The sequence below is a fragment of the Ranitomeya imitator genome, chromosome 2 (genome assembly GCF_032444005.1).
Source record: "Ranitomeya imitator isolate aRanImi1 chromosome 2, aRanImi1.pri, whole genome shotgun sequence".
NCBI classification, from domain to species: domain Eukaryota; kingdom Metazoa; phylum Chordata; class Amphibia; order Anura; family Dendrobatidae; genus Ranitomeya; species Ranitomeya imitator.
In genome coordinates, this window is record NC_091283.1 from 76,974,260 (window position 1) to 77,118,438 (window position 144,179).

Genomic DNA, 144,179 nt, shown 5'->3' on the forward strand with positions numbered 1-144,179 from the left:
TTGCACGCATGCCTGCCTTACCGATAGGCGAAGGAGCTTCATTAAAATATTCCCAAACTGGGTCTCTTTTACGGCCTGCTGCCATTATAAGGAAAGAATGTAATAAACCTCAGATCGTACACACAAACAGATCCAGACTTGTCTGTCTGTGGCTATGCTGCAGTATTGTGCTCAAAGTTTCACTTTCATTTTCTTGTCTGCTTGCCCTTCCTCCTCCTCACACTTAGATTCACATTCTTCTTGTGTTGTGCAGATCTATTCCACTCCAAACAATCAGAAACATATTGTCTAACTTCTTGGACTTGGCACTGAAGGGGTTGATTCTGTATTCATAGGTTTGTAGAACAATAGGATTAAGGTCTTTTTCTCAACTCTGTTCATGTTGTAACATTTTTGCCGTGAAGAAGAGGCTGGGACCTCTGCGGAGTCAAATTCAGTTTTGAGAACTGTAAGTAAAGCGAGCGTCTGTGATAATATAGGAGAAAAACTGCCCACTAATCCTACAGAAACCTCTGGAAGAGCATGGCATTGTGAATGTTACACAGACAGCCTTTATTCTACCGAGTTAAACAACTCAGCTTTATCTCATGATGGAAGAACCTTTGGATGGTAAAATATTTTCCTCAAAAAGCAGTTTATTGAAAAAAATCCGATTTAAATAAAAAAAATTCGATTTTTAAAAAAAAATAAATTGATTTTTATCCACCCTGCTGTTAGATCATTTTTACTACATAAGGAATGCGGTAAAAATAAAATCCAAAGAACATTGGTGGGATTGCATTGTTTTTTTTTCACCATTTCAATTGTTTTTGTCATTTTTCAGTACATTATGCAGTAATATGCATCGTGTCATCATAGACCAACACCGAGCCCGCAAACGGATATAAAACATGATTAAATAATAATAATAATAAGTTGCTACTCATCATGGAAGGAGCTAAAGTGTAAACATGGCATGTTCGCAGAGGGGGCCTAACTCTGCCTGCACATGCGCAGATGCTAGCATGGGAAGGGCTGTGAAGAAGCCTCAGCAGAAGGTGGGAAATGATAACAGCCCAGTCAGAGACATATCAGCAGTCACGCGTTACTGAGACCCCCTTCACTCCCCAGAATGAGGCGGCACACGCGGTGCTGACAGCTGCTATCTCACAGCACGTCCTTCCCACCCCCCATCTCAGCTCATCTGCATTCTGCGCGGTTTTACAGTGCTGGATCACGTGACAGCACCTTGTCGCGCATGGTCAGTTTCAGAGCTGAAGTCTGCGCTTGCCTGGCGCACGCGCCTGAGCCGACATGTCATTGCGCATGCGTACCTCGCACCTGGAAAGTCCAGGGGCCTCCCTGTTGCATTTGCCGGGGCTACGGCGCATTATTTGTGTTCTGCTCTGTTAACCCCTTGTGGACGGCAAAGAACATGGACAGCAACGAAGCGTTTCACGAGCAGCTGCGGCTCCAGCAACTGTACGGGAATCGGGATCATGAGGACGGACAGGACCCCTATACCTTCAAAGACCCCTCTGATGGCACAGAATATGAGTGGGACCTGGACAAGAAAGCCTGGTTCCCCAAGGTGAGGGCCAGGTGCTGGCATCCTGCAAAAACGGGTCTGTTGTTCTCTATCGTCCGGTAATGAAGGGGTGTAAATGTGTAACGTCATGTGTACAGTGTATTATTATGCTGTAGGGGGCGCTGTCATGTTGGATTTATGGTGCTGGCGATCTGGCCATGTTTATCAATGGTGAACATGCCATAGACACGGACCAATCTTCAGAAGATCAGACTGCACTCTGATGGCAGCCGAGTGGCGTCTGATTATTATTTTTTTGTCACGTTGAGATAAGACGCTGAGATGTAGATTGGACGTGTTTGTGCAGCTTTTCTTGGTCAATGAAAAGTCCCAGACCCCATTCAGTATCCTAGGTACCAGTGCTATCAATGAAAAGCGCTCGTACGGGAAAAATGGGGGTGTGAATGAGCGCCGAGGGTCCAGAACGTGCACACGACGTCTCAGGCACCTCGATAAACGTTAAAAATGATGACCGTGTACACTGCAGGGTGAAAACCAATTGGGTGCACAAGTTGTGTGTTTTGTGACGTCTTTTAACCGCTTCATGCTTGAACGCCATGAAGCTGCAAAAAGATCTGACCTGACCGTTCTTCAGGCGCCGCCATTGGAAGTTTCCAGTGTTATATATGAAGGATTAGGTGAAAGACATTGCAGCCGAGCCGCCGCACGGACGACAAAAAAGATGATGCTTCATAAAAAAAAAAAAATCAATATTCCTGAAGCGTCTTATAGCAAAAATATGTGAGTACACCGGCACCTAGGAGACGTGAGCGCATACCCTCAAGGCAACAGAGGAACACTTGTCTTCATAACACTGCTTCAGACGCCAGTGACGGTGGCGCTCTTCCATTATAATTTGCACATGCCCAGTATACAGCCCCCTATGCAAGCTATGCCCAGCATACAACCCCCTGTACAAGCCATGCCCAGTATACGGCCCCCTGTACAAGCCATGCCCAGTAAACAGCCCCTGTACAAACCATGCCCAGTATACAGCCCCCTATATGAGTCATGCCCAGCATACAGCCCCCTATATGAGCCATGCCCAGCATACAGCCCCCTATACAAGCCATGCCCAGTATACAGACCCCTATATGAGCCATTTCCTGCATACAGCCCCCTGTACGAGCCATGCCCAGCATATAGCCCCCTGTACGAGCCATGCCCAGCATACAGCCCCCTGTATGAGCCATGCCCAGCATACAGCCCCCTATATTAGCCATGCCCAGCATACAGCCCCCTGTACGAGCCATGCCCAGTATACAGCCCCCTGTACGAGCCATGCCCAGTATACAGCCCCCTGTACGAGCCATGCCCAGTATACAGCCCCCTATATGAGTCATGCCCAGTATACAGCCCCCTATATGAGTCATGCCCAGCATACAGCCCCCTATATGAGCCATGCCCAGCATACAGCCCCCTGTACGAGCCATGCACAGTATACAGCCCCTTATACGAGCCATGCCCAGTATACAGCCCGTATACAAGCCATGCCCAGTATACAGCCCCCCTATACAAGCCATGCCCAGTATACAGCCCCCCTATACAAGCCATGCCCAGTATACAGCCCCCCTATACAAGCCATGCCCAGTATACAGCCCCTATACAAGCCATGCCCAGTATACAGCCCCTATACAAGCCATGCCCAGTATACAGCCCCTATACAAGCCATGCCCAGTATACAGCCCCCTATACGAGCCATGCCCAGTATACAGCCCCTATACAAGCCATGCCCAGTATACAGCCCCTATACAAGCCATGCCCAGTATACAGCCCCCTATACGAGCCATGCCCAGTATACAGCCCGTATACAAGCCATGCCCAGTATACAGACCCCTTTACAAGCCATGCCCAGTATACAGCCCCTATACAAGCCTGGCCTGTTAATATCTGCATCCTGAGACATTATTATGCGGAAATCTCATTATGGGATGAAGAACAGGCGCGGGTTAGGAAGACAATCTTTCAAAGGGGAAGTTGATGTTTATTTTCATCTTTTGGATGTAAACCAGAATGTTGTCATCCACTGACAGCAATCGGAGGTATTGACAACATTTGCAGCGTTAAATGGACTTTTCTATAATAGCGGTTTATCCTCTGTGTATAGGACAGGTGCAAAAAGTGTTCCCCACTGTAGGTCCGTACAGAATCCACAGCTGTTAGCGACTCCGGCTGTGACACAGGTTGCTCGGCCGATGTTGCGTTGCTGTATAGTGCAGGTGAATGAGATCGTACTAGTTAGTTAGTTAGTAAGTAAGGCCGAAAAAAGACATTTGTCCATCCAGTTCAGCCTATATTCCATCATAATAAATCCCCAGATCTACGTCCTTCTACAGAACCTAATAATTGTATGATACAATATTGTTCTGCTCCAGGAAGACATCCAGGCCTCTCTTGAACCCCTCGACTGAGTTCGCCATCACCACCTCCTCAGGCAAGCAATTCCAGATTCTCACTGCCCTAACAGTAAAGAATCCTCTTCTATGTTGGTGGAAAAACCTTCTCTCCTCCAGACGCAAAGAATGCCCCCTTGTGCCCGTCACCTTCCTTGGTATAAACAGATCCTCAGCGAGATATTTGTATTGTCCCCTTATATACTTATACATGGTTATTAGATCGCCCCTCAGTCGTCTTTTTTCTAGACTAAATAATCCTAATTTCGCTAATCTATCTGGGTATGGTAGTTCTCCCATCCCCTTTATTAATTTTGTTGCCCTCCTTTGTACTCTCTCTAGTTCCATTATATCCTTCATGAGCACCGGTGCCCAAAACTGGACACAGTACTCCATGTGCGGTTTAACTAGGGATTTGTACAGAGGCAGTATAATGCTCTCATCATGTGTATCCAGACCTCTTTTAATGCACCCCATGATCCTGTTTGCCTTGGCAGCTGCTGCCTGGCACTGGCTGCTCCAGGTAAGTTTATCATTAACTAGGATCCCCAAGTCCTTCTCCCTGTCAGATTTACCCAGTGGTTTCCCGTTCAGTGTGTAATGGTGATATTGATTCCTTCTTCCCATGTGTATAACCTTACATTTATCATGGTTAAACCTCATCTGCCACCTTTCAGCCCAAGTTTCCAACTTATCCAGATCCATCTGTAGCAGAATACTATCTTCTCTTGTATTAACTGCTTTACATAGTTTTGTATCATCTGCAAATATCGATATTTTACTGTGTAAACCTTCTACCAGATCATTAATGAATATGTTGAAGAGAACAGGTCCCAATACCGACCCCTGCGGTACCCCACTGGTCACAGCGACCCAGTTAGAGACTATACCATTTATAACCACCCTCTGCTTTCTATCACTAAGCCAGTTACTAACCCATTTTTCACACAATTTCCCCCAGACCAAGCATTCTCATTTTGTGTACCAACCTCTTGTGCGGCACGGTATCAAACGCTTTGGAAAAATCGAGATATACCACGTCCAATGACTCACCGTGGTCCAGCCTATAGCTTACCTCTTCATAAAAACTGATTAGATTGGTTTGACAGGAGCGATTTCTCATAAACCCATGCTGATATGGAGTTAAACAGTTATTCTCATTGAGATAATCCAGAATAACATCCCTCAGAAACCCTTCAAATATTTTACCAACAATAGAGGTTAGACTTACTGGCCTATAATTTCAAGGTTCACTTTTAGAGCCCTTTTTGAATATTGGCACCACATTTGCTATGTGCCAGTCCTGCGGAACAGACCCTGTCTCTATAGAGTCACTAAAAATAAGAAATAATGGTTTATCTATTACATTACTTAGTTCTCTTAGTACTCGTGGGTGTATGCCATCCGGACCCGGAGATTTATCTATTTTAATCTTATTTAGCCGGTTTCGCACCTCTTCTTGGGTTAGATTGGTGACCCTTAATATAGGGTTTTCATTGTTTCTTGGGATTTCACCTAGCATTTCATTTTCCACCGTGAATACCGTGGAGAAGAAGGTGTTTAATATGTTAGCTTTTTCCTCGTCATCTACAACCATTCTTTCCTCACTATTTTTTAAGGGGCCTACATTTTCAGTTTTTATTCTTTTACTATTGATATAGTTGAAGAACAGTTTGGGATTAGTTTTACTCTCCTTAGCAATGTGCTTCTCTGTTTCCTTTTTGGCAGCTTTAATTAGTTTTTTAGATAAAGTATTTTTCTCCCTGTAGTTTTTTAGAGCTTCAATGGTGCCATCCTGCTTTAGTAGTGCAAATGCTTTCTTTTTACTGTTAATTGCCTGTCTTACTTCTTTGTTTAGCCACATTGGGTTTTTCCTATTTCTAGTCCTTTTATTCCCACAAGGTATAAACCACTTACACTGCCTATTTAGGATGTTCTTAAACATTTCCCATTTATTATCTGTATTCTTATTTCTGAGGATATTGTCCCAGTCTACCAGATTAAGGGCATCTCTAAGCTGTTCAAACTTTGCCTTCCTAAAGTTCAATGTTTTTGTGACTCCCTGACAAGTCCCCCTAGTGAAAGACAGGTGAAACTGCACAATATTGTGGTCGCTATTTCCTAGATGCCCGACCACCTGCAGATTTGTTATTCTGTCAGGTCTATTAGATAGTATTAGGTCTAAAAGTGCTGCTCCTCTGGTTGGATTCTGCACCAATTGTGAAAGATAATTTTTCTTGGTTATTAGCAGAAACCTGTTGCTTTTATGGGTTTCACAGGTTTTAAAGTCCCCCATAACCAGGACCTCATTATGGATTGCAGCTTCATCTATCTGCTTTAGAAGTAGACTTTCCATGGTTTCTGTTATATTTGGGGGTTTGTAACAGACCCCAATGAGAATTTTGTTACCATTTTTCCCTCCATGAATTTCGACCCATATGGACTCGACATCCTCATTTCCTTCGCTAATATCCTCCCTTAAAGTGGACTTTAGACAAGACTTTACATAGAGACAAACCCCTCCTCCTCTCCGATTTTTACGATCCTTTCTAAACAGACTGTAACCCTGTAAATTAACTGCCCAGTCATAGCTTTCATCTAACCATGTCTCGGTTATTCCCACTATGTCAAAGTTACCTGTAGATATTTCTGCTTCTAGTTCTTCCATCTTGTTTGTCAGGCTTCTGGCGTTTGCGAGCATGCAGTTTAGAGGATTTTGTTTTGTTCCAATCTCCTCGCTGTGGATTGTTTTAGAAATGTTCTTACCTCCCTTCTGAGTATGTTTTCCTGGATCTTCTTTGTTCAAGTCTAATGTTTTTCTTCCCGTCCCCTCTTCTTCTAGTTTACAACCTAAAGCAAGTAGCAAAACATCCCATTGACTCTGACTTTGTGACTTGCTGGCCACGGCCGCTGTACTCTGGTGGTGACATCGCCACGCCGTTCACCTGCATAATGCGGCAATGTAGCAGCTGCACATAGCGATCTTTGCTGCAAGACCAGAGTGGTGGCCAAAATCTCCCCAGCCTGAAGCCGGCCATACACGGTAGATAGCAGTCAGCGGAGCCGCGGTTCAGCTGACAGCTCCCACTCCCGGCCCCCCATATACAGGAGCGACCGATCAGCCAAGGACTCCAGCCAGGAGCGAGACGCGGTCAGAGATTGTGATCAGTCCGCGGAGCAAAAGGATTGGGGGACTGAATTCCCACCACCCGATACTTCTGTCCCCCTACACAATCTGTCGGGGGAGAGTCTGGAGGCCCACCGACCCCCAGCTGGTTTGGGGGACTTTCATCCAGCATGCATGGAGGCCGTGGGCTTTTACATGTACAGCACATTCTTTATTCTTCCTGGATATTAGGCGTCCGGACAAGTTTCTGTGTGGCGGACGAGTACATCCATTTCTTGGCAGGCGTCTGAACTGGTAGCGGTGTCCCTCGCCTCTGCCCTTGTGATCGCCATTTCTAGCAATGAAGTATTTGGCTCCGGTTCTCTGCTGGTCTTATCCCCGGTGTTACATTTCTGGCTCTACAGATCCTCCATGCAGAACAGTCCGGAGTTGGATGAGCGCTGCCGTCTATCGCAGTCTTTGTGACAGCTGTGCGCCTCCGTCATTTCCCCTGGTCATGATTACACATCTTGTCGGACCCCTTATATGCCCCGCTATGGATGACAGCTGCTTATATCGCTGTGCCCGTGTGTGGGGACCCTGGGCCGGACCTGGCGTGCTGCATGGCCGCTCCCTGACCTGTAGAAGCTGGTATATTAGGTGTGACCCAGGCTGGATGGATTCGGCAGAATTGGGCAGTAGCCTGTGTCTATGGGTGGCATCAATCACCCAGATCTGACTGGTCTTGTTGGTTGGTCTGTGTTCTCGTAGGTTTGGCGTGAAATACTCCTTATGCAGAGATCAGACATGTCTACCGGTCACAATCGCCCTATAAATTGGACTGATGCATATTAGACAAACCTTGTCTGAACCCGCCAATTTCTGCCTCTCCGCCTGTCTCAGGTGTGTGGGTGGGAAGACAGACTGGGCATCTTCAATTTGAACATGCCCGATCCTTCCCTCTTGGGAAGATAACCTGCTGGTGAAGCAGCTACTTTTCCCTCCCCAATGAGAACATGCGTATCTACCAGGGCTGTGGAGTTGGGTCGGAGCCCATTTTGGTGGAGTCGGTGTCATGGAGATTGAGGAGTCGGAGGTTTGTCTTACTGACTCCACCGCCCTGGTATCTACATAGACGGGTACATGTTCATTGGGGGTGGGGACCATTTTGCGACATTTATGGAGTTCTATGAAACCTCTATAGCAAGACCATGTGTCTAACACTTTACTGGTATCTAGATTTTTGGGCTGCTTTTTTTTTTTTTTAGGATGATAAACGTTTTTATTGTAGTTTTTGTGATTTCTTTTGATTAGATAACAGAAGATTTCCTGGCGATGTATCAGGCAAATTATGGGTACACGGCTTCTGAGAATGAGAACGCTGAGCCGTCTCCAGCCCCGAAGGAAGTGAAAGAAGAGCAAAAGCCAAAGAAAGACCCCAAACCTGAACCAGAACAGAGTGACCCGAAAACAAAGGGAGAGAAGAGGAAAGCGGACCCAGGTGATGTGTAGACCCCTATTAATCCGGGTAATGGGGGATGCCAGGAAGCCTTTCTTAAAGGAACATGCATCCTGCCTTCCTGAGTCGGCTCAGATCCCGTCCTGACAAGATGTACGGCTATCGCAAGGCTTGTTCTTGTGGCAAAGTGGATGACGTCTTATGTATTAGATTTTATCTATGTTCCAAGTGTAACAGGGTTCAGTACTACGCCCCCGGGACATTTATAAAACTAGTGCAAAGGAAATCAACATTTTTCTGTAGCCTAAAGTGTTGCCCTCGTTCACAAATGTGTATTCTGGACAGGTCTCATATTGAATACATGATATGGATGGCCATCTGCTGGGTACAACACCCGACAGCCACACCAGTCGGCTGGTACTGGTGCCAGCTGGAAGTTATTGATGTTGCTGGAACAGTGGCTGCGGATGGGTACTGCAGAAATAAATAGGGGGGGGGGGGGATCGGCATCTCGCTGGCTGCGGCCACTATAGTTTTGATGAAGTTGCCATGGTCCAGCAGCATCCGAAAAGTTACGTCCAACATCACCAACAGCTGATGGGCGGGGTGACAAACCCTCACCGATCAGATATGGATGGCCTATCCTAAACATAAGCCATCAATAAAAAAAAAGAAAAGTAGTAGCCAACCTTTTTAAAGGGGTTTTTCCCATCTCCTCCTTTTTCAAATGTCTGATCCATATGGGTCCATCACATGCACAGCTTTCTCTATTCTTTTTCACATGTTTTGGCACCGTTCTCATGATCAATGTAGGTCTCAGGTCTGAGATCCAGTTCTGTCAAACAATTCTGCCATATTTATACTATAAATGTAGAAAATGGAGCAACGCTCTTTAACCCTGTAACGGCCTACGACGTGTATATCCGTCACGGGTCGCCTCTTTGGTGCGGTCTCCGGCGCTGAGCCCGCACCTTTTCCTGCACATGTCGGCTGATCTGATCAGCTGTAATGTGCACATAACAGCTGCGGGTGGAGTTACGATTCACTGGTGGCTGTTAACTAGTTAAATGTCTCTTATCAATCTCTGACAGCGGCATTTAACTTGCGCAAGCCGGATGCTCGTTTTATCTCTGCCCATCGGCACCCATGTCACATGATCGTGGGGCGCGATGAGTTGGCAGGAGATCCCTGTAGTTGTCATTGCTAAACTGCCGGTGGTCGGCGCACATAGGAGATGAGCATTTTTGTTATACTTGGCAGAGTTGCAGCCCTGCTATGTATACCACAAGCGATCAGCCGATCGCAGATTCTAGCCTCCTATGGAGACTATTGAAGCCAGTAAAAAAAAAAATGTTAGAAATATATAAAAAATAAAAGTTCAAATCGGCCCCTGTTCACCCCATTAAAAATAAAACAATAAAAAAAAAATACACATAATTGGTATCGCTGCATTCAGAAACACCCGATCTATCAATAGAGAAAAAGAATTAATCCGATCGGTAACAAGAAAAAAATCAGAATTACGATGCAATAAAATGCAATAACGGGCAATGAAAACATCATAGCTATCCCAAAATGGTATCAATAGAAATGTCAACTTGGCACGCAAAAAATGAGCCCTCACCCAGCCCCAGATCACAAAAAATGCAGACGCTACGGGTCTTGGAAAATGATGCCATTTTTTTTTTTTTTTTTTTTTTACAAAGTTTGGAATATTTTTTCACCACCCAAATAAAAAAGAACCTAGGCATGTTTGGTGTCTATGAACTCGTAATCAGATACAAAAACCGTGTGCACTACTGGAGAAGAATGGTGCTAGGTTAGGTTCCCACACCTTCATAGACTATAAAGAAAAAGAACCCAGCACTCAACTGATGCTTTAGTGCAATTTTAATGGTAGTAGTACCCAATAAACGTTTCGGTCCTTGAATGGACCTTCGTCAGTAACTACATGTGAAAACCAAAAACAAGTGTAAACAAAAATTACAGAAAATAAAGTTGCATACAAAATAAAGTATATACAAGGTATTTTGGAAAAGGACAATAGCATCGGTACAAAACTCTGGTCAATCAATACATAGAGTATATGCTGGGGAGAAAATAACCCGAATATCTAGGCTGAATTATGTTCCACTCAGGATGAAATAAGGAGAGATACACCAGAAAGATAATAGTGGGAGAGGAGGTACATACCGTACTGTAGAATAATAGAATAGACCGTATGGTCATAGGGTACAAAAACGCAGCGTCTGTAAGTGTAAGAAAGTCCCATAAAATTCCCATGGACCGGTAAGCACATGGTGTCAGGGGATATAAGGTAAAACATACCTTATGTGTGAGTCAGATAGGAGCGGTACTGTGGGTGGATAATGAAAAAGAAATTACATACCGAAAAAAAAAAAAAAAAAATCATACCGCAAAAACCGGCCGATCAGAGAAACGCTCTAGTGCAGGGGATTTACCTGAGGAGACCGAGCTGGATGGTGGTGCTGTCAGACGCGGTGTCCACCGCTGGTCTGATCAGAAGTAAGTGCGGCCGCCATCTTATAAGAAAGGGGCGGGACAAGCCAGCTCCAACAGCCAATCAGCGGCTGGGTGGCAGACAGGAAGTGACGGCGCGCTGTGAGGACTACCTCAGTGTGCAGCTCAATGAGAGTTCCTGTGTATGGTGACCGGAAGTGACATCACGTTGTCATAGGGATAGGGCAATACAAAAAAAAAAAAAAAACCACGAGCGCTGCGGAAAGCGCGGCAAGGAGAAAGTAGAAAAGGAATGAAAATACAGGCAACATAGGACAAGTGATATGGAGCTGAAGTGCCTATACGGAGATGATATGCTGGGTGAACAATCTCCATGGTGATAGGTGCTCCTATGGTCTATAGGTCTGATTAGTGATATGATCAGCTAGGTGAGGATAACCAGCTTGGTCCAGTGAGGTGTGCGGGTAGACCGAAGTGATCAGTACAGACGACTCTAGAGGTAAAAGAAAGGAAGAATTAGACAATGGTAAAAATTGCATCAATGACTTACAATGGTAAAAATAACAAAACCAGTAAGATAGAAGAAGTCCGTAATGACCTGTGGGAAAATAACATGATACCACATTGCAGGGCAAATCACCCGATAGTACCATACAGTCTCAGAGAAAAGAGGCTAAATCATAGTCTCTATTGAGTCCCAATGGGTGGAGGGTCTCCAATGTGTGGATCCAAAACGCTTCCCTCCGCTTTAGGCGAGCAACCCGATCACCACCCCGCCGGATGGGGGGGATATGTTCTATTACCTGGAACTGTAGCTGTGAGATATTATGACCCAAAAAAAAAAAAAACCACGAGCGCTGCGGAAAGCGCGGCAAGGAGAAAGTAGAAAAGGAATGAAAATACAGGCAACATAGGACAAGTGATATGGAGCTGAAGTGCCTATACGGAGATAATATGCTGGGTAAACAATCTCCATGGTGATAGGTGCTCCTATGGTCTATAGGTCTGATTAGTGATATGATCAGCTAGGTGAGGATAACCAGCTTGGTCCAGTGAGGTGTGCCATGCCTGAACTGCTCTCAATGTCATAATGTCCTTAAAGGACCCCGCTTCCATCATCCTCGCTCTGGAAAGTCATTCCGAATCCCGGAGTATTTCACATGCGCTTCATCATGGGTTATATACTTAATCAAATGTCCCTGTGGACTTCTATACATAGGTGAAACAACGCAACCTATTCGCGATCGGATTTCCAAACATAAATCCACGGTCCGCTGTAAGAACCTGTTGTTACCCATCCCCCTCCACTTCCATAATTTGGGTCATAATATCTCACAGCTACAGTTCCAGGTAATAGAACATATCCCCCCCATCCGGCGGGGTGGTGATCGGGTTGCTCGCCTAAAGCGGAGGGAAGCGTTTTGGATCCACACATTGGAGACCCTCCACCCATTGGGACTCAATAGAGACTATGATTTAGCCTCTTTTCTCTGAGACTGTATGGTACTATCGGGTGATTTGCCCTGCAATGTGGTATCATGTGATTTTCCCACAGGTCATTACGGACTTCTTCTATCTTACTGGTTTTGTTATTTTTACCATTGTAAGTCATTGATGCAATTTTTACCATTGTCTAATTCTTCCTTTCTTTTACCCCTAGAGTCGTCTGTACTGATCACTTCGGTCTACCCGCACACCTCACTGGACCAAGCTGGTTATCCTCACCTAGCTGATCATATCACTAATCAGACCTATAGACCATAGGAGCACCTATCACCATGGAGATTGTTTACCCAGCATATTATCTCCGTATAGGCACTTCAGCTCCATATCACTTGTCCTATGTTGCCTGTATTTTCATTCCTTTTCTACTTTCTCCTTGCCGCGCTTTCCGCAGCGCTCGTGTTTTTTTTTTTTTTTTGTATTGCCCTATCCCTATGACAACGTGATGTCACTTCCGGTCACCATACACAGGAACTCTCATTGAGCTGCACACTGAGGTAGTCCTCACAGCGCGCCGTCACTTCCTGTCTGCCACCCAGCCGCTGATTGGCTGTTGGAGCTGGCTTGTCCCGCCCCTTTCTTATAAGATGGCGGCCGCACTTACTTCTGATCAGACCAGCGGTGGACACCGCGTCTGACAGCACCACCATCCAGCTCGGTCTCCTCAGGTAAATCCCCTGCACTAGAGCGTTTCTCTGATCGGCCGGTTTTTGCGGTATGATTTTTTTTTTTTTTTTCGGTATGTAATTTCTTTTTCATTATCCACCCACAGTACCGCTCCTATCTGACTCACACATAAGGTATGTTTTACCTTATATCCCCTGACACCATGTGCTTACCGGTCCATGGGAATTTTATGGGACTTTCTTACACTTACAGACGCTGCTTTTTTGTACCCTATGACCATACGGTCTATTCTATTATTCTACAGTACGGTATGTACCTCCTCTCCCACTATTATCTTTCTGGTGTATCTCTCCTTATTTCATCCTGAGTGGAACATAATTCAGCCTAGATATTCGGGTTATTTTCTCCCCAGCATATACTCTATGTATTGATTGACCAGAGTTTTGTACCGATGCTATTGTCCTTTTCCAAAATACCTTGTATATACTTTATTTTGTATGCAACTTTATTTTCTGTAATTTTTGTTTACACTTGTTTTTGGTTTTCACATGTAGTTACTGACGAAGGTCCATTCAAGGACCGAAACGTTTATTGGGTACTACTACCATTAAAATTGCACTAAAGCATCAGTTGAGTGCTGGGTTCTTTTTCTTTATAGTCTATGAACTCGTAATGACCTGGAGAATCATAATGGCAGGTCAGTTTTGGCATACAGTGAACATGGACTTTTTTTTGCAATTTCACCACACTTAGAATTTTTTTCCTGTTTTCCAACACATGATATGGTAAGATAAATGGTGTCGTTCAAAAGTAAAAAAAAACTCGTCACGCAAAAAACAAGCCCTCACGCGGCCATATTGGGAAAAAAAAATAGCAAAGTTATGGCTCTGGGAAGGAGGGGAGCAAAAAAATGGAAATCCAAAAATGGAAATGCTTTTGGTCATTAAGGGGTTAAAAGGGAGCTATCATCTGAAAATAACAAATTGTTTAAATCAGGTTTTTGTCTTAGAAGTATTTTTTTATATATATTTACAATTTTTTTGTTTGTTTGTTTTTTGGATATCACGCTCTGTATTAAAAATAAAAAAATAGGAATCTTGCAGATTAAATATATGTAAAACTTGATATAAACAATAGGTCGTTTTTATGATTCTGTCAGCATAGAATGACTGTTCAAATCAAATACAGGCGCTCGATACATCATGGCAGGCCCAATTATTTATATACTCCTTCCGACTTGCTTGTTTTCCATCTAGCTCCGCCTCCCTTTTCTTTGATTGACAGCTCTGGTTTGATAGAGACAGAGAAGGGTGAAGATTAGTGATGAGCGAATATACTCGTTACTCGAGATTTCTCGAGCACGCTCGGGTGTCCTCCGAGTATTTTTTTAGTGCTCGGAGATAACGTTTTTCTTGCCACAGCTGAATGATTTACATCGGATAGCCAGTATAAGTACATGTGGGGATTCCCTAGCAACCAGGCAACCCCCACATGCACTTATGCTGGCTAACAGATGTGAATCATTCAGCTGCGGCGATGAAAACTAAATCTCCGAGCACTAAAAAATACTCGGAGGACACCCGAGCATGCTCGAGAAATCTCGAGTAACAAGTATATTCGCTCATCACTAGTGAAGATAGATGGAAACCAAGTATGTGGGAAGTTGTATATAAATGACTGGCCCCGTCATGATGCACCGAGCTCCTGTGCTTGGTTTGAACAGTCATTCTGTTAAGAGTCTATCGACAGGTTCATACTACCATAACCTCACTTGTTGTGGAGCTGGAGCATATTTATCATCACGTCCAACATTTTAGTCAGATGCAAACTTAGGCCTCATTTACACTGGCCGACTTGCAATGTTAAGTGATCGCCGATTGGCTATATGTCTTTAGCTTAATAGCATTTTGCACAGCCCGGCCGCACGTCTGATTGTCACACAAGTATCAGTAGCAGATCGTTCTGTGCACATAGGCAGCAATTGTTTTTGAAAGCACATCTTACTAACTCAGCACGATGCGCTTCCGAGAATGATAATTTTTAGGCAGGCTTAAAAATAATTTCACCTTCCGAACAAGCTGTTTGTTTGTTGGGTGGTTGGCACGATTGTTGGCATATACAGTGGGGCAAAAAAGTATTTAGTCAGTCAGCAATAGTGCAAGTTCCACCACTTAAAAAGATGAGAGGCGTCTGTAATTTATATCATAGGTAGACCTCAACTATGGGAGACAAACTGAGAAAAAAAAATCCAGAAAATCACATTGTCTGTTTTTTTATCATTTTATTTGCATATTATGGTGGAAAATAAGTATTTGGTCAGAAACAAACAATCAAGATTTCTGGCTCTCACAGACCTGTAACTTCTTCTGTAGTAATGGCACCTGTTTAAACTTGTTATCAGTATAAAAAGACACCTGTGCACACCCTCAAACAGTCTGACTCCAAACTCCACTATGGTGAAGACCAAAGAGCTGTCAAAGGACACCAGAAACAAAATTGTAGCCCTGCACCAGGCTGGGAAGACTGAATCTGCAATAGCCAACCAGCTTGGAGTGAAGAAATCAACAGTGGGAGCAATAATTAGAAAATGGAAGACATACAAGACCACTGATAATCTCCCTCGATCTGGGGCTCCACGCAAAATCCCACCCCGTGGGGTCAGAATGATCACAAGAACGGTGAGCAAAAATCCCAGAACCACGCGGGGGGACCTAGTGAATGAACTGCAGAGAGCTGGGACCAATGTAACAAGGCCTACCATAAGTAACACACTACGCCACCATGGACTCAAATCCTGCAGTGCCAGACGTGTCCCACTGCTTAAGCCAGTACATGTCCGGGCCCGTCTGAAGTTTGCTAGAGAGCATTTGGATGATCCAGAGGAGTTTTGGGAGAATGTCCTATGGTCTGATGAAACCAAACTGGAACTGTTTGGTAGAAACACAACTTGTCGTGTTTGGAGAAAAAAGAATACTGAGTTGCATCCATCAAACACCATACCTACTGTAAAGCATGGTGGTGGAAACATCATGCTTTGGGGCTGTTTCTCTGCAAAGGGGCCAGGACAACTGATCCGGGTACATGAAAGAATGAATGGGGCCATGTATCGTGAGATTTTGAGTGCAAACCTCCTTCCATCAGCAAGGGCATTGAAGATGAAACGTGGCTGGGTCTTTCAACATGACAATGATCCAAAGCACACCGCCAGGGCAACGAAGGAGTGGCTTCGTAAGAAGCATTTCAAGGTCCTGGAGTGGCCTAGCCAGTCTCCAGATCTCAACCCTATAGAAAACCTTTGGAGGGAGTTGAAAGTCCGTGTTGCCAAGCGAAAAGCCAAAAACATCACTGCTCTAGAGGAGATCTGCATGGAGGAATGGGCCAACATACCAACAACAGTGTGTGGCAACCTTGTGAAGACTTACAGAAAACGTTTGACCTCTGTCATTGCCAACAAAGGATATATTACAAAGTATTGAGATGAAATTTTGATTCTGACCAAATACTTATTTTCCACCATAATATGCAAATAAAATGTTAAAAAAACAGACAATGTGATTTTCTGGATTTTTTTTTCTCAGTTTGTCTCCCATAGTTGAGGTCTACCTATGATGTAAATTACAGACGCCTCTCATCTTTTTAAGTGGTGGAACTTGCACTATTGCTGACTGACTAAATACTTTTTTGCCCCACTGTATGTTCCTGGGAATGCTTGTTCATGATTATAGTATAGTGTAAATGGACCCTTAGACTTGACAGTCTTATAGTACACCAGATGTATGACCAAGGTTCATACTGTTTCCTAAATATGGTAAATCTGAATGAAGCTGATGGAGCCACTGTGGACACGGTTTGGTCTCTGTCCTGGCTATATTCGTAGTTTTCAGACCTGTACAAAAACGTGGCTCTTCCTTTGATTAGTCATCCTGCCGTTATTCCACATGGGCATCACACCTGATGGTGTCGTGCCTGGCCGGCTAATCACAGAGAGACCCGCGGATGTCGGGAGGTAGGATATGGCTCTCAAGGCTCCCATCTAAAAGTCACATCCGGTCTAGGATATGGCTCTCAGGGCTACCGACCAACAGTCACATCTGGTGTAGGATATGGCTCTCAGGGCTCCCATCCAACAGTCACATCCGGTGTAGGATATGGCTCTCAGGGCTCCCGACCAACAGTCATATCCGGTGTAGGATATGGCTCTCGGCTCCCGACCAACAGTCACATCCGGTGTAGGATATGGCTCTCAGGGCTCCCGACCAACAGTCACATCCGGTGTAGGATATGGCTCTCAGGGCTCCCGACCAACAGTCACATCCGGTGTAGGATATGGCTCTCAGGGCTCCCGTCCAACAGTAACATCTGGTGTAGGATATGGCTCTCAGGGCTCCCATCCAACAGTTACATCCGGTCTAGGATATGGCTCTCAGGGCTCCGACCAACAGTCCCATCCGGTCTAGGATATGGATCTCAGGGCTCCCGACCAACAGTCACATCCGGTGTAGGATATGGCTCTCAGGGCTCCCGTCCAACAGTAACATCTGGTGTAGGATATGGCTCTCAGGGCTCCCGTCCAACAGTAACATCCGGTGTAGGATATGGCTCTCAGGGCTCCCGTCCAACAGTCACATCCGGTCTAGGATATGGATCTCAGGGTTTCCGTCCAACAGTCACATGCGGCTGATAGACCAGGTCCTGAGAATGGATTTTCACTAACTCTAGAATCCATTTTATTGGAGCCAAGCGCCTACGCGGTCATGCCAATACTTCCTCATGTAAAAATATAACTACATATAAAAATGTGGTTATTAAAATTGTATGTGTTCATTCATTCCAGGTTGGTTCAATGTGGACGACGGTAGAAACACAAACGTGTATGTGACAGGTTAGTGGTAAATGCACGCACACTCGTGCACGCACGCTGCTCTGGAGCCAAGTGTAGCACTTTTTTTTTTGTATTTGCCTCTATTTTTCTACCTTACAGGACTGCCTCCTGATATTACAAATGACGAATTTATCCAAATTATGTCTAAATGCGGCATCATCATGCGCGATCTGCAGTCTGAAGAATATAAGATAAAGCTCTATAAAGATAAGGAGGGGAACCTGAAAGGAGACGGCCTGTGCTGTTATCTCAAGGTCGGTCATCATTCATCCCGTGGTCCTGATTATTCTTTTCTTCGGTTCACTTATTTTGACTCTCTAAAGGAAATGTGGTTTTTTTTTGTAATTAAATGTTTGGAATTTATATTAAAAAGTTTGTCTGAACATGATAAATGGCCTTAGAAAAACACACCGAGGGCTGATAAAATGCCAAACGTTCATATAATATTTGCATTTATTTCTAGTTATACAGTTGTATTATGTATTTTATTATATTTTTTTCTTTAATAAATAACACACTAAGGCAAAAAAAAAATGTCTACGGGGGATTAAATTAAAAATTTCATAAAGGAATATATTACACGTTGCTTATAGTTTGTGTTTTTTTTTTTCCACTTGCAGAAAGAATCCGTTCAGCTAGCACTAAAGCTGCTCGATGAGTACGAGATCAGGGGCTACAAACTTCATGTTGAAAATGCAAAATTCCAGTTAAAGGGCGAGTATGATGCAACGAAGAAGAAGAAGAAGTGTAAGGACTACCGGAAGAAGCTGTCTCTCCAGCAGAAGTATGTGTCTGCTATTTTTGTATATACTGTGTGGTGAAATATGTGTGTATATATATATATATATATATATACACATATATATATATATATATATATATATATATATATATATATATATATATATATATATATATATATATATATATATATATATATATATATATATATATGTGTGTGTGGTGACATATGTCTAGGGTTATATGTGTGACTAGTGATAATGTAACATCTGTCCTGAAGGCAAGTCGCACCTAGATGGTAATAGGTACAGTACTTCCTTGGGACTAGTAGAAATTCTGTCTCCAGATCTCACCAGGAGGTCTAGCTAAGGCCAAGAAGAAAGGAACACTTGACCCCCCCTAGTGCTTGGAGGGGAGATGCTAATTGCGGCCTGAGGTTAGCTATTCCTGGGAACCATCTTACAAGTGTCTCCAGAGGAAAATAATATATATTCATTAGTAGAGCGGCCGTGCCCAATCAAACAGACCGCAATTATGATATTAACCTGGGGGGCCGGTCTAGAAACCTGACCTCAGACCAAAGTTATAAATTTAGGCTGCGGACAGAGAATTGTGTTCACATGATGGGGGCAGCCTAAGAAGCTGGTGTGATACAATCTACATTCTTCCTACCCTCAGGGAGCAGAAAGCAACTACCGGTTAGATAATTTCTGTAAGTTTCTCCTGTTTATTTTGACACTGTTTTGCATAAGTTGTATGTCTTTTTATTATCATATTTTTATACCTTTTTCTTGTAAGCATTGAACCTTTTTGTTATTAAAGTATAAAACTTTAACCAGTTGAACCTTGAATGTTATAAAAGAATCCATAGCCTAAGGTGTGTGAGCCTTATGAGTGATAGACATATTTTTATTAGTATTGTTAGTTCCGGGACTCATCGCCCGTGTATTCGATGAGTGGTGGCAGCGTGTATGAGCGGGTGTGTGGCTTGGGTCGGTGTGTGATTTATGCTCCCATTACAGCATAGGACAGAGGTTGAATGCTGGACTGAGAGAGGGGAGATAGATAACCCTTGCAGGCACAACCCCAAGTCACGTGTGAGAGCGGGCACATGACGAATTAGTGACACCACGGAGAAGGGATCCGTGACATACTGAATGGCCCTGAACGGAGGGTCACTTAGGGGCATTACATGGCTGGCCTTTTATTATAATGGCTGATATGTAATGCTAAAGCTCCATTGCATCAGCCTCTACAGAGAAAATGTATGTCTAGACTATGGCTGTCCCTGCGTCATGGCCCCCGGCGACATGGTGAGCCCCGCTATATGTGTAAACAGGCTTCTGTGCCTTTTGGTTGAAATTTCGGCTTACACATTCTACCCTCCAAGGAAGGAACGCTCATTGGCTTCCAAGACACATATAGGCCCCAATTCATCATGACCAGCGATATTGCCACTGGTCTTGATGAGGGGCTGTAATGGAGTCACTCTCCTGAGTCATTAAAAGGAGTCTGCCTCCATTGGCTTTGCCAGAAATCTTACTCTAGTCAGGGATTGGAGTGACATTTATAATAATAATCTTTATTTTTATATAGTGCTAACATTTTCCGCAGCGCTTTACAGTTTGCAAACATTGTCATCACTGTCCCCGATGGGGCTCACAATCTAGATTCCCTATCAGTATGTCTTTGGATTGTGGGAGGAAACCGGAGTACCCGGAGGAAACCCACGCAAACACGGGGAGAACATACAAACTCTTTGCAGATGTTGTCCTTGGTGGGGTTTGAACCCAGGACTCCAGAGCTGCTGTGCTAACCACTGAGCCACCGTGCTGACATTTGTGATGTAGGGAACCTCACAGCTTGAAAAAAAAATAGACATGCTGTGACATCACGGCCCAGCTCCATTTTATCAAATCTGGAAGAAACTAGCGCGAAAGCGGCAAAAGTGAGAAATTTGTTTCCGCAATTCCATGCTTTAGACTTCCTTCACCCTGACAGCAGACCCCAAGTGCCCGTCGTATACTCTCTTCACCATCTTAACTAATCTCGGTTGTGTTTTTTCTTTCCTAGACAACTGGATTGGAGGCCGGAGAAGAAGGACAATGAAACAAGGAAACGATTCGAGAGAGTTATCATCATCAAAAACATGTTCCATCCATCAGACTTTGAGGTGAGAGAATGTTTCCTGCAGCAGATATTTTTTAGTTATTGTTGCGCCCTGTAGATGGCGCCGTTGTTTAACCAGTTTATCAGCTTCGTGCAAGAACGTAAAGAGAAAGGTCCGGATCCTGTGACCCACAAGTGTCCTTCATTTCCACCTTTGGATACTAAGATTTCTTGCATTGTATTTTTTTTTATTACATATCTTAATAGAAAGAACCAGTTTTATTTTCTTTGTAGTCTTCAGTATTACAAAATGTATATGACAGAGAAGGGGAATTATAAGACCAGAACATATCTTTTATTATACACACTTAGGCCCCCATCACATGTCCATAGAAAACAGATACTGCACAAAACAGTACCGGAGTCATCAGCGCATTGGGTCTGCGCGTTGGATCAGTGTGTTGGACCTGTCCGTGGGTGTGATGGATCAGTGTATTATCCGTGTTTTTCCAGTATGGTTAAGGAAAAAAATTACAAAACTTTTCCTATACTTTGCAGTGTTAAACACTTACAGCACACAGATGCCGTATGTGTTTTACTTGGATCCATAGACTCGTATTGGCCCTTGTCATCCATATTGCTGGAATAAAACGGCCATGTCTCCGTGTGGTTTACACTGACACATGGTGAGTGTAAAAACACAGATATGAGCAGCCCCATAGCTTATGATGGGACCCATGATTGTGATGGTGTGGTGTCTGTGAAAATAACAGATGCCTTATGTAGTGGAAACGTGAAGGATTTCTTACATAGCACCAGTAATTCCACAGAGCTTTACAGACATTATCATCACTGTCCCCGATGGGGCTCACAATCTAGATTCCCTATCAGTATGTGTTTGGAGTGTGGGAGGAAACCGGAGAACCCGGAGGAAACCCTGCAAACATGGAGGCAACATACAAACTCCTTGCAGATGTTTTGGTTTGTGGGAATTAACCCAGCTGCAAAGTAACAGTGCTAACCACTGAGCCACCTTGCAGTCCTGTGTTGTGTAAGTAGACTGTGCACCCAGCAGTCATAGACGTGTGCTCTACCCGCACACAAGGTGCTGTAAGGTAGCGCTTACTGCATGTGTTGGGGGACACTCGCTCACACAGGCCATCCAGGACCTCGCACACTCCAACCATCTGACCAGACCTCAGTCACATTATATCACATAGGTGGGAGGTGTGTGTGGTTAGTCAGACCCGCCCAGCTCTCCGACTAACCCTGTAAGCCTCCCTTTACAACTACACAAACACTTTTGGGACTACAAATCCCAGAACAACAACATTACTGGCTTACAGCGCAGAGGATCTCCTCTGCGACACAAACCGACCATTTACAATAATGATGTCACTGTCTCACCATCAGTTACGCCTGCGACTGCCATGCACTCCCATGGCCTAAATACGCCTCCGTGCGTATTCTGAGGAGAACATACAGCGTCCCCTAGTTGTAACAGGGGTCACTGCATCACAGCGGTCACATTGCTTCCATATTTTTTTTTTTAAACCTGAAGATGGATAATAAAATGAAGGACTGAACCAGATAATTGAAAGTGATAACTGAATCTACTATATAATTGCCTAAGGTTCACTTCCATCTGTCTGTCTTTCTGTCACGGATATTCATTGGTCGCGGCCTCTGTCTGTCATGGAAATCCAAGTCGCTGATTGGTCGTGGCAAAACACCCACGACCATTGCCACGACCAATCAGCTATGGGCGCAGTCCGGCGGCAACATGGCCGCTCCTTTCTCCCCGCAGTCAGTGCCTGCTCCATACTCCCCTCCAGTCAGTGCTCACACAGGGTTAATGGCAGCGCTAATGGACCGCATTATGCCGCGGTGTAACGCACTCCATTAACGCTGCTATTAACCCTGTGTGACCAACTTTTTACTATTGATGCTGCCTATGCAGCATCAATAGTAAAAAGATCTAATGTTAAAAATAATAAAAAAAATAAAAAATCATTATATACTCACCTTCCGGCGCCTTTCCCTCTCCTCGCGATGCTCCGGTGACAGCTCCATGCATTGCGATCTCGCGAAATGATGACGTAGCGGTCTCGCAAGACTAATACGTCATCATCACGCGAGATCGCAATGCACTCTTGAAACCGGAGCGCACGATCCAGGGGCCGACGGAAAGTGAGTATATAACTATTTTTGTGGGCTGTGCAATGTACTACGCGGGCTGGGCAATATACTACGCGGGCTGGGCAATGTACTACGCGGGCTGGGCAATATACTACGCGGGCTGTGCAATATACTACGCGGGCTGTGCAATATACTACGTGGCTGGGCAATGTACTACGGGGGCTGTGCAATATACTACGCGGGCTGTGCAGTATACTACGCGGGCTGTGCAGTATACTACGCGGGCTGCGCAATGTACTACGCGGGCTGCGCAATGTACTACGCGGGCTGGCCAATGTACTACGCGGGCTGTGCAATGTACTACGCGGGCTGTGCAATGTACTACGCGGCTGTGCAATGTACTACGCGGGCTGTGCAATGTACTACGCGGGCTGTGCAATGTACTACGCGGGCTGTGCAATGTACTACGCGGGCTGTGCAATGTACTACGCGGGCTGGCCAATGTACTACGCGGGCTGTGCAATGTACTACGCGGGCTGTGCAATGTACTACGCGGGCTGTGCAATGTACTACGCGGCTGTGCAATGTACTACGCGGGCTGTGCAATGTACTACGCGGGCTGTGCAATGTACTACGCGGGCTGTGCAATGTACTACGCGGCTGTGCAATGTACTACGCGGGCTGTGCAATGTACTACGCGGGCTGTGCAATGTACTACGCGGGCTGTGCAATGTACTACGTGGGCTGTGCAATATACTACGCGGGCTGTGCAATGTACTACGCGGGCTGTGCAATGTACTACGCGGGCTGGCCAATGTACTACGCGGGCTGTGCAATGTACTACGCGGGCTGTGCAATGTACTACGCGGCTGTGCAATGTACTACGCGGGCTGTGCAATGTACTACGCGGGCTGTGCAATGTACTACGCGGGCTGTGCAATGTACTACGCGGGCTGTGCTATGTACTGCGGGGGCTGTGCAATATACTACGGGGGCTGTGCAATATGCTACGGGGGCTGTGCAATATGCTACGCGGGCTGGGCAATATGCTACGTCGCTGGGCAATATAGTACGTGACTGGGCAATATACTACGTGGTTGGGCAATAATATACGTGGCTGGGCAATATACTACGTGGCTGTGCAATATACTACGTGACTGGGCAATATACTACGTGGTTGGGCAATAATATACGTGGCTGGGCAATATACTACGTGGCTGTGCAATATACTACGTGGACATGCATATTCTAGAATACCCGATGTGTTAGAATCGGGCCACCATCTAGTGTATTATACTTATGTCTCACCGGTGTGACCAGGAAGGTGAATTGTGGCACATATATTTTCTCCAATTTGGCCCAAGCAAAATAGTTTAAGTTGTTATAAGTGAGCCTACCATTTCCCTAGTTTCCCTAGTGAGACCATTTAGGTGAAGCTTACCAATACTGATCAGTTTGTGGAAATAATAATTATTATTTAATCACCTTTCTATCATGCTATATAATTATACTGACTTTTTGGATCATATGCAGTATAGACAACGCTGCTTATATAGGTATTTTACCACTGTTTTGGATCTTGTGATATAAATTTATCATATACTTCGTGCTATTTATATTTTCACCGGATACATATGATCGTTATGGCTCTTCTTGTTTTTTGTATGTACGTCCGACAACATGTATTGATTTTATCGCTTTAATAATTTTTCTCCTGTGTTTTGTCTATTATAAATCTATTTACTCATTAGCAAAGTGTATATATTCTTCATATTCATGAATCTTCATGGTCGCTGTAGGATACAGTATTCTCATGTATGTACTGTGTGCAGACCCTATTGCAGCGTGCCCACCATTTATTGGAATATTTTCATTAATTGTGGCATGCGCCATGCCTTTCATTAAAAAAAAAAATACTTTGCATGATGACAAATCAACTGAATTTCTGGATCTGCCAGTACCAGTCGGACCAGATTGCTGTATATTTTTACGACCCTGTGGAATGTGGGTAGGGCGACTTCTAGAGCCTCCGGTCCTTGCTGTATCGCTGCTGCTATCTTCTGAAATGTTCCTATGGACAGTTATCATAGAAGCACGTCAAGAACGCCGCTCCGATCCTCTGTCCGTGTGATTAGTCATTTATTACACGCACTATTATCAATATTTATTACATGACATACATAAGACGTTTTATAAATCCCAAGAACTTTAAGTGTTACTGTTCTTTAAACATTTTTTACATTTCACTTAAGTTTTATTCCTTGCCGTAGATTTATAGATAATTATAATAGTAACTAGATGGGTATTTCCTGAAGGAACTACAGATAGTGCTTTGTAATGGTGCCCGGGCTGCCCCTGCAAGACTTTCACACTTGGGTGCCCTTCAGGCGCTGGTTTGGTGGGCGGGGCCCTTCAGGGGATGATTTGGTGGGCGGGGCCACTCTGTGTCCGATTTGGTAGACGGGACCACTCTGGGTCCGATTTGGTGGGCGGGGCCACTCTGGGTCAGATTTGGTGGGCGGGGCCACTCTGGGTCAGATTTGGTGGGCAGAGCACCTCTGGGTCAGATTTGGTGGGCGGGGCACCTCGGTCAGATTTGGTGGGCGGGGCACCTCTGGGTCACATTTGGTGGGCAGGGTCACTCTGGGTCACATTTGGTGGGCGGGGTCACTCTGGGTCACATTTGGTGGGCGGGGTCACTCTGGGTCACATTTGGTGGGCGGGGTCACTCTGGGTCACATTTGGTGGGCGGGGTCACTCTGGGTCACATTTGGTGGGCGGGGTCACTCTGGGTCACATTTGGTGGGCGGGGTCACTCTGGGTCACATTTGGTGGGCGGGGTCACTCTGGGTCACATTTGGTGGGCGGGGTCACTCTGGGTCACATTTGGTGGGCGGGGTCACTCTGGGTCACATTTGGTGGGCGGGGTCACTCTGAGTCACATTTGGTGGGCGGGGTCACTCTGGGTCACATTTGGTGGGCGGGGTCACTCTGGGTCCGATTTGGTGGGCGGGGTCACTCTGGGTCCGATTTGGTGGGCGGGGTCACTCTGGGTCCGATTTGGTGGGCGGGGCACCTCTGGGTCCGATTTGGTGGGCGGGGCCACTCGCGGTCCCATTTGGTGGGCGGGGCCACTCGGGGTCACATTTGGTGGGCGGGGTCACATTTGGTGGGCGGGGTCACTCTGGGTCACATTTGGTGGTCGGGGCCCCTCAGGGTCCGATTTGGTGGTCGGGGCCCCTCAGGGTCCGATTTGGAGGTCGGGGCCCCTCAGGGTCCGATTTGGTGGTCGGGGCCCCTCAGGGTCCGATTTGGTGGTCGGGGCCCCTCAGGGTCCGATTTGGTGGTCGGGGCCCCTCAGGGTCCGATTTGGAGGTCGGGGCCCCTCAGGGTCCGATTTGGTGGTCGGGGTCACTCTGGGTCACATTTGGTGGGCGGGGTCACTCTGGGTCACATTTGGTGGGCGGGGTCACTCTGGGTCACATTTGGTGGGCGGGGTCACTCTGGGTCACATTTGGTGGGCGGGGTCACTCTGGGTCACATTTGGTGGGCGGGGTCACTCTGGGTCACATTTGGTGGGCAGGGTCACTCTGGGTCACATTTGGTGGGCGGGGTCACTCTGGGTCACATTTGGTGGGCGGGGTCACTCTGGGTCACATTTGGTGGGCGGGGTCACTCTGAGTCACATTTGGTGGGCGGGGTCACTCTGGGTCACATTTGGTGGGCGGGGTCACTCTGGGTCCGATTTGGTGGGCGGGGTCACTCTGGGTCCGATTTGGTGGGCGGGGTCACTCTGGGTCCGATTTGGTGGGCGGGGCACCTCTGGGTCCGATTTGGTGGGCGGGGCCACTCGCGGTCCCATTTGGTGGGCGGGGCCACTCGGGGTCACATTTGGTGGGCGGGGTCACATTTGGTGGGCGGGGTCACTCTGGGTCACATTTGGTGGTCGGGGCCCCTCAGGGTCCGATTTGGTGGTCGGGGCCCCTCAGGGTCCGATTTGGAGGTCGGGGCCCCTCAGGGTCCGATTTGGTGGTCGGGGCCCCTCAGGGTCCGATTTGGTGGTCGGGGCCCCTCAGGGTCCGATTTGGTGGTCGGGGCCCCTCAGGGTCCGATTTGGAGGTCGGGGCCCCTCAGGGTCCGATTTGGTGGTCGGGGCCCCTCAGGGTCCGATTTGGTGGTCGGGGCCCCTCAGGGTCCGATTTGGTGGTCGGGGCCCCTCAGGGTCCGATTTGGTGGTCGGGGCCCCTCAGGGTCCGATTTGGAGGTCGGGGCACCTCAGGGTCCGATTTGGTGGTCGGGGCCCCTCAGGGTCCGATTTGGAGGTCGGGGCCCCTCAGGGTCCGATTTGGAGGTCGGGGCCCCTCAGGGTCCGATTTGGAGGTCGGGGCCCCTCAGGGTCCGATTTGGAGGTCGGGGCCGCTCAGGGTCCGATTTGGAGGTCGGGGCCCCTCAGGGTCCGATTTGGTGGTCGGGGCCCCTCAGGGTCCGATTTGGTGGTCGGGGCCCCTCAGGGTCCGATTTGGTGGTCGGGGCCCCTCAGGGTCCGATTTGGTGGTCGGGGCCCCTCAGGGTCCGATTTGGTGGTCGGGGCCCCTCAGGGACCGATTTGGTGGGCGGGGTCACTCTGGGTCCGATTTGGTGGGCGGGGCCCCTCAGGGTCCGATTTGGTGGGCGGGGCCCCTCAGGGACAGATTTGGTGGGCGGGGCCCCTCAGGGTCCGATTTGGTGGGCGGGGCCCCTGTGTTCAATTTGGTGGGCGGGGCCCCTCAGGGGCCAATTTGGTGGGCGGGGCCCCCCAGGTGCCAATTTGGTGGGCGGGGCCCCTCTTGGTCCGATTTGGGGGACGGAGTCACTCTGGGTCCGATTTGGGGGCGGGGTCACTCGGGTTCCGATTTGTGGGGCGGGGTCACTCGGGGTCCGATTTGGGGGCCGGGAGCGCACTTACTTTTCACACACGGGACGAGAGAGTGTCAGTCACTTTATTCTGATGTTTGACTTTGATAAATGATCATGTCCTAAAATGGACACCGTACATTTGCATAGCTGCCATCTTTGGAAGGTCAAGTTGTGGGTAATGGAAAGTTCGCCATTATTTCCTATAGGAAATTTTTTTTTTTAAATGCGATTTTTAAAAAAAACTACAAATCGGATAGACATGAAAAATACTTAGCACACCTCTCGTGGGCGCTGGCTTCGAAATGACGCCTCACTGGAATCTGTGCGTGCAGCGGTTCGGGCCGCATTAATTGCGGAAAAAAACTGAATAAGTTTACCACGTTCGGATTACAATATTAATACTAGATGGGTATTTCCTGAAGGAACTACAGATAGTGCTTTGGAATGGTGCCCGGGCTGCCCCTCAGGCGCTGATTTGGTGGGTAGGGCCCCTCAGGGTCCGATTTGGTGGGCGGGGCCCCTCAGGGTCCGATTTGGTGGGTGGGGTCCCTCAGGGTCCGATTTGGTGGGCGGGGTCCCTCAGGGTCCGATTTGGTGGGCGGGGCCCCTTAGGGTCCGATTTGGTGGGCGGGGTCACTCTGGGTCCGATTTGGTGGGTGGGGCCCCTCAGGATCCGATTTGGTGGGTGGGGCCCCTCAGGGTCTGATTTGGTGGGCGGGGCCACTCGGTCAGATTTGGTGCGCGGGGTCAATCTGGGTCAGATTTGGTGGGCGAAGTCACTTGGGGTCCGATTTGGGGGGCGGGGTCACTTGGGGTCCAATTTGGGGGACTGGGTCACTCGGGGTCCGATTTGGGGGGCGGGGTCACTCGGGGTCCAATTTGGGGGGCGGGGTCACTCGGGGTCCGATTTGGGGTACGGAGTCACTCAAGGTCCGATTTGGGGTCGGGGTCACTCGGGGTCTGATTTGTGGGGCGGGGTCACTCGGGGTCCGATATGGTGGCCGGGGGCACACTTACTTTTCACACACGGGACCAGGGGTGCACTTACTTTTCATACACGGGAACACGGGACGAGAGGGTGTCATAGTCACTTTATTCTGATGTTTGACTTTGATAAATGATCATGTCCTAAAATGGACACTGTACATTTGCATAGCTGCCATCTTTGGAAAGTCAAGTTGGGGGTAAAGGAAAGTTCGCCATTATTTCCTATGGGAAATTTTTTTTTTTAAATGCGATTTTTTAAAAAAAACTACAAATCGGATCGACATGAAAAATACTTAGCACACCTCTCGTGGGCACTGGCTTCGAAATGACGCCTCACTGGAGTCTCTGCGTGCAGCGGTTCGGGCCGCATTAATTGCAGAAAAAAGCCTAATAATAATAAGTTTACCACGTTCGGATTACAATAATAATACTAGATGGGTATTTCCTGAAGGAACTACAGATAGTGCTTTGGAATGGTGCCCGTGCTGTCCCTGCAAGACTTTCACACTTGGGTGCCCTTCAGGCGCGGATTTGGTAAGTGGGGCCCCTCAGGGTCCGATTTGGTTGTCGGGGCCCCTCAGGGTCCGATTTGGTGGGCGGGGCCCCTCAGGGTCCGATTTGGTGGGCGGGGTCACTCTGGGTCACATTTGGTGGGCGGGGTCACTCTGGGTCACATTTGGTGGGCGGGGTCACTCTGGGTCACATTTGGTGGGCGGGGTCACTCTGGGTCACATTTGGTGGGCGGGGTCACTCTGGGTCACATTTGGTGGGCGGGGTCACTCTGGGTCACATTTGGTGGCCGGGGTCACTCTGGGTACGATTTGGTGGGCGGGGTCACTCTGGGTCACATTTGGTGGCCGGGGTCACTCTGGGTCACATTTGGTGGGCGGGGTCACTCTGGGTCACATTTGGTGGGCGGGGTCACTCTGGGTCACATTTGGTGGGCGGGGTCACTCTGGGTCACATTTGGTGGGCGGGGGCACTCTGGGTCACATTTGGTGGGCGGGGTCACTCTGGGTACGATTTGGTGGCCGGGGTCACTCTGGGTACGATTTGGTGGCCGGGGTCACTCTGGGTACGATTTGGTGGCCGGGGTCACTCTGGGTCTGATTTGGTGGCCGGGGTCACTCGGTCACATTTGGTGGGCGGGGTCACTCTGGGTCACATTTGGTGGGCGGGGTCACTCTGGGTCACATTTGGTGGGCGGGGTCACTCTGGGTCACATTTGGTGGGCGGGGTCACTCTGGGTCACATTTGGTGGGCGGGGTCACTCGGTCACATTTGGTGGGCGGGGTCACTCTGGGTCACATTTGGTGGGCGGGGTCACTCTGGGTCACATTTGGTGGGCGGGGTCACTCTGGGTCACATTTGGTGGGCGGGGTCACTCTGGGTCACATTTGGTGGGCGGGGTCACTCTGGGTCACATTTGGTGGGCGGGGTCACTCTGGGTCACATTTGGTGGGCGGGGTCACTCTGGGTCACATTTGGTGGGCGGGGTCACTCTGGGTCACATTTGGTGGGCGGGGTCACTCTGGGTCACATTTGGTGGGCGGGGTCACTCTGGGTCACATTTGGTGGGCGGGGTCACTCTGGGTCACATTTGGTGGGCGGGGTCACTCTGGGTCCGATTTGGTGGGCGGGGTCACTCTGGGTCCGATTTGGTGGGCGGGGTCACTCTGGGTCCGATTTAGTGGGCGGGGCCACTCGGGGTCCGATTTGGTGGGCGGGGCCACTCGAGTCCGATTTGGTGGGCTGCGCACCTCAGGTGCCAATTTGGTGTGCGGGTCACTTTAAGAGCTGATATTATCTGGCAAAACTGTGTCCTGGTGGGGTCATGTAGAGTTCGTAGGCGTTGTCATAGTAACTGGATCTGACTTCGCATATCAATGAGCTAATCAGCCAGGTGGCAGTTGGCAGTTATTTTTTAAATTGCCTCAGATATCAGCCATTATACCTTATGTCAAAATTTCTCTATTGAAATGCATAGCGGCAATGCTTTCCAATGAGGGGGAATCAATTTTTAAACGCACATTGCGCCAAAACTACAAATTTGATCGACACGAAAAATACTTAGCACACCTCTCATGGACGCTGGCTTCGAAATGACACCTCACTGGAGTCTGTGCGTGCAGCGGTTCGGGCCGCATTAATTGCGGAAAAAAGCCTAATAATAATAAGAATAAGAAGAAGAATAAGAAGTTGTCTACGGTGGAATAACAATATAGTGCTTTTTACAAAGCACTATAACTAGATGGGTATTTCCTGAAGGAACTACAGATAGTGCTTTGGAATGGTGCCCGGGCTGCCCCTGCAAGACTTTCACACTTGGGTGCCCTTCAGGCACTGATTTTGTGGGCGGGACCCCTCAGGGTCCGATTTGGTGGGCGGGGCCCCTCAGGGTCCGATTTGGTGGGTGGGGCCCCTCAAGGTCTGATTTGGTGGGCGGGGCCCCTCAGGGTCCGATTTGGTGGGCGGGACCCCTCAGGGTCTGATTTGGTGGGCGGGGCCCCTCAGGGGCCGATTTGGTGGGCGGGGCCCCTCAGGGGCCGATTTGGTGGGCGGGGCCACTCGGGGTCCGATTTGGTGGGCGGGGCCACTCGGGGTCCGATTTGGTGGGCGCGGCCCCTCAGGGACCGATTTGGTGGGCAGGGCCCCTCAGGGGCCAATTTGGTGGGCGGGGCCCCTCAGGGTCCGATTTGGTGGGCGTAGCCCCTCAGGGTCTGATTTGGTGGGCGGGGCCCATCAAGGTCCGATTTGGTGGGCGGGGCACCTCAGGGGCCGATTTGGTGGGCGGGACCCCTCAGGGGCCGATTTGGTGGGTGGGGTCCCTCAGGGGCCGATTTGGTGGGCGGGGCCCCTCAGGGGCCGATTTGGTGGGCGGGGCACCTCAGGGTCCGATTTAGGGGGCGGGGCCCCTCAGGGTCAGATTTGATGGGCGGGGCCCCTCAGCATCCGATTTGGTGGGCGGGGCCCCTCAGGGTCCGATTTGGTGGGTGGGGCCCCTCTGGGTCCGATTTGGTGGGCGGGGCACCTCAGGGTCCGATTTGGTGGGCGGGGTCACTATGGGTCCGATTTGGTGGGCTGGGCACCTCAGGGTCCAATTTGGTGGGCGGGTTCACTCTGGGTCCGATTTGGTGGGCGGAGTCACTCTGGGTCCGATTTGGTGGGCGGGGCCACTCGGGGGTCCGATTTGGTGGGCGGGGCCACTCGGGGGTCCGATTTGGTGGGCGGAACAACTCGGGGTCCAATTTGGTGGGTGGGGCCACTCGGGGTCCGATTTGGTTGGCGGGGCCACTCGGGGTCTGATTTGGTGGGCGGGGCCACTCGGGGTCCGATTTGGTGGGAGGGGCCTCTCGGGGTTTAGATTTGGGGGGCGTGACCACTCGGTGCACTTACTTTTCACCCACGGGATTGGGGTGCACTTACTCTTCACCCACGGGACCGGGGGTGCACTTACTTTTCACACACGGGACGAGAGGGTGTCATAGTCACTTTATTCTGATGTTTGACTTAAATGATCATGTCCTAAAATGGACACCGTACATTTGCATAGCTGCCATCTTTGGAAGGTCAAGTTTTGGGTAATGGAAAGTTCGCCATTATTTCCTATGGGAATTTTTTTTTTTTAAATGCAATTTTTTTAACAACTACAAATCGGATCGACACGAAAAATACTTAGCACACCTCTCGTGGACGCTGGCTTCGAAATGACGCCTCACTGGAGTCTGTGCGTGCAGCGGTTCAAGCCGTATTAATTGCGGAAAAAAACTGAATAAGTTTACCACGTTCGGATTACAAAAATAATACTAGATGTGTATTTCCTGAAGGAACTACAGATAGTGCTTTGGAATGGTGCCCGGGCTACCCCTGCAAGACTTTCACACTTGGGTGCCCTTCAGGTGCTGATTTGGTGGGCGGGGCCCCTCAGGGTCCAATTTGGTGGGCGGGGCCCCTCAGGGTCCGATTTGGTGGACGGTGCCCCTCAGGGTCCGATTTGGTGGAGGGGGTCCCTCAGGGTCCGATTTGGTGGACGGGGTCCCTCAGGGTCCGATTTGGTAGAAGGGGTCCCTCAGGGTCCGATTTGGTGGACGGGGCCCCACAGGGTCCGATTTGGTGGGCGGGGTCACTCAGGGTCCGATTTGGTGGGCGGGGTCACTCTGGGTCCGATTTGGTGGGCGGGGTCACTCTGGGTCCGATTTGGTGGGCGGGGTCACTCTGGGTCCGATTTGGTGGGCGGGGTCACTCTGGGTCCGATTTGGTAGAAGGGGTCCCTCAGGGTCCGATTTGGTGGACGGGGCCCCACAGGGTCTGATTTGGTGGGCGGGGTCACTCTGGGTCCGATTTGATGGGCGGGGTCACTCTGGGTCCGATTTGGTGGGCGGGGTCACTCTGGGTCCGATTTGGTAGAAGGGGTCCCTCAGAGTCCGATTTGGTGGACGGGGCCCCACAGGGTCCGATTTGGTGGGCGGGGTCACTCAGGGTCCGATTTGGTGGGCGGGGTCACTCTGGGTCCGATTTGGTGGGCGGGGTCACTCTGGGTCCGACTTGGTGGGCGGGGTCCCTCAGGGTCCGATTTGGTGGATGGGGCCCCACAGGGTCCGATTTGGTGGGCGGGGTCACTCAGGGTCCGATTTGGTGGGCGGGGTCACTCTGGGTCCGATTTGGTGGGCGGGGTCACACTGGGTCCGATTTGGTGGGCGGGGTCACTCTGGGTCGGATTTGGTGGGCGGGGTCACTCTGGGTCCGATTTGGTGGGCGGGGTCACTCTGGGTCCGATTTGGTGGGCGGGGTCACTCTGGGTCCGATTTGGTGGGCGGGGTCACTCTGGGTCCGATTTGGTGGGCGGGTTCACTCTGGGTCCGATTTGGTGGGCGGGGTCACTCTGGGTCCGATTTGGTGGGCGGGGTCACTCTGGGTCCGATTTGGTGGGCGGGGCCCCTCCGGGTCCGATTTGGTGGGCGGGGCCCCTCCGGGTCCGATTTGGTGGGCGGGGCCCCTCCGGGTCCGATTTGGTGGGCGGGGCCCCTCAGGGTCCGATTTGGTGGGCGGGGCACCTCTGGGTCCGATTTGGTGGGCGGGGCACATCTGGGTCCGATTTGGTGGGCGGGGCACCTCTGGGTCCGATTCGGTGGGCGGGGCACCTCTGGGTCCGATTCGGTGGGCGGGGCACCTCTGGGTCCGATTCGGTGGGCGGGGCACCTCTGGGTCCGATTCGGTGGGCGGGGTCACTCTGGGTCCGATTCGGTGGGCGGGGTCACTCTGGGTCCGATTTGGTGGGCGGGGTCACTCTGGGTCCGATTTGGTGGGCGGGGTCACTCTGGGTCCGATTTGGTGGGCGGGGTCACTCTGGGTGCGATTTGGGGGGCGGGGGCACACTTACTTTTTCACACACGGGACCTGGGTGCACTTACTTTTCACCCACGGGACCAGGGGTGCACTTACTTTTCACACTTGGGACCGGGGTGCACTTACTTTTCACCCACGGGACCGAGGGTGCACTTACTTTTCACTTACGGGACCTGGGGTGCGCTTACTTTTCACACTCAGGACCGGGGGTGCACTTACTTTTCACACACGGGACTGGGGTGCACTTAATTTTCACCCACGGGACTGGGGGTGCACTTAATTTTCACCCACGGGACCGGGGGTGCACTTACTTTTCACAAACGGGATCGGGGTGCACTTACTTTTCACACACATGGGACCGGGGTGCACTTACTTTTCACACAAGGGACCGGGGGTGCACTTACTTTTCACTTACGGGACCTGGGGTGCACTTACTTTTCACACACGGGACCAGGGGTGCACTTACTTTTCACTCACGGGACCGGGGGTGCACTTACTTTTCACCCACGGGACCGGGGGTGCACTTACTTTTCAACCACGGGACCGGGGGTGCACTTACTTTTCACACCCGGGACCAGGGATGCACTTACTTGTCACACACGGGACCGGGGTGCACTTACTTTTCACCCACGGGACCGAGGGTGCACTTATTTTTCACACACGGGACCAGGGATGCACTTACTTTTCACACACGGGACCGGGGTGCACTTACTTTTCACCCACAGGACCGAGGGTGCACTTACTTTTCACTTACGGGACCTGGGGTGCGCTTACTTTTCACACTCAGGACCGGGGGTGCACTTACTTTTCACACACGGGACCGGGGTGCACTTAATTTTCACCCACGGGACTGGGGGTGCACTTACTTTTCACAAACGGGATCGGGGTGCACTTACTTTTCACACACATGGGACCGGGGTGCACTTACTTTTCACACAAGGGACCTGGGGTGCACTTACTTTTCACACACATGGGACCGGGGTGCACTTACTTTTCACACACGGGACCGGGGGTGCACTGGGCACCTCAGGGTCAGATTTGGTGTGCGGGTCACTTTAAGAGCTGATATTATCTGGCAAAACTGTGTCCTAGTGAGGTCATGTAGAGTTCGTACTCGTTGGCATAGTAACTGGGTCTGACTGCACATAGCAGTGAGCTAATCAGCCAGGTGGCAGTTGGCAGTTAGTTTGAAATTGCCTCAGAAATCAGCCCATTATAAGCTTATAGGAAAATTTACCCATAGAGAAATTGCATTCCAATCAGGGGAAAAACGCAAATTGCGCCAAAACTACAAATCCGATCGACACGAAAAATACTTAGCACACCTCTTGGGAACGCTGGCTTCGAAATGACACCTCACTGGAGTCTGTGCGTGCAGCGGTTCGGGCCGCATTAATCGCGGACTGAATAATAATAATAATAATAATAATAAGTTGTCTACGGGGGAATAACAATATAGTGCTTTTTACAAAAGCACTATAACTAGATGGGTATTTCCTGAAGGAACTACAGATAGTGCTTTGGAATGGTGCCCAGGCTGCCCCTGCAAGACTTTCACACTTGGGTGCCCCTCAGGTGCTGATTTGGTGGGCGGGGCCACTCTGGGTCCGATTTGGTGGGCGGGGCCACTCTGGGTCTGATTTGGTGGGCGGGGTCACTCTGGGTCGATTTGGTGGGCGGGGTCACTCTGGGTCACATTTGGTGGGCGGGGTCACATTTGGTGGGCGGGGTCACATTTGGTGGGCGGGGTCACTCTGGGTCACATTTGGTGGGCGGGGTCACTCTGGGTCACATTTGGTGGGCAGGGTCACTCTGGGTCACATTTGGTGGGCGGGGTCACTCTGGGTCACATTTGGTGGGCGGGGTCACATTTGGTGGGCGGGGTCACTCTGGGTCACATTTGGTGGGCGGGGTCACTCTGGGTCACATTTGGTGGGCGGGGTCACTCTGGGTCACATTTGGTGGGCGGGGTCACTCTGGGTCACATTTGGTGGGCGGGGTCACTCTGGGTCACATTTGGTGGGCGGGGTCACTCTGGGTCACATTTGGTGGGCGGGGTCACTGGGTCACATTTGGTGGGCGGGGTCACTCTGGGTCACATTTGGTGGGCGGGGTCACTCTGGGTCACATTTGGTGGGCGGGGTCACATTTGGTGGGCGGGGTCACATTTGGTGGGCGGGGTCACATTTGGTGGGCGGGGTCACTCTGGGTCACATTTGGGTCACATTTGGTGGGCGGGGTCACTCTGGGTCACATTTGGTGGGCGGGGTCACTCTGGGTCCGATTTGGTGGGCGGGGTCACTCTGGGTCACATTTGGTGGGCGGGGTCACTCTGGGTCACATTTGGTGGGCGAGATCACTCTGGGTCACATTTGGTGGGCGGGGTCACTCTGGGTCACATTTGGTGGGCGGGGTCACTCTGGGTCACATTTGGTGGGCGGGGTCACATTTGGTGGGCGGGGTCACATTTGGTGGGCGGGGTCACATTTGGTGGGCGGGGTCACTCTGGGTCACATTTGGGTCACATTTGGTGGGCGGGGTCACTCTTGGTCACATTTGGTGGGCGGGGTCACTCTGGGTCCGATTTGGTGGGCGGGGTCACTCTGGGTCACATTTGGTGGGCGGGGTCACTCTGGGTCACATTTGGTGGGCGAGATCACTCTGGGTCACATTTGGTGGGCGGGGTCACTCTGGGTCACATTTGGTGGGCGGGGTCACTCTGGGTCACATTTGGTGGGTGGGGTCACATTTGGTGGGCGGGGTCACATTTGGTGGGCGGGGTCACATTTGGTGGGCGGGGTCACTCTGGGTCACATTTGGTGGGCGGGGTCACTCTGGGTCACATTTGGTGGGCGGGGTCACTCTGGGTCACATTTGGTGGGCGGGGTCACTCTGGGTCACATTTGGTGGGCGGGGTCACTCTGGGTCACATTTGGTGGGCGGGGTCACTCTGGGTCACATTTGGTGGGCGGGGTCACTCTGGGTCACATTTGGTGGGCGGGGTCACTATGGGTCACATTTGGTGGGCGGGGTCACATTTGGTGGGCGGGGTCACATTTGGTGGGCGGGGTCACTCTGGGTCACATTTGGTGGGCGGGGTCACTCTGGGACCGATTTGGTGGGCGGAGTCACTCAGGGTCCGATTTGGGGGGCGGGGGCGCACTTACCCTCTGGGTCCGATTTGGTGGGCTGGGCACCTCAGGAAACAATTTGGTGGGCGGGGTCACTTTAAGAGCTGATATTATCTGGCAAAACTGTGTCCTGGTGGGGTCATGTAGAGTTCGAAGTCGTTGGCATAGTAACTGGGTCTGGCTTCGCATATCAATGAGCTAATCAGCCAGGTGTCAGTTGGCAGTTATTTTGAAATTGCCTCAGAAATCAGCCATTATACCCTATTGGAACAATTTCCCTATTGAAATGCATTGAGACAAAATTTTCAAACGCCAATTGCACCAAAACTACAAATCGAATCGACACGAAAAATACTTAGCACACCTCTAGTGGACGCTGGCTTCGAAACGACACCTCAATGGAGTCTGTGCGTGCAGTGGATCGGGCCGCATTAATGGCGGAAAAAAGCCTAAAAATAATAAGAAGTTAACCACGTTCGGATTACAATATTAATACTAGATGGGTATTTCCTGAAGGAACTACAGATAGTGCTTTGGAATGGTGCCCGGGCTGCCCCTGAAAGACTTTCACACTTGGGTGCCCCTCAGGCACTGGTTTGGTGGGTGGGGTCACTCAGGGGCCGATTTATTGGGCAGGGTCACTCTGGTTCACATTTCATGGACGGAGTCACTCGGGGTCACATTTGGTGGGCGGGGTCACTCAGGCTCACATTTGGTAGGCTGGGTCACTCGGGGGTCTCATTTTTTGGGTGGGGTCACATTTGGTGGGCGGGGTCACTCGGGGTCACATTTGGTGGGCGGGGTCACTCGGGGTCACATTTGGTGGGCGGGGTCACTCGGGTTACATTTGGTGGGCAGGGTCACTCGGGGTCACATTTGGTGGGCGGGGTCACATTTGGTGGGCGGGGTCACTCGGGGTCACATTTGATGGATAGGCTCACTCGGGGTCACATTTGGTGGGCGGGGTCACTCGGGGTCACATTTGGTGGGCGGGGTCACATTTGGTGGGCGGGGTCACTTGGGGTCACGTTTGGAGGGCGGGGTCACATTTGGTGGGCGGGGTCACTCGGGGTCACATTTGGTGGGCGGGGTCACTCGGGGTCACATTTGGTGGGTGGGGTCACTCGGGGTCACATTTGGTGGGCGGTGTCACTCAGGGTCACATTTGGTGCGCGGGGTCACTCGGGGTCACATTTGGTGGGCGGGGTCACATTTGGTGGGCGGGGTTACTCGGGGTCACATTTGGTGGGCGGGGTCACTCGGGGGTCACATTTGGTGGGCGGGGTCACTCGGGGTCACATTTGGTGGGCGGGGTCACTCTGGGTCACATTTGGTGGGCCGGGTCACTCTGGGTCACATTTGGTGGGTGGGGTCACTCGGGGTCACATTTGGTGGGCGGGGTCACTCGGGGTCACATTTGGTGGGCGGGGTCACTCGGGGGTCCGATTTAGTGGGCAGGGCCATTCTGGGTCCGAATTCGTGGGCGGGGCCCTCGGGGTCCGAATTGGTGGGTAGAGTCACTTTGGGTCCGAATTGGTGGGCGGGGTCACTCTGGGTCCGATTTGGGGGTGGAGCCACTCGGTGCACTTACTTTTAACCCACATGATTGGGGTGCACTTACTTTTCACAGACGGGAGCGGGGATGCACTTACTTTTCACACACGGGACGGGAGGGTGTCATAGTCACTTGATTCTGATGTTTGACTTTGATAATTGATCATGTCCTAAAATGGACACCGTACATTTGCATAGCTGCCATCTTTGGAAGGTCAAGTTGTGGGTAATGGAAAGTTCGCCATTAATTCCTATGGGAAATTTGTTTTTTAAAAAATGCAATTTTTTAAAAAACTACAAAACGGATCGACACGAAAAATACTTAGCACACCTCTCATGGATGCTGGCTTCGAAATGACGCCTCACTGGAGTCTGTGCGTGCAGCGGTTCGGGCCGCATTAATTGCGGAAAAAAACGAATAAGTTTACCACGTTCGGATTACAATAATAATACTAGATGTGTATTTCCTGAAGGAACTACAGATAGTGCTTTGGAATGGTGCCCGGGCTACCCCTGCAAGACTTTCACACTTGGGTGCCCTTCAGGTGCTGATTTGGTGGGCGGGGCCCCTCAGGGTCCAATTTGGTGGGCGGGGCCCCTCAGGGTCCGATTTGGTGGACGGTGCCCCTCAGGGTCCGATTTGGTGGAGGGGGTCCCTCAGGGTCCGATTTGGTGGACGGGGTCCCTCAGGGTCCGATTTGGTAGAAGGGGTCCCTCAGGGTCCGATTTGGTGGACGGGGCCCCACAGGGTCCGATTTGGTGGGCGGGGTCACTCAGGGTCCGATTTGGTGGGCGGGGTCACTCTGGGTCCGATTTGGTGGGCGGGGTCACTCTGGGTCCGATTTGGTGGGCGGGGTCACTCTGGGTCCGATTTGGTGGGCGGGGTCACTCTGGGTCCGATTTGGTAGAAGGGGTCCCTCAGGGTCCGATTTGGTGGACGGGGCCCCACAGGGTCTGATTTGGTGGGCGGGGTCACTCTGGGTCCGATTTGATGGGCGGGGTCACTCTGGGTCCGATTTGGTGGGCGGGGTCACTCTGGGTCCGATTTGGTAGAAGGGGTCCCTCAGAGTCCGATTTGGTGGACGGGGCCCCACAGGGTCCGATTTGGTGGGCGGGGTCACTCAGGGTCCGATTTGGTGGGCGGGGTCACTCTGGGTCCGATTTGGTGGGCGGGGTCACTCTGGGTCCGACTTGGTGGGCGGGGTCCCTCAGGGTCCGATTTGGTGGATGGGGCCCCACAGGGTCCGATTTGGTGGGCGGGGTCACTCAGGGTCCGATTTGGTGGGCGGGGTCACTCTGGGTCCGATTTGGTGGGCGGGGTCACACTGGGTCCGATTTGGTGGGCGGGGTCACTCTGGGTCGGATTTGGTGGGCGGGGTCACTCTGGGTCCGATTTGGTGGGCGGGGTCACTCTGGGTCCGATTTGGTGGGCGGGGTCACTCTGGGTCCGATTTGGTGGGCGGGGTCACTCTGGGTCCGATTTGGTGGGCGGGTTCACTCTGGGTCCGATTTGGTGGGCGGGGTCACTCTGGGTCCGATTTGGTGGGCGGGGTCACTCTGGGTCCGATTTGGTGGGCGGGGCCCCTCCGGGTCCGATTTGGTGGGCGGGGCCCCTCCGGGTCCGATTTGGTGGGCGGGGCCCCTCCGGGTCCGATTTGGTGGGCGGGGCCCCTCAGGGTCCGATTTGGTGGGCGGGGCACCTCTGGGTCCGATTTGGTGGGCGGGGCACATCTGGGTCCGATTTGGTGGGCGGGGCACCTCTGGGTCCGATTCGGTGGGCGGGGCACCTCTGGGTCCGATTCGGTGGGCGGGGCACCTCTGGGTCCGATTCGGTGGGCGGGGCACCTCTGGGTCCGATTCGGTGGGCGGGGTCACTCTGGGTCCGATTCGGTGGGCGGGGTCACTCTGGGTCCGATTTGGTGGGCGGGGTCACTCTGGGTCCGATTTGGTGGGCGGGGTCACTCTGGGTCCGATTTGGTGGGCGGGGTCACTCTGGGTGCGATTTGGTGGGCGGGGTCACTCTGGGTCCGATTTGGTGGGCGGGGTCACTCTGGGTCCGATTTGGTGGGCGGGGTCACTCTGGGTCCGATTTGGTGGGCGGGGACACTCTGGGTCCGATTTGGTGGGCGGGGTCACTCTGGGTCCGATTTGGTGGGCGGGGCACCTCTGGGTCCGATTTGGTGGGCGGGGCACCTCTGGGTCCGATTTGGTGGGCGGGGCACCTCTGGGTCCGATTTGGTGGGCGGGGCACCTCTGGGTCCGATTTGGTGGGCGGGGTCACTCTGGGTCCGATTTGGTGGGCGGGGTCACTCTGGGTCCGATTTGGTGGGCGGGGTCACTCTGGGTCCGATTTGGTGGGCGGGGTCACTCTGGGTCCGATTCGGGGGTCCGGGTCACTCGGGGTCCGATTTGGGGGCGGGGTCACTCAGGGTCCGATTTGGGGGGCGGGGGCACACTTACTTTTTCACACACGGGACCTGGGTGCACTTACTTTTCACCCACGGGACCAGGGGTGCACTTACTTTTCACACTTGGGACCGGGGTGCACTTACTTTTCACCCACGGGACCGAGGGTGCACTTACTTTTCACTTACGGGACCTGGGGTGCGCTTACTTTTCACACTCAGGACCGGGGGTGCACTTACTTTTCACACACGGGACTGGGGTGCACTTAATTTTCACCCACGGGACTGGGGGTGCACTTAATTTTCACCCACGGGACCGGGGGTGCACTTACTTTTCACAAACGGGATCGGGGTGCACTTACTTTTCACACACATGGGACCGGGGTGCACTTACTTTTCACACAAGGGACCGGGGGTGCACTTACTTTTCACACCAGGAACGGGGGTGCACTTACTTTTCACACACGGGACCAGGGGTGCACTTACTTTTCACTCACGGGACCGGGGGTGCACTTACTTTTCACCCACGGGACCGGGGGTGCACTTACTTTTCAACCACGGGACCGGGGGTGCACTTACTTTTCACACCCGGGACCAGGGATGCACTTACTTGTCACACACGGGACCGGGGTGCACTTACTTTTCACCCACGGGACCGAGGGTGCACTTATTTTTCACACACGGGACCAGGGATGCACTTACTTTTCACACACGGGACCGGGGTGCACTTACTTTTCACCCACAGGACCGAGGGTGCACTTACTTTTCACTTACGGGACCTGGGGTGCGCTTACTTTTCACACTCAGGACCGGGGGTGCACTTACTTTTCACACACGGGACCGGGGTGCACTTAATTTTCACCCACGGGACTGGGGGTGCACTTACTTTTCACAAACGGGATCGGGGTGCACTTACTTTTCACACACATGGGACCGGGGTGCACTTACTTTTCACACAAGGGACCTGGGGTGCACTTACTTTTCACACACATGGGACCGGGGTGCACTTACTTTTCACACCAGGAACGGGGGTGCACTTACTTTTCACACACGGGACCGGGGGTGCACTGGGCACCTCAGGGTCAGATTTGGTGTGCGGGTCACTTTAAGAGCTGATATTATCTGGCAAAACTGTGTCCTAGTGAGGTCATGTAGAGTTCGTACTCGTTGGCATAGTAACTGGGTCTGACTGCACATAGCAGTGAGCTAATCAGCCAGGTGGCAGTTGGCAGTTAGTTTGAAATTGCCTCAGAAATCAGCCCATTATAAGCTTATAGGAAAATTTACCCATAGAGAAATTGCATTCCAATCAGGGGAAAAACGCAAATTGCGCCAAAACTACAAATCCGATCGACACGAAAAATACTTAGCACACCTCTTGGGAACGCTGGCTTCGAAATGACACCTCACTGGAGTCTGTGCGTGCAGCGGTTCGGGCCGCATTAATCGCGGACTGAATAATAATAATAATAATAATAATAAGTTGTCTACGGGGGAATAACAATATAGTGCTTTTTACAAAAGCACTATAACTAGATGGGTATTTCCTGAAGGAACTACAGATAGTGCTTTGGAATGGTGCCCGGGCTGCCCCTGCAAGACTTTCACACTTGGGTGCCCTTCAGGCGCTGATTTGGTGGTTGGGGCCCCTCAGGGTCCGATTTGGTGGGCGGGGCCCCTCAGGGTCCGATTTGGTGGGCGGGGCCCCTCAGGGTCTGATTTGGTGGGCGGGGCCACTCTGGGTCCTATTTGGTGGGCGGGGCCACTCTGGGTCCGATTTGGTGGGCGGGGCCACTCTGGATCCTATTTGGTGGGCGGGGCCACTCTGGGTCCTATTTGGTGGGCGGGGCCACTCTGGGTCCGATTTGGTGGGTGGGGCTACTCTGGGTCCGATTTGGTGGGTGGGGCCACTCTGGGTCCGATTTGGTGGGCGGGGTCACTCTGGGTCCGATTTGGTGGGCGGGGTCACTTTGGGTCCGATTTGGTGGGCGGGGTCACTCTGGGTCCGATTTGGTGGGCGGGTCACTCGGGGTCAGGTTTGGGGGCGGGGTCACTCGGGGTCCGATTTGGGGGGTGGGGTCACTCGAGATCCAATTTGGGGGGCGGGGTCACTCGGGGTCCGATTTGGGGGACGGAGTCACTTGGGGTCCAATTTGGTGGGCAGGGCCACTCGGGGTCCGATAAGGGGGGCTGGGCCACTCGGTGCACTTTTCACACACGGGATCGGGGTGCACTTTTCACACACGGGATAGTGTCATAGTCACTTTATTCTGATGTTTGACTTTGATAAATTATCATGTCCTAAAATGGACACCGCACATTTGCATAGCTGCCATGTTTGGAATGTCAAGTTGTGGGTAATGGAAAGTTCGCCATTATTTCCTATGGGAAATTTTTTTTTTTAAATGCAATTTTTAAAAAAAACTACAAATCGGATCAACACGAAAAATACTTAGCACACCTCTCGTGGACACTGGCTTCGAAATGACGCCTCACTGGAGTCTGTGTGTGCAGCGGTTCGGGCCGCATTAATTGCGGAAAAAACTGAATAAGTTTACCACTTTCGGATTACAATAATAATACTAGATGTGTATTTCCTGAAGGAACTACAGATAGTGCTTTGGAATGGTGCCCGGGCTACCCCTGCAAGACTTTCACACTTGGGTGCCCTTCAGGTGCTGATTTGGTGGGCGAGGCCCCTCAGGGTCCGATTTGGTGGGCGGAGCCCCTCAGGGTCCGATTTGGTGGGCAGGGTCACACTGGGTCCGATTTGGTGGGCGGGGTCACTCTGGGTCCGATTTGGTGGGCGGGGTCACTCTGGGTCCGATTTGGTGGGCGGGGTCACTCTGGGTCCGATTTGGTGGGCGGGGTCACTCTGGGTCCGATTTGGTGGGCGGGGTCACTCTGGGTCCGATTTGGTGGGCGGGGTCACTCTGGGTCCGTTTTGGTGGGCGGGGTCACTCTGGGTCCGATTTGGTGGGCGGGGTCACTCTGGGTCCGATTTGGTGGGCGGGGTCACTCTGGGTCCGATTTGGTGGGCGGGGTCACTCTGGGTCCGATTTGGTGGGCGGGGTCACTCTGGGTCCGATTTGGTGGGCGGGGCCACTCTGGGTCCGATTTGGTGGGCGGGGCCACTCTGGGTCAGATTTGGTGGGTGGGGTTACTCTGGGTCAGATTTGGTGGGCGGGGTTACTCTGGGTCAGATTTGGTGGGCGGGGTCACTCTGGGTCCAATTTGGGGGGCGGGGCCACTCGGGGTCCGATTCGGGGGTCCGGGTCACTCGGGGTCCGATTCGGGGGCGGGGTCAATCAGGGTCCGATTTGGGGGGCGGGGGCGCACTTACTTTTTCACACACGGGACCTGGGTGCACTTACTTTTCACCCACGGGACCAAGGGTGCACTTACTTTTCACCCACGGGACCAGGGGTGCACTTACTTTTCACCCACGGGAACGGGGGTGCACTTACTTTTCACCCATAGTTCCGGGGGTGCACTTACTTTTCACACACGGGACCGGGGGTGCACTTACTTTTCACCCACGGGACCGAGGGTGCACTTACTTTTCACTTACGGGACCTGGGGTGTGCTTACTTTTCACACACGGGACTGGGGTGCACTTAATTTTCACCCACGGGACTGGGGGTGCACTTAATTTTCACCCACGGGACTGGGGGTGCACTTAATTTTCACCCACGGGACTGGGGGTGCACTTACTTTTCACAAACGGGATCGGGGTGCACTTACTTTTCACACACATGGGACCGGGGTGCACTTACTTTTCACACAAGGGACCGGGGGTGCACTTACTTTTCACACACATGGGACCGGGGTGCACTTACTTTTCACACACGGGACCGGGGGTGCACTTACTTTTCACAGACGGGATCGGGGGTGCACTGGGCACCTCAGGGTCAGATTTGGTGTGCGGGTCACTTTAAGAGCTAATATTATCTGGCAAAACTGTGTCCTGGTGGGGTCATGTAGAGTTCGTAGGCGTTGGCATAGTAACTGGGTCTGGCTTCGCATATCAATGAGCTGATCAGCCAGGTGGCAGTTGGCAGTTATTTTTTAAATTGCCTCAGTAATCAGCCATTATACCTTATGGCAAAATTTCCCTATTGAAATGCATTGGCAATGCATTCCAATGAGAGAAAAACAATTTTCAAACGTTAATTGCGCCAAAACTACAAATCCGATCGACACGAAAAATACTTAGCACACCTCTCATGGACGCTGGCTTCGAAATGACACCTCACTGGAGTCTGTGCGTGCAGCGGTTCGGGCCGCATTAATTGCGGAAAAAAGCCTAATAATAATAAGAATAAGAAGAATAAGAAGTTGTCTACGGGGGAATAACAATATAGTGCTTTTTACAAAAGCACTATAACTAGATGGGTATTTCCTGAAGGAACTACAGATAGTGCTTTGGAATGGTGCCTGGGCTGCCCCTGCAAGACTTTCACACTTGGGTTCCCCTCAGGCGCTGGTTTGGTGGACGGGGCCCCTCAGGGGCTGATTTGGTGGGCGGGGCCAATCTGGGACCGATTTGGTGGGTGGGGCCACTCTGGGTCCAATTTGGTGGGCGGGGCCACTCTGGGTCCGATTTGGTGGGCGGGGCACCTCTGGGTCCGATTTGGTGGGCGGGGCACCTCTGGGTCCGATTTGGTGGGCGGGGCACCTCTGGGTCCGATTTGGTGGGCGGGGCACCTCTGGGTCCAATTTGGTGGGCGGGGCACCTCTGGGTCCAATTTGGTGGGCGGGGCACCTCTGGGTCCAATTTGGTGGGCGGGGCACCTCTGGGTCCGATTTGGTGGGCGGGGCACCTCTGGATCCAATTTGGTGGGCGGGGCACCTCTGGGTCCAATTTGGTGGGCAGGGCACCTCAGGAGCCGATTTGGTGGGCGGGGCACCTCAGGAGCCGATTTGATGGACGTGGTCCCTCAGGGTCCGATTTGGTGGACGGGGTCCCTCAGGGTCCGATTTGGTGGATGGGGCCCCTCAGGGTCCGATTTGGTGGGCGGGGTCACTCTGGGTCCGATTTGGTGGGCGGGGTCACTCTGGGTCACATTTGGTGGGCGGGGTCACTCTGGGTCACATTTAGTGGGCGGGGTCACTCTGGGTCCGATTTGGTGGGCGGGGTCACTCTGGGTCTGATTTGGTGGACGGGGTCACTCTGGGTCCGATTTGGTGGGCGGGGCCACTCGGGGTCCGATTTGGTGGGCGGGGTCACTCTGGGTCCCATTTGGTGGGCGGGGCCACTCGAAGTCCGATTTGGTGGGCCAGGCCACTCGGGGTCCGATTTGGTGGGCGGGGCCACTCGGGGTCCGATTTGGTGGGCGGGGCCACTCGGTGCACTTACTTTTCACACATGGGATCGGGGGTGCACTTACTTTTCATACATGGGGTTAGAGGGTGTCATAGTCACTTTATTCTGTTTGACTTTGATAAATGATCATGTCCTAAAATGGACACCATACATTTGCATAGCTGCTATCTTTGGAAGGTCAAGTTGGGGGTAATGGAAAATTCGCCATTATTTCCTATGGGAATTTTTTTTTTTTAAATTCAATTTTTAAAAAAACTACAAATCGGATCGACACGAAAAATACTTAGCACACCTCTCGTGGGCGCTGGCTTCGAAATGACGCCTCACTGGAGTCTGTGAGTGCAGCGGTTCGGGCCGCATTAATTGCGGAAAAAAACTGAATAAGTTTACCACGTTCGGATTACAATAATAATACTAGATGGGTATTTCCTGAAGGAACTACAGATAGTGCTTTGGAATGGTGCCCAAGCTGCCCCTGCAAGGCTTTCACACTTGGGTGCGCCACTCTTGGTCCGATTTGGTGGGCGGGGCCACTCTGGGTCTGATTTGGTGGGCGGGGCCACTCTGGAGCCGATTTGGTGAGCAGGGCCACTCTGGGGCCCATGTGGTGGGCGGGGCCACTCTGGGGCCCATTTGGTGGGCGGGGCCACTCTGGGGCCCATTTGGTGGGCGGGGCCACTCTGGGGCCCATTTGGTGGGCAGGGCCACTCTGGGGCCCATTTGGTGGGCGGGGCCCCTCAGGGGCCGATTTAGTCGGCGGGGCCACTCGGTGGCCGATTTGGTGGGCAGGGCCACTCGGAGTCCAATTTGGTGGGTGGGGTCACTCTGGGTCCGATTTGGTGGGCGGGGCCCCTCAGGGGCCGATTTGGTGGGCGGGTCACTCGGTGGCCAATTAGGTGGGCGAGGCCACTCGGAGTCTGATTTGGTGGGCAGGGCCACTCGGAGTCCGATTTGGTGGGCGGGGCCACTATGGGTCTAATTTGGTGGGCGGGGCCACTCTGGGACCGATTTGATGGGCGGGGTCACTCTGGGTCCGATTTGGTGGGCGGGGTCACTTGGGGTCTGATTTGGTGGGCGGGATCACTCTGGGTCTGATTTGGGGGGCGGGGTCACTCGGGGTCCGATTTGGGGGGCGGGGTCACTCGGGGTCCGATTTGGGGGGCGGGGTCACTCGGGGTCCAGTTTGGGGGGCGGGGTCACTCGGGGTCCGATTTGGGGGCGTGGTCACTCGGGGTCCAATTTGGGGGACGTGGTCACTCAGGGTCCGATTTGGGGGCGGGGTCACTCGGGGTCCGATTTGGGGGCCGGGGGCGCACTTATTTTTCACACACGAGACGAGAGGGTGTCATAGTCACTTTATTCTGATGTTTGACTTTGATAAATGATCATGTCCTAAAATGTACATTTGCATAGCTGCCATCTTTGGAAGGTCAAATTGGGGGTAATGGAAAGTTCGCCATTATTTCCTATGGGAAATTTTTTTTAAAAAATGCAATTTAAAAAAAAACTACAAATCGGATCGACACGAAAAATACTTAGCACACCTCTCGTGGGCGCTGGCTTCGAAATGGCGCCTCACTGGAGTCTGTGCGTGCAGCGGTTCGGGCCGCATTAATTGCAGAAAAAAGCCTAATAATAATATCGGATTACAATAATAATACTAGATGAGTATTTCCTGAAGGAACTACAGATAGTGCTTTGGAATGGTGCCCGGGCTGCCCTGCAAGACTTTCACACTTGAGTGCCCCTCAGGCGCAGGTTTGGTGGGCGGGGTCACTCAGGGTCCGATTTGGTGGGCAGGGTCACTCAGGGTCCGATTTGGTGGTCGGGACACCTCTGGGTCCGATTTGGTGGTCGGGGCCCCTCAGGGTCCGATTTGGTGGTCGGGGCCCCTCAGGGTCCGATTTGGTGGTCGGGGCCCCTCAGGGTCCGATTTGGTGGTCGGGGCCCCTCAGGGTCCGATTTGGTGGTCGGGGCCCCTCAGGGTCCGATTTGGAGGTCGGGGCCCCTCAGGGTCCGATTTGGTGGTCGGGGCCCCTCAGGGTCCGATTTGGTGGTCGGGGCCCCTCAGGGTCCGATTTGGTGGTCGGGGCCCCTCAGGGTCCGATTTGGTGGTCGGGGCCCCTCAGGGTCCGATTTGGTGGTCGGGGCCCCTCAGGGTCCGATTTGGTGGTCGGGGCCCCTCAGGGTCCGATTTGGTGGTCGGGGCCCCTCAGGGACCGATTTGGTGGTCGGGGCCCCTCAGGGTCCGATTTGGTGGTCGGGGCCCCTCAGGGTCCGATTTGGTGGTCGGGGCCCCTCAGGGTCCGATTTGGTGGTCGGGGCCCCTCAGGGTCCGATTTGGAGGTCGGGGCCCCTCAGGGTCCGATTTGGAGGTCGGGGCCCCTCAGGGTCCGATTTGGAGGTCGGGGCCCCTCAGGGTCCGATTTGGTAATCGGGGCCCCTCAGGGTCCGATTTGGTGGTCGGGGCCCTTCAGGGTCCGATTTGGTGGTCGGGGCCCCTCAGGGTCCGATTTGGTGGTCGGGGCCCCTCAGGGTCCGATTTGGTGGTCGGGGCCCCTCAGGGTCCGATTTGGAGGTCGGGGCCCCTCAGGGTCCGATTTGGTGGTCGGGGCCCCTCAGGGTCCGATTTGGTGGTCGGGGCCCCTCAGGGTCCGATTTGGAGGTCGGGGCCCCTCAGGGTCCGATTTGGTGGTCGGGGCCCCTCAGGGTCCGATTTGGTGGTCGGGGCCCCTCAGGGTCCGATTTGGTGGTCGGGGCCCCTCAGGGTCCGATTTGGTGGTCGGGGCCCCTCAGGGTCCGATTTGGTGGTCGGGGCCCCTCAGGGTCCGATTTGGTAGGCGGGGTCACTCTGGGTCCGATTAGGTGAGCGGGGTCACTCTGGGTCACATTTGGTGGGCGGGGTCACTCTGGGTCGATTTGGTGGGCGGGGTCACTCTGGGTCCGATTTGGTGGGCGGGGCCCCTCAGGGTCCGATTTGGTGGGCGGGGTCACTCTGGGTCCGATTTGGTGGGCGGGGTCACTCTGGGTCCGATTTGGTAGGCGGGGTCACTCTGGGTCCGATTAGGTGAGCGGGGTCACTCTGGGTCACATTTGGTGGGCGGGGTCACTCTGGGTCACATTTGGTGGGCGGGGTCACTCTGGGTCACATTTGGTGGGCGGGGTCACTCTGGGTCACATTTGGTGGGCGGGGTCACTCTGGGTCAAATTTGGTGGGCGGGATCACTCTGGGTCACATTTGGTGGGCGGGGTCACTCTGGGTCACATTTGGTGGGCGGGGTCACTCTGGTTCACATTTGGTGGGCGGGGTCACTCTGGGTCACATTTGGTGGGCGGGGTCACTCTGGGTCACATTTGGTGGGCGGGGTCACTCTGGGTCACATTTGGTGGGCGGGGTCACTGTGGGTCAAATTTGGTGGGCGGGGTCACTGTGGGTCACATTTGGTGGGCGGGGTCTCTCTGGGTCACATTTGGTGGCCGGGGTCACTCTGGGTCCGATTTGGTGGCCGGGGTCACTCTGGGTACGATTTGGTGGCCGGGGTCACTCTGGGTCTGATTTGGTGGCCGGGGTCACTCTGGGTCACATTTGGTGGGCGGGGTCACTCTGGGTCCGATTTGGTGGGCGGGGTCACTCTGGGTCACATTTGGTGGGCGGGGTCACTCTGGGTCACATTTGGTGGGCGGGGTCACTCTGGGTCACATTTGGTGGGCGGGGTCACTCTGAGTCACATTTGGTGGGCGGGGTCACTCTGGGTCACATTTGGTGGGCGGGGTCAGTCTGGGTCACATTTGGTGGGCGGGGTCAGTCTGGGTCACATTTGGTGGGCGGGGTCACTCTGGGTCACATTTGGTGGGCGGGGTCACTCTGGGTCACATTTGGTGGGCGGGGTCACTCTGGGTCACATTTGGTGGGCGGGGTCACTCTGGGTCACATTTGGTGGGCGGGGTCACTCGGTCACATTTGGTGGGCGGGGTCACTCTGGGTCACATTTGGTGGGCGGGGTCACTCTGGGTCACATTTGGTGGGCGGGGTCACTCTGGGTCACATTTGGTGGGCGGGGTCACTCTGGGTCACATTTGGTGGGCGGGGTCACTCTGAGTCACATTTGGTGGGCGGGGTCACTCTGGGTCACATTTGGTGGGCGGGGTCACTCTGGGTCACATTTGGTGGGCGGGGTCACTCTGGGTCACATTTGGTGGGCGGGGTCACTCTGGGTCACATTTGGTGGGCGGGGTCACTCTGGGTCACATTTGGTGGGCGGGGTCACTCTGGGTCCGATTTGGTGGGCGGGGTCACTCTGGGTCCGATTTGGTGGGCGGGGTCACTCTGGGTCCGATTTGGTGGGCGGGGTCACTCTGGGTCCGATTTGGTGGGCGGGGCCACTCGGGGTCCGATTTGGTGGGCGGGGCCACTCGAGTCCGATTTGGTGGGCTGCGCACCTCAGGTGCCAATTTGGTGTGCGGGTCACTTTAAGAGCTGATATTATCTGGCAAAACTGTGTCCTGGTGGGGTCATGTAGAGTTCGTACGCGTTGGCATAGTAACTGGATCTGACTTCGCATATCAATGAGCTGATCAGCCAGGTGGCAGTTGGCAGTTATTTTTTAAATTGCCTCAGATATCAGCCATTATACCTTATGTCAAAATTTCTCTATTGAAATGCATAGCGGCAATGCTTTCCAATGAGGGGGAATCAATTTTTAAACGCACATTGCGCCAAAACTACAAATTTGATCGACACGAAAAATACTTAGCACACCTCTCATGGACGCTGGCTTCGAAATGACACCTCACTGGAGTCTGTGCGTGCAGCGGTTCGGGCCGCATTAATTGCGGAAAAAAGCCTAATAATAATAAGAATAAGAAGAAGAATAAGAAGTTGTCTACGGGGGAATAACAATATAGTGCTTTTTACAAAAGCACTATAACTAGATGGGTATTTCCTGAAGGAACTACAGATAGTGCTTTGGAATGGTGCCCGGGCTGCCCCTGCAAGACTTTCACACTTGGGTGCCCCTCAGGTGCTGATTTGGTGGGCGGGGCCACTCTGGGTCCGATTTGGTGGGCGGGGCCACTCTGGGTCCGATTTGGTGGGCGGGGTCACTCTGGGTCTGATTTGGTGGGCGGGGTCACTCTGGGTCTGATTTGGTGGGCGGGGTCACTCTGGATCCGATTTGGTGGGCTGGGTTACTCTGGGTCACATTTGGTGGGCGGGGTCACTCTGGGTCACATTTGGTGGGCGGGGTCACTCTGGGTCACATTTGGTGGGCGGGGTCACTCTGGGTCACATTTGGTGGGCGGGGACACTCTGGGTCACATTTGGTGGGCGGGGTCACTCTGGGTCCGATTTGGTGGGCGGGGTCACTCTGGGTCCGATTTGGTGGGCGGGGTCACTCTGGGTCACATTTGGTGGGCGGGGTCACTCTGGGTCACATTTGGTGGGCGGGGTCACTCTGGGTCACATTTGGTGGGCGAGATCACTCTGGGTCACATTTGGTGGGCGGGGTCACTCTGGGTCACATTTGGTGGGCGGGGTCACTCTGGGTCCGATTTGGTGGGCGGGGTCACATTTGGTGGGCGGGGTCACATTTTGTGGGCGGGGTCACTCTGGGTCACATTTGGTGGGCGGGGTCACTCTGGGTCACATTTTGTGGGCGGGGTCACTCTGGGTCACATTTGGTGGGCGGGGTCACATTTGGTGGGCGGGGTCACTCTGGGTCACATTTGGTGGGCGGGGTCACTCTGGGTCACATTTGGTGGGCGGGGTCACTCTGGGTCACATTTGGTGGGCGGGGTCACTCTGGGTCACATTTGGTGGGCGGGGTCACTCTGGGTCACATTTGGTGGGCGGGGTCACTCTGGGTCACATTTGGTGGGCGGGGTCACTCTGGGTCACATTTGGTGGGCGGGGTCACTCTGAGTCACATTTGGTGGGCGGGGTCACTCTGGGTCAGATTTGGTGGGCGGGGTCACTCTGGGTCACATTTGGTGGGCGGGGTCACTCTGGGTCACATTTGGTGGGCGGGGTCACTCTGGGTCCGATTTGGTGGGCGGGGCACCTCTGGGTCTGATTTGGTGGGCGGGGCCACTCGCGGTCCGATTTAGTGGGCGGGGTCACATTTGGTGGGCGGGGTCACATTTGGTGGGCGGGGTCACATTTGGTGGGCGGGGTCACATTTGGTGGGCGGGGTCACTCTGGGTCACATTTGGTGGGCGGGGTCACTCTGGGTCACATTTGGTGGGCGGGGTCATTTTGGGTCACCTTTGGTGGGCGGGGTCACTCTGGGTCACCTTTGGTGGGCGGGGTCACTCTGGGTCACATTTGGTGGGCGGGGTCACTCTGGGTCACATTTGGTGGGCGGGGTCACTCTGGGTCACATTTGGTGGGCGGGGTCACTCTGGGTCACATTTGGTGAGCGGGGTCACTCTGGGTCACATTTGGTGGGCGGGGTCACTCTGGGTCACATTTGGTGGGCGGGGTCACTCTGGGTCACATTTGGTGGGCGGGGTCACTCTGGGTCACATTTTGTGGGCGGGGTCACTCTGGGTCACATTTGGTGGGCGGGGTCACTCTGGGTCACATTTGGTGGGCGGGGTCACTCTGGGTCACATTTGGTGGGCGGGGTCACTCTGGGTCACATTTGGTGGGCGGGGTCACTCTGGGTCACATTTGGTGGGCGGGGTCACTCTGGGTCACATTTGGTGGGCGGGGTCACTCTGGGTCACATTTGGTGGGCGGGGTCACTCTGGGTCACATTTGGTGGGCGGGGTCACATTTGGTGGGCGGGGTCACTTTGGGTCACATTTGGTGGGCGGGGTCACTCTGGGTCACATTTGGTGGGCGGGGTCACTCTGGGTCACATTTATTGGGCGGGGTCACTCTGGGTCACATTTGGTGGGCGGGGTCACTCTGGGTCACATTTGGTGGGCGGGGTCACTCTGGGTCACATTTGGTGGGCGGGGTCACTCTGGGTCACATTTGGTGGGCGGGGTCACTCTGGGTCACATTTGGTGGGCGGGGCCACTCTAGGTCCGATTTGGTGGGCGGGGTCACTCTGGGTCACATTTGGTGGGCGGGGTCACTCTGGGTCACATTTGGTGGGCGGGGTCACTCTGGGTCACATTTGGTGGGCGGGGTCACATTTGGTGGGCGGGGTCACTCTGGGTCACATTTGGTGGGCGGGGTCACTCTGGGTCACATTTGGTGGGCGGGGTCACTCTGGGTCACATTTGGTGGGCGGGGTCACTCTGGGTCACATTTGGTGGGCGGGGTCACTCTGGGTCACATTTGGTGGGCGGGGTCACTCTGGGTCACATTTGGTGGGCGGGGTCACTCTGGGTCACATTTGGTGGGCGGGGTCACTCTGGGTCACATTTGGTGGGCGGGGTCACTCTGGGTCACATTTGGTGGGCGAGATCACTCTGGGTCACATTTGGTGGGCGGGGTCACTCTGGGTCACATTTGGTGGGCGGGGTCACATTTGGTGGGCGGGGTCACTCTGGGTCACATTTGGTGGGCGGGGTCACATTTGGTGGGCGGGGTCACTCTGGGTCACATTTGGTGGGCGGGGTCACTCTGGGTCACATTTGGTGGGCGGGGTCACATTTGGTGGGCGGGGTCACTCTGGGTCACATTTGGTGGGCGGGGTCACATTTGGTGGGCGGGGTCACTCTGGGTCACATTTGGTGGGCGGGGTCACTCTGGGTCACATTTGGTGGGCGGGGTCACTCTGGGTCACATTTGGTGGGCGGGGTCACTCTGGGTCACATTTGGTGGGCGGGGTCACTCTGGGTCACATTTGGTGGGCGGGGTCACTCTGGGTCACATTTGGTGGGCGGGGTCACTCTGGGTCACATTTGGTGGGCGGGGTCACTCTGGGTCACATTTGGTGGGCGAGATCACTCTGGGTCACATTTGGTGGGCGGGGTCACTCTGGGTCACATTTGGTGGGCGGGGTCACTCTGGGTCCGATTTGGTGGGCGGGGTCACATTTGGTGGGCGGGGTCACATTTGGTGGGCGGGGTCACTCTGGGTCACATTTGGTGGGCGGGGTCACTCTGGGTCACATTTGGTGGGCGGGGTCACTCTGGGTCACATTTGGTGGGCGGGGTCACTCTGGGTCACATTTGGTGGGCGGGGTCACTCTGGGTCACATTTGGTGGGCGGGGTCACTCTGGGTCACATTTGGTGGGCGGGGTCACTCTGGGTCACATTTGGTGGGCGGGGTCACTCTGGGTCACATTTGGTGGGCGGGGTCACTCTGGGTCACATTTGGTGGGCGGGGTCACTCTGGGTCACATTTGGTGGGCGGGGTCACTCTGGGTCACATTTGGTGGGCGGGGTCACTCTGGGTCACATTTGGTGGGCGGGGTCACTCTGGGTCACATTTGGTGGGCGGGGTCACTCTGGGTCACATTTGGTGGGCGGGGTCACTCTGGGTCACATTTGGTGGGCGGGGTCACTCTGGGTCCGATTTGGTGGGCGGGGTCACTCTGGGTCCGATTTGGCGGGCGGGGCCACTCGGGGTCCGATTTGGTGGGCGGGGCCACTCGGGTCCGATTTGGTGGGCTGCGCACCTCAGGTGCCAATTTGGTGCGCGGGTCACTTTAAGAGCTGATATTATCTGGCAAAACTGTGTCCTGGTGGGGTCATGTAGAGTTCGTAGGCGTTGGCATAGTAACTGGGTCTGACTGCACATATCAATGAGCTAATCAGCCAGGTGGCAGTTGGCAGTTATTTTGAAATTGCCTCAGAAATCAGCCATTATCCCTTATTGTTGGAACAATTTCCCATTGAAATGCATTGAGACGAAATTTTCAAACGCCAATTGCGCCAAAACTACAAATCCGATCGACACGAAAAATACTTAGCACACCTGCCAGGAACGCTGGCTTCGAAATGACACCTCACTGGAGTCTGTGCGTGCAGCGGTTCGGGCCGCATTAATTGCGGACTGAATAATAATAAGAAGAATAAGTTGACTACGGTGGAATAACAATATAGTGCTTTGTCCCAAAGCACTATAACTAGATGGGTATTTCCTGAAGGAACTACAGATAGTGCTTTGTAATGGTGCCCGGGCTGCCCCTGCAAGACTTTCACACTTGGGTGCCCTTCAGGCGCTGGTTTGGTGGGCGGGGCCCCTCAGGGGATGATTTGGTGGGCGGGGCCACTCTGTGTCCGATTTGGTAGACGGGACCACTCTGGGTCCGATTTGGTGGGCGGGGCCACTCTGGGTCAGATTTGGTGGGCGGGGCCACTCTGGGTCAGATTTGGTGGGCAGAGCACCTCTGGGTCACATTTGGTGGGCGGGGTCACTCTGGGTCACATTTGGTGGGCGGGGTCACTCTGCGTCACATTTGGTGGGCGGGGTCACTCTGGGTCACATTTGGTGGGCGGGGTCACTCTGGGTCACATTTGGTGGGCGGGGTCACTCTGGGTCACATTTGGTGGGCGGGGTCACTCTGGGTCACATTTGGTGGGCGGGGTCACTCTGGGTCACATTTGGTGGGCGGGGTCACTCTGGGTCACATTTGGTGGGCGGGGTCACTCTGGGTCCGATTTGGTGGGCGGGGTCACTCTGGGTCCGATTTGGCGGGCGGGGCCACTCGGGGTCCGATTTGGTGGGCGGGGCCACTCGGGTCCGATTTGGTGGGCTGCGCACCTCAGGTGCCAATTTGGTGCGCGGGTCACTTTAAGAGCTGATATTATCTGGCAAAACTGTGTCCTGGTGGGGTCATGTAGAGTTCGTAGGCGTTGGCATAGTAACTGGGTCTGACTGCACATATCAATGAGCTAATCAGCCAGGTGGCAGTTGGCAGTTATTTTGAAATTGCCTCAGAAATCAGCCATTATCCCTTATTGTTGGAACAATTTCCCATTGAAATGCATTGAGACGAAATTTTCAAACGCCAATTGCGCCAAAACTACAAATCCGATCGACACGAAAAATACTTAGCACACCTGCCAGGAACGCTGGCTTCGAAATGACACCTCACTGGAGTCTGTGCGTGCAGCGGTTCGGGCCGCATTAATTGCGGACTGAATAATAATAAGAAGAAGAATAAGTTGACTACGGTGGAATAACAATATAGTGCTTTGTCCCAAAGCACTATAACTAGATGGGTATTTCCTGAAGGAACTACAGATAGTGCTTTGGAATGGTGCCCGGGCTACCCCTGCAAGACTTTCACACTTGGGTGCCCTTCAGGTGCTGATTTGGTGGGCGGGGCCCCTCAGGGTCCAATTTGGTGGGCGGGACCCCTCAGGGTCCGATTTGGTGGACGGTGCCCCTCAGGGTCCGATTTGGTGGACGGGGTCCCTCAGGGTCCAATTTGGTGGACGGGGTCCCTCAGGGTCCGATTTGGTAGAAGGGGTCCCTCAGGGTCCGATTTGGTGGACGGGGCCCCACAGGGTCCGATTTGGTGGGCGGGGTCACTCTGGGTCCGATTTGGTGGGCGGGGTCACTCTGGGTCCGATTTGGTGGGCGGGGTCACTCTGGGTCCGATTTGGTGGGCGGGGTCACTCTGGGTCCGATTTGGTGGGCGGGGTCACTCTGGGTCTGATTTGGTGGGCGGGGTCACTCTGGGTCAGATTTGGTGGACGGGGGGTCCCTCAGGGTCCGATTTGGTGGACGGGGTCCCTCAGGGTCCGATTTGGTAGAAGGGGTCCCTCAGGGTCCGATTTGGTGGACGGGGCCCCACAGGGTCCGATTTGGTGGGCGGGGTCACTCTGGGTCCGATTTGGTGGGCGGGGTCACTCTGGGTCCGATTTGGTGGGCGGGGTCACTCTGGGTCCGATTTGGTGGGCGGGGTCACTCTGGGTCCGTTTTGGTGGGCGGGGTCACTCTGGGTCCGATTTGGTGGGCGGGGGCACACTTACTTTTTCACACACGGGACCTGGGTGCACTTACTTTTCACCCACGGGACCAGGGGTGCACTTACTTTTCACAAACGGGATCGGGGTGCACTTACTTTTCACACACATGGGACCGGGGTGCACTTACTTTTCACACAAGGGACCGGGGGTGCACTTACTTTTCACACCAGGAACGGGGGTGCACTTACTTTTCACACACGGGACCAGGGGTGCACTTACTTTTCACCCACGGGACCGGGGGTGCACTTACTTTTCACCCACGGGACCGGGGGTGCACTTACTTTTCAACCACGGGACCGGGGGTGCACTTACTTTTCACACCCGGGACCAGGGATGCACTTACTTTTCACCCACGGGACCGAGGGTGCACTTACTTTTCACTTACGGGACCTGGGGTGCGCTTACTTTTCACACTCAGGACCGGGGGTGCACTTACTTTTCACACACGGGACTGGGGTGCACTTAATTTTCACCCACGGGACTGGGGGTGCACTTACTTTTCACAAACGGGATCGGGGTGCACTTACTTTTCACACAAGGGACTGGGGGTGCACTTACTTTTCACACACATGGGACCGGGGTGCACTTACTTTTCACACCAGGAACGGGGGTGCACTTACTTTGCACACACGGGACCGGGGGTGCACTGGGCACCTCAGGGTCAGATTTGGTGTGCGGGTCACTTTAAGAGCTGATATTATCTGGCAAAACTGTGTCCTGGTGGGGTCATGTAGAGTTCGTAGGCGTTGTCATAGTAACTGCATCTGACTGCACATAGCAGTGAGCTAATCAGCCAGGTGGCAGTTGGCAGTTAGTTTGAAATTGCCTCAGAAATCAGCCCATTATAAGCTTATAGGAAAATTTACCCATAGAGAAATTGCATTCCAAACAGGGGAAAAACGCAAATTGCGCCAAAACTACAAATCCGATCGACACGAAAAATACTTAGCACACCTCTTGGGAACGCTGGCTTCGAAATGACACCTCACTGGAGTCTGTGCGTGCAGCGGTTCGGGCCGCATTAATCGCGGACTGAATAATAATAATAACTAGATGGGTATTTCCTGAAGGAACTACAGATAGTGCTTTGGAATGGTGCCCGGGCTGCCCCTGCAAGGCTTTCACACTTGAGTGCCCCTCAGGTGCCCGTTTGGTGGTTGGGGCCCCTCAGGGGCCGATTTGGTGGGCGGTGTCAATCTGGGTCCGATTTGGCGGGCGGGGGTCACTCTGGGTCCGATTTGGTGGGCGGGGTCACTCTGGGTCCGATTTTTTGGGCGGGGTCACTCTGGGTCCGATTTGGTGGGCCGGGTCACTCTGGGTCCGATTTGGTGTTCGGGGCCGCTCAGGGGGCCAATTTGGTGGGCGGGGCGACTCTGGGTCCGATTTGGTGGGCGGGGTCACTCTGGGTCCGATTTGGTGGGCGGGGTCACTCTGGGTCCGATTTGGTGGGCGGGGTCACTCTGGGTCCGATTTGGTGGACGGGGTCACTCTGGGTCCGATTTGGTGGGCGGGGTCATTCTGGGTCCGATTTGGTGGGCGGGGTCATTCTGGGTCCGATTTGGTGGGCGGGGTCACTCTGGGTCCGATTTGGTGGGCGGGGTCACTCTGGGTCCAATTTGGTGGGCGGGGTCACTCTGGGTCCGATTTGGTGGGCGGGGTCACTCTGGGTCCGATTTGGTGGGCGGGGTCACTCTGGGTCCGATTTGGTGGGCGGGGCCCCTCAGGGGCCGATTTGGTGGGCGGGGCCCCTCAGGGGCCGATTTGGTGGGCGGGGCCCCTCAGGGTCCGATTTGGTGGGCGGTGCCCCTCAGGGTCCGATTTGGTGGTCGGGTCACTTTAAGAGCTGATATTATCTGGCAAAACTGTGTCCTGGTGGGGTCACTCGGGGCCCACTTAGTTTTGCACACCCGGGGCGCACTTAGTTTTGCACACCCGGGGCGCACTTACTTTTGCACACCCGGGGCGCACTTACTTTTGCACACCCGGGGCACACTTACTTTTGCACACCCGGGGCCGGGGCGCACTTACTTTTGCATACCCGGGGCCGGGGGCGCACTTACTTTTGCACATCCTGGGCTGGGGGCGCACTTACTTCTCACACACGGGGCAGGGTGCCCTTACTTTTGCACACACGGGGGCGGGGGTGTACTTACTTTTGCACACACGGGGGCGGGGGCGCACTTACTTTTGCACACCTGGGACCGGGGGTGCACTTACTTTTGCACACCCGGGGCCGGGGGCGCACTTAATTTTGCACACCCGGGGCCGGGGGCGCACTTACTTTTGCACACATGGGGTCGGGGCGCTCTTACTTTTGCACACCCGGGGCACACTTACTTTTGCACACCCGGGGCGCACTTACTTTTGCACACCCGGGGCACACTTTTGCACACCCGGGGCCGGGGCGCTCTTACTTTTGCATACCCGGGACCGGGGTTGCACTTACTTTTAACTCACGGGACCGGGGGTGCACTTACTTTTCACCCACGGGACCGAGGGTGCACTTCCTTTTCACCCATGGGAGCGGTGGTGCACTTACTTTTCACCCACAGAATTGGGGGTGCACTTACTTTTCACACCCGGGACCGGGGGTGCACTTACTTTTCACACCCGGGGCCGGGGGCGCACTTACTTTTGCACACATGGGGTCGGGGGCGCTCTTACTTTTGCACACCCGGGGCGCACTTACTTTTGCACAGCCGGGGCCCACTTACTTTTGCACACCCGGGGCCGGGGCGCACTTACTTTTGCATACCCGGGGTCGGGGGCGCACTTACTTTTGCACACATGGGGTCGGGGCGCTCTTACTTTTGCATACCCGGGGCACACTTACTTTTGCACACCCGGGGCGCACTTACTTTTGCACACCCGGGGCACACTTTTGCACACCCGGGGCCGGGGCGCTCTTACTTTTGCATACCCGGGGCCGGGGGCGCACTTACTTTTGCACATCCTGGGCCGGGGGCGCACTTACTTCTCACACACGGGGCAGGGTGCACTTACTTTTGCACACACGGGGGCAGGGGTGTACTTACTTTTGCACACACGGGGGCGGGGGCGCACTTACTTTTGCACAACTGGGACCGGGGGTGCACTTACTTTTGCACATCCGGGGCCGGGGGCGCACTTACTTTTCACACACGGGGTCGGGGGTGCACTTACTTTTGCACATCCAGGGCCGGGGGCGCACTTACTTTTCACACACGGGGGCGGGGGTGCACTTACTTTTGCACACACGGGGGCGGGGGTGCAGTTACTTTTGCACACACAGGGCGGGGGTGCACTTACTTTTATACACTTGGGGTGGGGGTGAACTTAGTTTTGCATACACAAGGGGTGCACTTACTTTTGCACACACGGGGCGGGGGTGCACTTACCCTCTGGGTCCAATTTGGTGGGCGGGGTCACTCGGTCCGATTTGGTGGGCTGACACCTCAGGTAACAATTTGGTGGGTAGGTCACTTTAAGAGCTGATATTATCTGGCAAAACTGTGTCCTGGTGGGGTCATGTAGAGTTTGTACGCGTTGGCATAGTAACTTGGTCTGACTTCGCATATCAATGAGCTGATCAGCCAGGTGGCAGTTGGCAGTTATTTTTTAAATTGCCTCAGATATCAGCCATTATAGCTTATGGCAAAATTTCCCTATTGAAATGCATTGACAATGCTTTCCAATGAGGGAAAAACAATTTTCAATCGCACATTGCGCCAAAACTACAAATCCGATCGACACGAAAAATACTTAGCACACCTCTCATGGACGCTGGCTTCGAAATGACACCTCACTGGAGTCTGTGCGTGCAGCGGTTCGGGCCGCATTAATTGCGGAAAAAAGCCTAATAATAAGAATAATAATAACTAGATGGGTATTTCCTGAAGGAACTACAGATAGTGCTTTGGAATGGTGCCCGGGCTGCCCCTGCAAGACTTTCACAATTGGGTGCCCCTCAGGTGCTGATTTGGTGGGCGGGGCCACTCTGGGTCCGATTTGGTGGGCGGGGCCACTCTGGGTCCGATTTGGTGGGCGGGGTCACTCTGGGTCGATTTAGAGGGCGGGGTCACTCTGGGTCCGATTTGGTGGGCGGGGTCACTCTGGATCCGATTTGGTGGGCGGGGCCCCTCAGGGTCCGATCTGGTGGGCGGGGTCACTCTGGGTCGATTTGGTGGGCGGGGTCACTCTGGGTCACATTTGGTGGGCGGGGCCACTCTGGGTCCGATTTGGTGGGCGGGGTCACTCTGGGTCGATTTGGTGGGCGGGGTCACTCTGGGTCCGATTTGGTGGGCGGGGTCACTCTGGGTCCGATTTGGTGGGCGGGGCCCCTCAGGGTCCGATCTGGTGGGCGGGGTCACTCTGGGTCGATTTGGTGGGCGGGGTCACTCTGGGTCCGATTTGGTGGGCGGGGCCCCTCAGGGTCCAATTTGGTGGGCGGGGTCACTCTGGGTCCGATTTGGTGGGCGGGGTCACTCTGGGTCCGATTTGGTAGGCGGGGTCACTCTGGGTCCGATTTGGTGAGCGGGGTCACTCTGGGTCACATTTGGTGGGCGGGGTCACTCTGGGTCACATTTGGTGGGCGGGGTCACTCTGGGTCACATTTGGTGGGCGGGGTCACTCTGGGTCACATTTGGTGGGCGGGGTCACTCTGGGTCACATTTGGTGGGCGGGGTCACTCTGGGTCACATTTGCTGGGCGGGGTCACTCTGGGTCACATTTGGTGGGCGGGGTCACTCTGGGTCACATTTGGTGGTCGGGGTCACTCTGGGTCACATTTGGTGGGCGGGGTCACTCTGGGTCACATTTGGTGGGCGGGGTCACTCTGGGTCACATTTGGTGGGCGGGGTCACTCTGGGTCATATTTGGTGGGCGGGGTCACTCTGGGTCACATTTGGTGGGCGGGGTCACTCTGGGTCACATTTGGTGGGCGGGGTCACTCTGGGTCACATTTGGTGGGCGGGGTCACTCTGGGTCACATTTGGTGGGCGGGGTCACTCTGGGTCACATTTGGGGGGCGGGGTCACTCTGGGTCACATTTGGTGGGCGGGGTCACTCTGGGTCACATTTGGTGGGTGGGGTCACTCTGGGTCCGATTTGGTGGGCGGGGTCACTCTGGGTCCGATTTGGTAGGCGGGGTCACTCGGGGTCCGATTTGGTGGGCGGGGTCACTCGGGGTCCGATTTGGTGGGCGGGGCCACTCGGGGTCCGATTTGGTGGGCGGGGCCACTCGGGTCCGATTTGGTGGGCTGCGCACCTCAGGTGCCAATTTGGTGCGCGGGTCACTTTAAGAGCTGATATTATCTGGCAAAACTGTGTCCTGGTGGGGTCATGTAGAGTTCGTACGCGTTGGCATAGTAACTGGATCTGACTTCGCATATCAATGAGCTAATCAGCCAGGTGGCAGTTGGCAGTTATTTTTAAATTGCCTCAGAAATCAGCCATTATACCTTATGTCAAAATTTCTCTATTGAAATGCATAGCGGCAATGCTTTCCAATGAGGGGGAATCAATTTTTAAACGCACATTGCGCCAAAACTACAAATCCGATCGACACGAAAAATACTTAGCACACCTCTCATGGACGCTGGCTTTGAAATGACACCTCACTGGAGTCTGTGCGTGTAGCGGTTCGGGCCGCATTAATTGCGGAAAAAAGCCTAATAATAATAAGAATAAGAAGAAGAAGAATAAGAAGTTTACTACGGTGGAATAACAATATAGTGCTTTTTACAAAAGCACTATAATAATAATAATAAGTTGTCTACGGGGGAATAACAATATAGTGCTTTTTACAAAAGCACTATAACTAGATGGGTATTTCCTGAAGGAACTACAGATAGTGCTTTGGAATGGTGCCCGGGCTGCCCCTGCAAGACTTTCACACTTGGGTACCCCTCAGGCGCTGGTTTGGTGGGCGGGGTCACTCCGGGTCAGATTTGGTGGGCGGGGTCGCTCTGGGTTCGATTTGGTGGGCGGGGCACCTCTGGGTCAGATTTGGTGGGCGGGGCACCTCTGGGTCAGATTTGGTGGGCGCGTCACTCTGGGTCAGATTTGGTGTGCGGGGCCACTCGGTCAGATGTGGTGGGCGGGGTCACTCTGGGTCAGACTTGGTGGGCGGGGTCACTCGGTCAGATTTGGTGGGCGGGGTCACTCTGGGTCAGATTTGGTGGGCGGGGTCACTCGGGGTCCAATTTGGGGGGCGGGGTCAGTCGGGGTCCGATTTGGGGGGCGGGGTCACTCGGGGTCCGATTTGGGGGATGGAGTCACTCAAGGTCCGATTTGGGGGGCGGGGTCACTCAGGGTCCGATTTGGGGTCGGGGTCACTCGGGGTCCGATTTGTGAGGCGGGGTTACTCACGGTCCGATTTGAGGGCCAGGGCGCACTTACTTTTCACACACGGGACCAGGGGTGCACTTACTTTTCATACATGGGACGAGAGGGTGTCATCGTCAGTTTATTCTGATGTTTGACTTTGATAAATGATCATGTCCTAAAATGGACACTGTACATTTGCATAGCTGCCATCTTTGGAAGGTCAAGTGGGGGGTAATGGAAAATTCGCCATTATTTCCTATGGGAATTTTTTTTAAAAAAATGCGATTTAAAAAAAAAAACTACAAATCGGATCGACATGAAAAATACTTAGCACACCTCTCGTGGGCGCTGGCTTCGAAATGACGCCTCACTGGAGTCTGTGCGTGCAGCGGTTCGGGCCGCATTAATTGCAGAAAAAAGCCTAATAATAATAAGTTTACCACGTTCGGATTACAATAATAATACTAGATGGGTATTTCCTGAAGGAACTACAGATAGTGCTTTGGAATGTGCCCGGGCTGCCCCTGCAAGACTTTCACACTTGGGTGCCCCTCAGGCGCTGGTTTGGTGGGCGGTGTCACTCTTGGGCTGATTTGGTGGGTGGGGTCACTCTGGGTCTGATTTGGTGGGCGGGGTCACTCTGGGTCAGATTTGGCGGGCGAGGTCACTCAGGGTCCGATTTGGTGGACGGGGCCCCTCAGGGTCCGATTTGGTGGGTGGGGCCCCTCAGGGTCCGATTTGGTGGGCGGGGCCCCTCAGGGTCCGATTTGGTGGGCGGGGCCCCTCAGGGTCCGATTTGGTGGGCGGGGCCCCTCAGGGTTCGATTTGGTGGGCGGGGCCCCTCAGGGTCCGATTTGGTGGGCGGGGTCACTCTGGGTCCGATTTGGTGGGCGGGGTCACTCTGGGTCCGATTTGGTGGGCGGGGTCACTCTGGGTCCGATTTGGTGGGCGGGGTCACTCTGGGTCCGATTTGGTGGGCGGGGTCACTCTGGGTCCGATTTGGTGGGCGGGGTCACTCTGGGTCCGATTTGGTGGGCGGGGCCACCCAGGGGCCGATTTGGTGGGCGGGGTCACTCTGGGTCCGATTTGGTGGGCGGGGTCACTCTGGGTCCGATTTGGTGGGCGGGGTCACTCTGGGTCCGATTTGGTGGGCGGGGTCACTCTGGGTCCGATTTGGTGGGCGGGGTCACTCTGGGTCCGATTTGGTGGGCGGGGTCACTCGGGGTCCGATTTGGTGGGCGGGGTCACTCGGTGTCCAATTTGGTGGGCGGGGTCACTCGGGGTCCGATTTGGTGGGCGGGGTCACTCCGGGTCCGATTTGGTGGGCGGGGTCACTCCGGGTCCGATTTGGTGGGCGGGGTCACGCCGGGTCCGATTTGGTGGGTGGGGTCACTCCGGGTCCGATTTGGTGGGCGGGGTCACTCTGGGTCCGATTTGGTGGGCGGGGTCACTCTGGGTCCGATTTGGTGGGCGGGGTCACATTTGGTGGGCGGGGTCACATTTGGTGGGCGGGGTCACTCTGGGTCACATTTGGTGGGCGGGGTCACTCTGGGTCACATTTGGTGGGCGGGGTCACTCTGGGTCACATTTGGTGGGCGGGGTCACTCTGGGTCACATTTGGTGGGCGGGGTCACTCTGGGTCACATTTGGTGGGCCGGGTCACTCTGGGTCACATTTGGTGGGCGGGGTCACTCTGGGTCACATTTGGTGGGCGGGGTCACTCTGGGTCACATTTGGTGGGCGGGGTCACTCTGGGTCACATTTGGTGGGCGGGGTCACTCTGGGTCACATTTGGTGGGCGGGGTCACTCTGGGTCCGATTTGGCGGGCGGGGCCACTCGGGGTCCGATTTGGTGGGCGGGGCCACTCGGGTCCGATTTGGTGGGCTGCGCACCTCAGGTGCCAATTTGGTGCGCGGGTCACTTTAAGAGCTGATATTATCTGGCAAAACTGTGTCCTGGTGGGGTCATGTAGAGTTCGTAGGCGTTGGCATAGTAACTGGGTCTGACTGCACATCGCAATGAGCTAATCAGCCAGGTGGCAGTTGGCAGTTATTTTGAAATTGCCTCAGAAATCAGCCATTATCCCTTATTGTTGGAACAATTTCCCATTGAAATGCATTGAGACGAAATTTTCAAACGCCAATTGCGCCAAAACTACAAATCCGATCGACACGAAAAATACTTAGCACACCTGCCAGGAACGCTGGCTTCGAAATGACACCTCACTGGAGTCTGTGCGTGCAGCGGTTCGGGCCGCATTAATTGCGGACTGAATAATAATAAGAAGAATAAGTTGACTACGGGGGAATAACAATATAGTGCTTTGTCCCAAAGCACTATAACTAGATGGGTATTTCCTGAAGGAACTACAGATAGTGCTTTGGAATGGTGCCCGGGCTGCCCTGCAAGACTTTCACACTTGGGTGTCCTTCAGGTGCTGATTTGGTAAGTGGGGCCCCTCAGGGTCCGATTTGGTAAGTGGGGCCCCTCAGGGTCCGATTTGGTAAGTGGGGCCCCTCAGGGTCCGATTTGGTAAGTGGGGCCCCTCAGGGTCCGATTTGGTAAGTGGGGCCCCTCAGGGTCCGATTTGGTAAGTGGGGCCCCTCAGGGTCCGATTTGGTGGTCGGGGCCCCTCAGGGTCCGATTTGGTGGTCGGGGCCCCTCATGGTCCGATTTGGTGGTCGGGGCCCCTCAGGGTCCGATTTGGTGGTCGGGGCCCCTCAGGGTCCGATTTGGTGGTCGGGGCCCCTCAGGGTCCGATTTGGTGGTCGGGGTCCCTCAGGGTCCGATTTGGTGGTCGGGGCCCCTCAGGGTCCGATTTGGTGGTCGGGGCCCCTCAGGGTCCGATTTGGTGGTCGGGGCCCCTCAGGGTCCGATTTGGTGGTCGGGGCCCCTCAGGGTCCGATTTGGTGGTCGGGACCCCTCAGGGTCTGATTTTGTGGTCGGGGCCCCTCAGGGTCCGATTTTGTGGTCGGGGCCCCTCAGGGTCCGATTTTGTGGTCGGGGCCCCTCAGGGTCCGATTTTGTGGTCGGGGCCCCTCAGGGTCCGATTTTGTGGTCGGGGCCCCTCAGGGTCCGATTTGGTGGTCGGGGCCCCTCAGGGTCCGATTTGGTGGTCGGGGCCCCTCAGGGTCCGATTTGGAGGTCGGGGCCCCTCAGGGTCCGATTTGGTGGTCGGGGCCCCTCAGGGTCCGATTTGGTGGTCGGGGCCCCTCAGGGTCCGATTTGGGGGTCGGGGCCCCTCAGGGTCCGATTTGGGGGTCGGGGTCCCTCAGGGTCCGATTTGGGGGTCGGGGCCCCTCAGGGTCCGATTTGGGGGTCGGGGCCCTTCAGGGTCCGATTTGGGGGTCGGGGCCCCTCAGGGTCCGATTTGGGGTCGGGGCCCCTCAGGGTCCGATTTGGGGGTCGGGGCCCCTCAGGGTCCGATTTGGAGGTCGGGGCCCGTCGGGGCCCCTCAGGGTCCGATTTGGAGGTCGGGGCCCCTCAGGGTCCGATTTGGAGGTCGGGGCCCCTCAGGGTCCGATTTGGTGGTCGGGGCCCCTCAGGGTCCGATTTGGTGGTCGGGGCCCCTCAGGGTCCGATTTGGTGGTCGGGGCCCCTCAGGGTCCGATTTGGTGGTCGGGGCCCCTCAGGGTCCGATTTGGTGGTCGGGGCCCCTCAGGGTCCGATTTGGTGGTCGGGGCCCCTCAGGGTCCGATTTGGAGGTCGGGGCCCCTCAGGGCCCGATTTGGTGGTCGGGGCCCCTCAGGGCCCGATTTGGTGGTCGGGGCCCCTCAGGGTCCGATTTGGGGGTCGGGGCCCCTCAGGGTCCGATTTGGGGGTCGGGGCCCCTCAGGGTCCGATTTGGGGGTCGGGGCCCCTCAGGGTCCGATTTGGGGGTCGGGGCCCCTCAGGGTCCGATTTGGGGGTCGGGGCCCCTCAGGGTCCGATTTGGGGGTCGGGGCCCCTCAGGGTCCGATTTGGGGGTCGGGGCCCCTCAGGGTCCGATTTGGTGGTCGGGGCCCCTCAGGGTCCGATTTGGTGGTCGGGGCCCCTCAGGGTCCGATTTGGAGGTCGGGGCCCCTCAGGGTCCGATTTGGTGGTCGGGGCCCCTCAGGGTCCGATTTGGTGGTCGGGGCCCCTCAGGGTCCGATTTGGTGGTCGGGGCCCCTCAGGGTCCGATTTGGTGGTCGGGGGCCCCTCAGGATCCGATTTGGTGGTCGGGGCCCCTCAGGGTCCGATTTGGTGGTCGGGGCCCCTCAGGGTCCGATTTGGTGGTCGGGGCCCCTCAGGGTCCGATTTGGTGGTCGGGGCCCCTCAGGGTCCGATTTGGTGGTCGGGGCCCCTCAGGGTCCGATTTGGTGGTCGGGGCCCCTCAGGGTCCGATTTGGTGGTTGGGGCCCCTCAGGGTCCGATTTGGTGGTTGGGGCCCCTCAGGGTCCGATTTGGTGGTCGGGGCCCCTCAGGGTCCGATTTGGAGGTCGGGGCCCCTCAGGGTCCGATTTGGTGGTCGGGGCCCCTCAGGGTCCGATTTGGAGGTCGGGGCCCCTCAGGGTCCGATTTGGTGGTCGGGGCCCCTCAGGGTCCGATTTGGTGGTCGGGGCCCCTCAGGGTCCGATTTGGTGGTCGGGGCCCCTCATGGTCCGATTTGGTGGTCGGGGCCCCTCAGGGTCCGATTTGGTGGTCGGGGCCCCTCAGGGTCCGATTTGGTGGTCGGTGCCCCTCAGGGTCCGATTTGGTGGTCGGGGCCCCTCAGGGTCCGATTTGGTGGTCGGGGCCCCTCAGGGTCCGATTTGGTGGTCGGGGCCCCTCAGGGTCCGATTTGGTGGTCGGGGCCCCTCAGGGTCCGATTTGGTGGTCGGGGCCCCTCAGGGTCCGATTTGGTGGGCTGGGCACCTCAGTCCAATTTGGTGTGCGGGTCACTTTAAGAGTTGATATTATCTGGCAAAACTGTGTCCTGGTGGGGTCATGTAGAGTTCGTAGGCGTTGGCATGGTAACTGGGTGTGACTGCACATAGCACTGAGCTAATCAGCCAGGTGGCAGTTGGCAGTTATTTTTAAATTGCCTCAGAAATCAGAAATACCTTATTGGAACAATTTACCCATTGAAATGCATTGAGACAAAATTTTCAAACGCCAATTGCGCCAAAACTACAAATCCGATCGACACGAAAAATACTTAGCACACCTGCCAGGAACGCTGGCTTCGAAATGACACCTCACTGGAGTCTGTGCGTGCAGCGGTTCGGGCCGCATTAATTGCGGACTGAATAATAATAAGAAGAAGAATAAGTTGACGACGGTGGAATAACAATACAGTGCTTTTTCAAAGCACTATAACTAGATGGGTATTTCCTGAAGGAACTACAGATAGTGCTTTGGAATGGTGCCCGGGCTGCCCCTGCAAGACTTTCACACTTGGGTACCCCTCAGGCGCTGGTTTGGTGGGCGGGGTCACTCCGGGTCAGATTTGGTGGGCGGGGTCGCTCTGGGTTCGATTTGGTGGGCGGGGCACCTCTGGGTCAGATTTGGTGGGCGGGGCACCTCTGGGTCAGATTTGGTGGGCGCGTCACTCTGGGTCAGATTTGGTGTGCGGGGCCACTCGGTCAGATGTGGTGGGCGGGGTCACTCTGGGTCAGACTTGGTGGGCGGGGTCACTCGGTCAGATTTGGTGGGCGGGGTCACTCTGGGTCAGATTTGGTGGGCGGGGTCACTCGGGGTCCAATTTGGGGGGCGGGGTCAGTCGGGGTCCGATTTGGGGGGCGGGGTCACTCGGGGTCCGATTTGGGGGATGGAGTCACTCAAGGTCCGATTTGGGGGGCGGGGTCACTCAGGGTCCGATTTGGGGTCGGGGTCACTCGGGGTCCGATTTGTGAGGCGGGGTTACTCACGGTCCGATTTGAGGGCCAGGGCGCACTTACTTTTCACACACGGGACCAGGGGTGCACTTACTTTTCATACATGGGACGAGAGGGTGTCATCGTCAGTTTATTCTGATGTTTGACTTTGATAAATGATCATGTCCTAAAATGGACACTGTACATTTGCATAGCTGCCATCTTTGGAAGGTCAAGTGGGGGGTAATGGAAAATTCGCCATTATTTCCTATGGGAATTTTTTTTAAAAAAATGCGATTTAAAAAAAAAAACTACAAATCGGATCGACATGAAAAATACTTAGCACACCTCTCGTGGGCGCTGGCTTCGAAATGACGCCTCACTGGAGTCTGTGCGTGCAGCGGTTCGGGCCGCATTAATTGCAGAAAAAAGCCTAATAATAATAAGTTTACCACGTTCGGATTACAATAATAATACTAGATGGGTATTTCCTGAAGGAACTACAGATAGTGCTTTGGAATGTGCCCGGGCTGCCCCTGCAAGACTTTCACACTTGGGTGCCCCTCAGGCGCTGGTTTGGTGGGCGGTGTCACTCTTGGGCTGATTTGGTGGGTGGGGTCACTCTGGGTCTGATTTGGTGGGCGGGGTCACTCTGGGTCAGATTTGGCGGGCGAGGTCACTCAGGGTCCGATTTGGTGGACGGGGCCCCTCAGGGTCCGATTTGGTGGGTGGGGCCCCTCAGGGTCCGATTTGGTGGGCGGGGCCCCTCAGGGTCCGATTTGGTGGGCGGGGCCCCTCAGGGTCCGATTTGGTGGGCGGGGCCCCTCAGGGTTCGATTTGGTGGGCGGGGCCCCTCAGGGTCCGATTTGGTGGGCGGGGTCACTCTGGGTCCGATTTGGTGGGCGGGGTCACTCTGGGTCCGATTTGGTGGGCGGGGTCACTCTGGGTCCGATTTGGTGGGCGGGGTCACTCTGGGTCCGATTTGGTGGGCGGGGTCACTCTGGGTCCGATTTGGTGGGCGGGGTCACTCTGGGTCCGATTTGGTGGGCGGGGCCACCCAGGGGCCGATTTGGTGGGCGGGGTCACTCTGGGTCCGATTTGGTGGGCGGGGTCACTCTGGGTCCGATTTGGTGGGCGGGGTCACTCTGGGTCCGATTTGGTGGGCGGGGTCACTCTGGGTCCGATTTGGTGGGCGGGGTCACTCTGGGTCCGATTTGGTGGGCGGGGTCACTCGGGGTCCGATTTGGTGGGCGGGGTCACTCGGTGTCCAATTTGGTGGGCGGGGTCACTCGGGGTCCGATTTGGTGGGCGGGGTCACTCCGGGTCCGATTTGGTGGGCGGGGTCACTCCGGGTCCGATTTGGTGGGCGGGGTCACGCCGGGTCCGATTTGGTGGGTGGGGTCACTCCGGGTCCGATTTGGTGGGCGGGGTCACTCTGGGTCCGATTTGGTGGGCGGGGTCACTCTGGGTCCGATTTGGTGGGCGGGGTCACATTTGGTGGGCGGGGTCACATTTGGTGGGCGGGGTCACTCTGGGTCACATTTGGTGGGCGGGGTCACTCTGGGTCACATTTGGTGGGCGGGGTCACTCTGGGTCACATTTGGTGGGCGGGGTCACTCTGGGTCACATTTGGTGGGCGGGGTCACTCTGGGTCACATTTGGTGGGCCGGGTCACTCTGGGTCACATTTGGTGGGCGGGGTCACTCTGGGTCACATTTGGTGGGCGGGGTCACTCTGGGTCACATTTGGTGGGCGGGGTCACTCTGGGTCACATTTGGTGGGCGGGGTCACTCTGGGTCACATTTGGTGGGCGGGGTCACTCTGGGTCCGATTTGGCGGGCGGGGCCACTCGGGGTCCGATTTGGTGGGCGGGGCCACTCGGGTCCGATTTGGTGGGCTGCGCACCTCAGGTGCCAATTTGGTGCGCGGGTCACTTTAAGAGCTGATATTATCTGGCAAAACTGTGTCCTGGTGGGGTCATGTAGAGTTCGTAGGCGTTGGCATAGTAACTGGGTCTGACTGCACATCGCAATGAGCTAATCAGCCAGGTGGCAGTTGGCAGTTATTTTGAAATTGCCTCAGAAATCAGCCATTATCCCTTATTGTTGGAACAATTTCCCATTGAAATGCATTGAGACGAAATTTTCAAACGCCAATTGCGCCAAAACTACAAATCCGATCGACACGAAAAATACTTAGCACACCTGCCAGGAACGCTGGCTTCGAAATGACACCTCACTGGAGTCTGTGCGTGCAGCGGTTCGGGCCGCATTAATTGCGGACTGAATAATAATAAGAAGAATAAGTTGACTACGGGGGAATAACAATATAGTGCTTTGTCCCAAAGCACTATAACTAGATGGGTATTTCCTGAAGGAACTACAGATAGTGCTTTGGAATGGTGCCCGGGCTGCCCCTGCAAGGCTTTCACACTTGGGTGTGCCACTCTTGGTCCGATTTGGTGGGCGGGGCCACTCTGGGACCGATTTGGTGGGCAGGGCCACTCTGGGGCCCATTTGGTGGGCAGGGCCACTCTGGGGCCCATTTGGTGGGCGGGGCCACTCTGGGGCCCATTTGGTGGGCGGGGCCACTCTGGGGCCCATTTGGTGGGCGTGGCCCATTTGGTGGGCGGGGCCCCTCGGGGCCGATTTGGTGGGCGGGGTCACTTGGGGTCTGATTTGGTGGGCGGGTTCACTCGGGGTCTGATTTAGGGGGCGGGTTCACTCTGGGTCCGATTTGGTGGGCGGAGTCACTCTGCGTCCGACTTGGTGGGCGGAGTCACTCTGGGTCCGATTTGGGGAGCGTGGTCCCTCGGGGTCAGGTTTGGTGGGCGGGTTCACTCGGGGTCTGATTTAGGGGGCGGGTTCACTCTGGGTCCGATTTGGTGGGCGGGGTCACTCGGGGTCCGATTTGGTGGGCGGAGTCACTCTGCGTCCGACTTGGTGGGCGGAGTCACTCTGGGTCCGATTTGGGGAGCGTGGTCCCTCGGGGTCCGGTTTGGGGGGCGGGGTCACTCGGGGTCCGGTTTGGGGGGCGGGGTCACTCGGGGTCCGGTTTGGGGGGCGGAGTCACTCGGGGTCCGATTTGGGGGCGGGGTAACTCGGGGTCCGATTTGGGGGCGTGGTAACTCGGGGTCCAATTTGGGGGACGTGGTCACTCGGGGTCCAATTTGGTGGGCGGGGTCACTCGGGGTCTGATTTGGGGGACGGAGTCACTCGGGGTCCAATTTGGGGGCGGGGTCACTCGGGGTCCGATTTGGGGGCCGGGGGCGCACTTATTTTTCACACACAGGATCTGGGGTACACTTACTTTTCACCCACGGGACCGGGGGTGCACTTACTTTTCACACACGGGACGAGAGGGTGTCATAGTCACTTTATTCTGATGTTTGACTTTGATAAATAATCATGTCCTAAAATGTACATTTGCATAGCTGCCGTCAAGTTGGGGGTAATGGAAAGTTCGCCATTATTTCCTATGGGATTTTTTTTTTTTTAAATGCGATTTTTTAAAAAAAACTACAAATCGGATCGACACGAAAAATACTTAGCACACCTCCCGTGGGCGCTGGCTTCGAAATGACGCCTCACTGGAGTCTGTGCGTGCAGCGGTTCGGGCCGCATTAATTGCAGAAAAAGCCTAATAATAATAAGATCGGATTACAATTTTAATACTAGATGTGTATTTCCTGAAGGAACTACAGATAGTGCTTTGGAATGGTGCCCGGGCTACCCCTGCAAGACTTTCACACTTGGGTGCCCTTCAGGTGCTGATTTGGTGGGCGGGGCCCCTCAGGGTCCAATTTGGTGGGCGGGGCCCCTCAGGGTCCGATTTGGTGGACGGTGCCCCTCAGGGTCCGATTTGGTGGAGGGGGTCCCTCAGGGTCCGATTTGGTGGACGGGGTCCCTCAGGGTCCGATTTGGTAGAAGGGGTCCCTCAGGGTCCGATTTGGTGGACGGGGCCCCACAGGGTCCGATTTGGTGGGCGGGGTCACTCAGGGTCCGATTTGGTGGGCGGGGTCACTCTGGGTCCGATTTGGTGGGCGGGGTCACTCTGGGTCCGATTTGGTGGGCGGGGTCACTCTGGGTCCGATTTGGTGGGCGGGGTCACTCTGGGTCCGATTTGGTAGAAGGGGTCCCTCAGGGTCCGATTTGGTGGACGGGGCCCCACAGGGTCTGATTTGGTGGGCGGGGTCACTCTGGGTCCGATTTGATGGGCGGGGTCACTCTGGGTCCGATTTGGTGGGCGGGGTCACTCTGGGTCCGATTTGGTAGAAGGGGTCCCTCAGAGTCCGATTTGGTGGACGGGGCCCCACAGGGTCCGATTTGGTGGGCGGGGTCACTCAGGGTCCGATTTGGTGGGCGGGGTCACTCTGGGTCCGATTTGGTGGGCGGGGCACCTCTGGGTCCGATTCGGTGGGCGGGGTCACTCTGGGTCCGATTCGGTGGGCGGGGTCACTCTGGGTCCGATTTGGTGGGCGGGGTCACTCTGGGTCCGATTTGGTGGGCGGGGTCACTCTGGGTCCGATTTGGTGGGCGGGGTCACTCTGGGTGCGATTTGGTGGGCGGGGTCACTCTGGGTCCGATTTGGTGGGCGGGGTCACTCTGGGTCCGATTTGGTGGGCGGGGTCACTCTGGGTCAGATTTGGTGGGCGGGGTCACTCTGGGTCCAATTTGGGGGGCGGGGCCACTCGGGGTCCGATTCGGGGGTCCGGGTCACTCGGGGTCCGATTTGGGGGCGGGGTCACTCAGGGTCCGATTTGGGGGGCGGGGGCACACTTACTTTTTCACACACGGGACCTGGGTGCACTTACTTTTCACCCACGGGACCAGGGGTGCACTTACTTTTCACACTTGGGACCGGGGTGCACTTACTTTTCACCCACGGGACCGAGGGTGCACTTACTTTTCACTTACGGGACCTGGGGTGCGCTTACTTTTCACACTCAGGACCGGGGGTGCACTTACTTTTCACACACGGGACTGGGGTGCACTTAATTTTCACCCACGGGACCGGGGGTGCACTTAATTTTCACCCACGGGACCGGGGGTGCACTTACTTTTCACAAACGGGATCGGGGTGCACTTACTTTTCACACACATGGGACCGGGGTGCACTTACTTTTCACACAAGGGACCGGGGGTGCACTTACTTTTCACACCAGGAACGGGGGTGCACTTACTTTTCACACACGGGACCAGGGGTGCACTTACTTTTCACCCACGGGACCGGGGGTGCACTTACTTTTCAACCACGGGACCGGGGGTGCACTTACTTTTCACACCCGGGACCAGGGATGCACTTACTTGTCACACACGGGACCGGGGTGCACTTACTTTTCACCCACGGGACCGAGGGTGCACTTATTTTTCACACACGGGACCAGGGATGCACTTACTTTTCACACACGGGACCGGGGTGCACTTACTTTTCACCCACAGGACCGAGGGTGCACTTACTTTTCACTTACGGGACCTGGGGTGCGCTTACTTTTCACACTCAGGACCGGGGGTGCACTTACTTTTCACACACGGGACCGGGGTGCACTTAATTTTCACCCACGGGACTGGGGGTGCACTTACTTTTCACAAACGGGATCGGGGTGCACTTACTTTTCACACACATGGGACCGGGGTGCACTTACTTTTCACACAAGGGACCTGGGGTGCACTTACTTTTCACACACATGGGACCGGGGTGCACTTACTTTTCACACCAGGAACGGGGGTGCACTTACTTTTCACACACGGGACCGGGGGTGCACTGGGCACCTCAGGGTCAGATTTGGTGTGCGGGTCACTTTAAGAGCTGATATTATCTGGCAAAACTGTGTCCTAGTGAGGTCATGTAGAGTTCGTACTCGTTGGCATAGTAACTGGGTCTGACTGCACATAGCAGTGAGCTAATCAGCCAGGTGGCAGTTGGCAGTTAGTTTGAAATTGCCTCAGAAATCAGCCCATTATAAGCTTATAGGAAAATTTACCCATAGAGAAATTGCATTCCAATCAGGGGAAAAACGCAAATTGCGCCAAAACTACAAATCCGATCGACACGAAAAATACTTAGCACACCTCTTGGGAACGCTGGCTTCGAAATGACACCTCACTGGAGTCTGTGCGTGCAGCGGTTCGGGCCGCATTAATCGCGGACTGAATAATAATAATAATAATAATAAGTTGTCTACGGGGGAATAACAATATAGTGCTTTTTACAAAAGCACTATAACTAGATGGGTATTTCCTGAAGGAACTACAGATAGTGCTTTGTAATGGTGCCCGGGCTGCCCCTGCAAGACTTTCACACTTGGGTGCCCTTCAGGCGCTGGTTTGGTGGGCGGGGCCCCTCAGGGGATGATTTGGTGGGCGGGGCCACTCTGTGTCCGATTTGGTAGACGGGACCACTCTGGGTCCGATTTGGTGGTCGGGGCCCCTCAGGGTCCGATTTGGTGGTCGGGGCCCCTCAGGGTCCGATTTGGTGGTCGGGGCCCCTCAGGGTCCGATTTGGTGGTCGGGGCCCCTCAGGGTCCGATTTGGTGGTCGGGGCCCCTCAGGGTCCGATTTGGTGGTCGGGGCCCCTCAGGGTCCGATTTGGTGGTCGGGGCCCCTCAGGGTCCGATTTGGAGGTCGGGGCCCCTCAGGGTCCGATTTGGAGGTCGGGGCCCCTCAGGGTCCGATTTGGTGGTCGGTGCCCCTCAGGGTCCGATTTGGTGGTCGGGGCCCCTCAGGGTCCGATTTGGTGGTCGGGGCCCCTCAGGGTCCGATTTGGTGGTCGGGGCCCCTCAGGGTCCGATTTGGTGGTCGGGGCCCCTCAGGGTCCGATTTGGTGGTCGGGGCCCCTCAGGGTCCGATTTGGTGGTCGGGGCCCCTCAGGGTCCGATTTGGTGGTCGGGGCCCCTCAGGGTCCGATTTGGTGGTCGGGGCCCCTCAGGGTCCGATTTGGAGGTCGGGGCCCCTCAGGGTCCGATTTGGAGGTCGGGGCCCCTCAGGGTCCGATTTGGAGGTCGGGGCCCCTCAGGGTCCGATTTGGTGGTCGGGGCCCCTCAGGGTCCGATTTGGTGGTCGGGGCCCCTCAGGGTCCGATTTGGTGGTCGGGGCCCCTCAGGGCCCGATTTGGAGGTCGGGGCCCCTCAGGGTCCGATTTGGAGGTCGGGGCCCCTCATGGTCCGATTTGGTGGTCGGGGCCCCTCAGGGTCCGATTTGGTGGTCGGGGCCCCTCAGGGTCCGATTTGGTGGTCGGGGCCCCTCAGGGTCCGATTTGGTGGTCGGGGCCCCTCAGGGTCCGATTTGGAGGTCGGGGCCCCTCAGGGTCCGATTTGGAGGTCGGGGCCCCTCAGGGTTCGATTTGGAGGTCGGGGCCCCTCAGGGTCCGATTTGGTGGTCGGGGCCCCTCGGCCTCCGATGTGGTGGTTGGGTCCCCTCGGCCTCCGATGTGGTGGTTGGGGCCCCTCGGCCTCCTATTTGGTGGGCTGGACACCTCAGGTAACAATTTGGTGGGCTGGCACCTCAGGGTCCGATTTGGTGCGCGGGTCACTTTAAGAGCTGATATTATCTGACAAACCTGTGTCCTAGTGGGGTCATGTAGAGTTCATAGGCGTTGGCATAGTAACTGGGTCTGACTTCGCATATCAATGAGCTAATCAGCCAGGTGGCAGTTGGGCTGATTTCTGAGGCAATTTCAAAATAACTGCCATTATAAGCTTATGGCAAGATTTCCCTATTGAAATGCATTGAGACAACATTTTCAAACGCAAATTGCGCCAAAACTACAAATCCGATCAACACGAAAAATACTTAGCACACCTGCCAGGAACGCTGGCTTCGAAATGACACCTCACTGGAGTCTGTGCGTGCAGCGGTTCGGGCCGCATTAATTGCGGACTGAATAATAATAAGAAGAAGAATAAGTTGACTACGGTGGAATAACAATATAGTGCTTTTTACAAAAGCACTATAACTAGATGGGTATTTCCTGAAGGAACTACAGATAGTGCTTTGGAATGGTGCCCGGGCTGCCCTGCAACTTTCACACTTGGGTGCCCCCCAGGCGCTGGTTTGGTGGGTGGTGTCACTCTTGGGCTGATTTGGTGGGTGGAGTCACTCTGGGTCAGATTTGGTGTGTGGGGTCACTTGGGCTGATTTGGTGGTGAAGTCACTCTGGGTCAGATTTGGTGTGCGGGGTCACTCTTGGGCTGATCTGGTGGGTGGGGTCACTCTGAGTCAGATTTGGTGGGCGGGGCCACTCTGGGTCAGATTTGGCGGGCGAGGTCACTTTGGGTCAGATTTGGCGGGCGGGGTCACTCTGGGTCAGATTTGGCGGGCGAGGTCACTCTGGGTCATATTTGGCGGGCGAGGTCACTCTGGGTCATATTTGGTGGGCGGGGCCACTCTGGGTCCGACTTGGTGGGCGGGGCCACTCTGGGTCCGACTTGGTGGGCGGGGCCACTCTGGGTCCGACTTGGTGGGCGGGGCCACTCTGGGTCCGACTTGGTGGGCGGGGCCACTCTGGGTCCGACTTGGTGGGCGGGGCCACTCTGGGTCCGATTTGGTGGGCGGGGCCACTCTGGGTCCGATTTGGTGGGCGGGGCCACTCTGGGTCCGATTTGGTGGGCGGGGCCACTCTGGGTCCGATTTGGTGGGCGGGGCCACTCTGGGTCCGATTTGGTGGGCGGGGCCACTCTGGGTCCGTTTTGGTGGGCGGGGTCACTCTGGGTCCGATTTGGTGGGCGGGGTCACTCTGGGTCCGATTTGGTGGGCGGGGTCACTCTGGGTCCGATTTGGTGGGCGGGGTCACTCTGGGTCCGATTTGGTGGGCGGGGTCACTCTGGGTCCGATTTGGTGGGCGGGGTCACTCTGGGTCCGATTTGGTGGGCGGGGTCACTCTGGGTCCGATTTGGTGGGCGGGGTCACTCTGGGTCCGATTTGGTGGGCGGGGTCACTCTGGGTCCGATTTGGTGGGCGGGGTCACTCTGGGTCCGATTTGGTGGGCGGGGTCACTCTGGGTCCGATTTGGCGGGCGGGGTCACTCTGGGTCCGATTTGGCGGGCGGGGTCACTCGGGGTCCGATTTGGCGGGCGGGGTCACTCGGGGTCCGATTTGGCGAGCGGGGTCACTCGGGGTCCGATTTGGCGGGCGGGGTCACTCGGGGTCCGATTTGGCGGGCGGGGTCACTCTGGGTCCGATTTGGCGGGCGGGGTCACTCTGGGTCCGATTTGGCGGGCGGGGTCACTCGGGGTCAGATTTGGCGGGCGGGGTCACTCGGGGTCAGATTTGGCGGGCGGGGTCACTCGGGGTCAGATTTGGTGGGCGGGGTCACTCGGGGTCCGATTTGGTGGGCGGGGTCACTCGGGGTCCGATTTGGTGGGCGGGGTCACTCGGGGTCAGATTTGGTGGGCGGGGTCACTCGGGGTCCGATTTGGTGGGCGGGGTCACTCGGGGTCCGATTTGGTGGGCGGGGTCACTCGGGGTCCGATTTGGTAGGCGGGGTCACTCTGGGTCCGATTTGGTAAGCGGGGTCACTCTGGGTCACATTTGGTGGGCTGGGTCACTCTGGGTCACATTTGGTGGGCGGGGTCACTCTGGGTCACATTTGGTGGGCGGGGTCACTCTGGGTCCGATTTGGTGGGCGGGGTCACTCTGGGTCCGATTTGGTGGGCGAGGTCACTCTGGGTCACATTTGGTGGGCGGGGTCACTCTGGGTCACATTTGGTGGGCGGGGTCACTCTGGGTCACATTTGGTGGGCGGGGTCACTCTGGGTCACATTTGGTGGGCGGGGTCACTCTGGGTCACATTTGGTGGGCGGGGTCACTCTGGGTCCGATTTGGTGGGCGGGGTCACTCTGGGTCCGATTTGGTGGGCGGGGTCACTCTGGGTCCGATTTGGTAGGCGGGGTCACTCTGGGTCCGATTTGGTGGGCGGGGTCACTCTGGGTCCGATTTGGTGGGCGGGGCCACTCGGGGTCACATTTGGTGGGCGGGGCCACTCGGGGTCACATTTGGTGGGCGGGGTCACTCGGGGTCACATTTGGTGGGCGGGGTCACTCTGGGTCACATTTGGTGGGCGGGGTCACTCTGGGTCACATTTGGTGGGCGGGGTCACTCTGGGTCACATTTGGTGGGCGGGGTCACTCTGGGTCACATTTGGTGGGCGGGGTCACTCGGTCACATTTGGTGGGCGGGGTCACTCTGGGTCACATTTGGTGGGCGGGGTCACTCTGGGTCACATTTGGTGGGCGGGGTCACTCTGGGTCACATGTGGTGGGCGGGGTCACTCTGGGTCACATTTGGTGGGCGGGGTCACATTTGGTGGGCGGGGTCACTCTGGGTCACATTTGGTGGGCGGGGTCACTCTGGGTCACATTTGGTGGGCGGGGTCACTCTGGGTCACATTTGGTGGGCGGGGTCACTCTGGGTCACATTTGGTGGGCGGGGTCACTCTGGGTCACATTTGGTGGGCGGGGTCACTCTGGGTCACATTTGGTGGGCGGGGTCACTCTGGGTCACATTTGGTGGGCGGGGTCACTCTGGGTCACATTTGGTGGGCGAGATCACTCTGGGTCACATTTGGTGGGCGGGGTCACTCTGGGTCACATTTGGTGGGCGGCGTCACTCTGGGTCATATTTGGTGGGCGGGGTCACTCTGGGTCACATTTGGTGGGCGGGGTCACATTTGGTGGGCGGGGTCACATTTGGTGGGCGGGGTCACATTTGGTGGGCGGGGTCACTCTGGGTCACATTTGGTGGGCGGGGTCACTCTGGGTCACATTTGGTGGGCGGGGTCACTCTGGGTCACATTTGGTGGGCGGGGTCACTCTGGGTCACATTTGGTGGGCGGGGTCACTCTGGGTCACATTTGGTGGGCGGGGTCACTCTGGGTCACATTTGGTGGGCGGGGTCACTCTGGGTCACATTTGGTGGGCGGGGTCACTCTGGGTCACATTTGGTGGGCGGGGTCACTCTGGGTCACATTTGGTGGGCGGGGTCACTCTGGGTCACATTTGGTGGGCGGGGTCACTCTGGGTCACATTTGGTGGGCGGGGTCACTCTGGGTCACATTTGGTGGGCGGGGTCACTATGGGTCACATTTGGTGGGCGGGGTCACTCTGGGTCACATTTGGTGGGCGGGGTCACTCTGGGTCACATTTGGTGGGCGGGGTCACTCTGGGTCACATTTGGTGGGCGGGGTCACTCTGGGTCCGATTTGGCGGGCGGGGCCACTCGGGGTCCGATTTGGTGGGCGGAGCCACTCGGGTCCGATTTGGTGGGCTGCGCACCTCAGGTGCCAATTTGGTGCGCGGGTCACTTTAAGAGCTGATATTATCTGGCAAAACTGTGTCCTGGTGGGGTCATGTAGAGTTCGTAGGCGTTGGCATAGTAACTGGGTCTGACTGCACATCGCAATGAGCTAATCAGCCAGGTGGCAGTTGGCAGTTATTTTGAAATTGCCTCAGAAATCAGCCATTATCCCTTATTGTTGGAACAATTTCCCATTGAAATGCATTGAGACGAAATTTTCAAACGCCAATTGCGCCAAAACTACAAATCCGATCGACACGAAAAATACTTAGCACACCTGCCAGGAACGCTGGCTTCGAAATGACACCTCACTGGAGTCTGTGCGTGCAGCGGTTCGGGCCGCATTAATTGCGGACTGAATAATAATAAGAAGAAGAATAAGTTGACTACGGTGGAATAACAATATAGTGCTTTGTCCCAAAGCACTATAACTAGATGTGTATTTCCTGAAGGAACTACAGATAGTGCTTTGGAATGGTGCCCGGGCTACCCCTGCAAGACTTTCACACTTGGGTGCCCTTCAGGTGCTGATTTGGTGGGCGGGGCCCCTCAGGGTCCAATTTGGTGGGCGGGGCCCCTCAGGGTCCGATTTGGTGGACGGTGCCCCTCAGGGTCCGATTTGGTGGAGGGGGTCCCTCAGGGTCCGATTTGGTGGACGGGGTCCCTCAGGGTCCGATTTGGTAGAAGGGGTCCCTCAGGGTCCGATTTGGTGGACGGGGCCCCACAGGGTCCGATTTGGTGGGCGGGGTCACTCAGGGTCCGATTTGGTGGGCGGGGTCACTCTGGGTCCGATTTGGTGGGCGGGGTCACTCTGGGTCCGATTTGGTGGGCGGGGTCACTCTGGGTCAGATTTGGTGGGCGGGGTCACTCTGGGTCCAATTTGGGGGGCGGGGCCACTCGGGGTCCGATTCGGGGGTCCGGGTCACTCGGGGTCCGATTTGGGGGCGGGGTCACTCAGGGTCCGATTTGGGGGGCGGGGGCACACTTACTTTTTCACACACGGGACCTGGGTGCACTTACTTTTCACCCACGGGACCAGGGGTGCACTTACTTTTCACACTTGGGACCGGGGTGCACTTACTTTTCACCCACGGGACCGAGGGTGCACTTACTTTTCACTTACGGGACCTGGGGTGCGCTTACTTTTCACACTCAGGACCGGGGGTGCACTTACTTTTCACACACGGGACTGGGGTGCACTTAATTTTCACCCACGGGACTGGGGGTGCACTTAATTTTCACCCACGGGACCGGGGGTGCACTTACTTTTCACAAACGGGATCGGGGTGCACTTACTTTTCACACACATGGGACCGGGGTGCACTTACTTTTCACACAAGGGACCGGGGGTGCACTTACTTTTCACACCAGGAACGGGGGTGCACTTACTTTTCACACACGGGACCAGGGGTGCACTTACTTTTCACTCACGGGACCGGGGGTGCACTTACTTTTCACCCACGGGACCGGGGGTGCACTTACTTTTCAACCACGGGACCGGGGGTGCACTTACTTTTCACACCCGGGACCAGGGATGCACTTACTTGTCACACACGGGACCGGGGTGCACTTACTTTTCACCCACGGGACCGAGGGTGCACTTATTTTTCACACACGGGACCAGGGATGCACTTACTTTTCACCCACAGGACCGAGGGTGCACTTACTTTTCACTTACGGGACCTGGGGTGCGCTTACTTTTCACACTCAGGACCGGGGGTGCACTTACTTTTCACACACGGGACCGGGGTGCACTTAATTTTCACCCACGGGACTGGGGGTGCACTTACTTTTCACAAACGGGATCGGGGTGCACTTACTTTTCACACACATGGGACCGGGGTGCACTTACTTTTCACACAAGGGACCTGGGGTGCACTTACTTTTCACACACATGGGACCGGGGTGCACTTACTTTTCACACCAGGAACGGGGGTGCACTTACTTTTCACACACGGGACCGGGGGTGCACTGGGCACCTCAGGGTCAGATTTGGTGTGCGGGTCACTTTAAGAGCTGATATTATCTGGCAAAACTGTGTCCTAGTGAGGTCATGTAGAGTTCGTACTCGTTGGCATAGTAACTGGGTCTGACTGCACATAGCAGTGAGCTAATCAGCCAGGTGGCAGTTGGCAGTTAGTTTGAAATTGCCTCAGAAATCAGCCCATTATAAGCTTATAGGAAAATTTACCCATAGAGAAATTGCATTCCAATCAGGGGAAAAACGCAAATTGCGCCAAAACTACAAATCCGATCGACACGAAAAATACTTAGCACACCTCTTGGGAACGCTGGCTTCGAAATGACACCTCACTGGAGTCTGTGCGTGCAGCGGTTCGGGCCGCATTAATCGCGGACTGAATAATAATAATAACTAGATGGGTATTTCCTGAAGGAACTACAGATAGTGCTTTGTAATGGTGCCCGGGCTGCCCCTGCAAGACTTTCACACTTGGGTGCCCTTCAGGCGCTGGTTTCGTGGGCGGGGCCCCTCAGGGGATGATTTGGTGGGCGGGGCCACTCTGTGTCCGATTTGGTAGACGGGACCACTCTGGGTCCGATTTGGTGGTCGGGGCCCCTCAGGGTCCGATTTGGTGGTGGGGCCCCTCAGGGTCCGATTTGGTGGTCGGGGCCCCTCAGGGTCCGATTTGGTGGTCGGGGCCCCTCAGGGTCCGATTTGGTGGTCGGGGCCCCTCAGGGTCCGATTTGGTGGTCGGGGCCCCTCAGGGTCCGATTTGGTGGTCGGGGCCCCTCAGGGTCCGATTTGGTGGTCGGGGCCCCTCAGGGTCCGATTTGGTGGTCGGGGCCCCTCAGGGTCCGATTTGGAGGTCAGGGCCCCTCAGGGTCCGATTTGGAGGTCGGGGCCCCTCAGGGTCCGATTTGGTGGTCGGTGCCCCTCAGGGTCCGATTTGGTGGTCGGGGCCCCTCAGGGTCCGATTTGGTGGTCGGGGCCCCTCAGGGTCCGATTTGGTGGTCGGGGCCCCTCAGGGTCCGATTTGGTGGTCGGGGCCCCTCAGGGTCCGATTTGGTGGTCGGGGCCCCTCAGGGTCCGATTTGGTGGTCGGGGCCCCTCAGGGTCCGATTTGGTGGTCGGGGCCCCTCAGGGTCCGATTTGGTGGTCGGGGCCCCTCAGGGTCCGATTTGGAGGTCGGGGCCCCTCAGGGTCCGATTTGGAGGTCGGGGCCCCTCAGGGTCCGATTTGGAGGTCGGGGCCCCTCAGGGTCCGATTTGGTGGTCGGGGCCCCTCAGGGTCCGATTTGGTGGTCGGGGCCCCTCAGGGCCCGATTTGGTGGTCGGGGCCCCTCAGGGCCCGATTTGGAGGTCGGGGCCCCTCAGGGTCCGATTTGGAGGTCGGGGCCCCTCATGGTCCGATTTGGTGGTCGGGGCCCCTCAGGGTCCGATTTGGTGGTCGGGGCCCCTCAGGGTCCGATTTGGTGGTCGGGGCCCCTCAGGGTCCGATTTGGTGGTCGGGGCCCCTCAGGGTCCGATTTGGAGGTCGGGGCCCCTCAGGGTCCGATTTGGAGGTCGGGGCCCCTCAGGGTTCGATTTGGAGGTCGGGGCCCCTCAGGGTCCGATTTGGTGGTCGGGGCCCCTCAGGGTCCGATTTGGTGGTCGGGGCCCCTCAGGGTCCGATTTGGAGGTCGGGGCCCCTCAGGGTCCGATTTGGAGGTCGGGGCCCCTCAGGGTCCGATTTGGAGGTCGGGCCCCTCAGGGTCCGATTTGGTGGTCGGGGCCCCTCAGGGTCCGATTTGGTGGTCGGGGCCCCTCAGGGTCCGATTTGGTGGTCGGGGCCCCTCAGGGCCCGATTTGGAGGTCGGGGCCCCTCAAGGTCCGATTTGGAGGTCGGGGCCCCTCAGGGTCCGATTTGGTGGTCGGGGCCCCTCAGGGTCCGATTTGGTGGTCGGGGCCCCTCAGGGTCCGATTTGGTGGTCGGGGCCCCTCAGGGTCCGATTTGGTGGTCGGGGCCCCTCAGGGTCCGATTTGGAGGTCGGGGCCCCTCAGGGTCCGATTTGGAGGTCGGGGCCCCTCAGGGTTCGATTTGGAGGTCGGGGCCCCTCAGGGTCCGATTTGGTGGTCGGGGCCCCTCAGGGTCCGATTTGGTGGTCGGGGCCCCTCAGGGTCCGATTTGGTGGTCGGGGCCCCTCAGGGTCCGATTTGGTGGTCGGGGCCCCTCAGGGCCCGATTTGGTGGTCGGGGCCCCTCAGGGTCCGATTTGGAGGTCGGGGCCCCTCAGGGTCCGATTTGGAGGTCGGGGCACCTCAGGGTCCGATTTGGTGGTCGGGGCCCCTCAGGGTCCGATTTGGTGGTCGGGGCCCCTCAGGGTCCGATTTGGAGGTCGGGGCCCCTCGGCTTCCGATTTGGAGGTCGGGGCCCCTCGGCCTCCGATGTGGTGGTTGGGTCCCCTCGGCCTCCGATGTGGTGGTTGGGGCCCCTCGGCCTCCTATTTGGTGGGCTGGACACCTCAGGTAACAATTTGGTGGGCTGGCACCTCAGGGTCCGATTTGGTGCGCGGGTCACTTTAAGAGCTGATATTATCTGACAAACCTGTGTCCTAGTGGGGTCATGTAGAGTTCATAGGCGTTGGCATAGTAACTGGGTCTGACTTCGCATATCAATGAGCTAATCAGCCAGGTGGCAGTTGGGCTGATTTCTGAGGCAATTTCAAAATAACTGCCATTATAAGCTTATGGCAAGATTTCCCTATTGAAATGCATTGAGACAACATTTTCAAACGCAAATTGCGCCAAAACTACAAATCCGATCAACACGAAAAATACTTAGCACACCTGCCAGGAACGCTGGCTTTGAAATGACACCTCACTGGAGTCTGTGCGTGCAGCGGTTCGGGCCGCATTAATTGCGGACTGAATAATAATAAGAAGAAGAATAAGTTGACTACGGTGGAATAACAATATAGTGCTTTTTACAAAAGCACTATAATAATAATAATAAGTTGTCTACGGGGGAATAACAATATAGTGCTTTTTACAAAAGCACTATAATTATAATAGTGATACTTATTTTAAATACCATATATTTTGGACATGCATTTTGAAACATGTAGTTCTCTTACGCTAACTTAAAGGGCTTGTCCAAACGTTTGATATTAATGTACAGCCCCCTAGGATAGATCATCAAAATCAAATCAGGGGTCTGATACCTGGCAGTGATCAGTTTTTATTATCTATGTTGGCACCAGGGCTGTGGAGTCGGTAGGCTAAATCTCATACTCCAACTTTGACTTCGACTCAATTTCCATGACTCAGACTCCACGACTCCCACATGGACTCCCTCATACATGGCTCATGTTTAAGTGATAAATTTACTGTAGTAGAATGGTAACATCAGGCTTTTAATCATTATGATACAGCAATCAAGCCATTTAGATAGAACATATACCGTATATACTCGAGTATAAGCCGACCCCCCCCCTAATTTTGCCACAAAAAACTGGGAAAACTTATTGACTCGAGTATAAGCCTAGGTTAGGAAATGCAGCAGCTACCGGTGAATTTCAAAAATAAAAATAGATGCTCCATACCGTTCATTATTGCCCCATAGATGCTCCATATAAAGCTGTGCCACATATAATGCTCTGCACCGTTCATTATGGCCCCATAGATGCTCCATATAAAGCTGTGCCATATAGAATGCTCTGCACCGTTCATTATGGCCCTATAGATGCTCCATATAAGGCTGTGCCATATATAATGCTCTGCACTGTTCATTATGGCCCCATAGATGCTCTATATAAAGCTATGCCCCACATATAATGCTCTGCACCGTTCATTATGGCCCCATATAAAGCTGTGCCCCATATAGAATGCTCTGCACCGTTGATTATTGCCCCATAGATGCTCCATATAAAGCTGTCCAATATATACTGCTGCTGCTGCAATAAAAAAAAAATCACATACTCCCCTCTCTTGCTCAAGACACCAGCGCTTTCAATATTTACCTGCTCCTCGTGCGGCTCCGGCTCCAGCACTGACGCTCAGCAGAGGGCGTGCACTGACTACGTCACCACGCTCTCTGATCTGAGCGTCACAGCCAGAGGACGCTAGAGACGGAGCAGCACCGGAGCGAGGAGCAGGTAAATATCGCGCAGCGCTCCCCTCCCCGTATACTTACCTTCTCCCGGCGCGGTCCCTGCAGTCCCGGCTTCTCCCGGCGCTGCATCCTCTTCCTCTATTGAGCGGTCACAGTTACCGCTCATTTTCAGTCATGAATATGCGGCTCCACCTCTATGGGAGGTGGAGCCGCATATTCATTTCTGTAATGAGCCGTACCATGTGACCGCTCAATACAGGAAGAAGATGCAGCGCTGGAAGAAGCAGGGACTGCAGGGACCGCGCCGGGAGTAGGTAAGTATAACTAGACAGCCTCCGCTCCCCCCTCCCCCTCCCCTTCCGACCCCGGGTATGACTCGAGTATAAGCCGAGAGGGGGACTTTCAGCCCAAAAAAATGGGCTGAAAATCTCGGCTTATACTCGAGTATATACGGTATATATTTATTGGAATACAACTTTAGAACAAAAAACTTTTTCATATTTATAATTTAATATACACTCTGCAGTAAGTGTAAAAAAAAAAAAAAAAAAGGGTTTTCAACAAAAACTTACTGACTAACATTTGTGCAGTCTATGAATTTGTTCTGAGAAATAGTATCACCTCCATTAGATCCTCCTTCATAGATGACCTCACATGTGACCTAATTTTTTTTAAGGCTAGAGAACAGCCTCTCTACACTAACTTGGGTTGGTGGCAAAGCAATAACCACATGGGCAACATCTCTAGCAATTTCAGATTGTAAAGGAATTGCCTCGTGCACAGTCAGTTTTGATGAGCGATTGAACTCTTCTACTTTGAGAGCAAGTGAAAAATGTTGCTGAAATATGGTCAATCTGATTTCTATGGGAGTGGAACCCTTTTCCCTGTGGTAACGCTTTGCCTGCTCCATGTTGTCCAGATACTTGTCGAAATCAAACTCCTCATCTGATGAGGATGAAGGAACGGCAGCAGCAGCAGCACTGGCAGAATCCAAGTCATCTTGCTCTTGGCCGTCCTGTAGCCCACTCATCCTAACTGCTACCTCAATTGGAGCTTCTTTTCCTTTAGTAAACTGTTGATCATTCAGAAATATACGATGACTCGGGTCCACATAAACAGCTGCCAGAAGAATGTTATTTTCTAATAGCAGTGTCTCTCTCATTTTCATTGTTACTGCAATGCCATCAGCGATAAAACCTCTTCTTTGGGACAGGCAAAACAACAAGTTCTTCCACTCCTTTATAAAAATGCCAGGAGTTAAATCTCAGCTTGTAACTTTTTAGTCACTGTAAATGGGTGATGAAGAAATTCCTTCAATTCAGCCACCTGTGTCCATTGACCTTCATGTAGTGTTACCTGAGCGTTGGCCATATCTACAAGGAAGGGTTTCATCTCAAGCAATCGCTGAATCATTAAATAGGTGCTGCCCCACCGATTGGCTTGATCCACAATTGCCCCTTTTCCAGCACGTCTTTTCAAGATGGAATCAATTTTAGGGGTTCTGGCAGCAATAGCCAATTTCTTCACTTTGCTAATCAGAATTCCAGCATGTCCCTCTTGTAGACTATCTCTTATTGCCAGCTGCAACGTGTGCACAACACATCACATGTGATGAATAGAAAAGAGGTGTGAAGCAGCTTCAACAAGATCATCTAATTGTAAAGAATCATTTTGCTGTTCTTCTGTAGTAATATCGGTTTGTTCCTCCGTTATGGGAACAGGACTGTGGCCTTCCATCTCCAATATACTGAATGTGAAATGTTCTTCTAGCTGCTCTTCATCTTCATTATTCTCATTCATCAGTTCAATTGTACTTATCATGTTTGCAGCATTATCAGTTACAATAGCAACAACCTGTTCTTTTTTTGAGTTCATAATCTTGCAGAACTTTTTCCACTAAGGTGTGGAGAAACTGGCTGCTGTGAAGAGCGTTAGTATCTTTTACTGCCAGCGTCTTGGTAACAATTTTTTTGTTGTCACAAACATATCGAACGTTGATAGCAAAATAGTTCACTCTGTGACGTGTGTAGGCATCCATTTAAAAAAACTCAAAGCATCTCTTGAGAGTCTTTTTAAGATCTTCCTTTTGGTTAAGGGCTTCTTCAATCACTAATTTTTTGATACTTTCTCTTTCAAGAGAAACACCAAGTTTGTGGGCCATTTCTCCATTAAGAGCTGTAAAAGCTGGCCGTGCAAATAATGATAATGGTACACAGGCCTTCACAACAAGCTCTAAACACATCTTCTGTCATTGTTACAGTAACGGTCACTTACAAAATATCTTGTAACTGACATTTGAGATGCACTTTTCTCCTCCTTTGACTGGCGGAAAGTGCTGGTCTCTGGTTTCTTGGTGCTGCTGTGATCTGTTTCAATCACAGCTTTGTAAACATCTGGGTGTCAGCGTTGTAAATGTCTTCTTAGATTGGATGCTCTTGAAGGAGCAATTTTATCACTGCCTGATTTTGGCATCACAGCCTTTGTTTTCATCTGGGTCACTTATACACTGACAACACAAAATGTTTTTTATCTTGAGTCACAGCAAACTGCTGAAATACAGCTGACTTCATAAGATGCTTCTTAAATTTTGTAATTATGTAAATTCGCTCTCAAAATAATTTTGTCCTGGAAAAAAATAAGGTATATTGTAATTCTTGCAAGAATAGGGAATCATGCACTGTATAATTTAGGATATAAATAAAACAATCTTTGCATACATCGATAGGACAGATGATAAGTATAAAGTTTGTAAATAAGCTTTAATGCTGAGCTTTCAATGTCAGGCTTGTCTCAGGGTACAGCTCACTAAATGCTTCACATCATATTTCTTCACAGTCTATGAAAAGGGGAGGAGGGAGGGAGCATGTTTGTGCTGAATCATATTGCAGAACACACACACACAAATATATATGTCCTCATCGATCCTGTTACTGTATTTCTGAATTTGAGATGTTAGAAAACAGTTTTTCCCCTTATATTCTATGTATAGTGTATATAAGTCATCACGGCAGCTAATTTCTCCAAACATGAATTAAGAGTTAAAACAAACTAAAACATCAAGAATACGGAGACCACATATACTGGACTATTGATTTATGCACAGTTTATTGAAAGTTTAGCTATGCTTTAAGAAGTACTTGCCTTAATTCTGCATTCCTGTTCACTCCAGAAGTTCTGAGATAAATGCAGGCATTCCTTCCTTCTCTGTGTGTTTATTTTTCCCCTTATCTGTAGAGGAGGAGCTTCACAACTTATCATTGATTCTTATGATAATTATATTCCCCACAAACTGTATTGAAATACTGTACCCAATTTATTATATATTTTAGGAGTCTGAGTCGATCCATTTTATACTGACTCCAACTCTGATCCGACTCCATCAAAATTTGCTCCGACTCCACAGCCCTGGTTGGGACCCCAATGTAAATGGTGACAGAGCAGAACAGCGCAGCCCCATACACTGCTTATTGGTTGTTCCAGGTCTCTTATTCATTTGATTGCTAAGGCCATTACTGCTGAGCCCACCACCCCATATTCCTGCAGTGGGGAGGAGTTTCAATTTGACCGAGGTCTTTTGGGTTCCCCTACTACTTTGTGTTGTACTTGACTATCCCCACCTTATTAAAGGTAGTTCCTGTTTCTGAAAATCCCTGTTCCCCACCTGCCAATCTGCGCATTACTCACCCTCCCCAGGTCCGGCATGGAGTCGCTGCTTTCAGTATCTGTATTCAGTATTATTCTTATGTCATGTCGACAGCATTGCCTCCAGTAACTATGCTCAGCGGCTGAAGGGGCTCGTGATGTCCACTCCGTCAGAGCCGCTCAGCTCAATTATTGGCTGCAGTGCCTTTGGTGTGATGTCAGATGATAAGAGACTGGGAGCAGTAGCAGAGACTTGATGCTGGACCCTGGAAGGGTGAGTAAGGCGCATTTTGTTTTTTTACAACATAAACTGCAACTGAGTCGGCGTGGGTGAGTAACAATGAAGAGAGTATGAACTATTTTAATGATCTCAGAAGTCCTTGCTCCGGATGATGATGTTGGTCAAGCCCTTTAAGGCCAGAGAGTTGGATAAACTGTCACCTCCATATCGCCTCTCACGGTGTCTGCTCGGATTTTTCTAATCTTTTGTTTTCCTTGTACAGGAAGATCCCCTTGTGCTAAATGAAATCCGTGAAGATCTCCGGTCAGAATGTGAAAAGTTTGGCCAAGTGAAGAAAGTTCTTATATTTGATGTAGGTCTTTGGGATGAAGCATTCACCCTTGGTTACTATTTTGTTTCTCTCTTATAGATCACCTTTATATTTCTTTTCTAGCGCCATCCGGATGGAGTTGCATCTGTATCCTTTAAAGAGGCAGAAGAAAGTGACGCTTGTATATTGGCTCTTAACGGGAGGTGGTTTGGTGGTCGTCAGCTGGATGTTCAAGCCTGGGATGGAGTGACCGATTATCAGGTATCGTATAACTTTTTTTTTACTTTTTACGCCATTGAGAACTAGACTGTAGCTTGGACTGGCCTCTCTTGAAAGATGTATCATTACAGAATTAGTTATTCGGTACCATAAAATGTCAAACAACCGGATGTAACATGGCATCCCGAAGGCTTAAACATCTAACAAATGTGGCGCATGCTACTATCAGGGCTGTGGAGTGGGAGTCGGTGTCATGGAAATTGAGGAATCGGAGGTTTGGCTTACCGACTCCACAGCCCTGGCTACTATGTCATAGTCATTTGTTCTCTCCGCTCTATCAGACTGTCTGGATTATTAGATCCAGTATTAAATGAATTTCATTGCAGTATTTGCTCCTGACCGTGTCCACTTATCTCCTTGACCTGGATTCTCCAGACACACACTATAGGGCACGTTTAATGCATTCGCGATCTACATTCGCTAGCATTCTGGAACTCGGCTTGCTTGGAACCCCTTTAATAAAACACATGTTCCGTTTGAATAGAATTTTGAGTGATTAACGACCCGTCCCCCGAGTGCTGTCATTGACTAGATTGTTGTTGTTTTCTGTTGAGCTGTTTCTATAGCTGTGTCATTACTTCTTCTCCAGCCCATTCATAATGAGCAGCTAATTACAGCCTTCATTCTCCGCTAAGCCTCATTCATTGGCTGTGATTTCATAGAGACAAGAATGTTTTACAAGGCGCTGTCAGTGCTGATTCCGTGCCATGAATCGGCCCAAGTTCTCGGGACGCACTTTGTCCTCGTTTTCAAATGTAAAATAATCGTCAGGTTGTATTGGAGGTTTGTTATTTTATTATTTCGTTTTTGGCAACTTCAACCCTTTGCCGTTTACATATGTTAAAATGCTACACAGAATCCTTAAAGAGGATATGTCCCGTAGATTTCACGAAAGAATCTGCATATTATTAATAAATAGATCTCCTAGACCTGGGGAGCCTGGGGTACTGACCCTGAAAAATCTAAATATGACTTTGAAAACCTAAATAAATCTGATCATATTAATCCTATTTTATGTAATGTCTGAATAGGTTAATATATTCATGCTGACTTCTTTTCTCAGGATAAAAAAGCAATATTTAAAGGATTATTACTTTTATAATAATCATAGCTCGGTGACTTAAACTTCTAAAACACAAACTTGTCAAATGCAATTGACAGAAGTGTTCACTGCTCCGGATATCGCCCCAAAAACTGAAAACCAGCATGTCTGAGGCTTTTACCTGCCTTGGTGCCCTTGGATCTGTCCTGTAGTTTTTCATGACAGGTTGCACATGCTCAGTCAATGGTAATCTTTTATAGTGGGTTTCCTCTTCTTACTTCGTCGGAAGTAACTCCAATGGCTAAAAGCATCAGTATTTCAGTCCATAGTTGTTATAATGGACGTCTCCTTCCTATAGATAGAATATAAATACATCTGGGCCATTATCTATATCGTTTAATAGAGAAATCATCTTTGTTGCCCATAGCAACCAATCAGAGCACAGCATTCATTTTTTAAACAGCTCTGGCAAAATGAAAGCTGCTGTGTGATTGGTTGCTAAGGCCAGCATGGTCAGGGTTTGTAGCTAGGAGAAGACACATAGAGGGAATTTTTTTAAACCTACAGAATTAGAGGATGGAGGATTAGAAGTCTTTTCTCAGGGGCGAGGGGACATCTATAATTTAATGGTGGCCTCTGGCAGTTAACAGAAAGGTTTGGAGAAGTAGCTAATGTTATTGGTGCCTGGGGGAGAGCACGGAGCCTGGAGACGAAACAGGTGCTTCTGGGAAATGTAGTTTACAGTGGTCACATGGGACTGAAAGACTGAAAATGAGTCAGTGACTATGTGAGGGCATGGCTGGAAAACTTTAGACGGGTTATTAGAGCAGATGGAGTTTGAAAAATAGATTCTTGGGAGAACATTTTTAAATGAGCTGTACCATAAATGAAAGTCATGTCCTACCTTGTGGGCTTGTATGGTTTGCCCCTTTAAGGAGAATTAGTCTGAGATGCTCCATTCACTGTGCTGGCCCCTGTAATTAATGGACAGGATGGTGGGCTTAGCTGGTGACTTCACTCGCCAGTGACTTGTCTACGTGCCCAAAGCAAAGTGCCTCTGGTGCAGAATAGGGGAGAGTTGAGTATATTTTTAGGACTTGTTGACCCTCAAGCATTATAAAATGCCGCAGAAAAGGGCAAAGGATGAGTTATTTTGTCCATTAGTGGATATTGGTCTGGTTGGTTAGAAATTGGCAAGATCTCTGTGTGTGTGATGGCACCTTAAAGCCCCCCATGCACAAAATATTATTGGAGGCCGATATCGACGGGGTTGGATGACTCTCTGTATATGGCGGCCTGGCAAATTGATTTATAGAGAAGATCTTGTCTTATTTCGGACTGCTGATCGCTTTGTTCTCCTGTAAATGTCTGTCGGTGGCTTTCAGATAGAGCAGAGGTCCCCAACTCCAGTCCTCAAGGCCCACCAACAGGTCATGTTTTCAGGATTTCCTTTGCATTGCACAGGTGATGCAATTATTACCTGGGCAAGACTAAGGAAATCCTGAAAACATGACATGTTGGTGGGCCTTGAGGACTGGAGTTGGGGACCCCTGCGATAGAGAACACTGGAGAACTTGGCCGAGCAAGGGCTTCATTGTATTGGTGAGATGGCTGTCGGTGCAACGATTGGCCGATGTATTGTTTGGCCTACAGCATCTGCACCAACATTTTATTTTACTATATCATAGGCCTTTTGAGTATTAACCAATTCTTTTTGCAACAAACAGATTGAGGAGACGTCTCGAGAAAGAGAAGAGCGGCTCAAGGGCTGGGAGACCTTCCTGCAGGCCGACCCGCAAAAACCTTCTGAGGTTGCGAATGATGAGAAATCCACACCCTCCGTAAATAATGGACAGTCTGAAAACAAAGCGAACGGAACAGAAGCTGCACCCGATACAGACAGCGTCCAGCAGCAGGGAGGTCAAGACACCAAAACGGCGGATAATGCTGCGGATAACGACGCTGCCTCCACAGATAGCAGCATTGGGGATGATGAGGACGAGGAAGGACGATCGTAGAGCTGCTTGTTTTTTAGCTTTCTATATAAGTTACTTTTAGGGCGATATCGGTGTAGTACATGCCGTAATATCTGTTTGATTCCTTTGGCTTAATTACTACATGGTTTTCTTTTCTGCCCATACTTGTATTGGGGCGTGTGCACACTGAGTCTTTTTACTAAGATTTTGAAGCACAAACTGAGCGGAAACGTCCAGTTTTTTAGGAAGATTTGGAGAGTTTCTACTCCAAAAATGTAACAAAGACTCCATGTGCACATACCCTAAAAGGGTTTTCCGTTGGTTTTCCTATGATGTCTGTTCATGTGGCCATGATTTTGTACGCGGAACAAGTGTCTCTAAAAAAAAAAAAAAACTAGCGGAGGTATGCCATGGACCAGACTCACTCATGCAGATCAGAGGGACTGACCTTTGTTTTTGCAGAACGGATAAACTGATGCCACACTGATGGACACATGGATAGAAAATAGATGAAGATTAGATCCAGTACACAAGCAATCACCACCATATAAAAGGCATTGGGGCCGATTCATTGGCCTCCCCGGCATCCCTTGTGATTAATAGAGCCCGCACAAAGTCATGACGTTGCGGGGGCTCACTAATCCGAGAAGGCACGTAGGAGGTTGGCAGGGCTCTGGTCTGTCGGTCACGTACATCTGATGTGGCCATTGGACACAGGTCCTGTGAATTTCTTTGCCACTTTTTTTTTCCTCCCGTATTTTGGAACAGCTACAACCAAAAACGGCCACTTTTTTTTTCTATGTTATTTTTCTCGGTTTTCTCAGAAACAGATAACACATGATTTATGAAATCTTACCCAAGGAAAACCCATAGGTTTGTTAATCGCTGGTAAACTTGTATTTTAGGGGTAAATGCTTTTTATAGTTCTTGCGTTAAATGTTTTCATGTTTGGATGACATTCATTCTTATCATTTTGCAGAAATCTTTAGTTCAGGAAAAGTATATTTGGATGAAAATTGCTACTTTGGGTGGTGAAATTGTAAAATCTCCGCATTGACTTTTATGTAACTTGTGTGTCATAGAATCCATGGTATCTGTCTGGTAATAATTGCCACGCTTTTCACAGTGCCGTCGATAAATCGCTACGTTTGCCCCATTACCTCTGCCACACGTACACATTTTTCCTTCTTTGAGCTGTGAAGAGGAAGTTATTTCAGTTAAATTGATTAAAATGAATGCTTCCTTGGTCACAGGTCTTTTTTTTTTTTTTTTTTTTTTTTTAAAGAATTCCTAAAGTAGAACATGATCTGAAGACCTTGCAGCAAATTTAGGTAGCTCTAGTGAGAAGTGTGAGAATTTGCCAGCAGCCCCAAAACTGGATGAACCTGTTTTGTATAACTTTGCAGTTAGTAGGGTCCTGGGGTGGGGATGCAGAGTCCGTCTGAAGTTAATAAAGCCATTTTGTTTGTGTGATTTATTATTTAAGCTGATTTATAAACCTAAATTTATAAAAAATAAATGTGTAGGCTTTTTATTTCCTGAATTATTTTGATTTGCTAGTATTAAAAAAAAAAAAAAAAGAGAGAGATGGAATAAAGTAAAGAGCATTTGTGCAGGGAGAGTTGATGTATTAAAATATAACCTTGCTAGGGAATGCTTAAGCATCACGATTGAGGAGTTGAGGTGTTTAGTAATATATGAATTTAATCGGCCCTGACCGTATATTTTTACGGATTGGAATTTCAAGTGTTGAGCTACTTTAGAAAAACCATTGTTTTCAGTGGCACAGTGTGATGGATTTAAGGCCTTGACTGAATGTAGACTCTTCGTTCTACTGCTTATCTTAACTATTGAGTGATGACTCCGATTTACAAGATCTCATAGAAATTAATCTATTTCTTTGCACTGCAGCTCTAGGTCAATTCTAAGATTTCGTGCACATAAAAATGGCTATATACTTGAGATGGTGTGCATAGATTCGCAGGACCCGGTGCAATGTCCACATCTGTAATCTGTGGTCCTTGGACAGGAGCCCTGAGAGCTATCTTTATACCCTCCAGTATCCACAGCTCTTCTTTTAATTAGCCAGCCTGGTGTGACATCATAGCGCAATGATGACATCACAGCGCAATGATGACATCACAGCGCAATGACGACATTGTGCCTGCATGTCTTATCGAAAGAAGAGCTGGAGATGCTGGCGGGAAAAAGGCAGTTCCCAAAGCTCCTGTTCGGCTTCAGCAGAGTGATGGCCACTCATCAATTTGCACTATCTCTACTATATACCTTAAATTCTTGCTCATTTGATTGCTCTTTTTTGTGATCATACCATACACATACATAGTTGGTTCTGCAAGATGTGGATATTCTCATAGGGAACTGGGAGTAAGTTGCTACCAGACTCCTATAAAGGTGTCCTCTCCTGTGAGTATGAAGATCTGGGCAAGTTGACTCCATTTCCCCCACTCCCCCGAACAGAGGAGAATCGAGACACCCTCCCATACATTTTTGATAGTCGGTCAGTCCTGCAAGAGTGGGCAGGATCGGCCATTGTTCAATCTTCAGATACCTGAAGGGTATCTTCATATGTACAAATTTCACAGATTTTGTGCTGTGGATCTGTTGCAAATCCGCACAGAAATCCCTTAATATATTTGCCACGGATGTTGATGAATGATATCCGCTGCATAAATTGACAGACTGCTGATTTAAAATCCACATTGCAGAATTTTCCTATCGCCACGACAGCACCCCTACGAGAGAGGGGATCCGCCCACCTTCCGGACAGGAACCTACAGGATTTAAAGGGGCGGTCCCCCTCACCACTCCAGTTTGGGTTCCTGTCCGGACGGTGGGAGCCTGCAGCAGCAGTCTTACCCGGGCCTCCATACCTCTGCGCGGTATCTTCAAGGAACAGCAGAATCGGGGGCTCGGAAGCAGCGTCGGGGGGTGTCCTGCGCGCAGACTCCCCCTCGTCTGGCCATGTGGAGCGCGTCCCAGGAGTCGGGCAGTGCCGTCCTGGTCCGGAGTTGAGCGCGGTGTGCAGCGTCCACACCGGCGCTGGTGAACCCGGAAGTAGTTAGTACACTTCCGGGGTAAGCCGGGGGAGGAGCGCTGCAGCGCTGTAAAAGAGCGGCGCCTATGGAATGAGATTGTGCAGCCATGTCCTCAGTAGGGGACGCCGAGCACCCTCATGGAGAGGGAACGGAGCAGCGCAGTAAGAGCGGTAGCGGCCGCTCAAGGAGAAGCAGCAGCAGCGTGCGAGCGCCCCAGCGTCACATTTGGATCCCACTCCTCCAGAACCGGTATTCACAGAGTCAGCCTTAATGGTGAGTGTTAACTAAACACCTGGTGCTTATATGGTCTGTTATTTGTGCTTTGTTTTAGGGGAAAAAAACAACTAAATCTAAGCACAAGCAATGTGCTGTATGCATGACTCCAATGCCTGACAGTTATACCAAGAGGCTTTGTCAGGCTTGTATCTGTCAGACCTTAGAAGAGGAATTCCCCTTCGGTCATCAGACCTTAGAGCGGTCATCAGGGACGAAATAAGTTATTCCCTTAGAGGCAGCCGCCAGGAAAGGTCGGGCAGGGACGTATCTCCAGGATCCAGTCTGTCCCTGCAAAAAGGGGAATGTTCCCGCTCCTCATCTCCATCCTCCTCAGATGAAGAGGAAAGGCCTTGTTTCTCTGTGGACAACATGGAAATGTTAGTTAAAGGAGTCCGAGCAACCATGGGTGTTGCAGAGAGCAAGGAACCAAGGTCCGCACAGGACATAATGTTTGCGGGCTTGTGCCAGAGGAGTCGTAAGGCATTCCCGGTTGTGGATACAGTTAAGTCCCTTATAAAGCGGGAATGGGATAAGCAGGATAAAGGTTTCCTGCCGTCATCAGCCAAGAGAAGATATTCCTTTGACGACAATGATCTGGCGGAATGGATGAAAGTTTCAAAAGTGGATGCGGCGGTGGCTTCTATGTCTAAATCCGGTGCTTTGCCGCTGGAGGACGTGGGCCTTCTGAACGATCCGTCAGATAGGAAGGCGGATATGTATTTGAAAAAAGTATGGGAGTCATCTGCAGGGGCGTTCAAACCTGCCATCTCTAGCACGTGTACGGCTAGATCCGTCATGGTGTGGATATCTCAACTGGAGGAACAGCTAAAATCCAAGGTGCCCAGAGACAAGATGCTGAACTCCCTTTCGCAAATACGGGAAGGGGTGGCGTATTTAGCGGATGCAACAGTGGATTCTTTAAAACTAGCGGCAAGATCAGCAGGCCTCTTAAACGCTGCTCGCCGAGCCTTATGGCTTAAGACCTGGAAAGGAGATGCCCAGGCGAGAGCTAAACTGTGAACAATACCGTGTAGGGGTGAGTACCTGTTTGGCCCGGTATTGGATGATATCCTAGCTAAGGCGGAAGATAGGAAGAAAGGTTTTCCTAAAGCTTTCAATCCTACCTTTAGGAATACCTTCAGGAGACGCTTCCAATACCGAAGACCTTACCACAACCGAGACTGGGAACCAACAGACCCGAAAAAGAAAGGTTCGGACTTTAATGCCTCATCATCTTCCTCAAGAAGAAGAAGAAATTATCGCTAGTAAAGATATTCCAGTAGGGGGCAGATTAAAATATTTCTATGCGCAGTGGGCTAAAATAACTGCGAGTAATTGGGTTTTAGGTATAATTGATTCAGGGTTAAAATTAGAGTTTCGGGAAAAACCTTCTGATTTTTATACCTTAACTGCCCCTGATTCCTTAGACCAACAAAAGGCCCTTGAAAAAGAGGTCCATATGTTAAGACGGAAGGACGTTATAGTGGAGGTTCCAAAACATCAGCAGGGGAAAGGGTTCTATTCCCCTTTATTTTTAATCTCCAAGCCAGATGGATCCTTTCGAACCATCATAAATTTACGGAGATTGAACAAACATCTAGAGTATCATGCCTGTAAGATGGAATCTATTAAAACGGCAACTAAACTTCTTTTTCCCAGATGTTATATGACAGTCCTGGATTTAAAAGATGCGTATTACCATCTGCCCATTCACCAGGATCATCAACAATTCCTCAGAATGGCGGTGCGCATAAACGACCAGGTCAGACACTTTCAGTTTACTGCAATGCCATTTGGTATATGGCACCGATGGTGTTTACTAAAGTCATGGCGGAAGTAATGGCCCATGTCAGAGAACAGGATACATTAATTGTACCCTACTTGGATGACTTCCTGGTAGTGGGAAATTCGTTTTTTCAGTGTAGTACTCGCCTAAATCATGTAATATCTTCCTTACAGGACTTGGGGTGGATAGTTAATATGGAAAAATCGAGATTGGAACCTTCAACAACTCAGACCTTCCTGGGTATTCTGCTAAATTCGGAAGCGCAACAATGTTTCCTTCCGGAAGACAAACAGCAGAGGATTGTGCACAAAGTCAGTACGGTAACAAGGAAGTCAGATCTGACTTTAAGAGACGCTATGTCCCTTCTGGGATCCCTAACGTCTTGCATACCAGCCGTCCAGTGGGCTCAATTCCACACTCGCGTATTGCAGGCCCAAGTCTTGGATGCAGAGAGGAGTCTTCAAGGGCAATTAGGCGGAAGACTCAGGCTGTCCACCGCCACTCTACACCGTCTGAGATGGTGGTTAAACAGAAGACATTTAGGGAAAAGAGTACGCTGGAGTGTAGTACCAGACAACACGGTCACAACCGATGCCAGTCCAATAGGTTGGGGAGCTAACATAGGAGATGTCTGGACTCAAGGGCAATGGTCTCTCTTAGAGGCTCAAGAGTCCTCAAACTGGAAAGAGCTCACGGCAGTAAAGAAGGCTTTACTCAGGTTGCTTCCATCTCTGCAGGATTCACATGTAAGAGTCCAGACAGACAACACAACAGTAGTGGCGTATCTCAACCATCAAGGGGGTACAAGGTCAAGATCCCTAATGAACACCGCCACAGACATACTCGAAATAGCCGAAGCCCACTTTCGCTCTCTATCAGCTGTTCACATTCGGGGAGAGCTCAACACAGAGGCAGATTACCTCAGCCGTCATTCTCTACGTCAGGGAGAAAGGGTTCTAGATCGACGGGTGTTCAGACAGATAGTAGACCTGTGGGGATTGCCCGTTATCGATCTATTCGCAACGAGAGAGAACAGGCAGACCAGGAAGTTCGCTTCTCTTCGGGTGGCGGACAAGCCCTGTATAATAGACTCCCTTCAAATACACTGGGATTTCCCTCTGGCTTACGCGTTCCCCCCAATGTGTCTGATCCCGATAGTCCTCAGGAAGATCAGGGAGAAGAGGGCGAGAGTGATCCTGATTGCCCCCTTTTGGCCCAGGAGGGCATGGTTCTCGTTACTCAGGGCAATGTCTGTGTCCGACCCCTGGGTACTGCCGACCAGCCCGGAGCTTCTTTCTCAGGGTCCATTCAGTTACCCCAATGTGGAATCCCTGCATCTGACGGCGTGGAATTTGAGAGGGAGTTATTGAGGAGAAGAGGGTTTTCAGAGGCTCTCATATCTACCCTTTTAAATAGCCGGAAAGAAGTTACCACTAAAATTTATGCTAAAACTTGGAAAAAGTTCCTTGCCTTCTACCAAAATCCCTTTTCTGGCAAGGTCCCAATTCCGGCTATTCTGGAGTTTTTACAGAAAGGCCGAGAATTGGGCTTGGTGGTAAATACCCTTAGAGTCCAAGTATCAGCTTTGGGAGCGTTATATAACAGTGATGTGGCGGGAAATAGATGGGTTTCCCAATTTATCAGGGCTACTGAACGTAGTAACCCAGTGTATATTCCTAGATTACCACCATGGGATTTAAATTTGGTTTTAGACGCCTTAACATAACCCCCCTTTGAGCCATTAGATTCTGTCTCCATAAAAAATTTAACCTTAAAAACAGCCTTCCTAGTAGCCCTGACCTCTGCTAGGAGAGTGATTGACTTACAAGCTTTGTCGATAGATCCTCCTTATCTAATGGTCTTTCAGGACAGGGTAGTGTTAAAACCTGATCCAGCATACCTACCAAAAGTAGCTTCCAAATTCCATAGAAGTCAGGAAATAATTTTACCATCTTTCTGTGACAATCCGAATTCAGCTGACGAGCAGAAATATCACGTTAGATGTCAGAAGAACTCTATTTGAGTACCTACACAAAACAGAACCATGGAAGCAGAGTAGGGCTCTGTTTGTTTCCTTTCAGAATCCAAGGAAAGGGGCGAGTATAACAAAAGCGTCTATCGCCAGATGGATAAGAGATGCCATATATCTTGCTTATACTGCTAAAGGCCAGACACCACCAGATGGCATCAGGGCCCACTCCACTCGAGCCATGGCCTCATCCTGGGCGGAAAGAGCGGACGTCTCCATAGACGTAATATGTAAGGCGGCAACGTGGTCATCTCCTTCCACCTTTTATAGACATTATCGCCTTGATTTATCTTCAGAGGCCAATTTAGTTTTTGGCCGTACAGTACTTAGTGCTGTAGTCCCTCCCAGGTGATTGATCTTTGAAAATCTCTCGTAGGGGTGCTGTCGTGGCGATAGGAAAACCGGTTTTTACGTACCGGTAATAGGATTTTACGGAGCCACGACAGCACCCGCACATTACTCCCCCCCGTAGTTATTCACTGGTTTCTGCACCCTTTGGGGAAAGTGTGCTTGTTAAAAAATCACTCTTTAGAAGGTGATGGTATTTAGTAATGTTTAAGTATATATGTTATGTACTAACTCAATGGCGGTGTCCCTTATACTCTGAAACACAAACTGGAGTGGTGAGGGGGACCGCCCCTTTAAATCCTGTAGGTTCCTGTCCGGAAGGTGGGCGGATCCCCTCTCTCGTAGGGGTGCTGTCGTGGCTCCGTAAAATCCTATTACCGTTACGTAAAAACCGGTTTTTCAAATCTGGAGGGAAAATCTGCAGCGAATCTCTTTTGCATTTGAGTTACTTACTGTAATGGTGGAGGTCCTAGATTGTTACCTTATAACTTGTCAAGCACAAACCCCTTCATGACATGAGCAGTACATGTACTGCTCAAATCGTGTCTCCCCCTTTGATGTGGGCTCCGGCGGTGAGCCCACATCAAAGTCGCGACATGTCAGCTGTTTTGTACAGCTGACATGTGCGCGCAATAGCGGCGGGTGAAATCGCTAATCACCCGCCGCTATTAACCTGTTAAATGCCGCTGTCAAACACAGACAGCGGCATTTAACTACCGCATCCGGCCGGGCGGCCGGATATGACGTCATCGCCGACCCCCGTCACATGATCGGGGGTCGGCGATGCATCAGGAAGGTAACCATAGAGGTCCTTGAGACCTCTATGGTTACTGATCACCGGTGGCTGTGAGCGCCCCCCTGTGGTCGGCGCTCACAGCACACCTCCATTTCTGCAACATAGCAGCGATCTGATGATCGCTGCTATGTAGCAGAGCCAATCAAGTGCTGCCAGCTTCTAGCCTCCCATGGAGGCTATTGAAGCATGGCACAAGTAAAAAAAAAATGTTTTTAAAAATATGAAAAAAATATAAAAAATATAAAAGTTTAAATCACCCCCCTTTCGCCCCATCCTAAATAAAACAATAAAAAAAAACCTAAACCTACACGTATTTGGTATCGCCGTGTTCAGAATCGCCCGATCTATCAACTAAAAAAAGCATTAACCTGATCGCTAAACGGCGTAGCGAGAAAAAAATCCGAAACGCCAGAATTACGTTTTTTGGTCGCCGCGACATTGCATTAAAATGCAATAACGGGCGAGCAAAAGAACGTATCTGCGCAAAAATGGTATCATTAAAAACATCAGCTCGGCACGCAAAAAATAAGCCCTCACCCGACCCCAGATCACGAAAAATGGAGACGCTATGGGTATCGGAAAATGGCACTTTTTTTTTTTTTTTTTTTTAGCAAAGTTTGGAATTTTTTTTCACCACTTAGATAAAAAATAACCTAGACATGTTAGATGTCTATGAACTCGTAATGACCTAGAGAATCATAATGGAAGGTTAGTTTTAGCATTTAGTGAACCTAGCAAAAAAGCCAAACAAAAAACAAGTGTGGGATTGCACTTTTTTTGCAATTTCACCGCACTTGGAATTTTTTTCCCGTTTTCTAGTAAAAGACATGGTAAAACCAATGGTGTCTTTCAAAAGTACAACTTGTCCCGCAAAAAATAAGCCCTCACATGACCATATTGACGGAAAAATAAAAAAGTTATGGCTCAGGGAAGGAGGGGAGCGAAAAACGAAAACGCAAAAATGAAAAAGGGCCGCGACTTGAAGGGGTTAAAAGTGGAGCACCCCATTAAGGTAAGCTCTCTGTATGTTTATTACAGATATAGGCTAATGCAAAAGTGTATTGGAACATGATGCAATAGCTGTGAATGCACTATGACGCACAGGGTAAACTGGAGAGCTTCTCTTGGATATTGATTAGGTCCTCGGAATGGCTGTCTCCAGTGTTCGTAAGAAATAAATACTATATGGACAGTTGTATCGGGACACCTACCCAGTGCATCTACAGGAGCTTTTATGACAGCCCACTTTAAATCCATAGGGATAAATATGGGTTGTCCCTTTGCAGCTATAGCAGCCTCCATTCTTCGGGGAAGGCTTTCTACAAAATATTGGAGGTGTCTGTGGGAATGTTTTCCCACTCATCCCGAAGAGCATTTGGCACTGGTGTTGGCAGAGCTCACAACCTGTCTTCCAGTTTATCCAAAAAGTGTTCAGTGAGGATGAGATTATGAAGCAGCCCTGTTCTTCCACATCAAATTCCCCCAGTCATGCCTTTATGGACCTTGCTTTGTGCACTGGGTTACAGTCATGCTGGAACAGAAGAGTCTTCCCCAAATTGTTTCTGCGTATACATTTGTCTTGAAGCATTATAATAATAATTTTTTTATAATAATTTTTATTTATATAGCGCCAACATATTCCGCAGCGCTTTACAAATTATAGAGGGGACTTGTACATACAATAGACATTACAGCATAACAGAAATACAGTTCAAAACAGATACCAAGAGGAGTGAGGGCCCTGCTCGTAAGCTTACAGACTATGAGGAAAAGGGGAGACACGAGAGGTGGATGGTAACAATTGCTATAGTTATTCAGACCAGCCATAGTGTAAGGCTTGGGTGTTCATGTAAAGCTGCATGAACCAGTTAATTAATTTTTTTTTTTTTTTTTAATATAGCATTAAGCATTAAGATTTCCCTTCACTGGAAATAAATGGCGGATGCCGACCCTTGAAAAACAAGCCTATAGGATTATCCTTTTTTTAAAGCAACCACTTCAACTGTGTTTTTTAGTATAAATCATTTTATTGGTCACAGCAATAAAGATTAAAGGTAAACATTACAAACTGGTAAATCTGTGCAATGGTAGGCGGTAATTACAAGTCGAACAAGAAGAGCATTGTTGTAACAATTAAATCTTATACTTTAACTGTCTGGTTAATAATGCTATTGGCTGACCCGAGAATATGAGATAATAATAATATAAAACATCCGGGATAGCTGGTAACCGTTGATATGTTCTTTTGTATTCATTTAAAATACTATATATATATAATCAAACTGGATATGGGGAAGACAAACATAGAAAGTCAGAAAAGGGGAAAGGAAGGACAAGAAGAAGAAGGGAGGAATGGAAGAGGGTGGGGGAAATTCGGGGAAGGAGTGTGGCTGCCTCCGTATCCTAGCGGACAGAACACACGTCAAGAAACGGCCCGGATGTACACGAGAACAAGCTATACAATGTGTCGGGTTCTGGAAACCCAGAGGTCTAGTTCAGGAGTTTCCCTAAAAGCGATCCAGGGGGCCCATATGTTGTAGGTTTTTTCTGCGTTACCTGGTGACTGGTTTATCAGCTGCTCCATTCTATAGATGTTATTAAGTTCTGCCACAAATTCTGTACGGGAAGGAAATTTTTCTTGTTTCCAAAACCGAGGAATTAGATTTCTGACTGCAGTAAGAAAGTGTCTAAGGATACCCTTCTTGAACCTAGATATTGACAAGTCGCATAGAGACAACAATGCTATACTTGGTGAAGGTTGGATCTGTATGATAGACAGCTTGTTTCAACTGTGTTTTTTATTTCACCACTGGAGTGGTGCTTAAAATCCAAGTCCGCTGATCCGTCTTACTCACCTTCTGATATTTTCATCTGTTTTCACCGATGCTCCAGTCCTTGTCCTGCAGTTTGTGACCTGCCAGCTGCTTAAGTGTTTGCTGATCATGCCTGAGGTCACTAATCAACGTAAGTCTATGAGGGCCTCATTTTGGCTCTCGTAGATTTGCATTGAGAGCTTGTGACGTAGCTTCTGGCCAGTCAGAAGATGACGCCACAGAGCGTGGGCGGCCACGAAAATTGGTCAGGATGTCTGAGGAAGAGTACATGACCGGGAGCATGGGACTTACGATTAAAGCACCACTCTAGGAGTGGGGAAAAAAAACCAAAAATGCTGGAGTGGTGCTTTAAACAAATATTACAGTTGGCACAATGTAGTCAAACCTAGAGACTAGAAGAAAATATCAAAAATCACAGCACCGCTGCAGCCTGTGATTAACTGCAGCAGTCAATTGACTATTCTAGTCACCTGACCCTTCAGCTGTGCTCTGTCTTCCTATATGGAGCAGACATTGCTTCTGGCTAGTGATGAGCGAGTGTACTCGTTGCTCGGGTGGTATTTGTAAGTGTTTGGAGAGTTAGTTTTCATCGCAGCAGCTGAATAATTTACAGCTACTAGCCAGCCTGAGTACATGTGGGGGTTACCTGGTTGCTAGGGAATCCCCACATGTAATCAAGCTGGCTAGTAGCTGTAAATCATTCAGCTGCAGGGATGAAAACAATCTCCGAACACTAAGAAATACTCGGAGACCACCTGAGCGTGCTCGGGAAAACCTGAGCAACGAGTATACTCGCTCATCACTACTTCTGACGCCTCCGCAGATCTCCTGAAACGTCTGCACTGGATCCATTGGGTCCCCAGAAGGTGAGCATAACTCTGTTTATTCTCAAACAATCCCTGCCTTAAACTATTATATTTTACTGTAGGACAACCCTTTTAATGTCAGAGGAGGTTTGTAACTACAATATTTTTATGCACTATGTGCCTCAGCACTGGGCGAGCCTGCTGTGTATCTGTACGTGGCCTCTCGCTCCGTGGCCGAGTTACTGTAGTTCTTAAAAGCTTCCACTTTTCAATACTACTCACAGGTGAACATGGAATATTTAGGATAGAAGGAATTTACTGAGCTGATTTGTTACACCGGTGACCTCCTATTACAGGACCGCGTTGCTTTCGGTATGTGCGCACAGTGCTTTTTACACACTAGTGTACCCTCATCATTTTGAAACAGAAGAGGCTACAATAAAACTCCGGTCGTATCTTTTATAGTATTTCTATTGGCATGTTTTGCTGAGCTTTCGTCGCAGAAGTTTTTTGTTTTTTAATTTCATAAATAAAAGTGTCGTCTTCCAAGAAGAAGCCACCAGAAGAATGGATCCAACACTTCCTTTAGCCTTTTTATGGTTTTTAAAGCCTTAAGCAGTTAAAGGATGTAAGAAATGACAAAAGACAGGGCAAGCGCACAGCAAGTCGTTTTGATATTACTATGCATTGTTAATTTTTTTTCTTTTTTTTTAGTGCTTTTTCAGGCGGGTCCCTGGTGGAATCTGCCTGGAAAAGACCTTCCCTAAAAGTGAGCTCTTTCGAACGACCCATTCTTTCACGTTTGTTAAAGCAGACGGCATAGTGAGGAGGGAGGGGCGGATTTTATACAACCGGGGCAATGAGACTGAATGTAAAATCCTAAATTCAACAATTAACAAATGTGTTCAATACTTTTGTCCATGTAGTGCATCAGTAATGGGGAAAAAAACCCTTTCATGCGCACACTTATACATATGTGAATGTTTTATATTGTGACTACCTCTAACTTCATAATCGCACTTCCACCTTTTGGGAAAGGATCTTATATCCAAACAATTGAACCACTTTGTTTTCATTTGCTTGAGAGGGAAGCCGTGTTTGTTCTGAGGTTTGCAAAGCAGAGCAAAAATAAACTGACATTTAAATTGCTTGTTTTTATCTATTGGTTTATTATTATTATTATTATTATTATTATTGGTTTATTATTATTTTTTTAATAATCAGCAAATGATCATTTTCAGGCAATTTGTAAAAGTGGAATCTGCAAAGATTATTTAAAAAAAAAAAATATCCACTATAGATAGTACAGGAAAAACAACATTGTCATCTTTTTCTCATGTAGCTCATAGTAAGTTTACGTGTCCATTTGAGAGCTCCAACTGTATATTCTGTTCTTAAAACGGAGCTGTATGCTAGCTGATGGAAATGGAAGTGGAGGAAACACTTTGATTATTATGGCGTCAGTCTAATTTCCATTTGGTGTTAGGTTTTTTTTAGAAAGAAAAATCTCAGCATGCAGAGCTAATTAAAGAGCACTATTCACTTACTCAAAAAACGAAAGTGAAATACCTTGTAAAATCTCTGAGCAACCCTGATTCTGCTGCTTTTTTCCATTTTGCCCTGAGTCGCTCCAATGCAGAGATATTCACGTTTGTTGCTTTCGGAGCGAAGTATGTGAAATCTCTGCTTCTAGTTCTACTTGGCGTTTCTTCAGAGTCTTCTCTGGCGGCGTGTACTTTTACTCCTCCCTGCCAGATTCTGCCAATCATAGCTCAGCAGTGTCTGAGTCTGCTAGGTCAGCTGTGACTGGCTGTGTCTGAGAAGGGTGAAGCAGTCAGAAGAAGACTTTGAAGCCACCTGGTCTGCAAGCAGAGATTTCACATACTGCGCTCTAAAAGCAATAAATATGAACATCTCTGCAATGGATCAACGCAAAGCAAAATGGAAAAAAGTGGTAGAGTCAGGGGCTCTCGGGGATTTTTACAATGTACGGTACTTAACATGATTTTTTGAGCAAGTGACAGGTCCTCTTTAACTAAATAATACATTTACTGTGAAATGCAGTGACTTTGCAATGCAGTTTTTAGCCACACAAATAATTCAGCTGCTTCTCTTGCATAAACACAGAAATTTATTGTAGATGAGCATAGTTTTAGTATTTTTTATTTTCGTAATTTGTACAGCACACTGAGCTTGTGCCAATTCACCCTTTGAGCTCTGGCATATTTAAAGTGGTTTATGTGGCCCTTACTGTACTTCCTGTATGCCTCAAGATTTATAAGGAGGTTTTTTTCTGACAGATTCTGAACATCGGTACACTCCATTGGATGCATTTGTTTTAAGGCCACATTCACACGTTTAGTATTTGGTCAGTATTTAACATCAGTATTTGTCAGGCAAAACCAGGAGTGGAACAATCAGAGGAAAAGTATCATAGAAACACGTCACCACTTCTGTGTTTTTGGTACAAAGAAAACTGGAAAAGGCAGAAAGCCCATAGGGTCTTATATGAGTAAAAATTAAGATAGACATGATAATCGTGCTCACCTGGTTGGGTTGTGTGCACAATCACTGAGAAGGCTTAGGCTGCTGCAGACCCAAAAGGAGAAGTCAAGGAAATTGGAAACAAATGGGATAATACTGCTCTGCCGTTGAAGGATGATGAGAAGACCAGAATCCAAAAGTATGCAGTTTATTGGTCAACGTGTATCAACGTTTTCAACTTCTTCATCAGGACAAACCACGGTGATCACCTGTCTTCTCATGATCCTTTGACGGTAGTGCAGTTTTGGTCATGATTGAGGGAGCTTAGTCTCCAGAAACGCGTTGAGATTCTTACCCATATGGTTTGTGCTGAAGTTTGTATCCTCCGTGTTTAAGTTTGTGAATAAAGAAAACTTTTTTTTCACGGATTCGGTGAAGCAGGACATTTTCTTATCTTGGATTCTACACACCTGGACACAGCGGGTCCTGCTCCCGAAACTCAGCTTATGCATCACGGGTGAGCTGGTTTATATTCCTTTTTTTCAGTGCAGTTTTAACCCATTTGTTTCCAGTTTCCTTGACTTCTGTATTTATCACCCACACCTAGTTTTGGCTTACAAATACTGATGTAAAATACTGTCCAAATACTGAACGTGTGAACGTAACCTAAGGGAGATTATTTCCGTACACAGGGAGTTTGTCAGGGCCAGTATGAGACAAGTTACACAGGCTTTGATCACGGTCATGCAGGTTCTGTGCAGATGGCACTTCAATGGTCATAAACCCTATACGTTGTGTTCACACAGTGCTTTTTTAACATTTTTTTCTTCACTAAAAATACAGAGTGTTGGCAGGTAAAACACTGCATACATTATGCACGTTTTTGATGCATTTATTTAAATGGCCAAAAAGCGCCGAAAGAAGAGACCTTCTGTGGTTTTTAAAACAGACACATCAGCTCATATAGCGCAAGGAAAAAAATGCACTGTGTGAATGACATCTCAGTTATTTTGCTACTATAAATTGCTGTTTTTATTTTGCTCCGAAAAAATGCAGCCATAACACTAAGTGTGAACAAGCCCTAAGAGTTGTATTTAATTCAATCACAACATAGTTGCTGATCACTGATGGGGAACCCCCCCCCCCCCCACCCATTAGGATAATGAGGGTCTAATGTTTCCCTTTTGAACAGAATGGTGATTAAGTGCTCTGCCATTTCCTTCCTAGTCTATGGGGCTGATGTAGATCAATGAGGTTGACGCTTGGCTACCTTTGTCAATCCCATAAACCCTAAACGAGGTGGCAGTGCGCATGCACCAAACGCTCCATTTCAACGAAGGGAAAGGTTTGTGACAATGTTCTTGTCATTGGTAAGAGCCTCCCATAGAATAGCTGAGAAGTTATGGTTATAGGACAATGAATGTCCAGCTGTGTGTACTGATACAAAGGTTTGATTAAAAATAAAAAACAAACAATTGCGGCATCATGCCAAAGAACATTCCAGTGAATAGAAAGTCCATGTGGCATGTGATCAGAAGCCTCATTATTGACGTGCATATGTACACCCCTGCTAGGTACAGTTCGCTAAGGGCAACCCTCTTATAATACACTTGCATTCTTCAGTAAACTGGTTCTACCTAAACACTTGACACTATAGAGTGCAAATATCAAAAGTGAGCGGAGTCCAGCTAAAAACCCTGTTGAATGCACAGCATTGACAATGAGATTTTTCCAAGGGTGTAAAATGAGTTCTGCAAAATGAACGTCAAATACATTGTAATCTTTGTAAGCCCAGTAATACTAATAAGGGAACCTGTCGTGTCCCAAAATGCTATTAACTTGCAGATATGTAGTTAATCTGCAGGTTAATAGGGTTACAATGCTGTCTTAGGCCGGTTTCACACGTCCTGATATTTCCAGTACTGGTAAACACGGTACCGGAGATATCCGTGTCCGTGTGATACATCCGTGTGGGGCACACGTGTGGTAACTGTCAGCTGCCTGTGTGCTGCATCAGGACCACACGAACGGCCGCCGGGAAGCAGCGCTACAGTAAGCGTTGTTCCCCTGTGTGTGGTGCTGAACCTGGCTTTCATCCATTGTCCCCTGCTCTGCCGGCGAGCAGGGGACAATGAATGAAAGAAAAAAACAGTGTGGGGTCCCCCCTATATTTTACAACCAACCCGGCAAAACTCTCAGGTTCAGGCTGGTAAGGGGCCATGGATATGGGCCTTCCAAAGCCTAAAAAAAGCAGCTCGCAGTTGCCCAGAAAAGGCGAATCTATTAGATGCGCCAATTCTTGAGCTTTGCCCGATTCTCCCCACGTGCCCTGTAGTGGTGGCAAGTGGGGGTAATGAGGGGTTAATGTCACCTTTGTAAGGTGACATTAAGCCGGCTTAGTAATGGAGAGGTGTCCATAAGACACCTACTCATTACTAATCCTAGAGTAGCTAAAGGGTTAATCAAACCACACAGTAAGAAAAGAGTCTTTTAATGAAATAAAACAATATACACAATTTTCCCATCTTTATTAGTCTGCCAAACCAAGCAAAGCCCTCGATCTCCTGGAAAAAATGTAAAAATAATACACCAACAATATACCCATACCTGTCTGGTGTACAGTTGGTCCCACGCAGTAATCCATATCTAGGGGCATTTACAGTTTACAACCAGGAGCGGTGCTAATGCGACCACTCCCAGCTGTAAACTACTGGGGAATGAATGAAATGCTGGGAGTGGAGCTTCAGTGACTAGCGGTGCTAGCTGCACACCCTGGCAGCCTAAACTGGCAGCCTGAACTAAAATTAACTCTTCAGCGTGCAAAAATCAGCTAACATTTTCCCACACTGAAGAGTTCATTTTAGTTCAGGCTTCCAGGGAGCGCAGCTTTGGTGACATCACCGCTAGTCACTGAAGCTTCGCTCCCAGCGTTTCATTTATTCATTCATTCCCCAGTAATTTACAGCCAGGAGCGGTTGCATTAGCAGTGCTCCTGGTTGTAAACTGTAAATGCTCCTCGATATGGATTACTGAGTGGGACTGACTGTACGCCGGACAGGTATGGTATATTGTTGGTTTATTATTTTGACTTTTTCCAGGAGATCGAGGGCTTCACTTGGAATGGCAGACTAATAAAGATGGAAAAAATGTGTTGTGACACAACAGTCTGGGATCGCCTTTGCTGGGGTCAAAGGCCACGTGGTTTGTGCATTGAATCTGAGGCGTACAGCAGGTTTCTGAGCAAGCTGACCTCAGGTCAGATTTATTAACGTGAAAGCAACATAGAAAAACAAAACATAAAAATAAATCCTAGCCTGTCCGGCGCTAACTAAACCAACACATTGCTATCTCAACAGCTGAGGGGGCTTCTCCCACCCAGCTAACATTACACAATTCTTGAATATAGCTCTCACTCACGTTTGTCAGGCAATCTGTGTGCCCCAGGCTGACGCTGGAAACCCCCAGCTGGCCATCTTTTATTCCTGCACTTATTAACCCATTAGCACCCTGAAGATACTGAGTGGCCTAATTCACATAGGACAAACACCTGGGCGAGATATACCTGCCTCCAACTACCACACCAGCATGAGTCTTACATATCCCCCCCCCCTTGCTCAGACCACTCCGGTCGAGCAAGAACACTCTTGAAACAGTGCACTCGGGATAGGGCATCGGCGTTCCCCATCTGCACCCCAGGTCGGTGCTCCACCGTAAAAGAGTAAGCCTGCAGGGCAAGGAACCACCGGGTTACCCGACTATTACGGTCTTTGTGGAGGTGCATCCACTTGAGAGGGGCATGGTCTGTGACCAGCCTAAACTTCCTACCGGCCAGGTAATACTTGAGGGAGTCGAGAGCCCATTTAATGGCTAGGCACTCTTTTTCAACCACCGCATACCTCTGCTCATGTACATTCAGTTTCCGACTGAGGTAGAGGACCGGGTGTTCGACTCCGTCCCTCACCTGGGAAAGTACAGCTCCGACACCAGTATCAGAGGCATCAGTTTGTACCACAAACTCGCTGCTGAAATCAGGAGTCACTAGTACGGGCTGAGAGCACAAAGCCCGTTTCAGGCTGTGGAAGGCCTCTTCAGCAGCTGAGGTCCATTTTACCATGACGGAACCCTTCCCCTTGGTAAGATCCGTCAAGGGAGTAGCCATGGCTGCAAAATTGGGTATGAACCGGCGATAATAGCCGGCAATCCCCAGGAAAGCCTGTACTTGTTTTTTGTTCACTGGTTGTGGCCAGCCCTGAGTTGCCTGTATTTTGTCGATATGGGGTTTAACCACTCCTCGGCCAATCACGTAGCCCAAGTATCGGGCGTCTTCAAGCCCGATGTGGCATTTCTTGGGGTTTGCCGTTAAACCTGCATCTCGCAGGTCATCAATCACCGCTTGTACCTTCTGGAGATGAGTTTCCCAGTCCATGCTGTAAATTACGATGTCATCCAGGTAGGCAGAAGCGTACTGTCTGTGAGGCCTCAAGACTCGATCCATCAATCTCTGGAACGTTGCGGGAGCTCTGTGAAGTCCAAACGGCATATAGACATACTGGAACAGACCTTCCGGTGTAGCAAATGCCGTCTTCTCTCTGGCCGCCTCGGCCAGAGGAATCTGCCAGTACCCCTTTGTTAAATCCAGGGTCGTAATGTATCGGGCTATACCAAGCCGGTCGATCAACTCATCGACCCGGGGCATAGGGTACGCATCAAATTTAGAAACTGCATTCAGTTTCCTAAAGTCATTACAAAACCGGATGGAGCCATCCGGTTTAGGTATCAACACAATTGGACTGGACCAGGCGCTGTGCGACTCCTCAATGACTCCTAAGTCCAACATTGCCATCACTTCCCGGGAGACGGCTTCACGGCGGGCTTCCGGAATCCGGTAGGGCTTCACATGAACAGTGACGCCAGGCTCTGTGACAATCTCATGTTTCACCAACTTAGTCCGGCCAGGTTTTTTGGAGAAAAACTGTCAGTTCTGTAACAAAAATTGCTTAACCTCAGATTTTTGTAGTTCTGAGAGAGTCTCGGCAACCTGCACCTCCGGTACGGTAGGTGAACAAACCGGACGGGGCAGATCCGCCGTTAGGGCAGAGCGGTCTTTCCAGGATTTTATCAGATTCACATGATAAATCTGTTCCGGTTTTCCCTTACCCGGCTGGTACACTTTATAGTTCACTTCACCAACTCTTTCTCGGACCTCAAATGGGCCCTGCCATTTCGCCAGGAATTTACTATCCACGGTAGGGATTAGGACCAACACCCTATCGCCGGGTGCAAATGTACGGACCTTAGCGCCTCTATCATAACTTTGCCTCTGGGCTTCCTGGGCCTGTAACATATGGTCCCTAACAATGGGCATGACAGCGGCAATACGATCCTGCATTTGTGTTACATGGTCGATCACCGTTTTAAAGGGAGTGACTTGTTGTGAGTTCTGTTTTTGGGCTCCCTCTGGTGGTTACTGATGGTACTGGGTGACTTGTCTTTCCTGGGTTTCTGGGTTCCACCTGTTCCATCAGCATATGGGAGTTTCCTATTTAACCTGGCTTTGCTGGCATTTCCTCGCCGGTTATCAATGTATCCAGTGTGTCTTGTTACCTCTGCTCCCTGCTCCTAGAACCTTCTGGTCAAGCTAAGTTTGGATTTTCCTGTTTTGGTGTTTTGCTTTATTTGGTTTTTAGTCCAGCCTGCAGATATGTGATTCTTGCTGCTGGTTGCTCTAGTGGGCTGAAATTGCTCCTCATGTACCATGAGTTGGCACATGAGTTCAAGTAATTTCAGGATGGTTTTTTGAAGGGTTTTTCGCTGACCGCGCAGTTCACTTTTGTATCCTCTGCTATCTAGCTTTAGCGGGCCTCATTTTGCTGAAACTGTTTTCATACTGCGTATGTGCTTTCCTCTCATTTCACCGTCATTATATGTGGGGGGCTGCTATTTCTGTGGGGGATTTCTCTGGAGGCAAGAGAGGTCTGTGTTTCTTCTAATAGGGGAAGTTAGATCTTCGGCTGGAGCGAGACGTCTAGGATCATCGTAGGCACGTTCCCCGGCTACTTTTATTTGTGTGTTAGGTTCAGGGTCGCGGTCAGCTCAGGTTCCATCGCCCTAGAGCTTGTTTGTATCTGTGCTTGTCCTTTAGTGATCCCCTGCCATTGGGATCATGACAGTATAACCGGCCCACAAAGTGTTAATTGTATTGGCTGAAGTAGGAGGATAAGTAGTCTGAGGAAGTTTTTTTTTTTTTTTTTTTTCTCTTTCCCTCAGAGTTTGCTGCCTAGCCTTATTGCAGCGTGGCTACTTCCTCCTCCTCTTAATCTTTGAATGGCTCTGATCCCAGCTGTTTATCATGGACGTCCAGAGTTTGGCTTCCAGCCTGAATAATCTTGCCACTAAGGTTCAAAATATACAGGATTTTGTTGTACATGCTCCTATGTCTGAACCTAGAATTCCTGTCCCAGAGTTTTTTTCTGGAGATAGATCTCGTTTTCTGAATTTTAGGAACAATTGCAAGTTGTTTCTTTCTTTGAAATCTCGCTCCTCTGGAGACCCTGCTCAGCAAGTCAAGATAATTATATCTTTCCTGCGGGGTGACCCTCAGGATTGGGCATTTGCATTGGCACCAGGGGACCCTGCGTTGCTTAATGCGGATGCGTTTTTTTCTGGCATTAGGTTTGCTCTATGAGGAACCTAACCAAGAGATTCAGGCTGAAAAAGCTTTGTTGGCCCTCTCTCAGGGGCAAGATGAAGCAGAAATTTATTGTCAAAAATTTCGGAAGTGGTCGGTACTTACTCAGTGGAATGAGTGCGCTCTGGCTGCAAAGTTTAGAGATGGCCTTTCTGAGGCCATTAAAGATGTTATGGTGGGGTTCCCTGCGCCTGCTGGTCTGAATGAGTCTATGACTATGGCTGTTCAGATTGATCGTCGTTTGCGGGAGCGCGAACCTGTGCATCATTTGGCGGTGTCGTCTGAACCGTCACCTGAGATAATGCAATGTGATAGAATTCAGTCCAGAAGTGAACGGCAAAAGTATAGGCGGAAAAAAGGGTTGTGCTTTTATTGTGGTGATTCAGCTCATGTTATATCAGCATGCTCTAAACGCACAAAAAAGGTTGATAAGTCTGTTGCCATTAGTACTTTACAGTCTAAGTTCATTCTGTCTGTGACTCTGATTTGTTCATTATCATCCATTTCCGTCGATGCCTATGTGGATTCAGGCGCTGCCCTGAGTCTTATGGATTGGTCATTTGCCAATCGCTGTGGGTTTAGTCTGGAGCCTCTGGAAGTCCCTATTCCTTTGAAGGGAATTGACTCTACACCTTTGGCTATGAATAAACCTCAGTACTGGACACAAGTGACCATGCGTATGACTCCCGTTCACCAGGAGGTGATTCGCTTCCTGGTACTGTATAATTTGCATGATGTTCTAGTACTTGGTCTGCCATGGTTACAAACTCATAATCCAGTCCTTGACTGGAAATCAATGTCTGTGTTAAGCTGGGGTTGTCAGGGGGTTCATGATGATGCACCTCCGATTTCTATCGCTTCATCTACTCCTTCTGAGATTCCTGTGTTTTTGTCTGACTATCGGGATGTTTTTGAGGAGCCTAAGCTCAGTTCGCTTCCTCCTCACAGGGATTGCGATTGTGCTATAAATTTAATTCCAGGCAGTAAATTTCCTAAAGGTCGTTTGTTCAATCTGTCAGTGCCAGAGCATACTGCTATGCGGGATTATGTTAAGGAGTCCTTGGAAAAGGGACATATCCGTCCATCTTTGTCCCCTTTGGGAGCAGGTTTTTTTTTCGTGGCCAAAAAAGATGGTTCCTTGAGGCCTTGTATAGATTATCGTCTTTTGAATAAGATTACCGTAAAATATCAGTATCCTTTGCCATTGTTGACTGATTTGTTTGCTCGCATTAAGGGGGCTAAATGGTTCACTAAGATTGATCTTCGGGGTGCGTATAATCTTATACGAATAAAGCAAGGTGATGAGTGGAAAACCGCATTTAATACGCCTGAGGGCCATTTTGAGTATTTGGTAATGCCTTTTGGACTTTCTAATGCTCCTTCAGTCTTCCAGTCCTTTATGCACGATATTTTCCGTGAATATCTGGATAAATTTATGATTGTGTATTTGGATGATATTTTGGTTTTTTCTGATGACTGGGAGTCTCATGTTCAGCAGGTCAGGAAGGTGTTTCAGGTCCTGCGGGCCAATTCCTTGTTTGTAAAAGGCTCAAAGTGTCTCTTTGGAGTCCAGAAGATTTCTTTCTTGGGGTATATTTTTTCCCCTTCTACTATTGAGATGGATCCCGTCAAGGTTCAGGCTATTTGTGACTGGACGCAGCCTACATCTCTTAAGAGTCTACAGAAGTTCTTGGGCTTTGCTAATTTCTATCGTCGTTTTATAACTAATTTTTCTAGTGTTGTTAAGGCTTTGACGGATTTGACTAAGAAGGGTGCTGATGTTGCTAATTGGTCTCCTGCGGCTGTGGAGGCCTTTCAGGAACTTAAGCGCCGGTTTTCTTCTGCTCCTGTGTTGCGTCAGCCAGATGTTTCGCTCCCTTTTCAGGTTGAGGTTGATGCTTCCGAGATTGGAGCGGGGGCGGTTTTGTCACAGAGAAGCTCCGATGGCTCAGTGATGAAGCCATGCGCGTTTTTTTCTAGAAAGTTTTCGCCGGCTGAGCGGAATTATGATGTTGGTAATCGGGAACTTTTGGCCATGAAGTGGGCATTTGAGGAGTGGCGTCATTGGCTAGAGGGTGCTAGACATCGTGTGGTGGTCTTGACTGATCACAAAAATTTGATTTACCTTGAGTCTGCCAGGCGTCTGAATCCTAGACAGGCTCGTTGGTCACTGTTTTTCTCTCGTTTCAATTTTGTGGTTTCATACCTGCCAGGTTCAAAGAATGTGAAGGCGGATGCTCTTTCTAGGAGTTTTGTGCCTGACTCCCTTGGAAATTCTGAGCCCTCTGGTATCCTTAGGGATGGGGTGATTTTGTCTGCTGTCTCCCCAGACTTGCGACGTGCTTTGCAGGAGTTTCAGGCGGGTAAACCTGATCGTTGTCCGCCTGAGAGACTGTTTGTTCCGGATAATTGGACCAGTAGAGTCATCTCCGAGGTCCATTCTTCTGCGTTGGCAGGTCATCCTGGAATATTTGGTACTAGAGACTTGGTGGCCAGGTCTTTTTGGTGGCCTTCCTTGTCGAGGGATGTGCGTTCTTTTGTGCAGTCTTGTGAGGTTTGTGCTCGGGCTAAGCCTTGCTGTTCTCGGGCCAGTGGATTGTTGTCACCTTTGCCTATCCCGAAGAGGCCTTGGACGCACATTTCCATGGACTTTATTTCGGATCTCCCTGTCTCTCAAAAAATGTCCGTCATCTGGGTTGTGTGTGATCGCTTTTCTAAAATGGTTCATCTGGTACCCTTGCCTAAGTTGCCTTCCTCCTCTGAGTTGGTCCCTCTGTTTTTTCAGAATGTGGTTCGTTTGCATGGGATTCCTGAGAACATCGTTTCTGACAGGGGATCCCAGTTTGTGTCTAGATTTTGGCGGACGTTCTGTGCTAAGATGGGCATTGATTTGTCCTTTTCGTCTGCATTCCATCCTCAGACGAATGGCCAGACTGAACGAACTAATCAGACCTTGGAAACTTATTTAAGGTGTTTTGTTTCTGCTGATCAGGATGACTGGGTTACCTTTTTGCCGTTGGCCGAGTTTGCCCTTAATAATCGGGCTAGTTCTGCTACCTTGGTTTCTCCTTTCTTTTGTAATTCGGGGTTTCATCCTCGTTTTTCCTCTGGTCAGGTGGAACCTTCTGATTGTCCTGGAGTGGACATGGTGGTGGATAGGTTGCATCGGATTTGGAGTCATGTGGTGGACAATTTGAAGTTGTCCCAGGAGAAGGCTCAGCAGTTTGCTAATCGCCGTCGCCGCGTTGGTCCTCGACTTCTTGTTGGTGACTTGGTGTGGTTGTCTTCTCGTTTTGTTCCTATGAAGGTCTCTTCTCCTAAGTTCAAGCCTCGGTTCATCGGTCCCTATAGGATCTTGGAAATTCTTAAACCTGTGTCGTTTCGTTTGGATCTCCCGGCATCGTTTGCTATTCATAATGTGTTTCATCGGTCGTTGTTGCGGAAGTATGAGGTACCTGTTGTTCCTTCGCTTGAGGCTCCTGCTCCAGTGCTGGTGGAGGGAGAATTGGAGTATGTTGTGGAGAAGATCTTGGATTCTCGTGTTTCCAGACGGAAACTCCAGTATTTGGTCAAGTGGAAGGGTTATGGTCAGGAGGATAATTCTTGGGTGGTTGCCTCGGATGTTCATGCTGATGATTTGGTTCGCGCTTTTCATAGGGCTCATCCTGGTCGCCCTGGTGGTTCTCGTGAGGGTTCGGTGACCCCTCCTCAAGGGGGGGGTACTGTTGTGAGTTCTGTTTTTGGGCTCCCTCTGGTGGTTACTGATGGTACTGGGTGACTTGTCTTTCCTGGGTTTCTGGGTTCCACCTGTTCCATCAGCATATGGGAGTTTCCTATTTAACCTGGCTTTGCTGGCATTTCCTCGCCGGTTATCAATGTATCCAGTGTGTCTTGTTACCTCTGCTCCCTGCTCCTAGAACCTTCTGGTCAAGCTAAGTTTGGATTTTCCTGTTTTGGTGTTTTGCTTTATTTGGTTTTTAGTCCAGCCTGCAGATATGTGATTCTTGCTGCTGGTTGCTCTAGTGGGCTGAAATTGCTCCTCATGTACCATGAGTTGGCACATGAGTTCAAGTAATTTCAGGATGGTTTTTTGAAGGGTTTTTCGCTGACCGCGCAGTTCACTTTTGTATCCTCTGCTATCTAGCTTTAGCGGGCCTCATTTTGCTGAAACTGTTTTCATACTGCGTATGTGCTTTCCTCTCATTTCACCGTCATTATATGTGGGGGGCTGCTATTTCTGTGGGGGATTTCTCTGGAGGCAAGAGAGGTCTGTGTTTCTTCTAATAGGGGAAGTTAGATCTTCGGCTGGAGCGAGACGTCTAGGATCATCGTAGGCACGTTCCCCGGCTACTTTTATTTGTGTGTTAGGTTCAGGGTCGCGGTCAGCTCAGGTTCCATCGCCCTAGAGCTTGTTTGTATCTGTGCTTGTCCTTTAGTGATCCCCTGCCATTGGGATCATGACAGTGACTTGACCTTCCCAGGTTTCTTTTGCGACGTCCAGCAGTCCCCGGGGACGACGGGCGTACAACAGTTCGAAACGCGAAAACCCTGTGGAAGACTGGGGAACTTCCCTAATGGCAAACAGCAAATAGGGTAACAAGTAATCCCTGTTCTTCCCATCTTTGTCTATCGCCTTCCGGAGCATCTGTTTTAAGGTTTTGTTGAAGCGCTCAACCAGGCCATCTGTTTGAGGGTGATAGACAGACGTACGCAACGGGTCTATTTGTAAGAGCCTGCAGAGCTCCTTCATTACCCTCGACATAAAGGGAGTCCCCTGGTCGGTGAGTATCTGTTTTGGAATTCCCACCCGACTAAACACTTGTACCAATTCCTTGGCGATCGTCTTGGTAGCTGTGTTACGCAAAGGGACGGCTTCCGGGTAACGAGTGGCATAGTCCACGATCACGAGGATATGTTGGTGCCCACGTGCGGATCGGGGAAGGGGCCCAACCAAATCCATCCCAATTCTCTCAAAAGGGACCCCAATGATAGGAAGGGGTACCAAAGGGCTACGGAACCGAGATTTAGGGGCCGCGATTTGGCACTCTGGACAGGACTCACAATAGTTACGCACATCATGATGTATTCCAGGCCACACAAAACAATGCACCCCCAGATGTCCCCCCATTATATGTCCGTGGGCCAAATCCAGTACCTTCCGCCGATAAGGTTTGGGTACCACTAACCGTTGCACTGTGTCTTCCCCTTTTTTTTCTAGCTGGTAGAGCAAATCATTTTCAAGAACCATATACGGGTACGCTATCTATCATTTTTACATTTTTCCTAGCCGGGGTCAGGGTAGGATCTTTCATTTGCTCGCTGTGGAAGTTATCCACCTGGACTCCCAAATCTGGCAGGCAGGGTGCCGGATGGCTGTCTGCCTCCGCCTCTCGCTGAGGTTCCTCAGTTTCCTCCGTTTCCCCCGCCATGACGGAGAAGGGGTACTGAAGGTTAGATTCACTAACCTTCCCAGCAACATATAATTCACACAGGTGTTTCGCTGTATCATTTTGACCCGCATTCACACTCACTAGCTGTGTAACCAAAGACATGCGTTTTTTAGAGTCTATAACGTCGCACTGCATGGGTTCAGCGGTAACAGGACAGTTCGCAGAAACATGACCCTTCTCATGGCAGCGGAAACACCTAACAGGTCCCCTACTGAGACCACCGTCCAATACTCTTGGTCTCGGAGTGCGAGCAGTCCCGGACTCCTCCCCCACAGTTTTAAGCGATTTTCCTTCACCCGTGGTCCCTGGAACAGTCTTACCGGTTCCACGAGGAGGAGGCACAGACCGGGGGTTGGCGGTGTCGTCGGGAAGTCCTTCTGCCACGGAATAACGCTCGACCAACTCCACAAGTTGATCCGCTGTCGTGGGATTTCCTTGGCTTACCCACATTTTCAGCGCTGGGGGTAGTACTCTCAGGTACTCGTCCAGGACAACCCGCTGGATTATTTTGGGTATTGTCAGTACCTCGGGTTGCAGCCATTTCTTTGTCAAGTAGATCAGGTCGAACATCTGAGACCGCGCCGGTTTATCTTGCTGGTATGTCCACTGATGTACCCTCTGTGCCCGGACAGCCGTCGTCACACCTAGCCGGGCCAGGATCTCAGCTTTCAGTTTCTCAAAGTCCTGAGCGACCTCCGGGTCCAAATCATGGTAAGCTTTTTGGGCCTCGCCGGAGAGAAACGGGGCAATCAAATCGGCCCATCGTGCCTTCGGCCACTTCTCTCTCAATGCCGTCCGCTCAAACGTTGTCAGGTATGCCTCGACGTCATCTTCTGCAGTCAGCTTTTGCCAGTATCGACTCACATGGATCCTTCTGGACTCTGCTTCCGGGTCAGCGTCAGGCATGCTCACCAGGCGCTGCGCCACCTGTTGGAGAAGTTGGCGGTCTGCAACCGTCATGTCCACTAACTCCTTCAGCTGTGCGGCCATCAAGCGATTAGCTTCGTGCTGTGCGGCAGTGGCCTGCTGCTGTATGGCAGTGGACTGTACTAAGGCTTTCACCACGTCTTCCATGCTGTCGCCTGTGCCACGGTATGCCCGCGTTCTCCACCACAATGTGACACAACAGTCTGGGATCGCCTTTGCTGGGGTCAAAGGCCACGTGGTTTGTGCATTGAATCTGAGGCGTACAGCAGGTTTCTGAGCAGGCTGACCTCAGGTCAGATTTATTAACGTGAAAGCAACACAAAAAACAAAACATAAAAATAAACCCTAGCCTGTCCGGCACTAACTAAACCAACACGTTGCTATCTCAACAGCTGAGGGGGCTTCTCCCACCCAGCTAACATTACACAATTCTTGAACATAGCTCTCACTCACGTTTGTCTCACACAGACAGGCAATCTGTGTGCCCCAGGCTGACGCTGGAAACCCCCAGCTGGTCATCTTTTATTCCTGCACTTATTAACCCATTAGCACCCTGAAGATACTGAGTGGCCTAATTCACATAGGACAAACACCTGGGCGAGATATACCTGCCTCCAACTACCACACCAGCATGAGTCTTACAGTGTATATTGTTTTCTTTCATTAAAAAACTTTTTTCTTACTGTGTGGTGTTTGATTAACCATTTAACTACTCTAGGATTATTGACACCTCTCAATTACTAAGCCGGCTTAATGTAACCTTACAATAGGAAGGTGACATTAACCCCTCATTACCCCAATTGCCACTGCTACAGGGCAATTGAGAAGAACTGGGAAACCTCCAGAATTTGTGCATCTAAGAGATGCGCCTTTTCTGGGCAGCTGTGGACTGCTTTTTTTAGGCTAGGGGGCCAATATCCATGACCCCTTACCAGCCTGAGAATAGCAGCCTGCACCTGTGAGTTTTGCTGGGTTGGTTGTAAAATATAGGGGGGACCGCACGTCGCTTTTTTCTTTTATTTATTGTCCCCTGCTTGCGCTGCTCGCCGGCAGAGCAGGGAACAATGGATGAAAGCCAGGTTCAGCACCACACTCAGGGGAACAGCGGCTTACAGTAGCCCTGCTTCCCCCATGGCCATCCGTGTGCACGGATGACAGTGTACACTGTTCTCCATGTGCACGTGTGCGGGACGTTTGGCGGGACGTGTGTCCTGGTAAAAATGGACATGTCTGCGTGTTTTGCACATGGACACACAGTCCATCAAAACACGCTGACATCTGCATAGACCCATTCATTTGAATGGGTCTACGTGTGTCAGTGTCTCTGGTACGTGAGAAAGCTGTCACTACACGTACTGGAGGCACTGGCTTGTGAAACCGGCCTTACTGAAAGCATGGGAGAAAATTAACTTCATTCTTCCCTGGAGCCGCTGGCTTTCAGTCATGGATTTGTGTCCAGAACAGATGTAAGCATGTCCCGGCACATTGACAGCTCGCACTGCATAGATGCGCTGCAGAGCGAGCTGTTAATCAAGGTGCCAGGGAGGGATTACAGCTGTCGCTCACTGTGTTCTGAACGATGGCTGTAGCATCTCCGTATTTGCCTCTCTGACTGAAAGCCAACGGCTCCTGGGAGGAATAAAGTTAATTTTCTCTCAGCAGCCTGGCTTTCAGTAAAGTGGTAAGCAACATTGTAACACTATTAACTTGCAGATTATCCCTATATCTGCAGGATAATATAATTTAAGTACCTGACAGGTTCCCTTTAAGGGATCTCCTACCGTGAAGGGAAATTCAGCAATATAGAGATGAGTCCTAATCCTGTATGCACTGGACGTATCCTTGGTAGAACCAGAAGGTAACAGCCCTATGAACCAGTATGGACCCCAAGCCTGCATGACCACCCACAGACATAAAATCTGCTGCATATTGCAGTACCAGCATTGTCGGTGAGATTTACCTTCTCAGATATAGGGATAATCTGCAAGTTAATAGCGTTACAATGACTGATGACCAGCAGACCTGTAGTATTAGTAGAACTAAAAAGCTCAGCACAATGTCTGCTGTAACACATTCAGCTATTATTGGTTTGTTCTGAGTGTACACATAGAAATAGCAAGGCATTTGAACAAAATGCACAGCTTGGAACAGGAAAGCCATGATGCAGGATGCTGGGGTTTTTGATTCTTCAGGGTTGATAAAAACAGTTTCTCAGGAGCTGAGAAGGAGAGGGAGATGAGTGGGTAACTGCTGTATAGAAATCAATGGGCTGGAGCTAGCTGAGTGGTATGTTACATGTTAACCCCCTTTCTTGGAGAATGTATCTACTAGACACACTTGGCCAGGATTTGGGCAGGTGCTCAAGGTCAAGCTTCATGGAAACCAGCTGTACACTGTAAAAGACAAAAGCTATCATTGCAGGATAATGACAGCAGATATAAAAAGCAAGTCAGATGCACACTTGCTAATGTTCATGCTAATTAAAGCAACTTAATAAGAATACCCCTGTGAACTTTATAAAAGGATCAAAAAGAAGCCGGTTTTCAATATTCATTCTTGCACATGCATGCACAGGAGTGAAGGAGAGGAATGTTGCAACACCTATAGTACAGGCAGAATCCTGATGAAAGAGGAACCATTTCCACTCAAAAATAATGGATGGCAACAGAGCATTAGAATATGTATACTTCCTGGCATGTGCACCAAAACAGTTTTGACTTTTTGCAGAGGAAGAGGGCAGTAACACTATGGTTTTCTACAGGTTTTGTGTGAAAATTGTCTCCTCAACTTGGCTAATTCTGATTTGAAATTTGCATAATTAGCAGCAAAAATCTACAGAAAATTGAATGGGTCCTGTCAGGGGTCATTATATTGGTAATAAGTATGGCAATATGTGGTAAAATACATATTCCCCCCCAAAAATAGGAAAAATTAGGTAGGTGGATTGCAAAAGAAGCAGATTTATTAAAGGGAAAAATTGAAAAGTTCTTGGATGAAGAAGGGGTATAAAAAAGTGTATAACAAATATGTAATTAGGCTGAGTTATTTGACTTTGATGTTCTAGAAAGAAAGATGGGCTTGGATTAATCAGCATTTTCTGGTAGACGTATTGAAATTAGCAGTAATGAAAGAAAATGTAAAGGATTTTTATTTGTGGATCAGTGGGAAATCGATTTAGCATTTCCTAAAAAACACTGGGGTTCCGAAGGTTTAATGAAAAAATATGCGAACTCCGTTTTCAATTATTTAAATAAGTATTTTGTGCTAAAACGTCCTGAGGGATAAGAGGAAAATTTGGGTAAGTGAGAACATTGGAGTTAGTTGTTTACTAAGTTGACTAAAACTTTAGGGAGTTTTGATAATAAGATGACCCAATTCATGGGGGAAATGATGGAGGAACATTAAAATGACATCCCATCAGATAACATAGATAGTTATTTTTTCCCTTGGCAAGAAGGAGGGTGAAATGTTATTTTCATTTTTTTATGTAAGAAAATTAATAAAGAATAAATAAACTACATATTTCATGGGTTCAGAATTGAAAGCAGGGACCATACAGGTAACGGGTGCGCTTTATGACACTTTCATATTTATATTCATTTTTTTAAATCAGTGTTTGACTCTGCATGAAAGATATATAGGTCTAATTTCTCACAGATCAATGCCCACCACACCTCACTGACCCCCACTGATTATTATCCTGCCTCATACTGTGACCATCTCTTACAAACTAAATGAAAATGACAAGCCCTGTGCTGTAAATGTGTTTAATCATGGGTTGTATAGCGTGTCCCAGAACGATGGGTAAATAATGCAGTGACCTGTAATTTTTATTGATTTCATAGAATCTACATCATAATCAGCATTTGTGTTCAGTGGAAAATCATCTTTTAGAACAGCTGTTTGTGCCCTAGAGCTGCACTTCACACTATATAAGTGGCAGCATGGAGTCTCAGTGGTTAGCACTGTTGCTTTGCAGCGATGGGGTCCTGGGTTCAAATCCCACCAAGGACAACATCTGCAAGGAGTTTGTATGGTCAGCATGGTCCTCTCTATGATAAAGAGTGTAAGCTCTTGTCAGAGGGGTCTTCTCTCTCCTGTAGAGTGTAAGCTCTTATTGTCAGAGGGGTCTTCTCTCTCCTGTAGAGTGTAAGCTCTTATAGTCAGCAGGATCCTCTCCCTTGTAGAGTGTAAGGTCTTATGGTCAGCAGGGTCCTCTCTCTCTCCTGTAGAGTGTAAGGTCTTATGGTCAGCAGGGTACTCTCTCTCTCCTGTAGAGTGTAAGCTCTTATGGTCAGCAGGATCCTCTCCCCTGTAGAGTGTAAGCTCTTATGGTCAGCAGGATCCTCTCTCTCCTGTAGAGTGTAAGCTCTTATGGTCAGCAGGGTCCTCTCTCTCCTGTAGAGTGTAAGCTCCTATGGTCAGCAGGGTCCTCTCTCTCCTGTAGATTGTAAGCTCTTATGGTAAGCAGGGTCCTCTCTGCTGTAGAGTGTAAGCTCTTATGGTAAGCAGGGTCCTCTCTGCTGTAGAGTGTAAGCTCTTATGGTAAGCAGGGTCCTTTCTGCTGTAGAGTGTAAGCTCTTATGGTCAGCAGGGTCCTCTCTCTTCTGTAGAGTGTAAGCTCTTATGGTCAGCAGGGTCCTCTCTCTTCTGGAGAGTGTAAGCTCTTATGGTAAGCAGGGTTCTCTCTCCTGTAGAGTGTAAGCTCTTATAGTCAGCAGGGTCCTCTCTCTCCTGTAGAGTGTAAGCTCTTGTGGTCAGCAGGATCCTCTCTCTCCTGTAGAGTGTAAGCTCTTATGGTCAGCAGGGTCCTCTCTCTCCTGTAGAGTGTAAGCTCTTATGGTAAGCAGGGTCCTCTCTGCTGTAGAGTGTAAGCTCTTATAGTCAGCAGGGTCCTCTCTCTCCTGTAGAGTGTAAGCTCTTGTGGTCAGCAGGATCCTCTCTCTCCTGTAGAGTGTAAGCTCTTATGGTCAGCAGGGTCCTCTCTCTCCTGTAGAGTGTAAGCTCTTATGGTAAGCAGGGTTCTCTCTCCTGTAGATTGTAAGCTCTTATAGTCAGCAGGGTCCTCTCTCTCCTGTAGAGTGTAAGCTCTTGTGGTCAGCAGGATCCTCTCTCTCCTGTAGATGTCAGCTCTTAGGTTAAGCGGGGTCCTCTCTCCTGTAGATTGTAAGCTCTTATGGTCAGCAGGGTCCTCTCTCTCCTGTACAGTGTAAGCTCTTATGGTTAGCGGGGTCCTCTCTCCTGTAGATTGTAAGCTCTTATGGTCAGCAGGGTCCTCTCTTTCCTGTAGAGTGTAAGCTCTTATGGTCAGCAGGGTCCTCTCTCTCCTCTAGAGCAGGGGTGTCAAACTGCATTCCTCGAGGGCCGCAAACCATGCGTGTTTTCAAGATTTCCTTAGCTTTGCACAAGGTGCTATAATCATTATGTGTGTAGGTGATTAAATTATCACCTGTGCAGTACAAGGAAATCCTGAAAACATGACCTGTTTGCAGCCCTCGAGGAATGCAGTTTGACACCCCTGCTCTAGAGTGTAGGCTCCTATGGTCAGCAGGGTCCTCTCTCTCCTGTAGATTCTAAGCTCTTATGGTAAGCAGGGTCCTCTCTCTCCTGTAGAGTGTAGCTCTTATGGTCAGCAGGGTCCTCTCTCTCCTGTAGACTGTAAGCTCTTATAGTCAGCAGGATCCTCTCCCTTGTAGAGTGTAAGCTCTTATGGTCAGCAGGGTCCTCTCTCTCTCCTGTAGAGTGTAAGCTCTTGTGGTCAGCAGGGTCCTCTCTCTCCTGTGGATGTCAGCTCTTAGGTTAAGCGGGGTCCTCTCTCTTAGGCTGGCTTCACACTACGGTTCGGCGGGGCTGCAGATGAAAGCCTTCTTCCTCTGTTAAGCAATGGGAAAAAAAAAACCCACGATGTTCCAGCTCCAAAAGGTAAAATAAACAAACTTTATTGGGACAATATAAAAACATGAAAAATCATGAGCTCCATGAAGACAACACCATGACCTGCGTGAGTTTGGCTACGCGTTTCGACCGGAAAGGTCTTTGATAAAGACCTTTCCGGTCGAAACGCGTAGCCAAACTCACGCAGGTCATGGTGTTGTCTTCATGGAGCTCATGATTTTTCATGTTTTTATATTGTCCCAATAAAGTTTGTTTATTTTACCTTTTGGAGCTGGAACATCGTGGTTTTTTTTTTTTCCATTGGTTCGCATCGTGTCAGGACTTGGTTCCGTGCTCTGCTGGATATGGTGAGCTGGCTTTTTTTCTTTTTTCTTTGCATATATTCCTCTGTTAAGCCCTGCCCACTGCCACACCTCTTCCTTCAGCTCCGCCTACGTCGGTATGCGTCCTGCATACCCTATCTTTAACATTGGGAACGCAGGCCATGTGGATGTATGCGGATGTCTCCGCATGCGTCGTTTTGATGCTGCGCTGACCTGCGTCGAATGCAACATGTTGCATTTTGTTGCGGTTGGCGCAACTTCAAAAAGACGCATGCGGAGGTATCCTCATACATCCGCATGGCCTGCATTCCCAATGTTAAAGATAGGGTACGCAGGACGCATGCAGACATAGGCAGAGCCGAAGGAAGAGGCGTGGCAGTGGGTGGGGCTTAATGGAGGAAGAAGGCTGCTGTCCGCAGCCCTGCCGAAAGCTAGTGTGAAGCTAGCCTTATAGAGTGCAAGCTCTTATAGAGTGTAAGCTCTTACGATCAGAGGAGTCTTCTATATCTTGTAGAATGTATGCTCTTGGTAGGGTCATCTCTCTCCTATAGAGTGCTAGTTCCTGTGATTAGCAGGGTCCTCTCTCTCACTCTCTTATAGAAAGTAAGATCTTATGGTCAGTAGGGTCATTTCTCTCCAGTAGAGTGTAAGCTCTTAGGATCATAGAATATTAGCACTGGAAGGGACCTCCAGGGTCATCGTGTCCAACTCCCTGCTCAATGCAGGATTCACTAAACCATCTCAGACAGATGTCTACCCAGTCTCTGTTTGAAGACTTCCATTGAATGAGTTCTCACCTCCTCTCATGGCAGCCTGATCCATTCATTGATCACCCTCACTGTCAAAAAAGTTTTTTCTAATATCTAATCTCTAGCTTCTCCCTTTCAGTTTCTTTTCATTGCTTCTCACGTTTCTATGTGCAAATGAGAATAAAGATGATGCCTCTACCCTCTGACATCCTTCAGATTTGGTAGACAGCTATTAAGTCTCCTTCTTTGCAAGCTAAACATTCCCAGCTCCTTTCGCCGTTCCTCGTAGGACATAGTTTTCATTCTTCTCGCCATCTTGGTAACACTTCTCTGAACTTGCTCCAGTTTTACGATGTATTTTTTTAAAAATGTGGTGCCCAGAACTGGACACAGTTTTCCAGATGAGGTCTGATCAAGGAGGAGTTGAGGAGATCAGCAGGGTCCTCTCTCTCTTATAGAGTGTAAGCTCTAATAGTCAGTGTGGTCCTCTCAGTCATATAAAGTGTAAACTCTTATGGTCAGTGGGGTACTCTTTGTCCTTTAGCGTATAAGCTCTTATGGTCAGCGGGGTCCTCTCTCTGTCCTGTTGACTGTTAGCTCTTATGGTCAGCGGAGTCCTCTCTCTAGTGTAGAGTGTAAGCATTTAAGGTCAGCGGGATCCTCTCTTTCCTGTAGAGTATAAGTTCTTATGGTCAGTGAGATTATCTCTCTCCTGTAGAGTGTAAGCTCTTATGGTCAGCGGGGTCCTCTCTCTGCTGTAGAGTGTAAGCTCTTATGGTTAGCAGGGTCCTCTCTCTGCTGTAGAGTGTAAGCTCTTATGGTTAGCAGGGTCCTCTCTCTCGTGTAGAGTGTAAGCTCTTATGGTCAGCAGGGTCCTCTCTCTCTCCTGTAGAGTGTAAGCTCTTATGGTCACAAGGGTCCTCTCTCTCCTGTAGAGTGTAAGCTCTTATGGTCAGCGGGGTCCTCTCTCTGCTGTAGAGTGTAAGCTCTTATGGTTAGCAGGGTCCTCTCTCTCGTGTAGAGTGTAAGCTCTTATGGTCAGCGGGGTCCTCTCTCTCTCTCCTGTAGAGTGTAAGCTCTTATGGTCAGCGGGGTCCTCTCTCTGCTGTAGAGTGTAAGCTCTTATGGTCAGCGGGGTCCTCTCTCTGCTGTAGAGTGTAAGCTCTTATGGTTAGCAGGGTCCTCTCTCTCGTGTAGAGTGTAAGCTCTTATGGTCAGCGGGGTCCTCTCTCTCTCTCCTGTAGAGTGTAAGCTCTTATGGTCAGCAGGGTCCTCTCTCTCTCTCCTGTAGAGTGTAAACTCTTATGGTCTCCAGGATCCTCTCTCTCCTGTAGAGTGTAAGCTCTTATGGTCAGCGGGGTCCTCCCTCTCCTGTAGAGTGTAAGCTCTTGTGGTCAGCAGGTCCTCTCTCCCTCCTGTAGAGTGTAAGCTCTTATGATCAGAGGGGTCCTCTCTGTCCTGTTGACTGTAATCTGTTTGTGTTAGCCCTCTCTCAATTTCCTTATGTGCAATTACAAGCTCTCCTGTATAGAAATTTGCACATATTTATTTGCAGCGAATCCAATTTTTAGGGATAATTCATTGATTTTGAATTTCAAAAGTTTCTCATCTCTATATGTTAGACAATTTCTGAGTATCCAATGCCTCCACTAAAATTTTACAATTGCCTCCCAACCAGAGATAAACTTTTTTTTATACCATGGGCCAAATTTTATTTTTCAACAACCTTATAGATCCCGTGACTGCATCACAGGAATTTTATATTTTAGGTCAAGTTCCAATTTTATTCGTTGATATAAGAAGAAGAAAAACATTAGGGAAATACTTAAGATGCCAAACTGAATAGTTCGGAGTTATTAATCCAATGTTGAGTATTTTCCTGGGAGTAGGTCGCCTTTAAGTTGTCATTACTAAGTTCAAATCCCTAAATTACAGTTGTTATTGACTGCTATATTGTGTCACTTAACCTGAAATCAATCCCTATTCAATGTCTGGCAGATACATGGCGGCTATTGTTACAAGTAACCTGGACACTGTCCAGCATCCTCGTAGCATTCAGATGATGTTTTACTAATGACTAATCTCCGCTTATGATTGATGTCTATTTTTACTCTCTCAGTCACTCTGTTGATGTTTGCACTAATTAGTTATGTAATTTGGAGAAACTAACAGTAAGCGAGCAGGAATTCCAGAACCACTGATTGCAATGCAATTAACCACCTAACTGTCCAATGAATGTGTAGGAAAATAATGGCTAATACTTTGGAAGGTTACTGACGTGTGGCATCTGTCTCCTAGTTTAATAATGTGTAATTAGTTCTTTTTCTGGCACTGAAATATGTGGCATTAAATTACGCATTTCTACCTTCCCTTGGGGTTTTCTAAACAATCCATTTGATTTCCCAATTTTCGCAACTCTGCCTTTTTTTTACTGTGTTTGGCCACATGTTCTTCACCCATTACATGTATTGCAGTCATCTCTATACATATTAATTAATTAAAGGGTTATTCTAAAGATAGTAATTTAACGTATATTCATAAGACATGGTATAACTAACTGATTGCTGGGGTTCAACTGCTATGACCACCACAGATCCCAAGAGCTAGGCTCTGCAACCTAGGATGGTGGAAATATCTGAACACTGTACATTGATATCTTTGTCAAACTCATAGACACATGAATGGAGCCCAGATCAAGCATGTGCATATCTGCTCCATTCGTGACGGTTCTGCAAAGCCTGGTTCCAGAGCCAAAGTCCTAGGATAGGTGGGGACCCCAGTGATCAGTAACTTATGCTCTATCCTATGTAGAGGAGGTAACTTACTATCATGAGAATAAGATAGTAAGTGGATAAAAAACATCTTACTATCTGATTCCCAAGAAGATAACTTACTGTTTGCTGGGAGTCCAACCCCTTGGACCCCCTGTGATCCTGAGAACCTAGAACTGCTGGAAATAGCTGTGATTGGCAGTGCCTTAGACAATGAATAGAGTTTGAGCATGCACACCTCCACTCAATATAAGAAGGGACATAGGAGGTCATAGTCGACCAAACAGATGATGTCAGGGAACAGCAGGATCAGATAAATTAAATTCAATGCCTAATTCATCTGTGGTCACTACCAGAGGAGTCTGGTTTACTCGTCTCTCCGCACGCAAAATTCATGCAGTCAAAAATATTCCTAATTTATCTAGGGCTGTATGGCTTTTCTGTTCTATTCATTCTCTTTATTCACATACAAATTTTACATATGGCCCAAGTTTGCAGTAAAAACAATAAATAGCACATACTCACCTATCAGTCCCCCACCGCTTCTTTGTTCTGGTAACCCAGTCTTCCACTGTTCTTTTCTCTTCTGCTATTGTTGGCGCTTGGCAGCTGCAGCCAATCATTGGCCACAGCAGTGTTGCATTGAATCGCTTCTATGTCTGGGACCTGGCTGGGACCTGATAAGTGAATGTGTGCTATTATTTTTACTGAAATCTCGGGCCATAGACTACAAGAAAACCTTTTTAAGGCTTTTTAAACTCATTTTTGCACAGTATTAGAATAGGAGCCTTAATAGTAGGATCTTTTGAAGACGTGAAGCTGGCCATAAACATTGGATAGCTGTGTGCTAAACTGTAGTTTGATTGACAGCTTTTTCTCTTGACTCCTCCATACATAAGAGCGTAATAATCAGCCGAACATTCTCTATGAGAAAGGCAGTGCCAGAACAATCTGGCATTGATTTATCTCCGTGCCAAACAATAGGATTAAATTCCAACCACCCGATCTTATTGTCATCAACTTATTTTCCCCCTCATTTCAATTTTAACCGCATGATCCTTATGTCCCCCAATATCTGTCATTGACTTGTCTCACCTCCAAACAAAAAAATCACATGAAATCAGAAAAAGTACCTGCCTAGTCAAGTGGCAATGCTCCAAATAGGTATAATCATCATCCAAAAGAGCAAATATGAAGCAACATAGCCATAAAATAAGTCAAATTTTATTAGAACACATATCAATACATAAGACAAAAAAGTTTATAAAAACTGGGGCAGAAAATATGCAAAAAGAAAAACCACCGTAAGGAAAAATATAATGCAAATACTAAATGTATCGAGGTAATCAATGAAAAAAATATATATATAATGACTTCAATATGTTAAACTGTACGCACCAGACAAATGTCAGACATGGCAATAGCCTATGCCGTGCAAAAGTGAAAACAAAAGAAAGACCGGCATGCTACATAGTCCCATCAGACAGTGTTCACATGTAATACAAAAAATGCAGTAAATCCCTACGGCAAACCAAAATTGGTTAAATAGTACACTGCAGACAGAATATCTAAATATATAATAAGAAAAAAGTTCTTAAGTAAAATGGAGCCATCCTCAAAAAATATCAAAAAATGTTTATTAACTGTAAGAACTTAGTATGCGCAGCAAATGAACATAGCGATAAACCTATGCCTATAATGCAACCAGATGGCTAAACCAGTGTATGCAACTAAGCAGAGAATTTGGAGGGATGATGGGATAAAGACCCGTCTAAGTTTAGAGTCACATAGGCTAAACGTGCAGCAGTGCAACCGATGGGAAATAAGCAGCCATAGTAATTACCTAGCGGTGGTAGCAGCAACCACCGCTAGGTAATTACTATGGCTGCTTATTTCCCATCGGTTGCACTGCTGCACGTTTAGCCTATGTGACTCTAAACTTAGACGGGTCTTTATCCCATCATCCATCCAAATTCTCTGCTTAGTTGCATACACTGGTTTAGCCATCTGGTTGCATTATAGGCATAGGTTTATCGCTATGTTCATTTGCTGCGCATACTAAGTTCTTACAGTTAATAAACATTTTTTGATATTTTTTGAGGATGGCTCCATTTTACTTAAGAACTTTTTTCTTATTATATATTTAGATATTCTGTCTGCAGTGTACTATTTAACCAATTTTGGTTTGCCGTAGGGATTTACTGCATTTTTTGTATTACATGTGAACACTGTCTGATGGGACTATGTAGCATGCCGGTCTTTCTTTTGTTTTCACTTTTGCACGGCATAGGCTATTGCCATGTCTGACATTTGTCTGGTGCGTACAGTTTAACATATTGAAGTCATTATATATATATTTTTTTCATTGATTACCTCGATACATTTAGTATTTGCATTATATTTTTCCTTACGGTGGTTTTTCTTTTTGCATATTTTCTGCCCCAGTTTTTATAAACTTTTTTGTCTTATGTATTGATATGTGTTCTAATAAAATTTGACTTATTTTATGGCTATGTTGCTTCATATTTGCTCTTTTGGATGAAAAAAATCACATGAATGAATTCCAACCGCCAAATCTTTATAATCCCCGACATCTGGCTGCAGCTTATTTCCCTCCAAATACAAGGAATCAGGTGATCTATTTCCAACCGTCCGATTCATGGGTCCACCAAAAATCCTTGGGTTCAGGCTACATTTATCTACTGTGTACAGAGACCTTAATACGTGACTCAATGTAACATTTGTTATTTTTTTATTCTTTTGTGTCGATACAAAGAAAATATTTCCTCAGTTTACACGCCCTTATCATGTAGTTTATATATTTTCCCAGATAACATCATGAAGCTTTGTTAATTTGCTTCATTTATGGGATTCCTGGAGGGTGCAGACAGTCACCACAAGCTCATCAGATACCCTCCGGTCGCTGACATGTGCGGGCCAGGTGGTGACCTTCGCTTACACCGGACACTCTTCCTACTTTACAATCTTTGTATTGTTTTCTACACAAGATCTTTGCAGTAATAGCTGCTTGCTTATTGTTCACTACAGCAGGAACCCAGCAGAACCCATGTTCCTTGTTCCTGGTTTTCAAGTTTGGGTGCATTTTATACATTCCTTGTCACAGGGTTGGAAACGCCTTTAACACCAGAAAGGAAGATCAGAGCGGAGCTGTCCGTCCAGACATTGCTGCTCTTGCTGCTGGGAGGATCGCAGCTCACCTGTGTGCTCTGAGGACACCGAGCCAAGACTGGAGTATCACAAGTAGGACCATGCACAAGAGTTTTACATGGGAGCAAAATTAATCTCTACATATCTGATAAGGTAAAGAATGCAACATGGGGCAAAGCTGTCCTAACTTGTCAATGTATAAGATGACACATGTGGATTGCTTGCGATCTGTATGTGTTGTATGTGACCTGTGTCCTAAGCTGCCCAACTATTTCAGAAGATCCTACAAAGATCAGATTTTTTTTGCACCTATTGGAATTACATTCAAATGCGGTATTCTTCCTATTAATATTTTTGTTTTGCGTGATTCAGCTCTTAACTGGAATTTAGCTGATCCTTTTCATTGCTCACTGCCCAACTTTAGGGCCAGTTATGAATACAGACCTTCATGGGATATGCCAGACATATATAGTAGATATGGGTCCTGTCAATGGAAGAGTACTCGACGCACAGCGTATGGTTGTTGGAAGGGAAGTGGTCAAAATTTTCATAGCTATGAATGAGAATTTCAACCCCGACTCCACTAACAGCAACACATCAGAGCCCTGTTCTTGAGATAATTGCAGATCCCATTGGCAGGGTCCTCCATAGTAGGATATGTCGTAAGTGCATCAGATGAGAGTGCCCTTTTAATTTTGACTTTTATGCTTCTACACCATACAGGGACTTGTGATCTTTACTGTATGGTGGCACAGCAAGTCTATGCATAGTAAAGAGGAGCCATAGGCACTCCGCGGGGTACTGCATCCCAGAGATACTACATGCTTGTAGGGAAGAAACCCCCAAAATTTGCATTTTTTTCTTTTGGATTCCAAAATCCAATGAATACAGACCTTAACAGGATATGTCAGCCATGTATAGTATATGTGGGTCCTGCCGATGGGGGAGAACTGGGCCCACAGCACCTGGCTGTCGGTAGGGAGGTGGTCAGAATTACCATATCCATGATTGAGAATTTCAACCACCTCTCCACTGACAGCGTCATTTCAGGACCCCGTTCTCAAGATATTATCAGTTCAAGTTTTTTTTCTTCTTTTGGATTCCAAAGTCCAAGAGAAGAACTTATTTGTATGACTTAATAAGAAATTGGTAAATGATTATGCATGTAATTTATGTGTCATTTGTATATAGCTGTAATATGGTTGTGTGAATCTTTTGTTGGATATAAACCCTTATTTATCCAGTATAAATGTATCATCAGTCAACAAGGCTTTTAACATCACTTTATATCACATTTTAAGCATGTTCTATAGCTGTCAGTATTAATATAGTGTTTGACTTCAATGAAGCATGAATGTACCAGACTTTATTTTGCTTCTTCCATATTCCATCTGTATTTATAGCTGTGGAAAAAAAAGAGACAGCTAAAACACTTTAAAATGACACAATTAACACGTAAAAAGATGGAGAGAAAAACTAGGAAAAAAAAGCTGAACAAAATAATCCACATTCCGGGTATCTCCAACTCCACGTGATCATTTGTCTATAACATGCAAAACGTAAAAAACAATGGAGATTTTAGGGGATTTTTCATCACGCTTTCTTTAGCCGCCCAATTCACTTAATATGAACTAAATCACTACTATTTTGCCCTGGCCTTTGAGGAATCAAAACTTACATTTGAAATTGAGGATTTGTTAATCGTATCTGGATTCCATGGCAAACGAATTATAAATGTGTGGTGATAAATTAATAAAACTAATAATTGTATCTTAAATATTAATAACTTTGATAAAGCTACAGTAATAAAGCATAGTAAAATATACCGAGGAATTAAATAATTGGCAATTCACTAATAAGGAGTTATTACCCAGTTTAGCAGCAGGGAAATCCTGTACTAATTACTGTATTTTTCGGACTATAAGACGCACCGGACCATAAGATGCATTCCAACTTTTAAGAAGGAAATTGTGGGAAAAAAATTAATGCGTCAAATGGGGGTTCGTCTTACAGTCTTGAATTCAGCTTACCCTGGGGGGATCAGCAGTGCTGGTGGAGCGGAGTCACAGGGGTGTTTGGTGGTCCGGTGATGATATGACCCAGACTGGTGCGGCAGGTTCAGCAGTGCTCGATGGTGCGCGTGCTCTGCCGACATTTTGTGAAAGCCTGGAGCCCCCGCACAGCCACTGCTGCGATGTGGTGGTCATCCAAAAGCTGGTGCCACAGGTTCAGGGTTCTCGGTGGTGTGGTGGCTCTGCCGACATTTTGTGAACGCCCCGGAGCCACTGCACTTCAATTGCATTGTTGCTGTAGCCTCCGGGAAAATGGCCGCTGGAGGCAGCATATGCGCAGATTGAGATCTCGGCAATGAGATCTCGTCTCCCAAGATCGTTGCCGAGATCTCAATCTGCGCATGCGCTGCCTCCTGCAGCCATTTTCCCGGAGGTCACAGCATCGAAGCAATGGAAGTGTGGGGGCTTCGGGCAAAATGTCGCTGGAGCCCCCACACCACCAAGCACTGCTGAACTTGCCACACCTGCCGCATCGGGCTGGTAGTGAGATCATCGCCCTGAAGCATTATACCACCGGAAGAATCACCCAACTCCTGCTGCCACCTTGCTAATTGTAAGTACGGTACATTCTGACTATAAGACGCACTCCCGTTTTCCCCAAAAAAGTTTTGGGAAAAAAGTGCATCTTATAGTCCAAAAAATACAGTAGGATCTTCAATTTTCCGGCTTTTCAATGTAGAAGGCAAAGATTGAAGTCTGTGCCATGCACAGAGTGTAAATTGGAGCCTAATCGTTGATGCATATAGATGCCAGCCTTACATTAATTTTCCATAATTATAGTGATACAAGGACTAGCTTTTTTGCAGGATGAGTTGTAATATTCATTTCATTTCGCGTTTAATAAGCGATGACTTGTTAACTTCATTCTGTAGGTCAGTACGGTTACAATACAAAATCTATATAGATATTTTTTATATCTTACTGGTTTAAAAAAAAACTCTGAACTTTGTAAAAGGTTTATTTTACCATTTTTTGAAAAAAAAATTTTTTTTCTTTTTCCATTAATAGAACTGAATACTTGTTTGTTCTTGCATGTTGCGGTGTAGTTTTTATTTGTACTGGTACTATTTTGGAGGAACATTTGACATTTTGATCATTTTTTATTGCATTTTTGGGAAGTTAGGTGCTTTGCGGTTGATTCCGGCAGACAGGAGACGATTTGCAGAGCATCTGTTCAGCAGCCTCAAACTACTCACATGGCTGCTGAACTAAGGTCCTGCAAATTCATTCACTCATCCCTATATCCAATGCCTAAATATTGTAATATCTGGTCAAAGTAATGAACTGGACTAGAGTTCATAGGAGTACAAAGATGGCGGTGACAGATGCCATGGTTATACAACAAAACCTGTTATTGCGTCTTGGGGAGGTCGTCGATGTAGCCATGGACAACGACATTTACCCCACGGTTCCTGACCAGGCACATTTTCTGTTTTTCATACATCTGGTTTAAACAGTTATAAGAAAAAAAATCTCAATTGGATATTCAAGTAATTCTTGGATCTTTTTTGCGCGACACAAGGGCTTTCATTTAATGCCACTGTCATATTCTCGTTTTTTTTTTTTCAGGCAATATCAAGCAATCAGTAAACAAATAATTGGAAACAAATGTCTGCTTTTCCAATTTTTCTTTGTGAAAACACATTTAGAAATTTGTTCACCATTCTGTAACAAATATTTGTTATAAATCGGACAGGATTTTGTATGGGGGCGACAGTGATTTGGATTGACAGTGGAATATTTTAAAAAAATATATTTGTTTTTTAAGTTATTTTCATTTATTTACTTTTCATTTATTTTACACAGGTTGCCCCCTCATAAGGTCATGCAAGACTTTGAAAGGACATTTATATGATGAAATTATTTTTATTTTCATCTTATGTCCCTTGTAACTTGGGCTTCTATATTAGCCCCAGTTACAAGGGAAATGCAACATCCTTGCTGCAGAGTCGAGCTGTCTGGGTCTCCCATAACCCGGCAGCTACTGCTTCCTCACTATACACAGTAATCACCTGGCCATTGTGTATGGAGAAGGAAGAGCCATCAGAGATTCCTATTCCTGTGTATACAGTGATGGAGAAGGCACAGATGGTAATAAACCGTTTCTGTCTTCTGTATAATGAGTCCATTTACACAAGACAATGTGTGGCCAAAAGATCTCTTCACCCAACGAACAAGAGTTTTACTAGTTTGTTGAGTGATCGGCAACCTTTTTAGACTGCATGATTGAATGAATGTAAGTGCCCCTTTACAGGTTATTAAATGACTGCCGATCCACAAATAAGTAGTTGGCCGGCTGTTGTTTATTGCCCGCCAGGCTGGCTTATGAAAATGGACTTCAAGACTTTAAAAACTGCAGCCAATGCCGAATGTACTATCTTAGTTTATCAAAAGTCGCTGGTCATATTTGACTATATTAAGATTTGCGAGACTTTCATTCAGGTGGAAGCAGACACAATGTTCTCAGAGGTGTTAGATATGGAATCACTGCCTCGGTAGATGAAAAGATTAGAAGGTATTTACTGGAAGAACTCGCCCACAACGGGTTTTGTAACTCCTATTGTCTGCTTGTTAGTTTAACCTCTGTGTACTTCAAGTGTTTAGACTTCAAACTTACTTTTCGTCTTGTCATGTGATTTCTGTTACCGATTTGTACTGTTTATTAGGAAGAAAACTGTATTATGCTGGCAACATTGAGAGTTTTACAAGTTACTATGAAACATTTTCTGAGTCGGTCTTTGCCGATCTGTCTTTTCCAACATGCCAATTATTTGTTATTTGATATGTTTGATTGCTGCTTATTAGTGATGAGTGAACATGCTCAGGTAACGTCTTATTCGACCATGCTCAGGTGCTAACCAAGTGTCTTCAGCGTGCTCGAAAAATATGTTAGAGTCCCTATGGATGCATCTCTCAGCGCTGTTCACAGCTGCAACACATGCAAGGATCGCATGCTTGTTAGGCAATCCCTGCATGTGCTGCGGCTGTTGAACAGCTACGAGACATGCAGTTGCGGGGGTTCAAGCATATTATTCAAGCACGCCGAAGACACTTGGTTAGCACCTGAGCGTGGTCAGGTAATGCTTTATCTGAGCATGATAGCTCATCACTACTGCTTATACCTATATCAGCTCTATCATAGGGCAATGCGTACAACTGAAGTAATTAGCTGACTGCCATGCTCTAATATTTTATAGTTAATTATTATTATTATCTTCGTGTGGAAATAATAAACTTTACGACTAATGCAACATGGCATGCATTAGTCAGAAAGGAATTTCTCACCTGGAAAAGTATTCTCATTATTACCAATGACAGGGCCTTGGTGTACTGCTGTCTATGCACCTGCTGGAGAAAGCAGAGTAAAATGGTTCTACAGATAAGTAATGGAGCACAGGTCGAGGATGTGCACCTCTATAGAGTCTCGTCCTTGAGATCCAGAACCCAATTCTCAAGATTGTTGTGGGACCCCAGGACTCCAGCGTGGCAAGGCTGCAGTGCTAACCACTGAGCCACCGTGCTACCCTATGTAGATATGAGTGTTTTTCACGCTGAATTGTTCTCCCTGGAAGGTGAGCTGATTACCTTTTTTCCATTCCTGCTGTTTTTTTTACTAGAGCAGCCGCGTTTTTTGAATCCTAGCAAATCCACTAGTTGCAAATATTTCTAAAAATTGCAGAACTGGACATTTGTAGTAATATGACATGTCAGCTCCTTCAATAAAAAGCCAATGGTGCCTTTTTTTCGGCTAGTCCTGGCATGTAACTCCAATTAACTATGTGCAAAAAGTGCAGTGTAGTGCAGTGTAAAATCCTAAGGAACTTTTCAATAATAACTTTGAACAATTTGCTTTTTTCATAATCTTTAAGAACTAGAAGACGGGACGGGAATGCAAAAAATCAAACAAAAAAAAACGAAAAACAAATAACCAATAGATAGTAACTTTTTATCAGTGTTATATGAAGCATGCGATGGATGTAATGCTAATTGTTGACTAGTTGGTTACCCTTTAAAATCCTTAATGATTAGGTCTATGGTACTGAAACCATGGGATTTGTGTCTCTGATGGAGGAGGACCGCTTCATCTTTGTGGTTGCCGATGAAGCACTTCCATAATTAAAGTTAGTCATCGACCAGATGGGCAACCATGGACGTGGAATATCATCTTGGAGCAGAAATCTTTCACTGTGTCCATCTCTGACAGCCAGTGTCGTGATCCAGCCTTGGTTGGTTTTGCGCATATCTTCATGTCTTTGGCCACTTTTAGCCATTTGTAAAATTATGTTGTGCAACTGGTGATTACATTGAGTAGAAACACTGCTGCCTGGATACAGAACAGTAGTGCTGACACAGTGCTAAGTATATCACAAGCAATCAGACGATCGCAGCTTCAAGTCTCCTAAGGGGACTATTAAATACAGTAAAAAGTGAGAAAATGTTTTTAAAAAAATATGGAAAAAAAAACCCAAAACAAAAAAGTTCAAATCACCCCCCTTTTGCACCATTAAAATAAAATTACGGTATTAAACAAAAACCCAAAACACATATGTGGTATCGCTGTGTTCATAAAAGTCTGATCTACCAAAATATAAAGTCAATTAATCTGATGGGTAAATGGCATAACTAGAAAAAAAAATCAAACCGACAAAATTAAATTTTTCATTGTCCAATAAAATACAATAAGAGGTGATCAAAATATCATATCTGCCCCAAAAAGATATCGGTAAAAATGTCAGCTCAGGCTTAAGAAATTAGCCCTTATCCAGTTCCATATCTCGAAAATTAAAAACATTACGGGTCTCAGAAAAAAAACAAAAGCAACAAAATATTTTTTTTTACAAATGTTTGATTTTTTTTTTCACCACTTGAATGAAAAAAATATATATTTACATGTTTGGTATCTGCACACTCATACTGACCTGGAGAATCATATTGCCAGGTCAGTTTTACCATATAATGAACATGGTAAATAAAATACCCCCAAAACAATTATGGAATTGCACTTTTTTTGCAATTTCAACACAATTGGAAATTTGTTTCCCAATTTCCATTACAATATATGATAGAATGTATGGTGTCATTAGAAAGTACAAGTCGTCCCTCAAAAACAAGCCATCATATGCCTATGTGGATGGAAACGTATGGCTCTTGGAAGATGGGAAAGAAAAAACAAAAACGGAAAAACTTACAATCACAATGTCCTGAGTGGGTTAAATCCATTTCCTGACATCAGAAGTTGATTGTCCCTTCTTTATTTTATTTTACTCTGACTAGGACTGGGGTTTGTGGGAACGATTTTTTCCGTTTCTCGTTCCTCCTCCTGTGATACGTTTTACATTACGGTCAGCAACACATTCCTTGTTAACACTAATAAATGTTCCGCCCACCTACAATAATTTTTTATGCCCATATAAAAGATGCTAACAAACAGTAAAAAAGACATTTCATGGCTGGACAGATTTACTCTAGGCAATAATCGGGAACGAATGTTGCAGACATTTCCCGAAATGGAAAATGAGAGCCATTTATTTTATCGTTGGGTCACTTATTTCTTGTTTCTCTCCTAGTGAAACATCTCATAAATATTTTGGTCTGGATAATTATCTGAATCCAAAATGGGGATTTTGTGCTTAGTTTCCTACATTTTATAAAGAAACTGCAATGCTATGATTTGCATTAAAGGATAGGAATATCTTCGAGAGCAATTTTTTTTCTTTAATTCATGTTTTGGGCTTAAACTATATTTGAAATAGGATTTTGTTGACTATTGTGTTCCTAAAGGCTCTTTTTTTCTCCCTACCCATTGCTAGCTGAATAATGAGCTAAATGAGAATACGTTGGGAAATTAGGAGTCTTGGAGCTTCAGATAAGGTTTTTCAATAGTACCGACGCATTTCGACACCGGACAGGCGCCTCTCTCAGAAACAAGAGACCAAAACTGATGTTGTAAAAAAAATCACCAAAGGTGGTCATATCCTTTTCAGGAATAAAAAGAAGTTTATAAACTGAAACTTTTTAGTTTTATTGGTGGTCATAAGTCCGAGAACCAAAAGTCCCAAGAAAGTAGTAGTGCAGCTGTCTACTAGACCACAATAATGGTCCTGATGGCTCCTGTATACTGGAATTACAATGGTCAGTGCCGATGTGTTGGTGTTAAATCTCACATTTGCTGTAAAATAAGAATTTCTAGTAATTATACGGGCATGGATTTCTATTTAAAAATCCACAAACATATGGAATTATATTCTTCTTTTGTTCCGTACAGGTGCCATTCATCTTAGATAGCTATCACTGCCTCCATAGACGTGAATGCTCCGTGAGAGACTCACTGTTTGACCCAGCTAGCAGAGACCAGCTAGCAGCGGCATATCTCCTAGGAGAACAAAAGGAACGGTTGTTTATATTCAACACGCCCAAACCTTCTTTCTATCAGGAGGTCCTCGAGCACTTTTGACATTTATCTGGTCTTACTGAAATTGTTGGGTTTGGTCAACTTTTTTGTTTGGAGCACTTAGAGTTTCATGGGTTGTTCTGTAGGACTAACCTTGGAAAGTTCATATCATGTGTTGAATAATGCATTAATTGATCATGTTTTGTACAGAATACTGACTTTATATTTTTGGTACCTAGGCATTGACCAGCTGCACGACATGGAGGATCTGAGGAAGAGCCCAGGTGAATATAGGACCAAAGACCAACCCGTGAAGACAACAGAGATGGGCTCTCGTTGCGTGGTTTTTACTTATTACCAGGGGGACATTAACAGTGTTGTAGATGAGCACTTTTCTAGAGCATTAAGGAATACAAAGGACCCTCAGGATTTAAGCACAAAAAGCAGAAATGAGGACTTTCTACAGAAGAACAGTGAGTATTGTTGGGTACATGGATGCAAGTAATATTTGGCAAGAGGAAAGGGCATGCTGGTTCCAAAGATATATCCTCGCCTGTCCTGGTTGGCCCTAGTATGTGTTTATTTCACTGGTACTAGTAATAATTATAGCGGTTTCCTGGGAATATAACTGTATAGCTGGCTGTATAGCACAGTCGGCACCTGCTATGTGTGAACCAGGTTCAGCTCCATACACCTGCTCCCATTCCTGATGGATATATATGAATATATATTAAGAGGTTAATGAGTATCTTCTAAACAAACATTTGCAATGGATATAATTATGTATCTAAATTTTGCACCAAATGTCACAACAAAATCCATAAGTAACACATGCAAATTTCAA

At 50.1% G+C, this 144,179-nt stretch overlaps 2 protein-coding genes across 2 annotated transcripts in view; both read left to right on the plus strand.

Moving 5' to 3' along the window:
• Positions 1-1,254: 1,254 nt before the first annotated feature.
• On the plus strand, positions 1,255-95,760 carry HTATSF1 (HIV-1 Tat specific factor 1). Its single transcript, XM_069747001.1, has 9 exons — positions 1,255-1,570; positions 8,381-8,567; positions 17,971-18,018; positions 18,118-18,272; positions 18,639-18,802; positions 20,833-20,932; positions 91,142-91,231; positions 91,313-91,450; positions 94,238-95,760. The coding sequence occupies exons 1-9, from the start codon at positions 1,415-1,417 to the stop codon at positions 94,526-94,528; spliced, it is 1,329 nt and encodes a 442-aa protein (XP_069603102.1). The 5' UTR covers positions 1,255-1,414; the 3' UTR covers positions 94,529-95,760.
• A 39,111-nt stretch (positions 95,761-134,871) lies between these two features.
• The window catches only part of VGLL1 (vestigial like family member 1), a 14,702-nt gene continuing 5,394 nt past the window's right edge, over positions 134,872-144,179 (plus strand). Inside the window, exons 1-2 of the mRNA XM_069747003.1 lie at positions 134,872-135,025; positions 143,575-143,808. Of these exons, the coding sequence (XP_069603104.1) occupies positions 143,595-143,808 (214 nt within the window). The 5' untranslated portion in view covers positions 134,872-135,025; positions 143,575-143,594. The remainder of the gene's footprint in view (positions 135,026-143,574; positions 143,809-144,179) is intronic.

What these genes read in the sequence shown, in the direction of transcription:
- HTATSF1 (XM_069747001.1), top strand. Translation starts at nt 1,415, where the DNA reads ATGGACAGCAACGAAGCGTTTCACGAGCAGCTGCGGCTCCAGCAACTG. An exon ending in CACAAACGTGTATGTGACAG is followed by an intron (nt 18,019 to 18,117) that starts GTTAGTGGTAAA and finishes TCTACCTTACAG; the next exon opens with GACTGCCTCCTGATATTACA. An exon ending in TCCATCCATCAGACTTTGAG is followed by an intron (nt 20,933 to 91,141) that starts GTGAGAGAATGT and finishes TTCCTTGTACAG; the next exon opens with GAAGATCCCCTTGTGCTAAA.